This window comes from Siphateles boraxobius, unplaced genomic scaffold (genome assembly GCF_051911475.1).
Source record: "Siphateles boraxobius isolate OS27281-9 unplaced genomic scaffold, OSU_SipBor_1 22, whole genome shotgun sequence".
NCBI classification, from domain to species: domain Eukaryota; kingdom Metazoa; phylum Chordata; class Actinopteri; order Cypriniformes; family Leuciscidae; genus Siphateles; species Siphateles boraxobius.
Genome location: NW_027508833.1, coordinates 26089728 through 26233906, shown reverse-complemented (window position 1 = coordinate 26233906; position 144179 = coordinate 26089728). Strand labels below are relative to the sequence as shown.

At 41.4% G+C, this 144179-nt stretch overlaps 1 protein-coding gene across 1 annotated transcript; it reads left to right on the top strand.

Annotated features, from left to right (window-relative positions):
* Positions 1–48362: 48362 nt before the first annotated feature.
* On the top strand, positions 48363–126279 carry sorcs3b (sortilin related VPS10 domain containing receptor 3b). The gene is made up of 27 exons (XM_077239307.1): positions 48363–49088; positions 85563–85630; positions 89408–89507; positions 89610–89768; positions 89982–90055; positions 92403–92467; positions 101597–101715; positions 103906–103995; positions 104079–104258; positions 105022–105168; positions 106250–106352; positions 107666–107742; positions 107896–107987; positions 109867–109974; positions 110273–110390; positions 110837–110970; positions 112511–112624; positions 112890–113061; positions 114092–114278; positions 114546–114679; positions 116753–116876; positions 117064–117176; positions 117983–118114; positions 119279–119378; positions 121299–121404; positions 121625–121860; positions 125376–126279. The coding sequence occupies exons 1-27, from the start codon at positions 48492–48494 to the stop codon at positions 125435–125437; spliced, it is 3711 nt and encodes a 1236-aa protein (XP_077095422.1). The 5' UTR covers positions 48363–48491; the 3' UTR covers positions 125438–126279.
* The last annotated feature ends 17900 nt before the right edge of the window (positions 126280–144179 follow it).

The following is a 144179-nucleotide window of genomic DNA, read 5'->3' as shown; positions in this document are numbered from 1 at the left end:
TGGACCTTAAGCACACACATGGACACACACACCTTGAAACCTCACTCAACCCGACGGAGAGTTTTAAGCTCACAGCTCTGAGACTGGACACACGCCAAGCTCATTACAAACAGAGCCCCCTCCACCAGCTCCCCCTCCACCAGCTCCCATCTCTCTCCCTCTCTTGTCTCTCTCTATCTGCTTTTAACAGGTTACACCCCCTCTCTGCAGGAGGAACCTTTGGCCTCCACCACGATGAGTTCTGTAATGGATAAAGCTGGGTTTACACACACACATACATCTTGGTTCCAATGAAACCAAGAGGAATCATGGTTCTATAATACTGCTGGATGTACCCATGTCCCTGAAGCCCTGATGGACGTATAGAGTGTAAGCACAGAGACATAGATAGATAGATAGATAGATAGATAGATAGATAGATAGATAGATAGATAGATAGATAGATAGATAGATAGATAGATAGATAGATTCGGAAAACAGTAGGTAGAATGCATCATAAACTACACAGTGAGCAGAACACTGATATTCCTCTCTGAACAGCTTAAATGTTATAAATTGCAGGCTAGTTGAACTCATAATAAACTGTATGCCTTGTGTTTCTGCAGTTCTGACGGCTGTTAATGACATAATGTTAGCAAATTAAAGTGAAGGATTTTTTCTTCTGTGTATACTCTCAAAGAGTGATAATCTCCATCCCCTGCTGTCTTTTCCACACAAACTTATGTGTACACACACTTAGTGTTGCTTGTTCATGATGTGCTGTGAGAGTGCACCATTTCATCTGCTTTCTCTTTTGACATCCATTTAAACATCACTTGCCAAACGGAAAACACACAGACACAAAAATATAAACACTCACAAAAAAAGCATTTTTTTATTCATAGCACCATCTCAGACAACACAGCAGAACAACAGTGTATTGTATCCGAGTCCACAAGAAGCCTCCTGGATTAGAAGCAATATTTGAAGAACAAAACGCTATGTCTCTCTGTCCATTAAAGGCAGCATAAAGAGGAGAGGAGGAAGCCAGAGAGAGGAGGTTAGAGAATAACTCTGTTTCAAATATACAAACCAACAGCCCAACTACAATATTGTTTTTAAACAGTTCAATAAACAGGAAGTTAATACCAAGTCACTTTACACTACCGTTCAAAAGTTAGTGGTTGGTAAGGTTTTATACGTTTTTTTTTAAAGAAGTCTCTTATGCTGACCAAGGCTGCATTTATTTGACCAAGAAAATACAGTTAAACAGTAATACTGTGAAAAAACGATTGTAATTTAATATAACTGTATACATTTTTATATTTTTGTAAAATGTAAATTATCCCTCTGATGTCAAAGCAAAATTTTTTCAGCATTACTCCAGTCTTCAGTGTCACATGATCAATCAGAAATCAGTCTAATATGCTGATTTGATGCTCACGAAACATTTCTTATTATTATCAAAGTTAAAAAAAGATGTGCTCCTTAATATTTTTGTGGAAACTAAGCCCGTCTAGATTGGCCCAATTTCAGAGTCAGTCAGAATAAAATCAAATGTAACAATTTATTATGTCAGGTAAATGTATCGAGACAATTTCATAATCAGTTCAAAGATAATAAATACAAAATATCAGATGCTCTGGAATAGAGTGAGATGATGCGAACCTGACATTATAAAATACATGATGCGGAGTGCCTGCATACACTCTGCATCATGGGCTAATTTGTTTCTGTTTTTCAGGAGGAGCCAGGTGATTTGTCAGGGGTCCCGGAGGAGTACCATGATCTGCGAGCGGTCTTTAGTCGTTCCAAGGCCACTTCTCTCCCTCCCCATCGGCTGTATGACTGTGGCATCGACCTCCTTTCTGGCACTACTCCCATTCGCGGGAGACTCTATTCTCTCTCTGTCCCAGAACGCGAGGCTTTCGAGAAGTATCTGTCCGACTCGCTCAACGCAGGTACTATTGTTCCTTCCTCCTCCCCTGCCGGTGCGGGTTTTTCGTTAAGAAAAAAGATGGTTCATTATGTCCCTGCATAGATTATCAAGGTTTAAATGACATCACGGTCAAGAATCGGTATCCCTTGCCGCTCATGTCATCTGCCTTCGAGATCTTGCAGGGGGGCCAAGGTCTTTACTAAACTGGATCTTCGTAATGCGGCGCATCTGATTCGCATCAGGGAAGGGGACGAGTGGAATACGGCGTTTAACACCCCCTTAGGGCACTTTGAATACCGGGTTCTTCCTTTCGGTTTGGTCAACGCTCCTGCTGTGTTCCAGGCGTTGATTTATGACGTTCTCAGAGACATGTTAAACATTTTCGTTTTTGTCTATCTTGACGATATTTTGATTTTCTCTCCCTCTCTCCAAGTGCACACTAAACACGTTCGTCAGGTTCTCCAACGTCTGACGCATCTGAGGTGGGCGTGGGAGCTGTCCTCTCCCAACGCTCACACTCTGATGGGAAGATTCACCCCTGCACGTATTTCTCGCACCGTCTCTCACCCGCCGAACGAAATTATGATGTGGGCAATCGTGAATTATTGGCCATTCGTTTGGCTCTCGGTGAGTGGCGTCACTAGCTTGAGGGTACCGCTGTTCCATTCATTGTCTGGACAGAGCATAGAAATTTAGAGTACATTCGCTCTGCTAAGAGACTATGTGCTCGTCAGGCCCGTTGGGCACTTTTCTTTACGCGCTTTAATTTCTCTATCTCATACCATCCCGGCTCTAAGAACCTCAAGCCGGATGCTCTCTCATGACAGTTTTCTTCCCCCGAGGCTGTTCTAAGTAAGGAGGAGATCCTTCCTCAGGGCATGGTGGTGGGTGCAGCTGTCTGGGGAATAGATCGTTTGGTTAAGCACGCCCTTCCCCACGCCGTTACTCCTCCTATTTGTCCCAAGGGACTTTTAATCGTTCCGCCTTCTGCTCGTCTAGCTGTCCTACAGTGGGGGCACTCGTCCAAACTCTTCGCCCATCCCGGCGTCCAGGGCACCGTTGCCGCCGTTCGCCAAAGATTTTGGTGGCCCTCTTATGAGCGTGACGTTTGTCGTTTCATTGCCTCGTGTGCAGTCTGCGCTCAGACTAAGTCTCGTAATTCTCCTCCAGCCAGTCTGCTACGTCCTCTCCCGTTGCCCTTTCGCCCGTGGTCGCACATCGCTATGGATTTTATCACGGGTCTCCCTCCTTCTGAGGGGAACACCGTGATACTTACTGTTGTTGACCGTTTTTCTAAGACTGCTCGTTTCGTTCCGTTACCCAAACTCCCCTCTGCAAAGGAAACCGCCCAAATTGTCGTTGACAAGATTTTTAAGATCCATGGTCTCCCCACGGATGTGGTTTCCGATAGAGGTCCTCAATTTGCTTCCTTATTTTGGAAGGAGTTTTGTCATTTGATTGGTGCGTCGGCGAGTCTCTCCGAACGAGCTAACCAGACTATCGGTCGTATTCTCCGCAGCCTCACGTTGCGTAACCCTGCCTCCTGGTCTGAACAGCTTCCCTGGGCTGAGTACGCCTTTAATTCCGCACCGTCCTCCGCTACAGGGTTATCCCCGTTTCAGTGTTGTCTTGGTTACCAGCCCCCGCTATTCTCCTCACAAGACTCTGACTCTAAATTACCATCCATCCAAGCCTTTATTCAGCGTGCTAAACGCACTTGGAGAGGGGTTAGATCTGCTATTTGGAAGTCCCGTTCCCGTACCCGATGGTTTGCTAATAGGCGGCGAGTCAAGAGCCCTCGTTATTCTGTGGGACAGAGGGTTTGGCTGTCCTCTACTAATCTTCCTCTCCAATCCTCGTCGCGTAAGCTGGCACCAAGGTTTGTCGGTCCGTTCCGTGTCCTTGAAATTCTTAGTCCTGTCTCTGTCAAGCTTAAGTTATCCGCTAACCTTCGGCGCATTCACCCGGTCTTCCATGTGTCCTGTATAAAGCCCGTTATTCGCGCCGACCCCCGTCCAGTCACTTCGCCTATCCGAGTTGAGGGCGCCCCCGTCTATAGGGTTCGCAAGATTCTTGACGTCCGCCCTCGAGGTCGTGTCCATCAGTATCTGGTGGATTAGGAGGGTTACGGTCCTGAGGAGAGAACTTGGATTCCATCCCGGGACGTTTTGGACCGCTCGCTGATCGATGACTTCTACCGCTCTACCGCCAGTCTTCCTCCTCATCTTCGCCAGGGGGCGCTCCTTGAGGGGGGGGGGTGGGGGGGGGGGGGGGGTTACTGTCATGATCCTGGTATCCTTCTCCTTTACTCTATCTCCCTCTGCTGGTCATATTTGTTATTGCATCCTCGTAAACACAGTCATTCACACTCATTATCTCATTCATCTCCAGCCGTTTCTCATTATCCCATCTGTTCCTCCTCTTCTCCGCACCTGTTTCCCACTTTCTCTGATTCTACTCCCTTTTTCTAGGCTTTCCTTTTCCTTTGTTCTTTGTCAGATTATTGCCAAATGCTGTGTATCTACCTGCTCATTGATCCAGTGGTTTTGTACTCTGTCCTGTCCAGTCTTGTCTCGTCTCGTCTGCTGTCAGAATTATTCAGATGACACTGTGCTTCGCCTCTGCTTATCCAAAGCCTCGGTAAACGTGAGTGGTCTTCGGTTTGGCGTTCCCGCACTCTCTCTACGGACCCAGCCTGTCTCAAACATCTGGGATTCCTGTTTTGGCTGAAGCCAAGAATTTCTGTTTCATTAATTGAGAGACTTTTGTTACATTTACCAAAGACTGTCTTCTGTTCAAGTTTTGCCAAGCGGCCACCTGTGTTGTTTCTCCTGAACTGAGATTAAAGAATAACAGCTCACCTTTGCGTTTGGGTTCTCTGTTCACTCACCTGACATCAAGGACCAAATGACAGTTTCAGCGCAGCTTCAAAGGGCTTTAAACGATACCAGACGATGAATAAGGGTCTTATCTAGCGAAACGATCGGTCATTTCAAAAATAAATATAAAACTTTGAGTTTTATAAGCACAAATGCTCGCCTTGCTCTGTTCTGTGATGCACGTTCGTGATCCTGTTCGAACTCATTCATCAAAATGAACAAATCTTTTTTCGAGTCATCTCGTTCGTTAAATGAACGAAATGACTCTGAAAAAGACTCGTTAAAAATGAAAAATCTTTTTTCGAGTCCTTTTGTTCGTTGAATGAACGAAATGACTAGAAAAAAGATTTGTTCATTTGGATGAACGAGTTAGAACAGGAGAGTCACGAACGACGGTACGCGCTCGCGCTGTGCAAGAGAGGGGTGATCAGCGCGTACACGAGCGTGATTGACACTGCTAAGACATTCCTCCTGGCTCTGATTGGTTCATATTTCTGCAAATGGCAATAGGACCACAGTGAGGAGCCAGAGGAGCTTGATTTTTTCACAGATTAGTTGTCTCATATTCTACTGTCAGGACATAATGACAGTTTTAACAAATATTTGTTTACAAAAGTGACCTACTGGAGCTTTAAACCATATAGATATTTGGGTGAATTTTGGTGATCTCAGCATGAGAGAGAAAGGAGTGGGGGAAGAGGAAAGAGATGTATTCTGAGGTGAGACTTGCGTCTCAAATGGTGATGCTAACTTCACAAGAGAGAGTTCAAATGTTCATTTATTTTGTTTTCTCAGAGAGTTACCTTCTCTTCCAGTTCTTCCAGTTTTCCAGTCTTACAAAACGTCTCTGGTTACGTATGTAAACCTAGTTCCCTGAAGGGAACGAGACGCTGCGTGACAATGCTTTGGGAACGCCCCTGCCTGAGTGCGTCATGAAGCACGTATGAAATCAGTCCAATGGCGAGACGGAACGTCATAGGCGGGTGACGTCATCGACCAGGAAACTATATAAGCACCCCAAAACACAAGCGCGTCAGCTTCTGATAAAACTGAAGCAAGTGCTCACGGGCATGCCGGGAGTATGGCAAAGACACGCAGCGTCTCGTTCCCTTCAGGGAACTAGGGTTACATACGTAACCAGAGACGTTCCCTACCAGGGAACTCGAGCTGCGTGACAACGCTTTGGGAATGCTAATACAAACGCCGCCATACGAGCAAGTGTCCGTCGTGTGAAGTCAGAGCGCGCAATCGGACGAAAGCACCTGCACCCCTGGAGTGGAGCTGAAGTCAAGTTGATAAAACTTAACGAATGTATGCGGTGATGACCATCCTGCCGCATCGCAAACATCCTGAATAGATACTCCTGCCTTAGAGGCAGCCATACTCCTGGTTGAATGAGCCCGGACAGCCAAAGGAGAAGGCTGACCGGCGGACTCGTAGGCAAGTGAGATAGGCAAGTCCCTCCTGATCGGAATCTCCAGAGGAGAGCCATCGAGGAGAGATATTAGGTCCGCAAACCAAACTCGGGCCGGCCAGTACGGGGCTACCAACAGTAGACTGACCCCGTCCCGGCGAACCCTCTCCAGAACTCCTGGGAGCAGAGCAATTGAGGGAAATGCGTACAGGCGTGACCTCTGCCACTCCTGTACCATAAGGTCCAACCCCAGAGGGGCTGGAGGACTTAGGGAAAACCACAGTTGGCAGTATGATGTTTCCCTGGATGCAAATAGGTCTACCTCGGCACGACCGAAATGTTTCCATAGGAGCTCCACCACCTCGGGGTGGAGTCTCCATTCCCCGGGCCTCGGCCCCTGCCTCGACAGGATGTCTGCCCCCTGATTTAAACACCCCGGGATATAAATCGCCCTCAATGAAAGAAGCTTCCCCTGGGACCATTGAAGGATCTGGCAAGCCAGCTTGTATAACGGGCGTGAACGCAGCCCCCCCTGATGGTTTCTATAAGAGACCACCGATGTGTTGTCTGACCGGACAAGAACATGATGACCTCTCAGGTCTGGGAGGAAGTGTTTCAGAGCCTGAAACACCGCCAGCATTTCTAGACAATTTATATGCCATTGAAGATGATGGTCCTGCCACAGACCCTGAGCTGAGCGACCACTCATGATCGCTCCCCAGCCTGTGAGAGAGGCATCCGTTGTTAGTTTTGCACGACGACACGGAGCCCCCAACACAGGACCTAGGGACAGGAACTAAGATTTTTTTCACATAGCAGGGCACAGAGACACCGTTGCGTGACCTTGATCTTGCGGAGCGGGTTTCCCCTCGGGGAGAACCCCTTGGTCCTGAGCCACCAAACGGCATCCATACATTTCGTGAAAGTTCGGGGAGACAGTGCTAGGCTGAAAGGAAGAACCCGATATTGGTACGCTTCTCCCCCGAAAGCGAACCTCAGGAAATTCCTGTGTTGTGGAAGGATGGAAACGTGGAAGTATGCGTCCTTTAGATCTATCGTGACAAACCAGTCCTCGGACCTGATCTGGACCTGAATTGTTTGAGTGAATGATCTAATGACTGTTACTTGTTTTGTTCCTGAAATAATCAGTGAATGATTCATGACTCTCTCATTAAGGGAAGGATACTTGGGAAATACTTGGGAAATTATGAGTTACACATTACAATAAGGTTTCAGTTATTAACATGGACTAAGAATGAACAATACTTCTACAGCATTTATTAATCTTAGTTAATGTTAATTTCGACATTTACTAATACAGTATTAAAATCAAAAGATGAATTTGTTAACATTAGTTAATGGACTGTGAACAAACAATGAACGGTTGTATTTTTATTAAGTAATGTTAACAAAATGAATAAATACTGTAACAAATCTGTAGCTCATTGTCAATGTTAGTTAATACATTAGTAACCTGCAGAAAGAGTTACTGTACATCCCTCGTTGATAACGCACAGCTTCTGTCAAGTGGAGTTTTACCTACAGTGAAAAGTCCCAGTGCTGCAAATCAGCCAATCAAATTTGAGGACTGTTTTTCAATTATTTCTTTTAAAATCAGCATTTCTCTCATTCAAAATGAATGTATGTGTCTTTGACAGTGCGAGTCACTGTTAGTGTGAACGCCCTTTTCGAATTTGGCCAAATGTGGTATCTTCAGGAGAAGCATAATTAAATTGCCTTCCCTTTGGAAAAGTCTTCACGACGGGAACACACTTATGAAGTCAGAGGTAGCTCACTGCGTATTGATATATCTCTGTCAAAGAAAGACAGAGATATATCAATAAGAAATGATGGCGTTAAAGTCTTCAAACTTTTACGGCAGGGTGTCTGGATGAAACATGGCCTAAGTTTAAAAAAAGTCAAATGATTCAATTATAGAAAATGAAACAATTATACTGACAGTGTCCACACTTCTGAAAAGACTGGATCTGCATTTAAATGATGCACAAAAGCACCTGAGAGCCAGATGTTAACAATGACACAATTAACCAAATGAAATGCTATTTGGTGTGACTACACCAGTGCTATGTGTAAGCATAAACCCATTTCATATTCATGCTTTTTAGCTGCTGTCACCGGTTTTTGATATATGCTTTTGGTTCACTGCTCTCAGGGTGAGAATTCGCCATATAAATATATTTGTATATTGTTATTTTCCCCTTTCCAGAGATGAATGATGTGTGAGATGAATTCTAAGAATGAGGGGATGAAACGATTCAAGGATGAGAGAACAGAGTGATACAGTGAGAGTGAGAGGGGATGGAGAGGTGTGAGGAATTTCTGTGTCCCAGAAATCAGACTTCTTTGTGCTTATTTACAGACATCGTGATTAGAGTTATAATAGCAGAATCCTCAAATATCAAGGCTCAACTTGACAAGATTGAGTTGATATAGATGCAGAATTGATCAGCAAAACTCTTTTTGGGTTTCTTACATCAATAACACACGTACAAAGACCAATTGACACACAGGTACAAAGATTCACATTCGTAGGTAAACTATCAGGCTCCCAATTAAAGGTATGCTTTATTTAAAACATGTGTTTACGGGATGTGAGTTAATTGATTTTTGTTTTTAAATGCGTAGGAGATATTACAATTCACCATATGTAAGCCATCTTATCAGTCTCACCGCAGGTCAGCCCGAGGCGATCGGCTGCCTCTACTTTATGCTTCAGTCATATTGCAGATCCATCAGTATACAATCGTTGCAAAGCCAGCCGACCGGAGAAAGTCGAAATTCTTAGGATAAATTAAACCTGTGATCATGGAGTCCTAGAAAATCAAAGGCTCCGGTAATGCTGACCAAGGGTCTAATGCAAAAATGAGTCTCACATACACTTATAGATGTAAGTCAGATGAGGATTTAATTGGCTCAGTTGAATTAATTACATATTTGAGTGCTGCTGAAGAACATCAGTCAGAATTAGCCTCAGCGTGAGAGGTTTAAACACCCAGTGAGAACCTACCGAGCAACGCACGCGTGCGGACACGCGTTCGATGTGCATAAAGATAACAAGGGAAAAACAAATAAACATTAGCAGCCTTTATTGCCCTCAAACTCACCTGAACCAGACGATTATAGGGAGCTGGGAAATTGTAACACTGAGCTAAGGCAATTTGATAGAGTCATTATGGAGATAAAACTACGGGAGGATTTCAAACAACACCCAGGAGACGGAGCTTAATATTCAGTAGACATTTAGAAAAAAACTCCCCTTTGCATTCACAAACCCATTGCTAGTCTTCCACACTGGTCATTTTTCCGCTTGGTTTGGAGTTTGTTAATTAGGTGTAATCCTGGGGCAGGTTTACCTTAACGAGCTCCCACAAGAACTCTAAACGCGACCTTAACGAGAACCCTTGATTAAAGTTCCCTCATTAGCATATGAAGAGCCCTTCAAAGACACTATGAGCCTCCTTAAGCTACAAAATACCTCCAGCTTCAAGGAGCCGCAGCTTATTGAGTATCTCGTTGATCACATGAGTGTTTTACACGTCTACACACACACATTCAAAGAAAGAAAGAAAGATTTCATCAAAACAGGGTGTTACCAAATGACTCAAAGAGACATTACCCTATATTAATATCTAATATTTCATCCGTAACTTCATTTGTTAAATTATCATGAAATTAGTTAAGTAATCCTAATGACTGACGATAGTCTGCAGATGGGTGTGTAATGAGTGGGTAAGCTTCTCCATCCCCTCAGGCTCTGACAGATCAAGACTTTAATGTTTATATCAAAGAGAGTAGAACTGTGATTTACGCATAAACCCGTGGAATTCATTCTTGACGGCAATAGAAGAATCCTAAAATTACGGGGCTACACACATCTGTGTCTTGAAACTGGGTGGATAAGATTGAGTGATTTCTTTCTTTTTTTGGCCAGCCTGAAGGATAGGTCATAATAATATCATTCCCTCTAATTCACACTGCGAAAGATCAATGGAACCCCCTTGCTTTCATTTCTTTCTGGATCTTTCAGCGCAGACCTCAACTAAACGACAGACCTCAATTTGTTTTGTGCCGGTTTTGAACATGTGACATTTTCAGAAATGAAAGCTATGAGTGTTAGCTATAGTGAGCTAAAGGCCAGGCTTCTCGCTCATTAGATGGCGTTCACAGGAGAGATGTGCCATGGATGTATTAACGGCAGTGTTTCAGAAACCATTAACTATATCATTTTAAAGGGATGGTTTACCCCAAAATGTAAATTATGTCATTTTTTACTCATACTGCTCACTGTTTTAAATGTAATTACAATGAATGGAGACTAAAGCTTTCAAGCTTCGAAAAAGAATGCAAAAGCAAAAAAATGGTCCATGCATTTGAAGGGGTACGTCACCACTGGCAAAATAGGCTTTCAATAAAACTTGGCTGCCTAGTAGAAAAGTGAAAAAATTAAAAACAGTGCTACCTTTCTAGAGAGAAAACAAAGAAAAGTCTTCTCTTTTGCCAAATAAGCACTGGGCAAGCACTGGGCATGTTGCTGGCCAAGGCTGTTTCCACTAGTCTGCTATGGATACGCATTATGTTGACCACATTCATGATACTTTCATGTTCGTTTTTCATTTTGAAAGCTTTAGTCCATGCTCATTGTAATTGCATGGAAAAGAACACAGGAACCATCATCCAAATTTCCTCTTTCTGAAAGAAAAAAAGAAAGATTCGGAATGACAGTAAAATAATTACAGAATATCTATCTATTATTAATATTCAGCAAAACACTCTTAATATTTAGCAAAAGCACCACATTCTGAATAATCTAAGAAATCAAAGCTTTTTTTATATAAATATAATGTAACAGTTACTAGCACATTCTAAAAATCTTTGTTTCCGTGGAATATTTGTAAAATTGGCACCATAATGAGTCTGTTATTGATCCGACTAACAGACATCTCACACTCCTTGATCAGAGCGTCTCTCTCGCTACCCTCAGAGACATATAAAGAGATTCATTTTCACCAGCGTTTGATCTCCCAGATCCACTCACAGAATGAACGACAGGAGCCGACCAACACACTACCGCTCAGACGCACGCACGCACACACACTCATTTTCTGTCTCTCACAGGCGCACACAACCTCGCCATACTTTCATTCTCTCCTCCAGGGCTGTGAAGTTCCATCAGAGCTACTTCCTCTCTGATTTTATGTGTTTCCTGTTACATAGTGTCTGATTTTTCTCATGTCCAGCGGCACACCGCAGGTTGAAATTGTTGTCAAAAGTCGCACAAGAAAGAGAAGAGACAAGGAGAAGAAAGAACATCAAAGTCCGCTCTTTATTTTACTGCCTTTGGACTGGATTGGCAGTTTATCAGGTCTACAATGTATGTGTAGAATATGAGATATTATTTAAAGGTTTAAAAAATATTTTTAATAGTCATTGAAACTTGAGTGAGATGTCACACAGACAAAAGGGGACAGGAATGACAGAGACTGACTGAGAAAGAGCGGATACAAAATACACATCCACCTCACTGAATCTGAAAACATCTTTAAAGGTAATGCCCCCTTTTTTTTTTACTTAGACAGCATCCAGCATCCAGCATCCTGACTGAGCCTGGGTTCTCCCAAGGTTTTTTTCTCCATTCTGTCACCTGATGGAGTTTTGGTTCCTTGCCACTGTCGCCTTTTTCGCCTTTCTTCGCCATTGGCTTTTGGCCTGCTTAGTTGGGGACATTTAATTTTATATTTAACAATAATATTACAACAATATTTTCCTGTTATCTCTGTAAAGCTGCTTTGAAACAATCTGTATTGTAAAAAGCGCTATATGAATAAAGGTGACTTGCCTTGACTTGACAGGTGGAACCTCATAAAGGACTGATTTTGGAATGCTCTACGTAGGCAGGAACTCACATAAATAATCTCATTGGAAAAATGCACATGTAGTGACAATCACTACATGTGCATTTTTCCAATGAGATTATTTATGTGAGTAATATTATTATTTATGTGATAATATTATTATGTTGGTTTTTGCACGTTTCACGACAATTTTAAAGTGAGTGAAATGTCCAGTGAGTGTAGTTGAAAGCACATTTGCAAAAACAGATATGCATGAATCTGGTAACATTTTATTACGTTGGTTGTTGTGGCAGATCAAAAAATGAAATGTCCGGCGGGTGGCGCTAAAATGTTAATCACAAAAGTAAATAGGCCATTTTAGCCATTTAAACGTCCCGGGTTACGTATGTAACCCTAGTTCCCTGAAGGGACGGACGCTGCGTGAAATCGCAGTGGGAACGCCCCCAGCGTAACGCGTCTGAAGCATGAATGAAATCAGTCAATGGAGAGATGGAGCGTCACAGCAAGTGACGTCATTGACCAGGAAGCTATAAATATCCCCTGAATACACAAGTCGCCAGCTTCTAATGTTACTGAAGCAAGCGACCCAAGGGGATGCCGGGAGCATGTCAGGACACGCAGCGTCCGTCCCTTCGGGGAACTAGGGTTACATACGTAACCCGGGACGTTCCCCTTCAGGGACTACCGCTGCGTGAAATCGCAGTGGGAACGCAATGCCCACATCCCCATACGACCAAATCCCCGTCGTGTGTCATTAGGAGACAAAAACCGACGAGAGAACCTGAGCCCCGGGAGTGGAGCTAAGATCAAGGGAATAAAATCTAACGAAAGTGTGCGGTGAGGACCAGCCTGCCGCATCACAAATGTCCTGAAGAGAAGCTGAAAGAAGAACTGTAGAGGCAGCCATACTCCTGGTGGAATGAGCCCTTATAGCCAAAGGTGAAGGCTGATGGGCCGAACCGTAAGCAAGCGAGATGGCCTCGACCACCCACTTCTTCATCCTTTGCTTAGATGCAGGACACCCTTTCTTAGGTGACCCAAAACAGACAAACAGTTGCTCCAATCTCTTCCACAGGGCAGCTCTGTGGACATAAGCATCTAAAGCCCTAACGGGGCACAGCAAATTAAGTTTCTTCTGGTCTGATGTCAGAAAAGGTGTAGGACAGAAAGCCTGCAGAACTATAGGTCTAACAAAAGTAGTTGGCACCTTAGGAACATAACCTGGTCTCGGACAGAGAAAGGCCTTAACCATACCAGGAGCAAATTCCAGGCACGAGGGAGCCACCGAAAGTGCTTGAATATCTCCAATTCTTTTTAGAGATGAGATAGCAGGGGAAGGATAGTCTTTAGTGTAAGAAACTTTTCCAAAACTTCCTCGATGGGCTCGAAAGGAGCTAGGGAGAGACCTTCTAAGACGATGGCCAGATCCCAAGCTGGTACCCTCGTGCGAACTGCAGGCCTCAGCCTCAAGGCGCCACGAAGGAAGCGAGATATAAGTGGGTGTCTCCCGAGAGAACCTCCGCTCGAAGGGGCGTGGTAAGCAGCTAAGGCCGCCACGTACACCTTCAGTGTGGAGTGGGATAACCCTGTGGAGAGACGGTCCTGCAGGAAATCCAGCACTGTACCAACCGGGCAGTTAACTGTGTCCTGTTGGCGCTCTCCACACCAAGAGGTGAAAAGTTTTCACCTCGCGGCATATAACTTCCTCGTGGCGGGAGCTCTGGATTGGAGGATGGTCTTAACGACCTCAGTGAGAGACCAGAATCTATGAGCTGGGCCCCCTCAGAGGCCAAGCCCACCGCCTCCAAAGTTCTGGGCGGGGGTGAAGAATCGACCCACTTGCCTGAGAAAGTAGATCTCTCCTGATCGGTAACTCCAGGGGAGAGCCGTCGAGGAGAGACACTAGGTCCGCAAACCATACTCGGGCCGGCCAGAACGGGGCTATTAGCAGAAGACTGAGCCCGTCCCGGCAAACCCTCTCCAGAACTCCCGGTCCTCCCACAGACCCTGAGCTGGGCGACCACTCATGATCGCCCCCCACCCCGTGAGAGAGGCATCTGTCGTTAGCATAATGCGACGACAAGGAGCTCACAACACAGGTCCTTGGGACAGAAACCGAGGATCTTTCCACATAATCAGGGCGCGATGACACCATCGCGAACTAATGATCATGCGAAGCGGATTTCCCCTCGGGGAGAATCCCCTGGTTCTGAGCCACCACTGTAACGGTCTCATGTGCAGGAGGCCAAAAGGTATCACGTTGGACGCAGCTGCCATGAGACCTAACAGTCTCTGGAACTGTTTTACAGTGGATGAGTGGCCTAGCTTGACCTGATCTACTGCGGCGAGAATCGAAGCAACACGAGCAGGTGACAATCGTGCCTGCAGCGTCGTCGAATCCCATACTTCACCGAGAAAAGTGGTTCTCTGTAATGGAGAAAGAACACTCTTCTTGGCGTTGAGCCTCAACCCCAATCTCTTGATGTGAGCAAGAACAACATCTCGATGCCGAACCGCCTGCTGTTCCGATTGAGCTGGAATTAACCAATCGTCTATATAGTTCAGAATACGGATACCCTGCAGCCTGAGCGGAGCTATAGCTGCATCCATACACTTCGTGAACGTGCGGGGTGACAGTGCTAGGCCAAAAGGAAGAACCCGATATTGGTATGCTTCGCCCCTGAAAGCGAACTCAGGAACTTCCTGTGTTGAGGGAGGATAGACACATGGAAGTAAGCGTCCTTTAGATCTATTGTGACAAACCAGTCCTCGGATCTGATTTGTGACACGATCTGCTTGAGAGTGAGCATTTTGAATTTGAGCTTCCCAACAGTGCGATTTAAGAGGCGCAGATCTAGAATGGGACGCAGCCCTCCATCTTTTTTCGGAACGATGAAGTACCGGCTGTAATATCCTAACTCCCTGCTGGGTGGAGGAACCCGTTCTATAGCCTCTTTTTGCAGCAGAGTTTTTACCTCCTGTTCTAGTACCAGAGCCTGCTCGAGGCCCACCACAGTAGGCAGAACCCCTCTGAACCGAGGTGGACGCGTTCTGAACTGAATAGCGTACCCGCTCTTGATAATATTCAGGACCCACTGAGAAACATTGGGAAGCATTTCCCATTCCGCCAGGAACTCTACTAAGGGAACCAGCCTCTCGAGGCTGGCCTCTGGATGAACATCCCGAGTGACAGACACAGCGCCCTGTAACATACTGGCAGGAAACAGCTGGTCTGAGCACTCCACAACCCTCCTCAGAGGGGGCGAGCGTCCCTCGGGAAATCGCTTGCCGAGTCTCTCTACGCCCTGTATAGGCAGGGTTAGTAGAACAGACCCCTGAGGGCATCCAGAAAGACAGGGCACCGTGTTTTTGTGCGGTGAACTCAAGTCTTTCCCGATGGAGACCACCCTCAGAGTCCTGACGTTCAGCCCGTCAGGATTTTTTCGACGCGGCCTTCCTGGCGACAATGTCTGTGTGCCCCAGTGACACGCACTTTTAGAGGGATAAACTTATGAAAGGCAGCCGCCTGTTTTTTCTCTTCCTGGAACCTCTCTGTGACAGAGTGAAGAGCGTCACCGAAGAGGCCCGCAGGCGAAACAGGAGCATTTAAAAAGAGAGTCTTGTCTTTTTCTTTCATAGAGGTCTGACTCAACCATAAGTGCCTTTCTGTGGCCACCATGGCTGCCATAGACCGACCGATAGATTTTGCGGTCTCTCTGGTGGCATGAAGAGTGAGATCAGCGGTCAGATTTAGTACCAAAAATGTTACCATAAGCATTGGACTGATTTGTGTAAATTCTGCTTGAAACCGGTCTAACCCAGGTCTTTGAAACCTCAGCATGAAGATCTGGGAAGAACGGTAAGCACCGGCGAGATGGTTGAGGTGATGCAGACAGAAATCTATCATCTAGTTTGCTTTTATTTCTAGACTGCTGTCTATCAGCTGGCCACTCGATACTGAGCTTTTCAACAGCCCGAGATTACACATCCATCAAACCTTCTTCATTTGCAGTATAATGTGACAAACTAGTTTCTACTGATGCAAAGTTTTCGACATCCAGCTCCTCAGAACTGGATAATCTCAAATCAACATCATCACGTGCCTCCACCCGGGCAGAAGTAACCGCCGCAGCGCGTGCTTCCAGAGCTGGGTGAGAGGCACTGGATCCCGCCTGAGAAAGCTGAGATAGGGCGGGGCCCGTCTCAACGTCGCCGGTGAGATCCATCTCCTCGAAGAGCGATCGCCGCGAGCGCAGAGTTCTCAGAGGAAAGCGCTCGCAATGCTCACAATCGACTCCCTCAAGAGCCAACTGGGCATGCTGCTCTCCCAAACAAGCCACACATAGCTCGTGTGAATCCCCACCCGTGATGTACAGGGGGAAACACACTTCCTATACTGCTCGCTCATATTGATTTTTTAATATATATATATATATATATATATATATATATATTGATAAACTCCTGACAGAACAGACAAACACAATCAAAGATTTCAGATACACACACACAGAGCGCTGCTGAAGTTACAGAAGCTGGCGGCTTGTGTATTCAGGGGATATTTATAGCTTCCTGGTCAATGACGTCCACGCTCCATCTCTCTATTGACTGATTTCATTCATGCTTCAGACGCATTACGCTGGGGGCGTTCCCACTGCGATTTCAGGCAGCGGTAGTCCCTGAAGGGGAACTTGCTTTGTTTACAAATCATGCACTGCAGAAAAAGTCTTAACATCGTATTGTGCAATGGACCATTTGAATGTAATAATACTTTTTTTTTATTGCCAATACTGTTAATTTCAGCTTGAAAATGTAGGTAGAGGCAATTTTTTCCAGTGAGTCTATGCAACCAAAGCTACAGTACGCATGGAAGATTTGGCTTAATTTTTTTTATCCAATAGAGTTTTACATTATAATATTGCTAAGCTAACAATCTCTTTTCTGGAATTGGAACCCTGATAACCATAACATATTAAATATTGGGTAGAGAGGCTATTTATCCTCATGCCATTGACTGAGCCACTGTTGCTATGTTGGGCTGGTCTGGACATTATGAAAGCGAGTGTTAACACTTTTTAGGAAGTCAATACCGATGGCTAATTTATAGTTGACTATAGCTGCATACTTAAAGATGGGATTACACATCACCTTGCAGTCATCGGATCTTTAAATATTACACCACATCATCCAACTTGCATCTTTTTCTGAAACATTGACAATATTATTGGAACATAACAGGAATGTAGTGTCTTGGAAAAAAACACAGAAAGGTCTGCCAGCTATTAAAGGGAGTAAGAACGTTTTGGTAACGAATGTAACTCTTGTTACCTGAAGGAGGGAATGGAGACGTAGTCAACGTGTCGACTGACTGGGATCACTCTTGGGAAGCCTATCATCTTTGAGTACTGTTAAAACGAGCCAATCCGCATTGGCGTGCGAGATCTGCATCTCACACTCCGCCCTGCAGCGCGGGTATAAAAATGGAAGTGGATGTACGCACCAATTGTTTTTCACTGAGGAGCCGAGAGGAGCCCGGAGTCCAGCAACAGTGGCGACGAGGGTTACGTAAACGAGACGTTCTCTTTCAGTCGCTCACGTTAGACGTTGACTGATTGGGATCCCAATTAAAACGCCACTAGACACTACACTACACACGCCAAAAGCCTTCCGGTCCCCCCGCATTATTTGAGGCGGATATGGGACAGGGCTTAGGCCAGGGAAGTCACTGCTATTCCACAAGACCACTGGGAAAGCATTCTCTTTCGTTGGAAAGGAATACGCTGCGCAAGCCACATACTGCCTGGAGGGAGGTAACATGTGGATACACATATGGACTGGGCGGATACCAGGCAGTACAACATATAGAATGTCACTAGGGTGGCTCCAGCCTATAACAGGGGGGAGACTCAACCGGTCAGTGACCATCAGAGCGGGCTCTGCCAAGGGAAGACATGGGCTCACCGCAGGGAGCCGTACCGTGGAAGAATACATATATGGGATCCCCGTAGGGATCACAACATATGGACCCAGCCTCGCACAAGTCCCACCAGTGCATACGAGTGAAAGGCCTGGCTTAGGACGCTCCGCCATGTCCGTAGCCGAAGGGTATGGAGGAACTCGACAGGGTTTGGCTAAAGAGGAACTCTACTGGAGCAAGAATTGCGCACATATCCAGTCGATAGGAGGGGAATGGCGCAGCAAGCCGATACTTCGAACCGGGCTTACAGTGAAACTGGCTTCATGAGAAGGGAGCCCACGGGAAACAGCGGTTCGACACGTAGGCTATTTTTCTAGTGAACGTGAAAGGTGTCGCCCAGCCCGCAGCTCTAAAGCATCTGTCAGCGAGGCACTCTGTGTCAACACCTTGGCAGGAGCTATACTCTCTCTTTGGAGAAGCTCACTACCCAGGGGGGCACATGCACCTTGGGATAACACACCAAGATGATGGCAACCACTATGCAGTGGGCCAACCTCTGCTTGGAAACAGCCTTCCCTTTCTGCTGGTCTGCGTAACAGACAAGAGCTGGTCTGAGGTCCTGAGGCTTTGCATTCTAGGTTCCTACCTCTCCCTTGAAAAGGGGACAAGGTGGTGCATTTCAGAAATGTACATAGAAACAAACTAACTGCATTGTTCTATGTACATTTCTGAAATACACTTTCTGTAAAGCTGCTTTGAAACAATATGTATTGTGAAAAGCGCTATACAAATAAATTTGAATTGAATTGAATTGAATTCTGTCCAGTTATAACCGCAAGGAGTGGAAAGGGCAGAGAAAAGCCAGGACTGGGTCTGCCTCCTCCGGGGCACCGCCTGCAGGCTCACCACCTGGTCCCCTTTTCAAGGGAGAGGTAGGAACCTTGGGCACACATCCAGGTAGGGGTCTCAGGATATCATGAGAGTTAGCCGGCCCGAATTCCAGGCACGATTCATCAACCGAAAATGCGTGCAGGTCCCCTACCCTCTTGATAGAGGCCAAATAAGCAGGAGAACTGTTCTTTTAAAAACAGGGTTTTAACTCAGCTGCCTGTAGTGGCTCAAGGGGAGGTCTCTGCTTCCCCATGGATTTGTATCCACTGCATCATTATGTGCGACAATATAGAGGCAACAAACATTTTGAGGGTGGAGGGAGACAGCCCTACTCAACCCATCTTGCAGGAAAGAAAGCACAGAAGTGATTGAAGACCTTTGGGGTTTCCTCTCGGAGAGAGGACTCAACTCAACAAAAGGTTCCACTCCAGGGCCTAAGCATGCCTCGTTAGAGGGTGCTCACGCAGAAGTGATGGTGTCTATGACATGTTTGTGGGCTGGCAGCCTGTGGCTGGCTCCACGCTGAGGCCTGAGTGGAGGCTGCTGCAGCGGGGTGGAGGCAGCAGCGGCCACCGGGGCAGGATGTGCCGGATGGCCTCAGTCTGCTGCGCTTGGGCGGCAGAGAACTGTTGGGCGCAGTTCTTCACCGCATAGCTGAACAGCCCAACCTGGAAAACTGGGGAGTCCAGGAACCAAACCTTCTCCGCATCTGCCATTTTAACCAGGCTGAGCCAACGATGGCGCTCCTGGACCACTAAAGTGGACTTCGCCAGATCGATCGCACATGCCACAACGCTCCGGAGGGCGAGGTCGGTTGCAGTGCGGAGCTCACCTATGAGCGCATGGTCTGGGCTACCCTCGTGCATGTCCATGAGGGCCCTGGCCTGATATACCTGTAGCAACGCCATAGCATGCAAAGAGGAGGTGGCTTACCCACAGGCTTTGTAAGCTCTGCCCGTCAGAACGGATGAGAACTCACAGGCCTTAGGGGGGAGACGGGGATCCTCCGTCCAAAAGGCAGCAACCTCCGAACACAGGTGCACCTGTGTCGCGACAGACCGCTTCATTAGAGGGATAGCCTCGTAACCCACCACAACTCCTCCGTCAAGGATAATGAGGGGAGAGGAGCTACTCAGGCGTATGAGTGAGGGGCCCACAGGGATTGGTTACCGGGCGGGGAAGCCTCACTATGATCCTCTGATCACCATTCCCACACAGCGCCGTAGCGGGGCATGGTAATGGGGACTCCACCTTCACCGCGATAGTCATGTTCTCACAATGAGAACATGAAATGAAAGTTTTAGCTTAAGTTCTGCGAGGAAGACTTAATTACTATGTCACTTATTATCGCTGTATAAAAGGTTGGTACTTACACACGTTTGAGTTCGCAGATGCTGACGCGACAACTCATGCTCTCGCTCAGTCGCCAACCAACATGTTTCAGGACACGCATATTGTTTACGATTATCAAGCTACAACGATGAATATGTCCCACCGTCTCTACTGCTGCACGTCGAAGTTCCCGCATTCAGTGTCGCATCTCCCCATGTTCACAGCGGTATTCGGGGAGAGTTTGATCAACCATGGCTTCTCCATGGCTCCTTCTAGGCCCAAAACACCCAGGGTAACCCATCAGTTTCCATTTCCACGACATAAAAAGCCTCAACATCGTCAGCTTAGCCAAATAATCCGGCGGGAAGAGAGCTGCAAAATCATCCTCAACTTGTCCAGCAAAAAGAACCTTGCTGTCTGCACAGGTGCCATTTGTTCCAGCTTTCAGGTCGGGTTTTCAAGTTTGGTAGGCGCTTCCACCAGCCACTGTTAAAATGTCCCCTCTACCATGATTACACTTCATTCAGGTAAGTATTTAACTTGGCTACTCTGCTGCTGCCTACAACAGCGGCAGAGTTCAACTGGTAACCACGGTGACGTGACATATTCCTAATAACTGCTGATATACAGACTGCAACGCAACATACTGCAACTCTTTAAACAGCAGGGCCGGAAAGCTCACCTTAATGTTTATTACAAGTGTAAGCAAAGATTTGCGTTACTGATATTCCACAGTGCAGTGGTGATTTAATAATACCAGGGTCATCGATGCCACGCTCACATGGGGAGTTTGCAAAATACTAACAACTGCACAACTGAATAGGAATAAAATAAACTTAAAGGGATACTCCACCGGTTTTTCATATTAAACTATGTTATTCCCTGAATTAAGACGAGTTGATACATACCTCTCTCGTCTCGTGAAAAATCCTCATCCTCTCATTTCCGTCAATAGAACCAACGGGAGCGGGGGGAGAGGATTTTCCACGAGTGATGATATTACTGCGCCGAGTCGAAGTGCTCCCAAGCACTTGCTATGGTATTCCGCCATACAATATAGTTATCCATTCTACACGCTTAGAAAAGAACAACGTTTTATTTTGTGTCACCGTTCTTGGTCGAGTTACACTACTCTAGTAACTGTATTTAAATAGGGAAAACGTGGAGGTGTTTGGTCGCTTCTCTGCTTGGATCCTATTGAATGAACTGGGCTAAGCTAAGTGCTAACAAAGTTTCACCGCAAGACAGAGCGATTTAGTGCACGCACTGAGACGAGAGAGGTATGTATCAACTCGTTTTAGTTAAGGGAATAACATAGTTTAATATGAAAAACCGGTGGAGTATCCCTTTAAGAGTAACAAAATATTAAACTGGCTTTAAACGCATGCCATATTCACCGTTCGCGCTCCTCATAACGTCTGCTCTCACCACTGTTCGGTAATGTATTAAAATAATAATAAATTAAAAAAAATTCTGAAAAGAAAAGAAGCTGAGCTAAAAGAGAGCAAGTTTGTCATTGCCTTTTATGCATATGCTGTAGTAGATCTCTCTAAAATGGCAGTAAATTACATATTTACACAAGTGTTGTAATTTCACAATCAACTATATTTTACACCATATTTACTTAAAATTCATACTATTAAGGTCCTTTAAATACTTAAAAATTTTAGAAATGTGTGCAATTGCTGTAACACACAACCTTTCCAGGTGACTAGTTAATCCACTGATATGTGTGATATAAATATTTCATGTGATGGGTATTTCCACATTAAATGTACAGCGAAAGGCAGTCTAAGGATGTTCCGGTCAAAGGCCACATATACTTAAGCAAAAAAAAAAAAAATTTTGAATAATAACAAAATTGATAATAACAAACCAATCACTGGAACTAATTACAGTGAATAAGACTCGAGTGACATTGTTTTTACTCAACCGTATGGTTTAAATGTTCATGTATCTTTCTATTCAAGAGACTTGTTGTGGCCAGTGATCTGAGATCTCCCAGCCATGAATAAAACTATTTCTACAAAGAGCAACTTGGGAGCCATGTCAGGCATATGCTGCACATCTGAGAAATGGATTCTATGCTCAAGAGAACGGATCATCAAGTATCATTGAGGTATTGATAGTAGCTTCTTGACGGGACGCCGTCGCCTTACTTCAGGTAAGTATCGTATTAAGAAGTCAGTTTTAGTTGGTTATATTCGTATTAAGAATTTCCATGATATAAATAAAAAAAACTAAAAAAAAAACTCCAGCTAGATGAAGGGTTTATGTCTGATCTCAGATTTTGATATCTGGATCAGTAAAGGCTAGAGGAATTTCTCACTCAAGCTTAGTTTCATCTTCGCTTCACCAAAAATTTTTCCTATAGCCGACGCAGCGTCTTTTGGAGTTTGACGTGGTCGCTAAACATATGTTGCTTGTGCTAACGAAGCAAGCTTGATCTCAGGCAGATCTCAGATGATTATCCTATTCTGGAAAGGAAAAAAAAAAGGTTGCCGGTACTCTAGCATTGGCAGTTATGACATTTGAGTTTTCTACAGTGAAAAACAAAACTTGGAGATATCGTTGGTACAACAATAATGTATTGTCATTTTTTAACAACATAAATGTATTGAAACAAGTCGAGTGGGTGTGAAGGGGTACTCAGGGAACTAGGGTTACAGTCGTAACCTGAGATGTTTTTCCTTCATGGTGAGGACTTTTCAATTGGCTATTGCTTTTATACAAGGCTATGATATTTTCTATCCTCTGGGTTTTCAACCTTACAGACCTACTCAAGATCTCAGCCAACCCAAAGAACCCTCAATACAAAAACTAGATTTTCTCAGTAACTCGGTGGAATTTGTATTACTATCATTAAACAAACATTAATTAAAGTTACTGCTTAATACCAAAAATATCTCTTAAAAATATAGAAATTAAGTAGAAGTTAAAAATGTCTTTTAAAACTCTACATGATTTATATAACCTTCTGCATATGACCCTCAGAGTACTTTCAGGGCCTTGTTGGGACCGCTGGCTGGCACAGTCTCGGGTCGCTTTTCCACCGTCGGGCAGAACGGTTCTAAGAATGGTAAGAAACAGTTCCAGTTATATTTCCACTTGAGCGTAGTTCGGCATGATAACAAATTCTCACTCGGAATTCTCACTAAAAAGGTGCTGGATGAATGCATGACGTGACGTCGCCAATCAGAATTGGTCCCTTGTCTGTTGCATGGCTGCCAGTATCTCTGTAGCTGCCCAAGCGTACTATTTGAGCAAAGTAAATGCAAGTAAATAATAAAATTAAAAGAGATATGTGATCATCCTCCATAACAAAGTCACTATTTACATCTCATTACATCTGTAAACTCTTGAATTACCAAGGCAATGATTGACGCATTTGTATTACATTCCAACAACTCCACAGTGGTAAATCAAACCATCTGTACCGGGTGGGCCAGATCGGCATGGAATGGAACGGTTAAGCAATGAGAAAGTTTTGGCCCGATGGTGGAAAAGCGGCATTGGTGATTGGTCATAGGTTTTACTATTCTTGTATTCTACTATTCAAAATAATATAATAAACATAACAGGTCATAAACATAATAATTTATAAGTGCAATATCTGTTTTTTTTATCTGAAACAACTGGTCATGTATTACATTTATTTTCTACAATAACAATACCAAATTAAAAAGGTGGTTACACTTTATTTTAAGGTGTCTGTTTAGTTGGTACCCCTGGTAACTATGATAAAAACTGGCTGTAAAAAATAAATCTGCATCGTTTATCCTTTTGATCTTTCATTAAATTTTTTTTCCAAAAATCTAACCTTTCATTGAAGTAAAAGAATTGAAAGTGGGGGGGGGGGGGGGGGGGGATCACATTATGAAATAAATGTTTTTCTCCAAAACACGTAGGCCACAATTATTGGCACCCTTTTATTAAATACTTTTTGCAATCTCCTTTTGACAAGATAACAGCTCTGAGTTTTCTCCTATAATGTCTGATGAGTTTGGAGAACAACTGACAAGAGATCAGAGACCATTCCTTCATACAGAATCTCTCCAGATCCTGCAGATTCCCAGATCCATGTTGGTGCTTCTCTTCAATTCACTCAACTCATCAGGTTAGGGAACTGGGACGGTCATGGCAGAAGCTTCATTTTGTGCTCCGTAACAAATTTTTGTGTTGATTTTGATGTTTGTTTTGGATCGTTGTCCTGACGGAAGATCCAACCACGGCCCATTACAAGATTTCTAGGCGTCAGGATTTGATTTTTTGTCTGTTGATATTTTATAGAATCCACGATGCCATGTATCTGAACAAGAAGTCCAGGACCTCCAGTAAAAAAATATGCCAACAACATTAAATATCCAATGGTATATTAAATTGTACACATGGGCTACTTTTTATCCTTGTGTACACCAAATCCATCTAGCGTGTTTGCTGGCAAAAAGCTCTTTTTTTTGTTTCATCTGACCACAGAACCCTGTGCCGTTTGAAGTTCCAGTCATGTCTGACAGCTGAATATGCTAGAGTTTGTTTTTGGACGAGCAAGGAGGATTTTTCTTGAAACCCTCCCAAACAACATGTGGGGATGTAGGGGTTGTTTGATATTTTTTTATAGGCTTTCTGACCCTCAAGACTCAAATAATCTCTGCAATTCTCAATCTGTGATCCTTGAAGAGTCTTTGGCCACTTAAACTTTCCTCCTCACCGTGCATTAAGGCAATATAGACACACGTCCTCTTCCTGGCAGATTCGTTACATCTTTGGAACTTCTTAATTATTGCCCTGATGGTCAAAATGGGGATTTTCAATTCTTTAGCTATTTTCTTACAGCCACTTTCTATTTTGTGATGCTCAACAATCTTTTGATGCACATCAGAACTATATTCTTTGGTTTTACTGATTGTGATGGATGATTAAGGGAATTTGGCCTTTGTGTTTCCTCATATATAAACTCCTGTGAAACAAGAAGTCATAGCTAGACAATTTCATGTTCCTAGTCACCCTTGTGTGCTAAAAAAGGTAAACATTGATGGGAATATACTTCAGAGATATTTTACTCGTAAAAAATTCTAGGGGTACCAATAATGTGGCCAACGTGTTTTGGAGAAAAACATTTATTTCATAATGTGATTTCCCCCCCACTTTCAATTCTTTTACTTCAATGAAAGGTTAGATTTTTGGCAATTTTTTGAATGAAAGATCAAAAGGATAAACGTTGCAGATTTATTTTTAACAGCCTTTTTTCTATCATATTTACCAGGGGTACCATTAATTATGAGCACGACTGTAAGTAGTAATATTAATTAACTACATGTACTTACTAGAGGTAGGGTTTTGGATTAGGATTTGGTTTAGGGGGAAGAATGAAGCGATCAGTGAATCCAATTGCAAGCACATTTAGTAATAAAACAAACAAAAGAAACTCAGACCAGGAACACAGAAACAGCAACCATTACAACATTAACAACTCACCAAGACAGGGCTGAAACACCGGGCTTAAATTCAGGGGTAAACGAGCTAAACAAGATAACAAGCGGGCGTGGTTAATCAGAAACACCTGTGGATACTTATAAACTAGAACAACTACAAAGGACTACAAAACATGACACAGCACTGGAAATAACTAAAGTTCACACAAGACAAGGGAAACACAGGACAGACAGGAACAAGACATGAACCCACACCGTGACATAGCCCTCCCCCTATGGGCGGCTCCCGACGCCCGTTAAAAAAAATAAATAAAAAAATAAATTCAGGCGGGTGGTGAAGTGGAGGCGGTCTTGGGGGAGGGATGGAGGGCCAGGTCCGCGCAGGGAACAGGACCAGGGCCTTGCGGCCAGGGCGGTGACAGTCCATCGGGCGACCAGGGCGGAGACGACCCCTCGGGTGGCCAGGGCGGTGAAGACCCTTTGGGCGGCCAGGGCGGTCACTGGCTCGGGGACAGACAGCACACTCACTGGCTCAGGAACAGGAACAGTCTCTGAATAGACCATCTTGTCCATAGACAGTGGCTCGGAGGAAGTGATGTGAACAGTCTCTGAATAGGCCATCTTGTCCGTAGACACTGGCTCGGAGGAAGTGAAGTGAATTGTCTCTGGCTCGGCCATCTTGTCCGTAGACAATGGCTCGGAGGAAGTGACGTGAATGGTCTCTGGCTCGGCCATCTTGTCCGTAGACACTGGCTCGGAGGAAGTGACGTGAACAGTCTCTGACATGGCAGACGTGACGTGAACAGGCTCTGACTAGGCAGACGTGACGTGAACCGTCTCTGGATCAGCAGAAGTGACGTGAACAGTCTCTGACTGGGCAGAAGTGACGTGGACAGTCTCTGGATCGGCAGAAGTGACGAGGACAGTCTCTGGACCAGCGGGCTCTGGCGCAGGATCAACGGGCTCTGGGCTGGGCATGATCAGCAGGGAAGAGGGCTTTGTGCTGGGCAGGACCAGTGGTGACGGAAACTCTGGGCTGTACGGGACCAGCGGTGAAGGAAACTCTGGGCTGGACGGGACCAGCAGCGAAGGAAACTCTGGGCTGGACGGGACCAGCAGCGAAGGAAACTCTGGGCTTGACGGGACCAGCGGCGAAAAAAAACTCTGGGCTGGACGAGACCAGTGGCGAAGGAAACTCTGGGCTGGCCGGGACCAGCGGCGAAGGAAACTCTTGGCTGGGTTCACGGGCTGTCGCTGATGTGTGTGCTGCCCACACACACAAAACAGCCATGGATACCACAATGAGCGCTGTGTCTTCCAGAGCAGACTCAAGTGCGGCGTGTTCAGTCTCTGGCGGGCAGGTGATTGGCTCCGGTTCTGGCGAACAGGCGACGGGCTCAGGCTCTTGCTCGAAGACTGGCTCTGGCTCTTGCTCGAAGACTGGCTCTGGCTCTTGCTCGAAGACTGGCTCTGGCTCTTGCTCGAAGACTGGCTCTGGCTCTTGCTCGAAGACTGGCTCTGGCTCTTGCTGGACGTGGCTGACGTGAAGCTCTGGCTGGACGTGGCTGACGTGAAGCTCTGGCTGGACGTGGCTGACGTGAAGCTCTGGCTGGACGATCTCTGGCTGGACGGTCTCTTGCTTAGGAGCCACCGGACACGTCGTTGAGGGGGCCATTCTTCTCCTCCTCCTCTCCGTCTCCGGACCACCGGACTCGGGACCACCGGAACGGGGACCACCGGAACAGGGACCAGCGGTGAAGGCCTGGCGTGACACGGGATGAAGCAAAACACTCCAAACATCTGGAGAGCGCCTCTCTCCAGCCCAGACCGATGAGATCGGGGAGTTCCCTCGGGTTGACCTCCTTAGCCCCCAGCCGGTAACAGACTTTAATTGCCTCGTCATCCAGGGAGCAGGAGGCAGCAAGAGGAACAAACCCTCACCTATACTGGAACAGATCAAGGCTTTCCAGGGCCAAGGCCGCGATCTGTCCAGCGAACTCCCGGTCTAGCCTGTGTAGATCAGGCGAGATCCGTGCTGCTGGATTCATATTCGGTGAGTTGTTCTGTAACGATGCGGGAAGAAAGAAGCGAGCAGTGAATCCAATTGAAAACACATTTATTAATAAAACAAATAAAAGAAACTCAGACCAGGAACACAGAAACAGCAACCATTACATCATTAACAACTCACCAAGACAGGGCTGAAACACAGGGCTTAAATACAGGGGTAAACGAGCTAAACAAGATAACAAGAGGGCGTGGTTAATCAGAAATACCTGGGGATACTTATAAACTAGAAAAACTACAAAGGACTACAAAACATGACACAGCACAGGAAATAACTAAAGTTCACACAAGACAAGGGAAACACAGGACAGACAGGAACAAGACATGAACCCACACCGTGACAGTAACATATGTAACAAGGACACTGTAAAATAAAGTGTTACCAAAAGGTTTTTGTCTTCTAATTAAAATCTACGATTCATCAGTCAATCTTTAACTGCTTTAATACTGTGCATGTTGATATCAGCGTTGATATTGTTAACTAAAGCTAAAAGTAAAATTATTCAAATCGTTTTTGTTAATTGAAATAAAACTTAAATAAAAGGAGATATAAATATTACATAAAAATTTAAACTTAAAAAAATTTATGAAATTTAGTAATATTGCTTTGGCAAATAACTGAAATAAAATAAGTTTAATAAGTACTAAAATTACTAAAACTGAAATAAAAATTAATTAAAGCTAAATAATTATTCTTTTATTTAGCTAAAAAACTAACAAAAATTACAAAACACATAACACAATTACTAGAACAATTCAAAATCTTAATTAATACTTTACAAAAATAATACTTAGATAACACAACTTGATATTAAATTTTGAATTAAGACAAATCATGGCTTTTCTCATGCATGGATCTGTGGTAGTGTTTTAATGAACATACATTTGCTAAATGTCCTGACTCGTGTACAAAGTTCAGATAAGGCAAAAGTACTTTGAAAATCCCTTGAGAGTCCCAAGTGTGTGTGTGTGTGTGGCCGCATGTCAAGTCAGATGAGTGTCAGGCTGTACTTGAACATTTGGTCATTTAAATGAGGCTAATTATATATGATATAAGTGCAAGTGCATCTGTATAAGGACTATATGTTCTTTTATGTGTGTGCGTGTGTGTGAATGTGTGACTAGAAGTAATTATGTATGATGAGACTCATCAGCCACCTAAAAGAATCTACACATCAATAATTTCTCTATGTATCCAAAGACACAGTCATTCACGATCACATTCACACATATTCATTTACACTATACTATCTCTCTACAAAGTATAGAGTCTGTTATCTCAGGCATATTAAATCCTGACTCGCCAATAGCCTTGCAGAACATGGTACAGGGTCACAGTAAACGTTACAATAACTCATCTAAAAAAAATCCACAGAGAAATATTGTGAGATTTTAAATCAACAGATCTTGACCCACATATAATATAGCCAGTGCAAAATAAATTATCTCCCCCACAGTACACAGGAGACATTCTCGTATTCTATTGTTGTCATTCACAGGAGTGGGAGAAAGAGACATTAAGTCAGTGGATGAAAATGAAAGAGAATTATTTCTGCACAAGACATTCTCTCATATAGCTGTTGTAATATTTCAGACATCCTCGAGCAGCAACATGTCAATCCCCTTTACGCGGATTGAAAGGAAGACTGAAGGGGGAAAAACAGAGGGAGGTGGGTAGAGAGAGTGTAGTATAAGGTGTTTTGGGAATTTAGACGAGAGAACATAACAGCACTCTGCTCCATCTGTTATTCATGTTACTGTCTAATGTTGTCTGTCTACTGCTGCTATTACACATGCCCTGAACTAACGCTGCATCTTGTCAGCAGTCGCCTTATATAATGGCATACGTCCACAGCGGAGAAGTTAAGAAGAACTGGCTGGACGAAGAGACTGGGATGTGCCATCTGCAGGATGGCACTTTTTGTCGGATCTAGTCTGTATTACTTAAGATACTTACAAGAGTTTCAATATGGAGAGATTGATTACATTGGTCGGAAGAAGACAGAAATATGTAAAAATATGTAAAATAATCGCGGCTGCGATTACCAGTTTTCTCTAATTTAATGTCAAGGTAAAAAAGCACAGTGTTAAATAAAAAACTATGAAAATAAAAAAAACATCTTTTTTTTTTTACAATGTACTACTGTATGTTTATAACTGTGCAAGAAAGCAGAGTTTGTTGTGTTCAGAACGACTTGAAAATATGTTAGTGTGTGAACCTACAGTAAGTTATGTAATGTATGTTAATACAAAGTTGGCAAAGTGTATGATGCTTGGTATTTTAAAAGCGGTTCAGATTTTAAAAAGTTAAGTAGTGTATTCCGCCCTTTATCTTCTCGACTGAATTTAATAATTAAAATAAAATTTTATAATGTCATATTTTAGCTAAATCTGCTGAAATTTTACAATTTTAAAATAAAACTGTACAATGTCATATTTTAGCTAAATCTGCTGAAATTATTTTTATTCATTGTAATAACATATATATTTTTAATGTAACTGTCACAACCACCAGCTGGAGCGCCCATGAGTTCCACCAGAGGAAATTCCTTCCATCTGCTTTATCTCACCATGAACAACATTTCCCATAATCCATTGCCTAGACTAGTCATGCTCTAATTACTTTCACCTGTGTGTTATCTCATTTACACTTTCCTATTTAAGCCCTGTGTATTCACTCTTTCGTATGTCTCGTATGTTGTTACACTGCATTTCTGAGCGTTCTGATCCTGGTTTACCGTGTCTTGGTTTTTTGATTCTCTGCCCGTTTTCTGGATTACCCATTTTCCTGTGTTTTCTGCCCTGTTGCTCATTGTTTGCTCGTGTGTTTGAACTTTTGCCCAGTTAAAGATTACGATTATAGATTGTCCCAATAAAGCTGTATTTGGATCTTCAAACCAAGAAAAAAGAGTAAAGTTTAGATGACGTTCCCCAATCAAAATTTCCCCCCATAATACCTGACACCCAATAAGGAACACTATTTTTTAGACCCTTTCTCTGGCATAATGAGTAACATCACATGTTAATTTAAGCTAAATCAAAACCTTGTTACCCACTCATATGCTCTTTAATAGCATCTACTCATCAATAATTACTCCTAGGGGAACAAAAACACAAACATTCACTCAACCTTCATGCACAATGTAAGTGTAGTCTATTATCTCAGGTATATGAAATCCGACTGAGCAACAGCCCTGCAGAGCATGGCACGGAGTCACAGTAAACATTACAATAACAACATCAGCTCAAATAAAAACCCCACAGTGAAATATTAAGAGATTTTAAATCAACAGATCTTGACCCACATGTAATATGGTCTTTGCAAAATAAATGTTCTCCCCCAAAGCACACACATAAGATTCTCTCATCCTCACTTTTTTATCCTTCTCATATTCACATGAGTGAGAGAAAGAGACAAAGTTGAAAAGGAAAATGAAAGAGAATTATTTCTGCACAAGACAGTCTCTCATATAGCTGTTGTAAGACCTAAGACATCCTCAAGCAGATCTCAAATCTCCTCATACAGAAGCCCTGTTTCCCATTCTGGAGTATTTTTTGTATATAAATATATACTTCAGGTTTTAACTGTAAAACCGGCAAACTCTAAAATAAATAGAAAAATTAAACTGCTCATATAATATTGTGCCACCAGGGTGACAATCAACATTATCCGAAGGCAAAATACTTCTGTTCACTGACCATCTGTTGAACACAATTCGATTTCATTTTTTAAGAGTATTTGTGGAAATTAATTATAAAAGAATTCATGGACTTATTAGCTGTACAGTAAGCTACATGGAGCAGTCTGTACATTATCACAAGGTTTCTAATGGACCAGAGGATATTTCAGAATTAATTATTTGTTATGATTTGCACAGAATTTTGCTAGCTTTTAAGTTTGACAGCTCATCTGGCATCTCTTTTAGGCTAGAAATTTGGGAAAATCTAGCAATAAAGTAAATTCATAATGTGAGATACTGTATAGGTAAAAAATACAAGCACCATGGCTCTGAAATCTATTTCTCATTTTTGCATTTTCTCTATTAACCTTAGACAAACTAAAAAGTACAGTGTAAACTAATTAAGCTCTATTTAGCAAATTAGCTCAATAAGTTGTAATAATTAATTTTGAATATTTGGATCAGTTAATAGAATTAATTTTAAGTAGTAAAATTAATATAACAATCAATCAACCTGTTCGTCCCATGGGCGGGAAATATCTTTCCTACTGTACAGTAATACTAGAGCCTAGTCACAATCTAAATCATAAAATAAACTTTGTTTCAAGCAGAGAATCAGAATCAAATACGTATTGTGCACAAGTTTTATTAACTAAATCACAAACATAACTAATCTAAACACACATACATACATGCATAGGTAAAATGGTAAGTGACAGAATGAAACCGGAACCAGGAAATGAAAACATGGAAAAGATCCATTTAACTATGAAAAGAACCATCAGCTTATTATTTTTCAGAGCACCTTATTAAATGTATACTTGCATGGCCTTTGCAGTGAAAGCATTTCATGAAGTTTCTGAAGAAGGATTTTGATGGTCCCCTGAGCCTCAATCGATTTCTTCTGCATTTCTTCTGCTTTGAAAAAAAAGAGGTGATGAGCTTGCATGGTTTGTTTGACTCCGTTCTGGTTGGAAGTTCTCTCTCTCTTCATGAGTGCATGGCTGGCCACGCAGAGCAACCAGGAGAAGGGAGGAAGTCGGAAGAGTTGATGGTTGGAGTTGCGATTTACTTCTTCTGCATTGAATTAAGAAGTTGTGCCAAACTCCTGATGTTGTCCTTGATTCTGTTGTGGTTGAGAGAGTCCACTCTCTCCTGAATGAGCACATGGCTGGTTGTGAGTCAAGGCCCGCTGCCCTGGGGTCTGGGGCCTGGTGCGGCCCCGCAGGACAGCTATGCGAACGTACAAGAGAAGGCTAAGAGAGCGGAGGGATTGTGTGTAGAGGCCATTCAAAGCCTGAGAAAGGTCCCACCTTTCAGGGTTGGCTCAACCAATAAGAAAGGGGGAATTTCCAAGCGGAATTTATGACTCTATCTCAAGTGTGGGCCTTGCCATTTGTTTCCATTTATATTCAGATAGATATCACAAACACACACTGCATTCTATGAGAAGGTGATGTACACTAAAGTGTGAGTCATTAAATGAGAATTAGGGCGCTTTCACACTTGGTTCGATTGCCTGTTCTGAAACCCGAGTTCGATTGCTCCCCCCTCCTGCCACCGATGCACTGTGTTCACATTATATTGTTTGTATCCGAACCATGGTACGCTTGCGTCATCAAGCTGCAGCTGGTGAGTAATCGTGTTGCTTGGTAAACGGCGCCGCTATGAATGAAAAGGCGTCAAAATGGATAGAATTGCTCGCTTCACATTTGTTCTTCTTTTTTTAACCTTTGGTTTTGTTTTCAAAGAAAACATACAGAAACACACTTGCGTCTGTCAGCCGCAAAAGTACTAAAATCGTTCCAAAGTCAGCTGGCTGTCAGCCGAAGACAATTTTTGCAGAGGCAAGCATTAATCATCTCTCTAGTTGCAGTGCGTCAATCCCACTTTTCGTCAAGGTAATATACACACACACACACACGCACACACAAAAACACACACTGACGACTGTCCTGTCGACCACATACATTATACGTCATCAATAGCGGTTCACTTCCGCCGTTTAGTTCGATTGCGTTCATATCAGCAGCGAACCGCACTGGAGCGAACCCAGGTGCGCATCAAAAGTGCTAGTGTGAAAGCCCCCTTAATTAGATAGCAGACACGAAATGTGGGGTTACATTAACCAGCAGTTCTCTCACAAAATACATAGTATCACAGACATAATAGATGGTAAATGGACTGCATTTATATAGCGCTTTCACAGACCCAATGGCCACCAAAGCGCTTTACATATTGCCTCACATTCACCCATTCACACACTCATTCATACACCGACGGCGGTGTCAGCCATGCAAGGCGCCATCCAGCTCGTCGGGAGCAGCTGAGGTATCTTGCTCATGGACACCTCGACACTTGGTCAGGTGGAACCGGGGATCGAACCACCAACCTTTCGGTTTGTAGACAACCTACATGAACCACTGAACAACTGCCACCCAAATATTAGATACAAATAGTATCAAAAGACACAAGACAGTAAATCATTCACACAGTGCCAGGGGAAACCATTGGCAAGAACTCTCAGCTGTACTTAGCAATCATTGTTGATGATACTCACCTGTGTAGGGCCCTATTTAATTTTGCCTTTTGTCATTGTTTTTTGTTCAGTCTTGAGCCTACCTACCTGTGTATCCCGTGCGCCATTGTGCGCCATTGTGCGCGTTTTCCTTTTTGTGACCATTGGAAGCTTTGCTTCTAGTTTATTTGTTTGTACTTTGTTTTTGGATCATTCTAAAAGTAAAAGCTATTTGGAGTTTATGCTGCTTGTCTCCTTGAAATCTTTTATACTCCTCTTCACTTGGGTCTCAAAATTCTCAAAGTTAGCTCACTCAGGAAGAACACCAGCTCTGTGCCCAAGAGATCGGGGTTCTAATCCCGCTGAAGACAACATTTCAGGTCTTAGTCTATAGTCCCTGCTTCTGTATCATTACAATAGATCAGTTCGTCCATAAATTAATGCAGGAAAGTCTGTTTTAAGGGCTTTGGGTCTTTTCTATGCTTTTTCTATGACCACGTTTTTAACAGCAATAAAACCAACCTATCTGATCGTAGTCATGGTAACCAAGACCCTTCTTGTCTTTGTTGGGGGGATGGGACCATAGATCCCAGAGTGAGTTTTAAAGATTCATTGTTAAATATACCAAATAATTGTGTCTGATTTGTCTCAGTCGTTACATCTATGAGAAAGGTTTCTGTTTAGAGCGTGACAAAATAATCCAGTCTTCCGTGCAACTTGGAAGTCTTTGCTACATCTGCTCTAAAAGCATTTTTTCCCCCCCCATCTCAACCTCAAGTCTTAAAACTGGATTAAACCGATTTCAAGACTGGATTAAGCTGATTAAAGACTGATGCAACAGATGGGTCTGTCTTTTTAACACCCTGTTGTTTTAATAATCATTACATTTTTTTTTTATCAGCCTCTCAGGCCCTGTGAACTTAAAATGACTCTCTGCTATTCATTTCATGATATCTAGAGAGTGGAAAAGAGGGACTAAAAGACTGACATTTATGCTGTCCTATCTCTCTCTCCATGCACTGGTTTAAACTGATCTGGACTCTAGGGCCTGAATCCATCGATTTTTTTTATTTTTCTTCTTTTTATCAGCTCAGGTAGAAGGAGGACTTTTACCAGGACACATTACATGGCCGGCAGCTGTTCCAAAAGATCTTGTCCAGTGCTTTGCTTTGTGTCTTGTGCTAAAGTAACATTTTCACTAATGCTTTGTGATATAATATATTTGGGCAAATTTTTTAATGCTTTTGCATAGATTGATAAAAGATTAAATACAAAATCAGTCATCATTTACTCACCCTCATGTCATTCCGAACCAATATGTGTTTCTTCTGTGAAAAAATGAAAGTCAATCAGGTCCAATATTGTTTGGACCTCAAACAATCTTCAAAATATTTTGTGTTCTACAAAAGAAATTAATTCAGGTTTAGAACATATGGGTGTGTAAATAATGACAATTTAAATTTTTGGGTTAAATATCTCTTTAAAGTTTCATAATATTCCAAGAGTTTTACATATTTGCCCTTTTCAAACAGTGACTACCAGTGTTGGTCAATCGCGTCACTACAATTAGTTTAACTACATTTCTGAGTAGGGAGCTGTACTTTATTGATGAAGCAGTAGGGTACTGCTGACAAAGACTATATAACATTACATTTTCCCTTCAGCAATGAAGTTGCTTGTCTGCAGGGCAGGATTTATGTATAGGCATTCTAGGCATGTGCCTATATGCTTGCACATCCAGGGAGGCCCACTTACAATGAGGAGAAATACATTTTTTCATATAGCTGTTTCATAAAAGTTGTCTTTTTTTTATGACAACTTTATAAATTAATTGTCACGTTACAGTTACAAAAAGTGGAGAGGAGGACTCTGTTACACCCCGTCTAGGGGGAAAGGGGCAACATGAAAGAGTCAACGAAAAGCGAGGAATTGGAACAAAAGTTATTTATTTTCTTACTTTGGGACTTACGATTCAGGAGCTGACAAAGCCAAAACAACAACAAAAAAACAACCTTAAATTTAAACCTCTTTCCTAATCCTTAACCCAAAATAAAATAAAATAAAGATACAATCAATAAACCTATCTCCCTAACCAAAAACAGAGATTAAACAGTTACAATAAAGAAAATAATGGCGTCACGCTCCCAACTTTCCCAAAAATCAATCAGTATTCACAATGTATACAGCCAGGCAAAAGGGCAGTCCAAATCAGTGTCGGTAAACAGGCAATGGGTCAAATAAACCAATGAGGATATTCAGATACAAACAGCTTTCAAAACAAATAAACAAACTGTACTCACAGTCTCAATACTCGTAACACTCAAACACTCTTAACAGTCTCAAATCACAAACTCTCTCTTTCAAATCAAACAAACGGCTACTCAGTCTCAAAACTCTTAACACTCAAATCACAAACTCTCTCTCTGCTCAAACACAATATCTCCAGACTTCCTGTAAAGGAAGTGATGATGTCTCTTTTTAAAACAAGCTGCACCAATCAGGATCGAGCAGCAATCATCGTGCAGGAACCAATCAGATGGGCGTTCCAATCATCCGTCAGGAACCAATCGGACGTTCCTAAACAGACACACTGAGAGACTGACAAAGCAACAGAGATAACAAAATACAAATCATAGGGTCGTAACACCCCCACACATATGAGTAAACATGGTTACAAGTTTACAAATGACATCTGGACAAAGAGTCTGCAATTACATTTTCAACACCTTTCTTGTACTTAATGTGCAAATTAAAACTTTGACAAATAAGTGCCCAACGCATACGTCTCTGGTTTTTATTACACATACGCTGCAAAAAGACAATCGGATTATGATCTGTAAATACATCAACGGGTTGTGAACTGGAACCAACATAAACTTCAAAATGTTGAAGAGCTAACAAAAGAGCTAATGCTTCTTTTTCTCTGGTACTGTAATTGAGTTGATGGCGATTAAATTTCTTTGAATAGAAACATATCGGATGGTCAATTCTTTGGTCATCTTCCTGCAGTAAGACACTACCGGCACCCGTACCACTAGCATCTACTTCAAGTTTAAAAGGTCTAGAGAAGTCTGGGGCAGGCAAAACAGGAGCATTGCACAACAAATTTTTCAAAGACTCAAAGGCAAGTTCACACTCAGAATTCCAGTTAAAAGACACAGCTTTACGAAGGTTGTCTGTGAGAGGTTTGACAACGTCAGAAAAGTTTTTACAGAAATTTCTGTAGTAGCCAGCCATTCTAAGGAACCGTCTGAGGTCCCTTTTAGATTTGGGCACAGGAAACTCAACAATGGACTGAACTTTAGCTTCTAAAGGGCGGACGGAACCATGACCAACCTTTTTACCCAAGTATGTGACAGTGGCATGACAGAATTCACATTTTGCCAAATTAAGAGTAAGATTAGCAGCTTGCAACCTTAAGAACACTTCTTCTAGGGTTTGTAAATGACTACTCCATGTATCGAAGTAACACACTATATCATCGAGGTAAGCCTCACAATTGTTCACATTGGCTAGAACTTTATGCATTAAACGTTGGAAGGTAGCTGGAGCGTTTTTGAGGCCAAAAGCTAAAACGTTATATTGCAGAAAGGCATCTGGGGTGGCAAAGGCTGAGATCTTAGAAGCACGCTCGGTAAGCAGCACCTGCCAATACCCTTTAAGCAAGTCCAACTTAGTTACAAACTTAGCGCTTCCAATGCGATCAATACAATCCTCCATTCTGGGAAGAGGGTAAGAATCTGACTTTGTTAACTGATTAACTCCCCGGTAATCCGTACAAAAACGTGATGTCCCATCAGGTTTTGGAACTATTAAACAAGGAGAACACCATGGACTAGAGCTTGGCGCAGCCAGACTATTTTCAATGAGATACTGGTTTCTTGTTTCATTATCTCACGCTTTACAGGATTGACACGATAAGCGTTTTGCTTAACTGGACGATGATCACCAACATCAATGTCATGTTTCAACACATTAGTCACAGTAGGTACATCTGAGAAAAGTGTAGAGTATCTATTAATTAACTGTATCAGTTCACTTTGGGAAGATCTGGATAAATGTGAAAGTTTAGAACTGAGACTTACAAGAGTTTCCGAATTTTGCAAACGAGCACCAGAAAGGCAAGCACTTCCTAAGTGAAGATCATCAATAGAAGGAGAGTATTCAGAAGGAACCACATCCACAGAAGTTACAACAGCAGGAGTAGACACTGGAGAATCGGCAGAATCTTTAAAGTTAGATCGAGAAACATACAGTTTAAGCATGTTTATGTGGCATATGCGAGTCTTTCGCTTTCTTTCAGGAGTTCGTACTACGTAGTCAGTATTACTTAACTTTTCCTCAATCACATACTGCCCCGCAAACTTTGCTTGTAGAGCTGAGCCAGGCAAAGGCAGCAATACAAGAACTTGATCACCAACCTTGAATGAGCGTTGAACAGACTTTTTGTCATATCTGTTTTTCATACGAGACTGGGAGTTTGTTAGTGACGGTTGTGCTAATTGCCACACTGAATGTAAACGTTCACGAAATGAACTCACATGATCTAGCACATTCAAACAAGGAGTAACCGACTGACTTTCAGAGAGTAACTGTTCTTGTAACACCTTTAATGGACCTCGCAGACAATGTCCAAAAACTAACTCGGCTGGACTGAATCCAAGTGATTCTTGTACCGTATTGCGAACAGCAGACAACAGAAGAGGAACCTCCTCGTCCCACTCTTTCTTATGCTGGAGACAGTAAGTTCTAATCATGGTCTTAAGAGTCTGATGAAATCTTTCAAGCACACCTTGAGACTGAGGATGATAGGCACTAGATACGCAATGTTGAATGTTCAGCCCTTTCATTACCTTACGGAATACTCTAGACATGAAATTAGATCCTTGATCAGACTGAATAAACTTTGGTAGACCAAAGGTTGCACAGAATTTTACAATTGCTTTCACAATTGTAGGGGTCTTCAACGAACGTAGTGGAATTTCTTCTGGAAACCTAATAGCAGAGCACATCAAAGTTAATAAGTATGAGTGACCAGACTTAGTTCTTGGTAAAGGACCAACACAATCAATCACAAGCTTCTCGAATGGTTCATTCATCACTGGGATAGGCTTTAAGGGGGCTGGTGAAATAACCTGATTCGGTTTTCCAGCAACTTGACAATCATGGCAAGAACGACAATACTTGAACACAGTGGATTTCATACCGGGCCAGAAAAAATGTTTCAAGAGATAGCAGAGAATCGGAAGAGTGAGTACGCACAAACAGCTTTTTCTCAGATTTTTCCGCTGCAGCACAGGACAAGCAGCAATCAAATGACCCTTCTCTGTAAGACTTTGGAAGGACTACCTGAAAAACAGCACTCCAGTCATGCTTCAAGTTCTCAGGACTCCATTTACGCATGAGCACACAGTCATCTAAAAAATAAGCAACAGCGTGATCGGGTAGTTCGGACTTCAGTCACTGCAGAAATAAGTGAAGTCAAAGTATCATCAGCATTTTGTGCCTCTACTAACTGTTTTCTGTCAAAAGGAAAGTCAAGCCTAGGTTCAAAACTCAAATTCTCGGAACGAGCATCTACAGAATCCTCAACACCTGGAAAATCTAAACTCATGAACGAATTAGAGAGATCAATCTCGTTTTCAAACTTACGAGCTTGCACTCGAGTCACAACACAAGAATGGAATACACTAGGAAATTCCTGAGTCAACACATCATTTTATGATGCACAAGGTACATCAGTGACCTCGGGAAGACAAGAAACTTTACTTCCGGCTAAATCATTCCCCAGAATAAGAGAGATTCCTTTCAGAGGTAACTGAGTACGTACGGCCACTTTAACTAAACCAGTCACAATGTCAGAATGTAAATATACAGAATGCAAGGAACTCTGACTACACCAAGTTCAATTCCCTGAACTAAAACATCTGAATTACAGCTAGACTGTGAAGAAAACGGAAGCACATTTGCCAGAATAAATGACTGCGTGGCACCCGTATCTCGCAAGATACGTACTGGTTTGGGTTCGGAGTCCAACTCAGAAAACGACACTGTCCCTTCACATACAAAAGGTTCAAAGTGGGGATCAATAGATAGCAGAGAATCAGAAGAGTGAGTACGCACAAACGCTACGCTTTTTCTCAGATTTTTCCGCTGCAGCACAGGACAAGCAGCAATCAAATGACCCTTCTCATGGCAATAGAAACATTCCCGCAACATCATTGTAGAATCAGAAGTCTGATCTTTTTGAGCAACCACTGCATTTCTAGAACTGTGATGGCGATCTACAGTAGTGTGATGTGAAGATCGTGGGGGCGGAAAATAAACTTTGTGCGTGAGTACAAACTCATCAGCAAAGACAGCCGCCTCTGACAGTGACAAAAGTTGTAACTTTACAGGCAGTACACCATTTTTCAAAAAGTGTGGTTTTCTAACGTGCAAATTCAACAAATGTTTGACTGGGGGTTTTCACATGTTTTCTAAACTTCTGTCGATAAGCCTCCGGAACTAATTCATACGCTCTTAACACGGCCGATTTAACCGTGCCATAGTCTAAACTTTGCTCAAGCGTCAATGCGGAACATACTTCTTGCGCCTTACCAACAAGTTTGCATTGTAACAATAAAGGCCAGATATTTCTAGGCCACTTTAATGTGGCAGCGATGCGCTCAAAAACAGTGAAATAGGTGTCAACTTCACTCTCTCTAAATATAGGAACTAGTGAAATTTGCCTACTAACATCGAATTCATGACTTACCGGCGACGCATGCGACGCTGTAGGGAGAGGAGAGGAGCTGTCTGCTGGGCTTAGCACAGGGGTATTTCCCCGCAACCCAGAAGGTGGATGCCGGGCCTGCTCGAGTTTTAGCTCAAGCTCCAGCTCTTTCAACCGGATGTCTCGTTTTGTCTCAAGCTCAACAGCTCGGACATGTAACATCTGATTTTGGTATTGTTGTCGGCTTAATTCCACTTCCAGTTCTTTCAACCGGATCGCCAACAATTGATATTTCGGTGCAGGAGGACTACCGGGATCCATGCGAGCCCCATCATCAAATTTGAACTCCGCCTCGACAGTATCCAAATCCTCAGACAGTGCTGAAGATGCAACACCCGTAACATCACTTTCAACACCAGGCAAGATCTTTTGCTTTACAAGCTCCATATGCAGTACCTCCTTAATCTCTCTCTTAAGCGCATTTCTCGGTACAACTATATCAAAGAAATCAGCGATTAACAAAAAATCGTCTTTACGACATTTTTCAAATGTCTCCTCTGTAGGAGGGATCGTGAATTTATCGAGCTCAAATTTTGATGCCATGCCAATCTCTATATTTCCTCCCACACAAAAAGAAAAACCCTAGGCAAACACTAGCAAAACAATGAACAATGAATAATAGAACATATCTAGCCAAGGGACGAGCCCCCAATTTCATGTTACACCCCGTCTAGGGGGAAAGGGGCAACATGAAAGAGTCAAAGAAAAGCGAGGAATTGGAACAAAAGTTATTTATTTTCTTACTTTGGGACTTACGATTCAGGAGCTGACAAAGCCAAAACAACAAACAAAACAACCTTAAATTTAAACCTCTTTCCTAATACTTAACCCAAAAGAAAAGAAAATAAAGATACAATCAATAAACCTATCTCCCTAACCAAAAACAGAGATTAAACAGTTACAATAAAGAAAATAATGGCGTCAAGCTCCGAACTTTCCCAAAAATCAATCAGTATTTACAATATATATAGCCAGGCAAACAAACTGAAAAGGGCAGTCCAAATCAGTGTCGGTAAACAGGCAGTATACCTGCTAGGGGGACTGCGGAGGTCTCTCCGAGGTTCCCAGTACCACCATGGCCACCTGAAAAAACATCTCCACCATGGACGCCCGAAGGGTCCTCACCGCCATGGCCACCCGAAGGGTCCCACAGCTCCGCCCTGGACGCCCGAGGGTCCGACAGCTCCGCCCTGAACGGCCGAGGGTCCACGCCCACAGCCTGCTCCGCCCTGGCCACGCCCACAGCCTGCTCCGCAATGGCCATGTCCACAGCCTGTTCCACCCCGGTTCCCCGAGCTTCCAGCTCCGCCCTGGAGGTTTCCCGTCCCTGCACCACCATGCCCTCGTCAGCCTCAAGGGGGCCCACCCTCACACACCTTTGGATGTTATACGGCGCGAGGACGCGCCTTCAGGGAGGGGGAGGTTCTGTCACGTTTTCTATGTGTTTAGTTATGTTCTGTGATCTTGTTTCCCCCTGTCTTTGTGATTTTTGGTTTAGTCCTGTTAGTTTTTCCTGCTCCTCGTTTGTGTTCAGTTTCTTCACCTGTGTTCAGTTAATTATCCCATTAGTCCCAGTTCTTTTAAGCCCTGTGTTTTCCTTCAGTGTTTGTTGGTCGTCAATGTATGGTTGTTTACCCTGAAGTCCTGGAGTTTATTTTGTTCTTGTATGTTCCTGAAGTTAATTTTGTAAATAAATCAACTACTTTGAAGTTCCTGCATCCTCGTCTTCAGCTACCTTCGTCTTTTTTTTTCAAATTATTTTGTTTGTAATAAATATTACACCAAATTACAGAAATATATTTTTAATATTCCATATTAGTAAAAAAAAATGAAGCTACTTTTGCCATGTAGTGTAAAAGGTTACTTTCTCTAAACAATAGCTTCCAGCTTAGCTTAGTGAATTTTTCTGTAGTTTAGCTAAATTGAGTAGCTTTCCCAACATTGTTGAATAATATATAACCTGGGAGTACACTGCATCTTATAAACCCTTTTTTGTCCATTGTCATTATTTGAATGTATGGTTATGCAAATATACAGAGTTATGGTTCTTACAAATATTGTTTTGGTCTTTCAATAACAGAGAGGTAGACATCACTCTCTATTTCTCTCTCTCTTTTAATCCATTGCACATCTCATAGGCTCTTCTTTTGATTTATGTCTATTAAGGGACTCATATAGAAAACAACTTATTTATTGATTTGTTTTCCCAAAGAGCCAAAGTCAATCTGATAGTATTGATTCATGCTGTGCCTTGGAAAAACATTAGAAGGCACAAACTGATTCACTTTATTCTATGTATCTGAAGAATGGCATTCTTTTCTGCCCGCAAATGACACACTTATGAACCTCTGTCTGTCTGGAACAAGTGCATGCGGAAGACTAAAAGAGAGTGAATGAAACTAAGTGGGTCAGAGAGTTTGTTCATTAACAGATGGTGTTTGCTTTCCAGTGGCAATAAACAAATGCACTCAGCAGAGGCAAAAAGACCTGTGAATATTTGTGTGTGTGCATGTGTTTGTATTGGTAATATGCATGGATGCCCGAATATAAATGAATAGGCTGCTCTCTGATTAAGATTTTGTGTGGCGAAGCTGCAGCTGTAATTGCAGAGCAAAGAAAAGAATTGAGAGAGAAAGAGAGTAAACATTAAAACACAGAGAGAATGATTCCAAACCCCATTAAAGACAAACCACATTGTGTGTGTAGTGGTCTTCATTATTCATTAACAGTTAATTTGCCAGCGTAATTGTATCTGATGGTCTCAGACTGATTGCGTTTATTGCCCTCAAGATGTGTCAATGTTTTCATATTTAGTGAATTTAACATAAGATCTACTGTAAGAGGTACCGATGCAATGAGTTACTCTTATTCCTAATCACGTTGACTATAATTTTGGTACATAACAAAATATTTTTATTTATATTTTATTTATCATTTTACTAATTGCCATGACAATGGGTCAATACGTTTTGGTGCAATTAAAAGTAAGTGTAAATGGAGCATCTTTAGCTTTTCAAATGACCTGACCTCTATCAATTAGGGAAACATCAGAATGAAATGGATCAGATTGTCTTAGTAATTTGTTCATTTACACTTCAGATGGAACACTTGATTCTAAATCTGTTGAGCACTTGATGTATTTCCAGTGGTTTCAGAAGAGCAAAACTATATATAAAACCTTTAACCTCACCAATGATGGACTCTCATAGAACACTTCTCAATCATTTCTCTATGTGCAAGTCAAGCACTTTAAAGCACTTTAAAGGGTTTGTTCACCCAAAAATTTAAATTGTCCTAATATTTTCTAGCCATCCTAGGTTTATATGACTTTCTTCTTTCAGCCGAACACAAGTTATATTAAAAATGTCAGGACATTCCAAGCTTTTCCAAGCTCTTTCAAGGTTTATAGTAACTGAGATTTTGAAGCCCAAAAAGAGCATCTATCCATCATAAAAGTGCTCCACACGGCTCCAGGGGGTTAATAAAGGCCTTCTGAAGCAAAGCGATGCGTTTTTGTAAGAAAAATATCCATATTTATAACTTTAAACTAGAATCACTGGCTTCTGTACGCGAAAAAATGTCGGAGCCGACATACAGTATATGACGTATTGAAAAAACATCTCCATTCATTTGTATTATATGAAAAAGAATTGCATGAACCTGTGTCAAAACTCCTTTTGTGTACCACGGAAGAAAAAAGTCATACTGGAGTGACATGAGAGTGAGTAAATAATGACAGGTGGGTGAACTAACACTTTAAGCTTCAGACTTCTACTTGTGCCCTACCAAGAGAAAAAATGCTCTTAAGCTCAGTCTATAATGTTGCCTCTGACACGTTATTTTCCGTTCTGCAACCACAAAGGCTTTTGTTGATCAGGGTAGACCTTTTCTGACCTTGTTGGAGACTCTTGCCCATGTGTTTACCAACAAAATCCAGGCTCTGCATTTTAAAAATTCCTCACGTCAAGAGTTTGAGACTCTTTGAATTGTCTTTGAAATCCGGAGATTTGTTCTGACTGTTCTTACATTGTCTTTGTACAAACAATTAATCTAATATGGATGATTCAGTTTAAGGACAGTTAGGAATTTCATTGCTCTTCTCTCTGTTTCCTTTCCTTTCCTTTTCATTTTTTTATTATTATTAATATATCCAACCAGTGTGAGCTGCTTCATTATGTCAGTTTCTGTTCTCTCTCTCTTTATTGACTGTGCAACTGAGAAGCCTATCCACCAGGACCAATGAAAGTGTGCTTGTGTGAGTGCGTGTGTGTGTGCGTGTGTGTGTGTGTGTGTGTGTTCCGCTACACACAATGGCAACTGCAGTGATAAAAGCTCTGCAGCACTCTCTTTCACATGTCTGCATAAGTGTGTGTGTGTGTGTGTGTGTGTGTGTGTGTGTGTGTGTGTGTGTGTGTGTGTGTGTGTGTGTGTGTGTGTGTGTGTGTGTGTGTGTGTGTGTGTGTGTGTGTGTGTGTGTGTGTGTGTGTGTGTGTGTGTGCCTCTGTGCAGGAGGAGACCCATTTCAGTGTCTGTCAGATCTCATACGGAGTGTCAGAGCTAACAAGCTCCTGCATGGACTGAGAACACTGCAAATGGGACACTGCCTGGAGGTTGCTAGTCTTTGCATACACATGTGTTTGAATGTGCTTGAACATACGTCAGTCTGAAGAATGTGACATAAAGCGTCTCTATTTTGCAGCAGTATATTGTAAACTGTAGAGAATACTGTGTCTGTTTGTGTTTGAGTATGACAAAAGTGTGATATACTGAGGATGTGAGAGGACTAAGAGCTATGAGTCGCATATGATTTAAGGAAAAAAAAAGTAATACCATTGCTGTTGGCGAACGAGTGGAGTATTCAAGGCTGGAAATCCAGAATCATAGGGTAATCCTGACAGAGGCTGCCCTAAAGTAAAAATGTCACAGAGGAAGAGGTTATTGATTTATTTCCCTTGAAACTGTCAGAAAATCTGACAAAGCATTGACACAGCAATAAGTGATTAGTGAAATGCCAATTATCCAATACATGCAAAACATTCCCGTCAGTCACCTTCACATTGCGAATACACCGGGCATTCTGCCAGGAAAAAGCTCGCTTTTAAAACACAAACAAATGATTTATGAAGACAACAAGTGGAAGGAATCACATTAAAAATGGTGATGCTGCAATTATTCATGCAAAATGACACACACACAACTTTAGCACATTTAAAGTTCTGTTTTAGACAGATGATTGTCTGTGTTAAGAGGTACAAAGACCATATTGAAAACTGTGATGAAAACAATGATCATCGAATATGCCATTTCCCAAAAGTTACATAACTTTCAATATATAAAAAAAATCACTAATAAGTTATATAAAAAATCACTAAAATGTGCTAATAAGTTAAATCAGGTCGACTGAATAGGTAGGTAAGTTGATTAGTTAAGAACTGCAATACAGTTCAATAAATCTTTCTAGCTGTCAGAGTTCAGCTGAGAGGGCTGGAAAATAAAGTTATGTGGAGCTTACGTAAATCCTCTGGGTTTTCTGTGATGGACAGAGTAATTTCCAGACCGTCTTAATCATGGTAAAAAGAAAAAAGACCAGATATTTCTGACCTTCCTCATGTCAGGTGTACAAACATGTTTGTACAGTATATATATATATATATACTGCGTGCGTGCGTGCGTGTGTGTGTGTGAGTGTGTGTGTGTGTGTGTGTGTGTGTGTGTGTGTGTGTGTGTGTGTGTGTGTGTGTGTGTGTGTGTGTGTGTGTGTTTTATTGGAAGTGTTTTATTGTAATTGTGCATATTTTAACTCGACTGCATAAAGAGCTTTCCTTACCCCCTCCTGCTTCAAACACACACCACTTCCTTCCCAAAGGAGAGGAAAGACATATTTTGCCCTCTCTTTCTCTCCCCCTTAATGTCTGTTTCTCTCTCTAATCATGCTATTGACAGGTTTTAAATGAATCATGAATGCAAATTTTCTTCATGCTTTCTTTCCTTAAAAATAAAAATGCTCACTCTGATGTCATTCCAAACATACACAAGAGAAAAGTCCCAATAGGGCCCAATGTACTGTGTTACAGTAGATGGGAATTTTCCATATTGATTTTTGCAGGTATTTTACCCATATTTTGAATCATGCATTGCATTGTGTTTTAGGGTTAAAGTAATTGTCTGCAAATTTAACAGATTATGTCCTGGCAGAAAATGACCAGTACCTTTTCTGTTTTTTTTTTCTGGATTTTTTCTTTTTCTTATAGTGTATGAAAGCCACATATATCTCAATTCACACTTTACATTTATCTCTCTCTTATATCTGTGACTTTAATTTTTTATTTTAAACTTTATCACAATGTAACATGTTAATTTCTGAGGCAGAAACTGGCTTCTATACAAACCTGTGGTGTTATTTATTCAATGAAACACACATTCAATTATTTTTGAAGAATCTTTTCCATACAATGACCGTTTTTATAATGGCTACAAAACTTAAAAAAATCAACTACAAAAAAATCACATGACTTATACATTCTGATGTGACATATTCTAGATACTTATGTTGTCAATCAGATATGGTAAACATGAATTTGCGCACCAGTAAGCACTTTAAATAAACTTGAAATTGGGACACTGATTACTCAATTTCCTGCAACACAATATCACACAATAAAACATCACTGGTGTTTATGAACAATATTGCTGTGCCACACACAAGGAACGATATGGTATCATGTTTCATTTATCATGAATATACTTTATAACAAGTATTGTTCTACATTTCTGTATGAAGACTGAATAAAACTTGACAACATTTTAGCAAACATATTAAGCAAACTAAAGAATTATAGTAAAATGTTTATTTTTGGTGCATTGTGGACATTTTAAAATGTGAATGTTTACTGTGAGTTGTTTGAAACGCACCCCAAGACTTTTAAAACTGCCAGTAACCAAAATTTAAGCTGTTAAAAATTCTTTGCTCCACCGAAGCTCTGAAATCTCATTTGTATCCGTATTTAACATTTTTTACATTTAAATTCACCTTATTTTTGACATAATTGACGCCAAATACCATTGGTTGTGTGTTGAAAAAGTAACTCTTGAGTCTCCTTTGAATATTCAGAATAGTGAAATTAGATAACTGCAGTTGAAGGAAATAATCTTAATTTTTATCATATGGCCTCAAAAGTATAATATGGACAACTTTAATGGCATTTTCTGTTCATTTCTGGAGCTTGACAGATGTTGTTACAATAAAAACTGCCATTGCAAAAGAGGTGCATACAGATTCTTCACAAGATGTTTGCACAGAAGGACATGAGGGTGAGTAAATAATAACAAAACTTTCTTTAAGAACGAACAGCTTCACAGTAAATCAATTTTACTTCTACTTTAAAATGAAGACTTAGTGGTTTTCATTTAGCTGTCTCTGTATTCAGCAGACGAGGTTATCTGTTTTCCTGCTTACTACATATTAATATGAAAAGATGCCGTCTCGACTGCTCCAGATGTCTCTGCTCGCGGATACCCTCGGGGCCATCGCTATACCCCGCGCGCGCACCTGTCACACACTCTGCTCCCGAGCTCGGTCCAAGCCGGAGCGAGTGAGTGAGCGCGTGTCACTCAGCAGCTCCACCCCTCCGGTAACTACACCCAGCTCACATCCGACCGAACCCGCACATCAGATATATTCACCGTTATACAGGTATCCCCTCAACGTCACTACCGTGGCGAAAAGTTATTATAGGTGTTTTTGTTGGAATTTTGAGGGAACTTACGTGGACTTGGTTGGGTGTAAAGGGTGACAATGAGAGTGAGGATGACTAAGATGACGGAGTGTAGCTGCTGGACGTACTGGACGCTGTTTTTTCTCTGCGCTCTCGTGCAGCTCCCAGCGCGCGCAGATATCACTTGCACCTCGTGCTTCGCTCCAATACGCCGAAATGAGACACAAGTGCAGACAACGGCTTTTGTCAGCCGTGATTTTGGAAGTGTACCGGACGGCAGCACTGATAAAAACTGGAAGTGGGGAATTGATGGAGCTCAACTTTCCCCCGAAGCGCACATAAAGTCTCCTTCTGTGTCCTGGAGAGGGACACCGGAGAACTTGCACATATCCCAAGCGGAACGGACGAGCCAAGCTGAGGAAAAAGACGGAAAAGTTTATCCAACATGGTTTCCTGAGGAAATCAAAGTAAACAGGAGGGAAAAGGCAAAGCGTAGTCTGTTTCCGTCTGACAGCGCGGCCGGTTCTCGGTTCGAGTTCAGGCGTACCGGAGGTGTTGACGGTTCCGGGAAGAGTCCGAGGCAGAATGAACCACACCTGATTACGTCTACCTTTGCGTTGTCTGGAGATTCTGTTCATAACCAGGCCATGGTGCTGTGGTCCGGACACAACAGCAGCGTGAGTTTAAACTTTATCCATGCATCACATTTTAGAGAGCCATAATTATTATATAGTTGTGAAGTTTAAACTGAGCAGGTGGGTCATTTTATCTGTTGTTTTATTGTTATGGATTTCTTTGACATTCTGGACTGTAGTTCACGCACACGACTGGCGCGTGGCAGCTCCAAAACCGTGCACGCGTTACTGTTTCTTTCTACACCGCTCTTCTTTATTGCAAAAAACAAAAAACAAAAAAAAAAACACACAAACTCTCTTGTGTGTTTACGGACAGAGACTGCAATCAAGGCGTGTCATCCAAAGAGTCAGTGCAAATTCCCTGCACATGCATTTGACAGACCACGAATTAATCCATGAATGAAAACAATAAGTAAATATGTCTCCCCTTAGTATTAATTTCTTTAATGCATGTCTATTTTCCATAACTAAGTATATTGATTATTGGAAGCCACTGGTTCTCATTTAACACCCATCCATTCATGGTTCTATTATTTTGATGAATTAAAGTATGTGTGATCATAATAGTCTTATTTTGCTTGTCATTATGTTGTGATCATACTTTCTCTGAAACTATTTAAATGGCAGATTTGAAGTTTTGCTTGGAAAGATTGCATTGAAGATTTTTACTGCATGTTGTTACTGTGCCTTATGATTTCATGTGACAAACAATACAATAATTCTTGTTTTTAGTCTCCCATAACAGACATTTGCCCCAACACCCGATTATGTTTACTTATATGCTAACTTCCTTACTACACACTATGCAAAAAGAGTAGAATGCCAGAATGTGTAGAATTTATGAAACTGTAGGCAAGCGATACCCGGATGACCTACTGCATCTGCTTAGATACTGAAGTGTGCAGCTAGTGGACACTTTTCTGTCCCATAAGGCCGCAGGAGCTGAGAGAAGTAGAAATATTACAATAAATTGTCTCAGAATTGTGAGCCAAGTGCTGCATGAAAGAAAGTTGTTTCTTGTGGCTAAATTGTTAATATTAACACCTTGTTTTTTGCGGGTGTCGTTAGTAAATCATAGGTCAAAAGACATTGTCAACATGGTGGATGAAGAATAAAGATGCAGTTTTTTCGGACACAGCTTTAGTTTGATTTGCCATCATCCCCTTTGGTGTTTGTTGCCTTCTTCATTAGGGCATCTGTTCTGGGATGCAGATGTTTCAGATGAACCTGCCAGTAATGCAGTTTAAGTGAACACAGTGCACAGTTCAGAAGAATAAATTAATATTACTTTAATATGACTGTCAATTATTTGCCTGCAACACTTTACTTTATTAACAATCAATTTCTTTCATCAATAATCTATTTTCTACATCTGCCAGAGACATACATCTCTAGCACCCTGGGTCCTCTGCTTGTATTTCTCCATATGCTGCTGTGGTTTGAGTGACGTTTTTTTTTTTTGTAACCCGAACTCATTCCTTTTTCTTCACAATTTCTACGCCTCATCTGAAATATAAATGACTGACTCTGTCAGCATACTTTTAAGATTGGCAGGGTAATACCTGCAGAATTTATGTATGTGTGTGTGTGTGTGTGTGTGTTTAGGTGTGTGTGTGTGTGTGTTTGTGTGTGTGTGTTTTTCTGCAGTGCTGCTGATGCCATCGCTGTATCTTTTACCAAACCGCATGAGTGATGTCTTTGCGACGCCACAGATGCAAACTGAACGTCAGAGAAAAGATAGCATCCACACAAACTGTTTCTTCCTGTGTGTCTCTATCTCACCCTGACATACACACATTTATGCATTGCACATAGACATTTATTGTATTGATTTGGCACATTTGACACTGTTATACATAATGAACCACCAAATTGTTTAAAGGATAACGCACTCATCATACACATTCATGACGTTAAATGAAAAATGAGGCCCATATGGTAGTTTGAAAAGATCAGTTTAGGAAATGATGTTAGCACGAGAAGAGATGACACCGGTAGCCTCTCAGCGGCAAGCAACAAATGAAGCCCTCTGTCATGCCAGTTTTCATCAAATGTGAAACCTTTCCTTTTGCTTCCTGTAGACACTCTGTCTTATTACCACACAAGTGATAAAGCTAATGTCTGGCCTTTCACACCTCTGTTGGACCTCACTCAATCCCTGACACACACACACACACACACACACACACACACACACACACACACACACACACACACACACACACACACACACACACACACACACACACACACACACACACACACACACACACACACACAGTTCTATTTGCACACTAGGATGCAGTGGGCAATAATAAAAATGATACTTTTTACTGTTACAGCACAGCCTGCCTTAAATACCCTTGTTTGCTCCAGAAGGTGAGAGCAGATGGACAGATACCTGTAGAGTATGCAAATACCGGGATACAGCTAGACTCAAGGGTATCATAGAGAGCGTGTTGCAGGCGTGCACATTTGTGTGATGATGTCACAGAAGAATTAGAGACTAGGTGTGTTTCATTTGACAGTTGACTTCACAGGGTATTCTGCAATCTTAAAGGAATAGTTCACACAAAAATGAAAATTGTCAACATTTACTCACCCTCATGTCGTTCCAAACCCGTAAGACTTTGGTTAATCTTCAAAGGTCTCTGTCCCTCAATTAAAAGTCCAGGTAACGGAAACTTAAAAATATGATAAAAGCATCATGAAACAAATCCATATGAAGCGGTCTAAACCAAGCCTTGTAAAGAGATACGATCTCTTTATATGATGAACAGATTCTTCAATTTTAACATAACCAAATTACATTTCATTTCATATTAAACAATGCAACATACATTTATCACTTTCAACGCTTTCAGATATGAATTAAAAAGTAATATAGTTGTATTTATATAAATAAACATAGGTGTATGACGTGCGCATGTATATTAAATGTAAGTATGATAATTTCTATTGTATTTATTTACAGATATAAATTATGTTATCATAGCTCAAACTCCTATAATATGCAAAACTCAAATTTCATCTATATGTGATGATTTTGCAGGATGTACCAAATGAATGAATTTTGTGAAGTGAACTTCAACAGATATCTCCTACTTGGTGAGTAGGGCACAGAAAACACAGATTGGGGACCCTGCCATTCGCAGATACAGTCTGCATTTTATGATCGTACTCATTTGGCAACTTACTTGGCTCATGTATTACGCCTTTGCATGCAAGGATTTGCTTTATTTTGATGTTAGTGGCTTTAGCGACCAAATTGATCCACAGCGTTCAGCAGTTTTCCTGAAGAGAAGTGAGTGTGTGAGTGTGTCTGTGTGCAAGAGACTGTGTGTTCTGCTGAAAGCATACTCTCTTAGGCCTAATGTCACTGAAAGCTGAAAGCTTTCACTTTTGATTCACGGCAACTGAGAGGCTGTTTGGCCGCTTTCTCAATTGTAAAAACAATCAATGAAAATCCATAAAGATGATGGAAATGCAAGAGAATCATTTTGCTGCCCCTGCAACGCCTGCCCTTGGGTCCTGATCCATAGTTTGCCCTCTAAAGTCCACGTTGACATTTTCTCTGAGAGGAGCCCCCGCAGAGCAAGAAATCATTGTAAAGGTGGGGTTTGTGTATTTCGTTGTCTAGACAAAACGGATCTTATGCAAATGTGGCTAAGGAAGCACATCTCCAGGGGAAGTCTCTCCATGGGAGTTTGATTGCGATCAAGCAGTGATTTTAGCATTTCAAAAAAACTCTCCGGCTTGCTGTGAGAGAATCGCAGATTATGGCTGTACAATCATAGGTTGCACAGGATTTATTTTGTTTGCCGGTCTGTTGCGCTCGAGTTTTTCATTTTGATGCTCTGTTGATGCCCTACAGGAAGATGGCAGTCAACTATGTGCAAGTGTGGGCTTGTGCGTGCGTTCATGTGAAATTTTGTAAGGGCGTGTGCGCATGTGTTCATGTGAGTACACATGGCCTGCGGAGAGCATGAGGGATGTCCTTGAGTGTGTGTGTGTGTGTGAGTTTGTGTACTATCTATCTCAGGGCAGCAGAGTGGCTTTGCTTTAGCACACACTCTGACTCGGGGACACATCAAGCCTGGTTAGTTTTAAAGGACTTTTCGATATTAGGGCAGTTTGAGAGGAAGCCAATGTTTTAGTTTTGCGGCCAGTCACTGCTGGTACTTCAAAAAAGTTTATTCAAAAAAGTACTATTTTTTTTTCAATACTTTAAAAAAAATATGTAGAACTTTGGTGCACCAAGGCTGCATTTATTTGACCAAGAATACAGCAAAACGTCTCGGTTACGTATGTAACCCTAGTTCCCTGATAGGGACGAGACGCTGCGTCAAGCTGTGGGAACGCCTCGTGTGTGCGTCATGAAGCACGTATGGAATCAGTCCAATGGAGAGACAGAACGTCATAGGCGGGTGACGTCATCGACCAGGAAACTATAAAGCACCCCCAAAACACAAGCGCGACAGCTTCTGATAGGCCTGATGGAAGCGCTAACGGGCATGCTGGGAGTATGGCAGAACGACGCAGCGTCTCGTTCCCTATCAGGGAACTAGGGTTACATACGTAACCGAGACGTTCCCTTTCAAGGGAACTCGAGCTGCGTCAAGCTGTGGGAACGCCAATACCCACGTCGCCATAGGAGCAAATGACCGTCATGTGGGAACTAGCGCACAGAGGACGAGAGCACCTGCGCCCCAGGAGTGGAACTTAAGTCCAATTCATAGAACTTAACAAATGTATGCAGTGAGGACCACCCAGCCGCATCACAAACATCACTTAGCGATACTCCTGACAACAATGCCTTAGAAGCAGCCATACTCCTAGTAGAGTGGGTTCGTACAGCCAAAGGTGAAGGCTGACCAGCCGACTCATAAGCAAGTGAGATGGCCTCAACCACCCACTTGCTCATTCTCTGTTTAGACGCGGGACACCCTTTCCTGGGTGGCCCAAAGCACACAAATAACTGTTCTGATTTCCTCCACAGGGCAGCTCTGTGGACGTAAGCGTCTAACGCCCTAACCGGGCAGAGAAGGTTAAGTTTCTCCTGATCTGATGACACAAAAGGAGGAGGATAGAAAGCCTGCAGCACTGTAGGTCTAACAGCATTAGTAGGGACCTTAGGGACATAACCTGGTCTAGGGTATAGAAAAGCCTTAACCATACCAGGCGAAAACTCCAGGCACGAGGGTGCAACCGACAGAGCCTGCAAATCTCCGATTCTCTTAAGTGAGGAGATTGCAAGCAGAAAAAGAGTTTTATACGTGAGAAATTTCTCAGAAACTTCCTCAATAGGTTCAAAGGGGGCCAAAGGCCCTCTAGTACAATGGCCCTCTAGTACAATGGCCAAATCCCAAGTCGGCACCCTCATACGAACTGCAGGCCTAAGCCTCAAAGTGCCACGAAGGAAGCGAGTTATAAGTGGGTGTCTCCCAAGAGAAACTCCACTGAAAGGGACATGGTAAGCAGCTAGTGCCGCCACAAACACCTTTAGTGTGGAGGGGGATAACCCTGCAGAGAAACGATCCTGCAGAAACTCCAGCACTGCACTCACTGGGCCGTTAACTGGGTCCTGCCGGTGTTCTGCACACCAAGAAGTGAAAAGTTTCCACTTCAGGGCATATAACTTCCTCGTGGACGGAGCTCTGGAGTGAAGGATGGTCTCAACAACCTCAGTTGAGAGACCAGATTCTATGAGCTGGGCCCCCTCAGAGGCCAAGCCCACAGTTTCCACAACTCTGGGCGGGGGTGAAATATCGTACCGCCCTCCTGAGAGAGTAGATCCCTCCTGATCGGAATCTCCAAGGGAGAGCCGTCCAGAAGAGATATTAGGTCCGCGAACCATACTCGGGCCGGCCAGAACGGGGCTACTAGAAGTAGGCTGACCCCGTCCCGGCGAACCCTCTCCAGAACTCCTGGTAGCAGAGCAACCGGGGGAAAAGCATACAGACGTGACCTCGGCCACGGCTGTACCAGAGCGTCCAACCCCAGAGGGGCTGGCTGAATGATGGAGAACCACAGATGACAGTGCGTTGTCTCCTTGGAAGCGAATAGGTCCATCTCGGCGCAACCGAAACTCAACCAAAGGAGCTCCACCACCTCGGGGTGGAGCCTCCATTCCCCCGGCCTTGGCCCCTGCCTCGACAGGGAGACTGCTACCACATTCAAATAACCAGGAAGATACATAGCTCTCAGAGACCGTAACTTCCCCTGGGACCACAGGAGGATCTGACGGGCCAACTTGTAAAGTGGACGCGACCGCAGGCCCCCCTGATGATTTATATACGAGACCACCAACATGTTGTCTGACTGAACTAGCACATGATGACCTCTGAGGTCTGCTAGGAAGTGTTTCAAAGCTTGGAACACCGCCAACATCTCTAGACAATTTATATGCCATGATAGATGATGGTCCTGCCACAGACCTTGGGCTGGACGACCACTCATGACCGCCCCCCACCCTGTGAGGGAAGCATCCGTCGTTAGCGTTACGCGACGACAAAGAGCCCCCAACACAGGCCCTTTGGATAGGAACCAGGTTTCTTTCCACATGACCAGAGCACAAAGGCAGCGCCGCGTGACTTTGATCGTGCGGAGGGGATTTCCCCTCGGGGAGAATCCCTTGGTCCGGAGCCACCACCGCAGTGGTCTCATGTACAACAGGCCGCAAGGTATAACGTTGGACGCTGCTGCCATCAAACCCAACAGTCTCTGAAACTGTTTTACAGTAAGTAGCTGGCCTAGCTTTATTTGTTCACAGCTGAAAGAATCGAAGCGATGCGGGTCGGAGAAAGTCGCGCCCGCATCGAGACCGAATCCCAAACGACGCCCAGAAAAGTGGTCTTCTGAGAAGGAGATAATACACTTTTCTTTGCGTTCAGCCTCAACCCCAACTTTCTTATATGAGCGAGAACGACATCTGATGCTGAACCACCATCTGCTCTGTCTGAGCTAAAATCAACCAATCGTCGATGTAATTGAGGATACGAATGCCCTGAAACCTCAGGGGCACTAAAGCTGCATCCATGCATTTCGTGAAAGTGCGGGGAGATAAAGCTAGGCCAAATGGAAGAACCTTGTACTGGTACGCCTCGCCCCCGAAGGCGAACCTCAGGAACTTCCTGTGTTGTGGAAGGATGGAAATATGGAAGTACGCATCCTTCAGATCTATCGTGACAAACCAGTCCTCGGATCTGATTTGTGACACGATCTGCTTGATAGTGAGCATCTTGAATTTTAGCTTCCCTACCGAGCGATTCAACAGGCGCAGATCTAAAATTGGACGCAACCCCCCATCCTTCTTTGGAACGATTAAATATCGGCTGTAAAAACCTGACTCCAAACTGGGAGGAGGAACCCTTTCTATAGCCTCCTTTTAAAGGAGCGCTTTCACCTCTTGTTCCATTACCAGAGCCTGCTCGGGGCCCACCACTGTGGGCAGAACCCCTCTGAATTTTGGTGGACGACACCTGAATTGGATAGCATAACCCTTTTTTACTGTGTGCAGAACCCACTGAGATATTTTTGGAAGGCTTTTCCACTCTGCCAGAAATACTACTAAGGGTACCAGTCTCTTGAGACTGGCCTCTGGTGTAGCTTGAGCAGCAAACACAGCGCCCTGTAACGGCGCACCGGCAGGGAATGACTGGCTTAACTGCTCTGAGACCCTCCTCAGAGGGGGCGAGCGTCCCTCGGGAAAGCGCTCGCTGAGAGCGTCTGTGCCCCGGCATAAAGGCGGGGTTGGCAGAACGGGCCCCTGAGGGCACCTAAGAAGAGCGGGCACCGTGTAATGCGGTGAACACCTCTCTCCCACGGCAGGGACCACCCTCAGCATGATAACTGTCCTTAGATCAGTTTTGCCAGAAGACTTCGGCTGAGAGTGCCGCGTCTGGTCCCACTGTTTGGAAGGGGGAGCGCGAGACGCGACACTCTGCTTCTGTTGCACCCTATGTGAGGAGCTGACTGACGGCCTGGACTGCTCCCGCCCAGCAGTACCGGGGACATGAATTTTAAGAGGCATACATTTCTGAAACGCTGCCGACTGTTTCTTCTCTTCCTGAAATCTATCTATGACAGTATTGACAGAATCACCAAAAAGACCATGAGGAGAGAGCGGAGCGTCCAAAAGAAAAGCTTTGTCTTTTTCTTTCATGCCAGAGAGATTTAACCATAGATGTCTCTCAATATAACATATATATATATAGTTTTTTGAAATAGTGAAACTCCTGCTTAGTGACAGACAAAAACACTTGAGACAGATCCACATATAGCGCTTACTGAAGGCATAGAAGCTGTCGCGCTTGTGTTTTGGGGGTGCTTTATAGTTTCCTGGTCGATGACGTCACCCGCCTATGACGTTCCGTCTCTCCATTGGACTGATTCCATACATGCTTCATGACGCACACACGCAGAGGCGTTCCCACAGCTTGACGCAGCTCGAGTTCCCTTGAAAGGGAACAATATTATAAAATATTGAATATATATATATATATAATATATTGTTAAAACTTTATATCATTTTAAAATATAATATATTCTGACCGAATACTTTATTTCTGACATTATGGCTACGTTCACACTGCAGGCTGAAACGACCCAATTCCGATTTTTTTGCCCCTATGCGACCTGTATCTGATCTTTTCATGACAGTCTGAACGACACAGATCCGATCTTTTCAAATGCGACCCAGGCTACTTGGGTATGTGGTCCAAATCCAATATGTATCCGATCTTTTGAAATGCAACTTCAATCTGAACGGCCAGGTGACATGTATCCGACCCGCACATCATTGATATGCAACAAACGTCATAATTCTGCGTTGAAGTAGCAACGTTCTAGCAGTAGAATGAGAAGATAAACTATGACCGTTTAGTACTCTTCTGCGCATGCGGGTCACTTCTGGGTCATTTCACGTTCACACAGGAGATCACAAAAGGTCACATTTAATTGGAAATGTGAACGGCCTTGCAAAAAAAACGATTTTTTTCAAAAAATCGGAAATTGAGCATTAAGCCCCTGCAGTGGGAAAAGCCTATGTCACATGATCCTTCAGAAATCATTCTAATATGCGGATTTGATGCCCAAGAAACATTTATTATAATCAAGGTTGAAAACCATTGTGCTATTTTTCAGGATGGAATAGAACGTTCATAGGAATAGCATTTATATATAAAAAAAATATTTTGTAACATTATAAGAATCTTTGTCCATCTGTTTGCAGACAAGTCGTATCCATTTACCTGAATCATATGATCAAGTGAATCTGCACATTCTGTCTCCAATAATTTGTCACCTAATGTGCAGAGCTGGTTGCATAACCTCAGGATTTATTCTCTCAAACCCTGAAATCTCATAATCATGATTAGAATCTACCAGAGCAATACAAACATATTTTGTTAAACTCCATGTTTTACAGATTCATGTATTGTGTCAGTTACTAATCATTTTAAATCCTATGATTTATGAGACACAGCCATTCTAAAGTATACGAATATATCCATTACAAAATAAGTTTGAAGCTAAAATAATTTGTCATTTGCTCAGCACAGAGATTTATGGACAAATTCAAGGGAAAGTGAAACAAACAGCCTAACTCTTAACATTTCTGAAGCCAAGGATTATAAATATCTACAATAAAAAAGTATTTCTTTTGTCATTGTAAAAAATATTGTTGTAAAGCTTGGCAATCTTTTAATATTATGTTTCCTTAAAGTCATGATCTTTTTTCAGGTTATCCTGCTATATGCACAACTCCATCACTCAAATATTACAAATGTGGTGGTGATGGTAAGTTCAGTCTCAAGACTTTGGCACTTTGTGCCAATTCAGTCATTTAAATCTGAGTAGATTAGGTTTTTTATTTATCCGTAAATGTTGCTTCTTTAAATTCGAGGTTGACCAAAAATGGATTTTCAGATGTGGGAAGAACGTCCTGGTTGCGTATGCAACCCACCGTTCCCTGAAGGAGGGAACGGAGGACGTAGTCGACGCCGACTGAAATGGGATCTCGCTAGAGAGCCTGTCTTCTTCGAGTACTATTGAACGAGCCAATGTAATTGGCGTGCGTGATTCGCATCACACACTCCGCCCCGCGGCGCGGGTATAAATACGGAAGTGGATGCACGCACTAGTTGCTTTTCGCTGAGGAGCCGAGAGTAACCCGGGGTCAGCGGTGGTCCAGCGGTAGTGGCAAGGGGACTACGTCCTCCGTTCCCTCCTTCAGGGAACGGTGGGTTGCATACGCAACCAGGACGTTCCCTTTCAGTCGATAACGTCGGACGTAGTCGACGCCGACTGAAATGGGATCAACCATTGAACACGCCACTAACGCTGCCACCTTCCAGTGCCTAAACCAAAGCCTCCTGATGCCCCCGCAAACTTAAGGCGGGGAAGGACAGGGCTTAGGCCAGGGAAGTCACTGCTGTTCCTACAGGACCACTGGGAAAGCGTTCCCCGTACGTTGGAAGGAAGGGACGCTGCGGAAGCCACATCCAACCCAGAGGGAGGTAATGTGGAGAATACACATATGAACTGGGCGGAAACCGGGCAGTCTAACATATGGAATGTCACTGGGGTGGCTCCAGCCTAAGACGGGGGGAGACACACCGGACAGTGACGGCAGAGAGACTCTGCCGAGGGAAGACACGGGCTCACCGCAGGGAGCCGTATCGTGGAAGAATACCCATATGGGGTCACCGAAGGGACCGCAACATAAGGACCCAGCCTAACCCAGGTTCCACACTGCTTACGAGTGGTAGGCCTAACACCAGACGTTCCGCACGTCCGACGTCGGAGGGGTGTGGAGGAACTCAACAGGGTTCAATTTTAAGGGAACTCAACTGGAGTAGAAAGGCGCACGTATCCAGTCCATAGGAGGGGAATGGCGCAGCAAGCCGACACTTGAACCGGGCTCACGGTGAAACTGGCTTCATGAGAAGGGAGCCCACGTGAGGCAGCGGTTCAACTAGGTGTCGTCCAGCCCCCAACTCTAGAATCTGTTTTAGCAAAGCATATCGTCAACGCCCAGGCGGAGCACTTTACACTCATCATAGAGGAGCTCAACACCTAAGTGGACATGTTGCATCTCGGACCTTTGCCGAAATGAAGGCAAGCACTAAGTGCAACTTTGCATGGAAACAGCCTTCCCTCTCTGCTGAATTCCAACAGATATTTGAAGAGCTGGTCTGAGGTCTATGACTTGCATTCTGTACACGTCCAAGCGAACGGACAGAGAAGCCAGGGCTGGATCTGCCTCCTCCAGGGCAGCGCTTGCAGGCTCACCACCTGCTCCTATTACGGGAGAGGTAGGAACCTTGGGCACAATCCGAGCCGGGGTCTCAGCTTGTGAGAGTTAGCCGGCCCAGACTCCAGGCACAATACGTTGACCGAAAGCGAGCAAGTCCCTACCCTCTAGTAGAGACCACGCGAGCAGGAGAACTGATATAACAGAATTTTTAACTCACTGCCTGCAGTGGCTCAGGGGCGGTCTCCCAGGGACAAGGCCCAAGAGGATAAAGAGGGACACAAGGATTACAAGACCTTGCTCCTCAGGAACCTGACGATCAGAACGTGCTTCTGCATACTTCTGCAACACGATGAGCGTCGTTTAAACACCGAGGCAACATCATTTTGAGGGTGAAGGAAAACAGCCTACTGCAACCCATTTTGCAGGAAAGAGAGCACTGAAGTGATCGAAAGCTTTCAGGATCTCCTCTGGAGAGAAGACGCACTCAACGACTAGGTTCCACTTCTAAAGGCGTAAGCACGCTACCCAATTCTAGGGGGTGCTCGCAGAAGTGATGGTAACTATCACATGTTCTTGTGATAGCCACCTGAACCTCCGCGTTCAGATGTAAGACCGCCCGGAATCTCCGGGGGAAGAACGCGTGTGCCATCGTGCCCCGTCCCCGAAAGAGTTTTCAGGGGAAGTCAGGAAGGCTGTTGAAGGGAACCAGGTCTAGTTGGGCCAATAAGGGGCAACTATGAAGACCTGTTCCTCTCCTGACTTGGCACGTAGGTGCAAGCGACGGGCGCAAAAGACAGGAGCATTGCTCAACACAACATGTGAAGATCACTGGGCTTCAGGAGCATTTTCTGCTCAGCACTTGGGTGTGACAAGTTCACTGAGCTTCAGGAGCATTCCTGCTCAACACCTGAGTGTGATAAACTCACCGAGCTTCAGGAGCATTTCTGCTCAACACTGAGTGCGAAGAACTTCACTGAACGACAGGAGCATTTCTGCTCAGCACTTGAGTGTGACAAGTTCACTGAGCTTCAGGAGCATTACTGCTCAACACCTGAGTGTGATAAACTCACTGAGCTGCAGGAGCATTTCTGCTCAACCCTTGAGTGCGAAGAACTTCACTGAGCACCAGGAGCATTTCTGCTCAGCACTGCGTGTGACGAATTCACTGAGCTACCTGTGATGAACTCACAGAGCTACAGGAGCATTGCTGCTCAACACCTGAGTGCGATGAACTTCACTGAGTTTCAGGAGCAATTCTGCTCAACATGAAGAGTGATGATTTCACTGACTTGCAGGCGCAAGGCGACCATGAGTCGCAGTCACTTTTAGAAGGCTCACTGGGGTTAAACGCATTTCTGCGGGCCCCTGGGGCAGCTGAGACCCAGTGTTTGTCCAAGGGTAGTCCGCTCGGTTTACCCAAACACTGGCGGAAAAATAAAACCGGGGGGGCAACTGAGCGGCCCCGGAATGGTCATGACCCAGCCGGACCCAGGGGATGGAGTCTCCACTTGCCCTGGCTATAACTGTCGTGAGGCTCGATGGCGGCACGATTGAGTAAGCGGGAGGAGTGGAACAAGGCGCCCTCAGAAGCGTCTGACTCCAAGGAGGAGGTGACGGGTGAGTTTGTGACATGCAGGGGAAGCTTGCGCAACGGTCGCAATGTCTAACAACTCGAGGCACGAATGCCCGTGTAGTCGGGGGTCGCCCAGGCCCCCGTTAAAACACGCCCTTTGTACATGGCCCCTCTGTTGAAGAGGGTTTGGCAGCAGACCGGGATGAACTATAGTCACACGGGGTGAGCTGCTCTGCCACGGTCACCTCGGGACTCGATCGTGAAGCTAGCGCTGAAGCGGTCACATATGGAGGAAGCCAAAGGCTGCGACTACCATATACCCCAGGAGCCTCTGAAAGTTCTTTCAGTGGGACCCTTTCTCACTTCAACACCAGCTGAACACATTCTCATTGGAGAGACATGTTGGACCGAGTACCTCTCCAAAACTAAGAAAGAGATACTCAGCCCGTGGGCGAGACTACTCTCTTCCAGTTGACCTGACGACCCAACGGGCTCTGGAGCACTCGAGGGGAAGGACACTGTACTGATACTCCACCCTTAGACGCAAATCACAGGATGGCCTGCGGTGCGGGAGGTAGAGATCTGAAGCACATGTCTTTCAGGTCAAAGCTGCAGACCAATCTTGGGCCAAGATGGTCACGACCCACCCCCTAGTAGCACGAAGAACGAGTTTACAACTGGCCTTCGTACCGGCTGGAGGAGCGGCTATATCAAATCCTTCGCCAGCAGGATAAGATAAGCACGCACAAGTCAGGAGCACTGCTCAACACTCGGTGTGATGAATATCACTGAATTTTCAGGAGCACGTCTGCTCAACACCTAATGTGATGACTATCACTCACTTGAGCGGGGTAGCCGAGCCTGAGGTGGGGCAGCAAAGTAGAGAGAGTGGTGTTAGTGTGCTGTGCAACACTTACCTGTCTCCACAAGCGGCAGGGGGCGCGTGAGAAGGCGGATGACCGGGTCCTCGAACGCACCAAGCTGCCTGCTGGCGACCAAGGGGGAGCTGAGGGGTGTAAGGCTATACAGGGTCACACCCGCCAGACTGGCCCTCTTGGGACCCAGGAACAGATGAAATTGCTCTCTCTTTGAAGTGTGGGTACCGCTTTCTCCGTTTTTTTTTTTTTTTTTTTTAGGGAGCCAGCGGCGGAACAGACACACACACAAACAAAGGCTCCACCCGGCCCTCACCCGGGGGGAGGGAGTGATCGTGCCACTCCAAGAGCATCTCATCCATTCCTGGGCGGCCCGCTCCGGAATGCTTTCGCTGTCGCTTGCCACCTGGCTTGGCAGCGCCTGGAGCGGGCTGGGCGTCTCTACTGCGGCCGGCTCCATGCTGAGGCCTGGGTGGAGGCTGCTGCGGAGGGCCAGCAGGAGCGGCGGGCGGAGAACGCCCACGGCGACGAGCAGGCGGAGGAGCTGCCACCGGCGGCGGGTGGAGGCAGCAGCTGGCCACCGGGGCAGGATGTGCCGGATGACGTCCGTCTGCGCTTGAGCGGCAGAGAACTGTTTGATGCAGTTCTCCACCGCGTCGCCGACCAGCCCAACCTGGGAAATTGGGGAGACCAGGAACCGAACCTTGTCCGCATCCGCCATACCAACCAGGCTGAGCCAACGAAGGCGCTACTGGACCACCAAGGTGGACATCGCCAGACCGATCACGCACGCTACGACACCCGTACCCCGGAGGGTGAGGTCGGATGCAGTGCGGTGCTCACCTATGAGCGCACGGTCTGGATTACCCTCGTGCATGCCATGGGTGCCCTAGCCTGCAGCAACGCCATGGCACGCAAGAGGAAGGGGCTTGCCCACAGGCTTTGTAAGCTCTGCCCGTCGGAACAGACGAAACTCACAGGCCCTAGGGGGGAGACGAGGATCCCCCCAAAAGGCAGCGGCCGCCGGACAAAGGTGCACCTGTGTCGACAGACCGCTCCAATGGAGGGACACCTCGCAACCCTTCACCGTTCCTCCATCAAGGGTAATGAGGGGGAAAAGCTATTCAGGCAGTTTCTGGCAGAGAAAGATGCTGTTCACCACCTGATAAGCTCTCCATGCATTTCGGGAAAGAAAGGCACTGGGGCGGCGAGCTGAGAACCAGGGCGGCCCGCCCCAAGATACCAAACTCCAGATTCCAACCGAGACTGAACGGGACACGGTGGAGGTTCCACTCGAGCCCGGCAGCCTCGGCGGCCCGTTTCAGCATAGCTGATAATTCTGGATCCGGCTCGGGCAACATTGAACTCCCGGAGGGAGACAATGCAGCCGAGTCATCATCTCTAGAAGTCAGCTCACCCTCCGATCCTGCAATCGGCGTCCTGTCCTCCAGGGGAGCCCCGAGTGAAACCGCTGGCCCACCCATTACAGATGGACCAGCAGACAACACAGGAGGCCCCAGTGGTTGCAGTGGAAGGGAGGAGTGAGGAGCCCACAGGGAATGGTTACCGGGCGGGACATCCAACACTATCCTCCGGTCACCCATCCCACACAGCACCCGAGGGTGGGGCATGGTAATGGGGACTCGCTCTCCGCGAACGAAGGCGAGTCTCGCCCTCAACACTGCGACAGTCATGTTCCCACAGAGAAAACATGAGCTGTCCACAAAAGCTGTCTCAGCGTGCTGTAAGCCAAACACGTGACACAACAGTTGTGACCATCAGAGAGAGACAGGGAACGACCGCACCCAGAAACGCACGGGCGGAATGACATCTTGAAAAAGACGCAAACGCACCCGTGTTGCTCTTTCAGAAAATAGGACCGTCACCAGTGCCGGAGCACACAGGGGAATGACCGCGGCAACACTGAACAGAGAACTGAAACAGTGAAGCACTCACTTTTCCGCCCTCTAACCAGCCATCAACACACACAAACATTTAGAAATTTGTTGCTGTTAAAACAGCAGTTGAGAGCTCAAAGCTCGCGATCACCGCTGCACTCGCGCTGTAGAACACCAGCACTGGGAGAGTCTTCCTGAAGAACACCGACACACTCGCTCGTTGTAGACAACAGCACTCTCAGAGACATCAAACGATCGGCTCCGAAGCGAAAGGCAACTAGTGCGTGCATCCACTTCCGTATTTATACCCGCGCCGCGGGGGCGGAGTGTGTGATGCGAATCACGCACGCCAATTACATTGGCTCGTTCAATAGTACTCGAAGAAGACAGGCTCTCTAGCGAGATCCCATTTCAGTCGGCGTCGACTACGTCCGACGTTATCGACTGAAAGGGAACATCATTTTTCTGATTTATACGATAGGCCTACCGTTTTTAAAATCTGTATATTGAATGTGCTAAATATGTCCTTGGTCTTTCTATAGCCCTTTACACCTGTGACAGGCCATGACATGCAGAGCCTACAGAAGTGCAAAATGTATAAAAACTCAGGTGCAGTTACAACCAAAAATCACAATAAACCAAAATCCCTAAAGAATCCAGAAAAAACTGTATAACTAGAAAAATGTACATTATATATGGATAAGAAAATGAAGCACAAGCTTGAATGACTTCAAATAACCTTCTTTCTCTTTGTTTTTATTTGTCAAAATGAACATGGGTTAATCAATGGTAAATCATGCTTGTGTGGTGTTTTTTATAACATTCTATCTAAATTAATAATTATGCAATACTAATAATATTAGACTATATAGAGCGATGGAGATTTATGAACTACATGTAAGATTTATGATTTCTTTTTCCCAGATGAAGTTGTATGTGCTGACAGGGCACATTTACATATACTCACATTTTCTTGGCATGCGTTGACTTTAATTTAGTGCGCTGGATGATTATCTAATCAAAATCACTAAATATGCATTAAAGTAACAGTAAAAATAATAATATTTAGCCAATGAAAATAGTTAGTTAACAAAAAAAGAATTTAATATATTGTGTAAACTATATTTTATTTTGCCCCTGACTTTGTATTTGGGTCAATTTTAGTCAGTTTGGTCTTCTTTCTGAATTATATCTTTATTGATTTAAAATTGAATAAGCTTATTTTTGTGAAATGTTTTGCTCAAAATTTTTGAAACTATATTTCTTTAGAATAAACGCCATTATATAGAGACGTTTTTGACACATGACATAGAGTTACCAATTTACCAATTAAGTGTCCAAATACATTTTGGGGGCCACTGTATATCTCAATAATAAAATGTGCTCAATAATAAGATATGTGAAAGCGCCCATGTACCCTTCACACCCTTCAAATGCATGCAGACCAGTGACCTGTTTTTCCTTCCAATGGGATTCGCAGTGACGGATTTATTCATTATGAGGTATCCAGGCTTTGTCTCAGTACTGAATATTAATGAGCATGCAGATTAATTGTGGTCATTGTACACTTTCCAGGGATGTAGCGAGCAAGTGTCAGAAGTGACCTGGAGATGAGAGATGAGAGCATTTGTCATTGGTCTTTAGAGAGAATGTGCGTGCAAGAGTGCTTGGGTATATGTGTTTGGCACTGATGTGTGCGTGTGTATGCCTGTGAATGTCTTTGAGACCTGTGTGTGTCCATGTGTGTGTCTAATTATTGGTCTGTAGAGAGTCAGCTTGTCTCTCTGTCTTTTTAATTAAAGGCAGAGGCAGCGGAGGTCGAGTGGGTATCCAGACTCTAGAGAACGGCTGTGAAAGACATCGAGAGGAGCAAAGGAAGCCAAAGAAACAAAGGAAGTCAGATCAAAAAAAAAAAAAAAAAGCATAATATAGAGGTCACAGAAAATTTAGAGAGCAGGCTATTATAACCCAATTCTGCAACAGAAAGGAAGTGACATCACAGAAACGGTGTTCAGAGGGAGCAGAGATACGTTCAAGTCAAAGTAAAAACACTTCGGTGTCTTTAATGCTAATGATGCAACCTTTTTTTTGTCTCATTCTCTTTGTTCTGACTTTGTTCTGATGACAGCTCAGTTCAAACTATTTTTACCTCAGTGGGAAAACTTTCAGTCATATTTCTAGCCCTTTAACCCCAGTGACAGCTTGTGCTAATGCTCTGTGTCAGGTCTGAAAAATAAATCTCCTCTAAAAGGCTGCATCCTTTTAAAAATGACTAACACCTCTGTTTAACATTTTGTAGAGAGGGACCATTAATATTTACCACTTTCTATGAGCGAATAATCTCACAGTATTTCAGGGAGCTAAACAGCTCATTGTTTATCTAATACTTTTAACATATGACTTTTTAGAAGGCAAAAAAAATAAATAATGCTTTTCTCCCTTTTTGTCTTCACATTTGTTTTTGCTCACTGTTCATATGATGTGCTGTAAGCAGTCATTATAGAGGAAATTGTCAGTCTTGCTCTGTAATTGTTGTTGTTTAAACAAACTAAAAAGCTCTATAAACATTACATTTAGGCTCTATTATATATGTAACTCTACTACACTCGTACAACACCATTAGGGGGTGCGGTTTACATTGATTTTCCTTAAAGTAAATAATTTCACTTGATTAAATTAGGAGCATTACTATATCAGTCTATAGTTCCCTTTCAAGGGAACTTCGAGCTGCGTCAAACGCTGCGGGAACGCCCCTGCGTTGTGCGTCATGAAGCACGTATGGAATCAGCCCAATGGAGAGATGAAACGTCATAGGCGGGTGACGTCATCGACCAGGAAACTATAAAGCACCCCAAAACACAAGCGCATTAGCTTCTGTGCTTTCAGTCGCGCTACATGTGAATCTGTCCCTGTGTGATATTGTCTGTCTTACATACCCTGCACCACACAAACAATTTATCCCTATATATATATATATTGAGAGATTATGGCGGACGAACAACAGTTTAGAAAGTGTGTTCCTCCCTGCTCGCGTTATTTAACGAGCGGGGATACACATGATCTTTGTGTTGTTTGTTTGGGAGTTCAGCATGCCCAGTTTGCTCTCGAGGGAGCAGACTGCGAGCATTGCGAGCGTTTGCCGTTAAGGACGCTCCGCTCCCGCCGATCGCTCTTTGAGGAGAGCGGTTCGGTGCGCGCTCCCCGCGGTTCGGGTCCCGCTTCTGCCGAGGCAGAGCGGCGGCGCTTATCGTGGGGATCGCAGATGGATCTCACAGCGGGGTTTGAGACGGGCTCTGCCTTATCTCTCCCTTCACCTGTGAGATCCAGTGCCTCAGTCCCGGGTTCGGAAGCACGCGCTGCGGTTTCTTCCGCTCGGGCTGAGGCACCAATGCTGCAGCTATCCAGTTCTGAGGAACTTGATGTTGTTAGTGTTGAGGGAGATGTGGAGGATTCGCCACCCCACACTCCTGAGAGTGATGAGCTTATGGAGGTGTTAACAAGAGCTGTTGAAAAACTTAATATTGAATGGCCAGTGACTAGACAGGAGTCTGTTTCTAAATCAAAGTTGGATGAGAGATTTTTGCCGTCACGTGTGCAGCCTCCACGCCGGTGCCTGCCGTTTTTCCATGATCTCCACACCGAGGTGTCGAAATCATGGAGAAAACCGGTGTCATATAGAGTGTTTAGTCCCCAGACTTCAACATACGCTAATATTATGGGAGCCAAGGCTCATGGTTATGGTGCTTTGCCTCGTGTGGAAGAGACGCTTGCGAGCCATCTCTCCCCCGAAGCAGCATCATCTTTTAAGGCACCGGCATTACCCACCAAGCCTTTAAGAAACACTTCGGCTTTGGTGGGTAAAGCATATTCGGCAGCAGGTCAGGCTGCGTCATGTCTGCATACTATGTCAATCTTGCAGGCATACCAGGCTGATCTGCTAAGGGACATGAGTGAGAGTGAGGAGGTCAGTACTGACGTAGTTCGCGAACTGCGTCAGGCTGCTGATTTATCCCTGCGTGCCACCAGAGAATCGGCCAAATTAATGGGTCGTTCTATGGCAGCTCTGGTGGCCGCAGAAAGACATTTGTGGTTAAATCAGACTAATATTAAAGAGAGAGAAAAAGCTTTTCTTTTAGATGCTCCTCTTTCTCCCATGGGGTTGTTTGGTGATGCTGTGAATTCAGTTATCGATAAATTCCAAGAAGAAAAGAAACAAACTGCAGCTTTTAAAAAGTTTCTTCCCCTTAAAGTTCATGTCCCTGGGGCTGCTGGGCGGGAGCAGCCCCGGCCGTCTTCGAGCTCATCACATAGAGCGCAGCAGAGGCAGAGTGTCGCGTCTCGTGCTCCCCCTGCTGGACAGTGGGCTCAGCCGCGACACTCTCAGCCGAAGCCTTCTCCCAGTAGAACTGATCTGAGGACAGTTATATTGGCTAAGAAGGCTTCGGCTAAGAAGAAGTCCTGACGCCAAGCCGTTCAGGATGCTGAGGGTGGTCCCCACCGAGGCGGAAAGGTGTTCACCTCTTTTTACGGTGCCCATTCCTCCTCGGTGCCCTCAGGGGCTCGTTCTGCCAACCCCGCCTTTATGCCGGGGCACAGACGATCCCAGCGAGCGCTTTCCCGAGGGACGCTCGCTCCCTCTGAGGAGGGTCTCAGAGCGGTCAGACCAGTTGTTCCCTGCCGGTGCGCCGTTACAGGGCGCTGCGTCTGCTGCTCAAGTTACACCAGAGGCCAGTCTCGAGAGGCTGGTACCCTTAGTAGAATTTCTGGCAGAGTGGAAAAGCCTTCCAAAAATATCTCATTGGGTCCTGCAGACAGTAGAAAAGGGTTATGCTATCCAGTTCAGGTGTCGTCCACCAAAATTCAGAGGGGTTCTGCACACAGTGGTGGGCCCCGAGCAGGCTCTGGTATTGGAACAAGAGGTGAAAACGCTCCTTCAAAAAGAGGCTATAGAACGGGTTCCTCCTCCCAGTTTGGAGTCAGGTTATTACAGCCGATATTTCATCGTTCCAAAGAAGGATGGGGGGTTGCGTCCAATTTTAGACCTGCGCATATTGAATCGCTCGGTAGGGAAGCTAAAATTCAAGATGCTCACTATCAAGCAGATCGTGTCTCAAATCAGGTCCGAGGACTGGTTTGTCACGATAGATCTGAAGGACGCATACTTCCATGTGTCCATCCTTCCACAACACAGGAAGTTCCTGAGGTTCGCCTTCGGGGGCGAGGCGTACCAGTACAGGGTTCTTCCGTTTGGCCTAGCTTTATCTCCCCGCACTTTCACGAAATGCATGGATGCAGCACTAGTGCCTCTGAGGCTTCAGGGCATTCGTATTCTCAATTACATCGACGATTGGTTGATTTTAGCTCAGACCGAGCAGATGGCGGTTCGGCATCGAGATGTCGTCCTCGCTCATATCAGAAAGTTGGGGTTGAGGCTGAACGCAAAGAAAAGTGTATTATCTCCTTCCCAGAAGACCACTTTTCTGGGTGTCGTTTGGGATTCGGTATCGATGCGGGCGCGACTCTCTCCGACCCGCATCGCTTCGATTCTCTCAGCTGTGAAACAAGTGAAGCTAGGCCAGCTACTCACTGTCAAGCAGTTTCAGAGACTGTTGGGTCTGATGGCAGCAGCGTCCAACGTTATACCTTGCGGCCTGTTGTACATGAGACCGCTACAGTGGTGGCTCAGGACCAAGGGATTCTCCCCGAGGGGAAATCCGCTCCGCACGTTCAAAGTCACGCGGCGCTGCCTTCGTGCTCTGGTCATGTGGAGAGAAACTTGGTTCCTATCCAAAGGTCCTGTGCTGGGGGCTCTTTGTCGTCGCATAACGCTAACGACGGATGCTCCCCTCACAGGGTGGGGGGCGGTCATGAGTGGTCGCCCAGCCCAAGGTCTGTGGCAGGATCATCATCTTTCGTGGCACATAAATTGTCTAGAGATGTTGGCTGTGTTTCAGGCTCTGAAACACTTCCTAACAGACCTGAGAGGCCATCATGTGTTAGTTCAATCAGACAACACGTCGGTGGTCTCTTATATAAATCATCAGGGGGGCCTGCGGTCTCGCCGGCTTTACAAGTTGGCCCGTCAGATCCTCCTGTGGTCCCAAGGGAAGCTACTATCTCTGAGAGCAATGTATCTCCCTGGGTATTTGAATGTGGTAGCAGACTCCCTGTCGAGGCAGGGGCCGAGGCCAGGGGAATGGAGACTCCACCCCGAGGTGGTGGAGCTCCTTTGGTTGAGTTTCGGTCGCGCCGAGGTGGACCTATTCGCTTCCAAGGAGACCACTCATTGTCATCGGTGGTTCTCCATCACTCTTCCAGCCCCCCGGGGGTTGGATGCTATGGTGCAGCCGTGGCCGAGGTCACGTCTGTACGCCTTTCCCCCGATTGCTCTGTTACCAGGAGTTCTGGAGAGGGTCCGCCGGGACGGGGTCAGTCTACTACTAGTAGCCCCGTTCTGGCCGGCCCGAGTATGGTTTGCGGACCTGATTTCTCTCCTGGACGGTTCTCCTTTGGAGCTCCCGGTCAGGAGGGATCTACTCTCCCAGGCGGGGGGCACGATACTTCACCCCCGCCCAGAATTGTGGAAACTGTGGGCTTGGCCTCTGAGGGGGCCCAGCTCATAGACTCCGGTCTCTCAACCGAGGTTGTTGAGACCATTCTTAACTCCAGAGCTCCATCCACGAGGAAGCTTTATGCCTTGAAGTGGAAACTTTTCACTTCTTGGTGTGGAGAACACCTGCAGGACCCAGTTAACTGCCCAGTGGGTGCAGTGCTGGAATTCCTGCAGGAGCGCTTCTCCACAGGGTTATCCCCCTCCACACTAAAGGTGTATGTGGCGGCACTAGCTGCTTACCACGTCCCTTTCAGTGGAGTTTCTCTTGGGAGACACCCGCTTATAACTCGTTTCCTCCGTGGCACTTTGAGGCTGAGGCCAGCAGTTCGTACGAGGGTGCCGACTTGGGATCTGGCCATTGTATTAGAAGGTCTTTCCCTAGCTCCTTTTGAACCTATCGAAGAAGTTCCCGAGAAGTTTCTCACTTTTAAGACTATCTTTTTGCTTGCTATCTCTTCACTAAAAAGAATCGGAGATTTGCAGGCTCTGTCGGTTTCACCCTCGTGCCTGGAATTTGCACCTGGCATGGTTAAAGCTTTTCTGCATCCTAGACCAGGTTACGTTCCTAAGGTTCCTACTAATATTGTTAGACCTACGGTTCTGCAGGCTTTCTGTCCTCCTCCATTTATGTCATCGGACCAGGAGAAACTTAATTCACTCTGCCCTGTTAGGGCATTAGACGCTTATGTCCACAGAGCTGCCCTGTGGAGGAAATCAGAACAACTTTTTGTATGTTTCGGGCCACCCAGGAAAGGGTGTCCGGCGTCTAAACAGAGAATGAGCAAGTGGGTGGTTGAGGCTATCTCACTTGCTTATGAGTCGGCTGGCCAGCCTTCACCTTTGGTTGTCCGAGCTCACTCTACCAGGAGTATGGCTGCTTCTAAAGCTCTTTTGTCGGGGGTTTCCCTGAGTGATGTTTGTGATGCGGCTGGATGGTCTTCACCGCATACTTTTATTAAGTTCTATGACCTAGACTTAAGCTCTACCCCTGGGGCACAGGGGCTCTCGTCCTCTGTGCGCTAGTCTCACATGACGGTCATTTGGTCCTATGGCGACGTGGGTATTCGCGTTCCCGCAGCGTTTGACGCAGCTCGAAGTTCCCTTGAAAGGGAACGTCTCGGTTACGTATGTAACCCTAGTTCCCTGATAGGGAACGAGACGCTGCGTCGCTCCGCCATACTCCCGGCACTCCCGTTAGCGCTTCCTTCAAGCCTATCAGAAGCTAATGCGCTTGTGTTTTGGGGTGCTTTATAGTTTCCTGGTCGATGACGTCACCCGCCTATGACGTTTCATCTCTCCATTGGGCTGATTCCATACGTGCTTCATGACGCACAACGCAGGGGCGTTCCCGCAGCGTTTGACGCAGCGTCTCGTTCCCTATCAGGGAACTAGGGTTACATACGTAACCGAGACGTTAAGCTATTTTACGCTTAAAATATGAAAAGCATTGTTTAAATATTAAGTAGCCAGTTAAAGTGGTTTCCTTTGTTACCCTGTATTCAAAAGTAATTTCAAATGAAATTTAGGCTAAATCTATTAGTTTTGTATTTTTAGAATTACATTTTTAATTTATTATAGAAGAACTGGTAACACTCTACAATAATGTCCCATTAGTAAACATTTTTTAAATGCATTAAATAACAATGTGCAATTTATTTGTTACAGCATTTATTATCCCTTGTTAAAGTTAATAAGAATACAGCTGTTCATTTATAGTTCATGTCAGCTCAGGTCCATTAATTAATGGTAACAGATACAACTTTTAATTTTAGTAATATGTATTAACATTAACTAAGATTAATGAATGCTTTAGAATAGTTTTTCATTGTTAATTCAATTTAATTAATGTAGTTAACTAATGTTAACAAATGGAACCTTATCGTAAGTGTTACTGAACAACTACAACACCATAGTGTAATATCAATATAATTTGATTATCTTGGCTCATGCATCAGTTTGACTCTTCAGAGTTTTTATTTTCTTCTTTTTTTTAGTCACTAGAAAGATTTACAGTTTTTTTAGAGACATTAAAGACAGCACCACTTACTTGTGTGTAGGATTAGCATTGGCCTTCTCTGCATGGGTGAATAGTTGAGATCTGTATCTCATAGGGTTCTTCAGTGGTTTTATTATCTTTTAGGCGACATGGTCTCACAGGACAGACAGTCCTATTCTTATGGACAAAGAAACACTCAAAAGCACATTGATTTTGTGAAGGAGAAAAGGCTTACTTCTTTAAATGCAGATTCTATTTACAGATTCTTTTTTTCTTTTACATGCAGATACACCCCCTATACATTAAATTATCACTGAAGGCATTAGTCTGAAGACTAAAGGACAAAAATTGGATTGTTTTAAGAAAATACTTTTGACTTGTCTCTCTGTTAAACTAAGTAGTGCATTTATTTACGCATTATAATGCTCTTACAATGAAAGTCTAATGAGGTCATTCTACTAAAGTGTAAAACCTGAATTCTTGTTTAAGCACTTATTCATGTAAGTGTTTTAACAATACATTGTTTTAAAAAACAGCATGATGAATTGAATTTTTTTTGTATATTGTTCCAAATTAAATTCCAATGCTGTATGATTGACTTTTTAAACTAAGGATAACAAGTCTACATTAATCTCTGTTGTAATCAGCAGCATGTCACAGTTGTTGTCAAAAGAAATATTCCTTTTGGCAGAAAAGGAGTGACCACCTATAATCTTTACATGAGGTGAGATGAAGTCTTCAGGTATGCACTGTATGTTAAGATAAATTGTACAAATGTGAAAACCTCACTCTGTTGTTGTAGAAATTAGGCTAATCAGTGCCAGTCCACCGTATACAAAAACTACGCAAGGTGCTTAGCCTCCCCCACCCCACCCCCCATCTCTCAAATATTATTTAAGTAGCATATCACTATATAATGTAAACTTATTTGTTATAACACGCAAATATAAATGCGGATTCAACTTTAAAAATGTCAAATTTCTTTTTTCTAATACATGATGATTTATATTTATTTAATAACTGTTTTGGACATCATACACATTGCGGCAGGTAATGACATGCGTCTCGACATATGGCCATATGGCTTCCAAACAAAGCTATCTGTCCGTAGCAGTACAAAGTAAATGCACCAAGAACAAAGTAGGCACGTAGTTTTGAAATATTTTAATTCTTATTTAGTCTTGACAAACCAATAAATTCATTAAAAAAAAAAAAAAAACCTCCAGGTCAGATCTCTGGGTTCAATATTAGTCCACTGTGTTTCGTTAGAAATGCCTCACGATGAAATGTAATTTTAAGTCTGTGTCAGTATATACATCAATAATCAAAATGCTCTTGTGGGTGGTAAAATTTATAAGAAATAAACACATTCCTGTTCAGTCATGCAAGCTGTCTGGTGAGTCCTGTCACGTGCTTTAGTTTAGAAACAATGCACATTAGTCTAAAGTTAGTACATTTAGAGAATTATTGATGTATTTTGTGTATGTTTACTTAAGCTTTCTTGAGTAAACTATATTTATCTCGCTTTAGCTTCGTTAGTAAATCACAAATTTGGAAAATCCTTTCAGCTGTGTGTTTGTTATAGTTTTTTTGACAGCTAGATGTTAGAGTGATATTTTCATAAAGCATTTATTTAGCTGTCAACGTAATTTTGGATTTTATTTTACTTGTTCTTACTGGCAGTTTAATGTGTTTTTAAAGGGTTTCCCTTGACATTTATGTACTTTTTTTCATAAAGTACCATTTATTGTTCCTTGCATATGGAATACCATTGTCATTAACGTTTATTCAAAATTAAACTCAGTGTATGTTGTTTGTTGACAGTGAAACGGCTCTGAATTTAATTAAGATATGGATGTTTATTTCACGTGAGACCTTTCTCAATGAGTTTTAAGAGGACATTTGTGAAGACATTTATCAGAAGTCTGGCCCTCACAAGTATAGCAAAAACCAGTACCCCTAGTACTAGCTCGATGATTTGTTTGTGTACGTATGTTGGCAGAAGCTCATGCGCCAGTAATTCGCCTGAAATATGGAGCATGGAACATGTCTAAAGATTGAAGGAGTTTTGCAACCAGAACACTTGCCTAGTTCTCTAAGCTGTAGAAAATCTAGAGAAACACTCAAAATAAACAAAACAAAAAGTACAAGCACACAAATACAATATAAAGCTGTATAACTGAACATATGCACAAAATGTCTAAGTTTGGTGACACATAAAGATGTATATGTGTGTGTGTTTATGTGTATGCTTACATGAAGGTTTCTTTTTATATCATGCAGTAAAATAAACCTCCCAGCTGTTGGCAGCGTTATGAAGGCTGCTGCCCTCAGCAGAAACTTTGTGCACAGCGTGTGTATGTGTGTTGTGTATGAATGTGTGCGGATATGTGCACCTGCTTGCGCTCTAAGTGAGGATCATCTCTGAGGGATGTCTATGAAGGTCATTTATATTCATACATGTATATTCATGTGCAGATGTGTACTTGAGGATTATGTTTAAGGAGTGGGATAATGTACAGAGTTTTATTATGGTCCTGTGTGGCCCCAGGCCTTCTGTTGAATAAACACAAAAAAAGATCCAGAAGTGTGTGAAAATGATTGAAATTTCCAGCGAGGCAGAATCGAGCAATGCAATGATTTGTGGTTTTTCCAAAGGCAAAGAAGTGAGCATTAATAAAACATAAATATGAAAAGTATTCTCCTTTTCTAGGTGTGTGTATGTATGTGTGTGAGAGCACTTATCTTTCGTTTATTTGACTGATGAGAAAATGCCTCTCGCCCCAAAGCGCAAACTCATTTTTGAAATTCATCTATTGTGTATATTATCCCCATAAACTCTATTTCATTCTATGAGTGTCTGCAGTTATAATGATGCTGTGAGAACTCTGACATAGTCTCAAGCACAAAACACAAAGAGTCTTTGATTTACCTTGATGGTTTATCATTAAAGTATGAGACCCTACAGCCCCAAATAAACCACTGGACACAAACATAAATATGCACTAAGATTTGATTACTCTTGCTGAATTTATGATACTTCCATTCAACATCCCCACCTTTTTTATACTACTTTGTTATACTATATTCAGATATATGAAGCATACAATAATACAGCTGTCTTTTATTAAAATAAACCATTTAAAAAATCAATTCTACTTTTTCATTCCATCCCTTCCCTCCATTTTGCAACATATTTTAATGCCTTGAGGTTTATTGATTCATATGGCAGCTTCTAAACATGATACTCAGAGAGCAATAGAAAACAGATTGAGGAGGAAACAGTATGAAAGGGAATGAAAAGAGAGGGTAAAATGAAAAAGTAAGGAATGTTGGATTGATATTCAGTACACTCCAAGAACACATTGAAACTGATTGTTTCAATTCCACTAGAGCTAAACTGATATATTATACCCAGTCTGTTCATGATCACTGGATTTATGAGAAAATAAAGATTCCTCCGTCCTTTGTATTTTATTTAAATTGTGAGCATAAATTTCAGTTTGCCACTAACTCCGCGGGTGTATTACAGTACACAGAAACAAATTAGTGCCAAAAATACTGAGATATGAGCTGTGAAGTCCACCAGAGAGAAACAAAAGTCACAATGTGCTGCATGACTCCTTTGAGAGCAGAATCGCAATGAAAGTGCCTCTTTGCTCTGTCGAGAAAAAGTATTGCAATGGAGAATTCAGTGTTCTATGGGTTCTGTAGAATGTTCAGTGCTTTGCACGGAGAGCATTGAGCTGTAGGAATGCCACTGGAACAATGAGCAGGTAGTTCCATTTCATTTCACCATTTTAATTGAATTCATCTGATTGTTTGAAAACAAAGTCTCTGACCGAAAACTGACTCAGAACATATAGACTTTTTAATCACCTACCCGTGTTAATGTGATTTTGTTGTTTAGGGTTTCGGAAACGGTTTTAATTATGGGCTTCATCAAAATTACCACTTAAAATGGGTCTTCATGTTTACTTGATTTGTTGTGTGTGCAATCCAGGAATCCAGAATCTCAGGTGTGCAGGTGGTATCGCTATTTTTTTTTTTTTGTGCCTCAAACAACCTGCTGGTGAATAATGAACCTCTATAGTCTTTTTTACTCTCCAATAGGGTTGATTGTTATACTGACACTAAAAAAGTAATTTAGCAAATTTCATTACCTTGCTCAGTCAACAATGGTCTGCTCTTTAGCATAGTTTGGCATTTCAGGCATTGTTACTTGATTCATTCAATGTGTTCTTTTTTTAACGCATTTGTGTTTCATATCTGACATTATAGCTGTTTCATTTTGTAGTTTAGAATTAGAAAAATGACGGCAAGTAGATTATGACTCTGTTTACAAAAGACAAGGATCGCGTTATTGAAGATGATCAGACAACAGCAGCATATTTTTTATGTAATTGTATGTAAAGTTATTATATTATTAACTTATTGCAACTTTGCATTGGTTCAGAATGTGCATTTCCAGTTGCAGAAATACCTGTCACCCTCCGGTCGTTCCAAGGATATATAAAGTAATCGTGTCTCTTCAAAAAATGTGGACTAAACCGCTCGATTCTTATGGATTAGTTTTGGAAGCGACAAAGTGGTAGTTGTGTGGACTGTCAATGGAGGGACAGAAATCTCTCAGATTTCATTAAAATGTCTTAATTTGTGTTTCGAGATGAATGAAAGTCATAAGATGTTGATTTTGCTGAGGTGCCAGAGGCTGGTATTGTACTGAAGCCCAAATTGTGGTATTTTGGTGCAGCCATACCCCTAGTTAAACCAAGAGTGTTGTCATAGTCTGGAGTTTTTATGTTCTGTGGCTACATGGAACTAGAAAACCACATAGGCCTTATTCTAAGCAAGAATACCACATTCTATAATGGCTACAAAAGAAAGATGGAGAAAGTAAGACTTTCAGTCAACAAATTGATTTAAAATGTCAACCTGTCCCACTCGATGTATTGTTTAATTTTTAAAAAGTTACAGCTTAAAAGCTGAAGTTTACAAGTGTATCATGATTTCCCACAAGTGGATTTTAAAAGGCCTATGGTCCTCTTTGAGAATAGCCTTGAGTCTTCTTCAAAATGTCATGGTCCACAACAACATAAATAAAACAGAATAATGTTAGTGTGCTCACTTGGAAAACTGTAATCAATGGGGGAAAAAATATATAATCAGACACTTTTACTGCTAGTTGTGCAGTTGTTTTTGCCGTAAATAATAAGAAGAGAGAAATAATAAGAATATGGTGAATGGGTCAAATATGTAGGAATTAGCATTTTTCTGTACTTATTTGCGTGGAAATATGGCAAAATATGTTCAATTGAGCATAAAGTACTGCACTTTTACTGGTTTCTGAAAGAATCATCAAATTAGCCAAGGTCTTTAATGAATGAGCATGCAATGTGTGTATGTTTTAATTCTTCAAAAAATCTGCAAATGTTTCGGTGGAATTCTGCAGGCGCAGATTCTGTACCGATTTACTTGTGATTAAAAAGACTATTAAGACCAATTAAGAATCATTGTTATTCAGTCCACTGCCTACATGTTATTTTGGCTAAATGAAAATTACATAAACATAAGCATAAGCATTTCAGATCTTAATGAAAACTACTGATACACAAACATTAGCGTTTGACTGTTCTGAATTATTGTATTATAATTAAATATATAATCACACATGTAATTTCACTTTTCAACATTTTAAAATACTGGGCCCCAGATGAAAGGTTTATTAGTGTTTAATGTAAAACATGGTTAATATTCAATTCAAAACAATAAACTAGATCATGTTTTTCATGTTTCGTCTTTTTTACTATGCACATCTAATGTCTTTTGTGCAATATGAATATATACATACATACAGTACACTTTTAGATATTCATACTAGAGGTGTAATGATACCCTCATGTCACGATTCGATACATTTCACGAGTTTACATGTTAATGAAATCTGATGTAATATTAAAATGCGTATTTGGCTTGCTGTCCGGGGGGAGGGCTCCGAGCTCAGAATTCGGCCCGACCCCAGAGTACTCCCCCCATGACCTTAGAGATCATAGGTATCTATGAGCGGACCCAGCCGAATGTGGGGTGAAGGGGTGGTGGTGGGATGCTGAGAAATTAGTCATGAGACAGGAGGTAAGGGAAGGATTTATTAATACTGGCTTCTTCTTGTGCTGATTGGATGATTACCTGTACATGCTCCTCCTGAACTTTGTTACATAAAACTTCATATCACGATATGGTATTATTGCGATACTCCAAGACATATGGTAAAAGGTTAACAAAAAATGTATGTGGTGAGAATTGATTCATTATTCAAAATAAATATATTATGATCCACAAATAAATGTAAAGAGATTCACAAAAAGATATCAAATTCACAAATAAATAGATTAAGATCCACAAATAAATGTAAAGAGATTCACAAAAATATATCAAATTCACAAATAAATAGATTAAGATCCACAAATAAATGTAAAGAGATTGACAAAAATATATCAAATTCACAAATAAATAGATTAAGATCCACAAATAAATTTAAAGAGTTTCACAAAAAATTATAAAACACAAATAATTAAAATGAGATTTGTAAATAAAAAAAATTATTTACAAATGTGTTTTATGCCACAAACACTACTCTGCCTGGCATTTATTTGTGAACCACTTTCTGTGCATTTGTAAATCCCCTCACGCATTTGTGAATCGGTTCCTCCTGTGCATTTGTAAATTCCCTCACGCATTTGTGAATCGGTTCCTCCTGTGCATTTGTAAATTCCCTCACGCATTTGTGAATCGGTTCCTCCTGTGCATTTGTAAATTCCCTCACGCATTTGTGAATCGGTTCCTGTGCATTTGTAAATCCCCTCACGTATTTGTGGATTCTGAAACACTTCTAGCGTCGACGTGTAGATAAATCCACAAATAAGTGGACTCCGCCCACGTTTACTCAAGCCAATCAGATAACGGCCACATTGAGCTGACCAATCGTTGCACGTTCTCGCTATAACCAGTCACATTAGGCTTTACACTCAGAGTGGTCTTGCCTTGATATTACTTTGCTCATTCATCTGCATTGGCTCAAATAGGAAGTGTAAGGCTAAGGCCCATAATATTGCTTCAGTAAAATATGTGTAAAATTTGGATGTCGTTAGAGTTAGACCATTAGACTGTGTATCAAGCCAAGACACATTTTTATGAGCCTTTGAAAATGCCAGAGAAACAGCGCTTACGTTATGGGAACAACGCGTTATGGAAGTTATGTTACGTTATTCATGATAAAACAGAAAAGCATCAATACGTTGCTGACTAATGAATAACTGGATTCAACCTCGTGATAAATACGCGAGTTTGTGTGTAGGGGAAATTAATGTCACAACAGCTTTTCCCACTTCTTCAGTCAAGTTTTAAATAGCAGGTCCATGGATCTAATGATTAAATATGTATCATGCATTTAAAAGTGAAATGCCCAGCAGACAAGCGATTTGAATTTATCCGTTAAAACACTTGATCACACAAATAATATTTCATATGAATCAGACTTAATAATATTGTATTGTAAAAGTTACTTATAGTATCCAAAATAAATGCAAAGATGTATTTTTTTTTCAGCATTGCATTATCCACTCAAAACCCCAGTAGCCTACACGCTGTTACATCTTCAGTGATGGTCATTTGGGCTGATATGTTGTCTTCTACATAATATTTATGTCCTATAGCTAGCTATTTGTCACAACAATTGTACTTTAAAAGACAAAATCATCCGTTTTGTAATTTATTACATCGTGTCTACCCCGTGCGAGGCTGTCTACATTGGACAAAGCAAATGTGCAAATGATGTGTCCTCCGTAGTTGCGTGTAGTAGCCGCTACAGAAGATGAACGGACCCCGGTTTACTATCAATGAATCATCTCATCGCCCTGCGCCGCATCCAGTAGACACTATCACGAATTATGAATTTTCATGTAGCCAGCATAGTCAATAAAGAAGATTATAGACGCGTCATATATCTTCAGGTAAGAAAACAGACGTCATGGGCAAAATGTGTTAACATTGCAAACATGTTAGTTTTACATTATTTGAAACTGCTACGGCAGCAGGGAAGAATGGGCTATTTGCTTTTGACGCGCCGCTTGAGTCCGGTGTAGAGAGGGTGTTAGCTATATGATGCTCGGGATCTGTGATGATCTTAATTTGCGTGTAATCCTAAGTTAATAAACAATAATAAATATAAAGGAGCCTTAAACTCCAAAAATCTTTTGGAAACAGGGTGTTTTAACCACACAAACAGCTAATTTGAATGAAGCGCCCATTACAGCTCATTTCAGGGTCGCAAATATCTGCAAAATTAATCAGATCCAGTTCTCGCCCTGAGTGTAAAGCCTAACGTGATTGATTGTAGCGAGCACGTGCTACGATTGGTCAGCTCAATGTGGCCATTATCTGATTGGCTTAGGTAAACGGTGGGTGGGGTCCAAGTATTTGTGGATTCGTCTACACGTCGACGCTAAAAGTGTTTCAAAATCCACAGATATGTGAGGGGATTTACAAATGCACAGGAACCGATTCACAAATGCGTGAGGGGATATACAAATGCACAGAAATTCACAAATAAATGCCAGGCAGAGTTGTGTTTGTGGCATAAAGTACATTTGTAATTATTTTTTTTTATTTGTGAGTTTTATAATTTTTTGTGAAACCTTTTACATTTATTTGTGGATCTCAATCTATTTATTTGGAATAATGCAACAATTCTCACCTCATAAAAATGTACTGTTGATCAAAATGCTAAATTTGGTATTACATTGGGGGGTGGGGAAATAGGGGTGTGCGATATCACGATTTTTGATCGTAGATGATTAAAATGTCTCCACGATCTGCTTTTGAAGAAATATCGTAGTATCGTAGTATCGTGCTACAGTGCATTCTATCAGTTTCAGTTCTGGCGCCTCCGTCCCAACATACTGTACAATGCAATGTACATTCACATCACATGTTAACGTAGAGGTCGAGTTACACTCATGGGATACTGCAATTCACAAATGTTCATTATTTGTATGTGCTTTTAAAGCCTTGCCGGTTAACAATTTCATTTGATGCGCTGTTCGAACATGCGCTTTTCTGAGCGCATACACCCGAAGCGCACATGCACTTAAAAGAACTGTCAAACAGCGCCTGATTACTGAAGTTATTTTTCGAGTCTTATTGGGTTAATACTGTCAAATACACACAAGGTTTACATAAACATAGTTGGTTATTTCTAAAGTCAAAGCAAACATTTGAGAACACAAAAGAAGATATTTTGAAAAATGTGGCAAACCAAACATTTGTAGCCCCATTGACTCCCAGTAGGAAAATATATACTATGGATGTCACTGGGGACCACCAACTGTTTGTTTATCCACATTCTATAAAATAACTGAACAGAAGAACTCAACAGAAGAAAGAAACTTATTTGGGTTTAAAACAACTTGAGAGAGTAAATTATGAGAATTTTCATTTTTGGGGGAACTATCCCTTTAATGTTAATAAAACAACAAAAAACAATGAGAAAACCACTCACTGCTTTGAAAACTTTAATAGTAGCTTTAATAAGTATCAATGTATAATTTATACAGGGAAGTCTATGTAGCGTTTCATTTTTTATATTTGTTCATTTAAATTCTTTCTTGAATGCTTCTGTTAAATTTACCCACTATAGCTGAAAAAATAAAGCACTGTTTATTTCATTTGTATATTATATGTTGTGTACAGTATATGTAATGTGTATCTTTGTTCTTATCTTTTAATAACAAAGAAAATAATGACAAAGATTTTTATCTTCGCCACTTTGGCCTAAATGTCTGCCATTCTTTTTTATTTTATACTTTGTTACCTTGTAAGGCTTTGTTTTTAAAATAGGGACATTAGTTTGGATGTAATGCTCAGTCACTTGCAAAATAGTAATACCAACATGAAAAAGAATCATGATAATATCGTGAATCATGATTTTCCCAAAAAGAATCGTGATTTGATTTTTTTGCAATATCGCCCACCCCAAGATGGAAATGAATAGGCTTGGACTTAGTGTTGGTAACCCAAAGCAGAGGACAATATTGAAACCAGAATAAAAATGTTCATGATTCTGAAGCTGAAAATACAGAATTATTTTAGACGAATATGCTTGCACTCTGTCACTGACTAGATACAGTATATTTAAAATAATTTTGGCCACTTTTTACTGGTAACATAATACATTTGGCATTATGAGAACCCACAAATATTCACCCATTGCATTATTATAAATTATATTCAACATTGTATATAGTAGTTTAATGTACTGACACTAAAATTGTTATTTGACTTAAATTGTTTTCTCACACAGTCATTTTTTATTTTGGGTGAACTATACACAATGCAGATTGTCCCTATCCACGATACATACTGTTGCACTTTAGTATTGCAATATATTGTGAGATGATATATTGTTACACCCCTTATTCATACTGTTTTCATAATGTTCATAGGCAACAGAGTAAACATCCAGTTTGGGGAAATAAAAGAGTTCCAAAAGTGATATGTCTTGCCATTTCAGTCACAAAAGCTGTAAAAAGTATTGTCAGCTTCCTCTGGAAGATTCATCAGCTATGTTAGTAGCACAATACCATATGTTCTTACTCCGGCTATTGTTTTTGATTTCACTGCTACTTGTTGTCACTGTCAAGTGAGCAGCCTTCAGTGGATGCTGATTGGTCTTTGCAGGAGTTGTTTCCATGGTATCATGCCGAGCACAACAAAATGGCCATACACAGCACTATAAGCTGCAATTTAGATAATCATATTTCATGGTAAAATGCAATAAAGTAAATGAAATAGATATGGGAATTATGGAAATGGAAATGTTCAGTTGTAAGATTCAGCATGTAATACGGATTTTATGACATGCCAGCTCTAGCTGAAAAAAGACAGGAATGTTGAGTCTTCAACAATGTTGATATGTTTCGCATGTAATGAAACATTTATTTCAGAGAGAACAAAAGGTATGGGAACAAAAGATGAATGTAATGGTGAAGCTTTTTCATGTATTTGAGGTTAGAAGAATAAAGCGTCTGAACAGACCTCAGCGCATTGACTGTAATATGACAGTAAGTCATTCATGTTTAAACTGAATCTGATCTTAGCTTGAACATGAACTGATCAAACCCTCCATTCATATGCAAATGTAATTAAATCTGCATAACATCCCTGCACATATTATTGACCTCATAGAAACGAACAATAGAAACCTCGACTTTGAAATTAATATTCATTTTCAGCCCCATGGACACTGGTCTCTTTCTCTCGCTCTTTCAAGAAAGAGATGTAATTAGTCCCAGTATCACAGTGGTTTTGCTGGTTCAGGAAGCTGAGTGAGTTTGACTGGGGTCCTGCTCTTTCAGATATGCTGTATTTGGATATGCTAATAGTTTGTCCTCTTCTTATTGGTTAATTAACCTGAGATGAATCCGTCCCGTCACAGGTGGGGCCGTGAAAAGTGAAGGTTGCTCACACACGCATACACAAACATAGGACTCGGTATAGCGGTGTTAGTAAAGTCAGAGACTACCGGTAGGCTGTAATAGGTTTTTCTATAACAGTCGTCTTTGCGTCCGCATCCGTTTCATGAATTATTACTCGATTTTCTTTTAGGTTAATGACAATACTCCTGTTGACCGAACTCTCATTAGGGAACAATCATGGAGTGTGAAATGAAATATTGGACCTTTTAGTCTAATATTCATTAGTGTGTGGAGTGGACGCGATACTGAAGACTGTGTTCTCACACAGACACGGACGCAAAGGGACCACTTACTGTCTTCTTTTGATTCAAAGTCTCTCTCTATCCCTTTCTTTTTATGGTAAAAACTCACAGTGGAAAGACAGATGCTTGTTTGTTCACTGTTGTTTATAAGTGTGTGCTCAGAATGTTTTGTCAGTTGGGAAGAGCAAAGCGTTTTACCTGCCACGTTTCAGCGTGACATTTGACAGCTTGAGCGTGTTTTTGTTTTTAGCGTATGTGTACAGAGTCATGGTTTTTTTCTCTCTCTCTTCTCTTCCCCTGATCATCATTACCTCCATCAGGCTGTCCTGGCTCTGAGTGCATTGCCTCTTATTCTGCTGTCATCTCAAGATAATAAAATTCACACCTGATATTTACTCTCATCCATCACTGCGAGGCTGCCTGACAGACATTTTATCATTTAAGTAGCACATTAAGAGTGCTGTAGCTGGGGAAATGTGTAAATGGAGATTGCTTGGTGATTTGTTACATGTCTGCGTGTTTTTCTTTCAGGTGATCCTGATTTTGACAAAACTGTTCGACTTTAACCTGGGAACCGTGACGGAGAGTTCGCTCTGGAGGTAAACCCTTTTCTGTGAAGGGAAATACTGAGTTTATTCAGTCCTCTGAGTACTTTGGCCATCAGTGCTCTGGTACTCCTTATAAAAAAGGAAGTACACTTTAGCATACTATTAATAAGAATACATAATAAGTAAATATAATAATATACTTTAAAAGAGTATACGTGAGTACAAAGTGAATGTTTTAGACACTTATTTGCATGTTAATTGCAATTAAATGAAGTATACTTTAATGCCATTTCTACTGAAACGTGTGTCATGAATTAACATATATTTTTAATTGTACATTTGAAATAGCTGTTCAGTACATATAATATATATATATATTCAGTTGAAATGTAATATCAAATGTCCACTACTTTTCAATATATTATAATATATTCTTTTTAAGTGTACTTAAGTGTGTTAAGAACCAGTCATGAAATGGTACTCAAGTACACTTGAGTGGACTTTTATTTAGTTAAGATTATATTATCTGAAAGTACAGTTTAAAAAAAAATACACTAAAGATTTGAAGTAAACTACAAATGCGCATTAAATAGAATCAAGCACACTTCTTTACACAAGGAACAGCTCATCATAAATGCATGGAAATACAGAATCCTGTGTGGTACACCTACTGTATGTAAAGTTTGCCATTCCTCATGGGTATGTGGCAAGTTTTAACTTTTTTTTTTTTTTTTTTGCATTTTTTACTTAGGAGTTTATAATGAGAGCACAGGGGAAATTTTATATCAGTGCTAGGAAAAGGGCAGGAACACAAAGCTTGCATTCTTTAAATAGGGGTGAACCTTCTAACTGCTGCAGTACTGCTGACCCAGCCTGAATTAAATGATCTGATAACACTGTGGAATTAGTATTACGCTTCCAGCTCTTTACAAATCAACAAATATTCTTGCATTAACCACAAGTGTGTTAGTGGCAAGTATACCGGACTATATGAATGGCAAAGATCTGTGATGAAATACTGCTCAGAAGCACTTTCACTGACCATTGCTGATATGCCCCTGGGCAAAGTACTTAATCCTTGTCTTCTCCTGGGACGCTCTGTACCATGACCCGGCTCTCTCTCTTTGTCATAGTGTGTAGACAATGGAAAGAAAAGAATTGCAAGGTAACTGTGTAAGGCAGGCTTATAAATAGAGAAAGAAAGCATTGACTGTACATTCTGGCACCTCACGTTTTGATTTTTTCTCCCCATTAATTTCGACTTCACTTCACAGAGAACAATCGCTTACTCATTTATAAATCTTCACTATTCATAAGACGTTTTTTTTCTAGCCTTTTACAAGTTGTGAGAAGCTCTTCATACTTTGGTATGCTTCTTTAAGTTTCAGATTAGACAGCAGCAGTGCATTTCTGTCTGGCTGTCTGAAAGGGTCTGTTTAAAAATTCCCTACTCAACTGGGGCGTTTCTCACATCCAAACTATTTTATCCATTAAAATGGCCCCAAGTGAAATCTACAGTTCACTGCGATTTAAAGTACCTTTAATTAAATTTAAAAACCCTAGACCATCAATTTTTTTATGGCTAACTGGTTCTTACTGGAATAATATACTCCCTTTACTTGTATGCTTCAACACTGTATGGTTCAGTCTCATTGGAACTTCCAACTGGGGTTTCAATTTCAAAGATTTTGAACTGATCATTTTTTTATTTGAGTAATTTATTTAATTATTTTGGGTAAAATGATTGGGTTTTTCATTTAAAGTCTGAATTATAACACGTTATTATCAGTATTACTGTAATATAACCACCTCTCTGCATCTTAAATGTAATTGTTTTAATTTACTCTGTATTTATTATAGTTATGTGTTTGATCATTATCCACTTTTTGAAGCTGTGATTTACACAAAACTCTATAAATAGCAACTGAAGGTAAATGGAATTTAACGAAAGAGTAATTGTAGCCACAAGCGCAAAGTGATCCTCATCAGTACAGCTGATATTTGGTTGCACTTTTGTCATTTTTAATTAAAAGAATAATGAAAATAATATTGCAGTAATTAAAAGGAATGCTTGATATGTTTCAGGAGATATGTAGTATGACATTATCCTTTATCAACATACCATCACTGCAAACCCGCACATACACACAAAGCTCACACATACACACACTGCAATCACCTTGAAGGAAGGCTTTGTTTAATTTCTTTTTGGCTGCAAGCCCTGATGAGATTTCCTCTCCTGGTGAGTGTCACTCAGAGAGAGAGAGAGAGAGAGAGAGAGAGAGAGGGGGGGGGGGGGGGTTTACAGAGAGAAAAACAGAAAGCCATTACCCAACTTCCACAAACAGAAATGGCATAAACAGGAAATGAGGAAGAGGAAAGTAAAGGAATGGGAAAGCCGATGAGCGAGAGATGAGGAACAAAGAAAGAGAGAGAGAGAGAGAGAGAGAGAGATAGACGGGAGTTGGGGGGGGGGGATAATGTTATTAAAAGAGGTGAATGTTAAAGCTCAGCTTGCAGGCTGTAGTAAATGATGTCAGTAATAACAGAATGAATGATTAATGAATGTTGCTGTAGGCGGCATAAAAGGGTAGAAAAAATATGAAGACAAATCACGGCTCATTCAGAGGAGCTAGTTAATCACACTCTTGTGTGTTTTAAAATAAAGATACATGCTCTAAAAAGTATCCAGCCTTCCCATGCAATTGCTGAATTACACACACGTACCCAGGCGTATTTGTCCTGAGAGGGGGAGTAATGTCCTCTTGAGTACAGGGTAGATCTGTCAGAGGAGAGAGAGGGAGTCTGACCGGACCAGAAACGTCAGAGGAGCGTTTTAGGGCAGGCACTCAGCATCGTTTGAGGGTGCTCAGAGAACCATCTTCCTCTTCACCTGTGCTGCTACAGCTTACACTACCCAAATAACCCGAACAGCTCAGAACGGCTGTGTAATTGTATCCAATGGTAAAAGTGTCAGAGTATGAGCACTCTCAGCACATTCAGAGATGAGCACTCGAGGAGATAATGCTTCAGACGACACGTACACGTGTGCTTCTCGAGCACCGCATCGCGCAACTGTCTGGCTTAAAACCATTAACGTTATTATACTTGTAAGAGTTCGGCAGACTCTCCTGTCTGCTGTCGTACCTGCCGGAGAAGAGACGTGTTAATGAGTTCCGATGGAACATAGACACTTGCATACACAACAGCTTCAGTTAATTAGGCCAATGACTTTTGAAAATCTCAGCTTCACTGCAGCTGTGGTGCGCCGTGCTCCTGACACGTTGAGTTATAGCGCTCATGTGGGTGATTCAGGTTCTAACATTACATCGCCCATGATGTTTCCTGTCACCCTTTATTGTATCCGTCTAATAGAAAAAGCCTTAAGCCTGTGTCCACATTATTTCGAGTTTTTGTCCTAACCAGCTGTGATGGCAACAAGGGATGTGCAGCAAGACATTTTGGACGTTTGGTCTCTATTTCTGTTCTGCTGGGAAGCAGGGTCTTTGTGGAATCTCATTGGTCCAAAATCCTGCTTCACATGTATATTGAATATAACATATAATGACTCGCTTTGCACTGAATTTTTACATTTAGTGAGTGCAGAAAAATGACATGACACAGGAAACAGAGGAAAAAATTCTCTGCTCTTCCTTTTGTGTTTTCACTTTGGCTTGTGCTTTGTGTGAAATCAAATGTCTGTGTGGTTCAATGACACATTAACTAACATTATCTAATGAGAGCTTATTGTAAAGTGTTACCATATTTTTAAATTAATTAATAAGTAAAAACTATCACATTATTGACCTTTTGTATATGTATTTGTAGGTCAGTAGATTTTGGGACAACATACGAGAAACTGATGGATAAAGTGATGATAAGAACCATGCTGAGCTATCTGTACGTCTGTCCCACCAATAAGAGGAAGGTAAGTGTGTTCGCATGCATCAGAGATATGGATGTATAAAATTGTCAGATAGAAAATATCCAGCTAATTTAATTCTTGTTCCCACTCCCCTCTCTTCCTCAGATCCTGATTTTATCTGATCCGGAGGTGGAGAGTAGTTTACTTATCAGTTCTGATGAAGGAGCCACTTTTCAAAAGTTCAATATTAACTTCTATATCATGAGTCTTCTGTTTCACCCTACGCAGGAGAATTGGATACTGGCCTATAGCCATGATCAGAGGGTACACACACACACACACACACACACACACACACACACACACACACACACACACACACACACACACACACACACACAGCCTCTAGAGGGTCTAGTTCTACTGAACAATTAAAAGCAGATAATGTGGATAATTAAGTGTGAGCGAGATAATTACCTTTGTTGGCTGTAGTTAGGGATCTTACAGTGAATGTGTCTATTTCTCTTTTGGCTCTAGCTGTATAGCTCAGTGGACTTCGGTAAAAAGTGGATTCTTGTTCATGAGAGAGTAACGCCGGGGCGATTCTACTGGTAAGACTGACTCTCTCTCTCTCTCTCTCTCTCTCTCTCTCTCTCTCTCTCTCTCTCTCTCTCTCTCTCTCTCTCTCTCTCTCTCTCTCTCTCTCTCTCTCTCTCTCTCTCTATCTCTCTATCTCTTACACATACACACACAGACAGCAATTTTTTACTCTTTTTAAAAAATTTTTTTTTACTGATCATCAATCTCATATAACACGCCTACGGTACAATTCCACCCTGAAAATTAATCTGACTGCAAGAATATACCTACACACACACACACACACACACACACACACACACACACACACACACACACACACACACACACGCACACACACAATATCACATACTGAAAATTAATCCAATATTAAACCCACTCTCTACATCCAATACACTGACACTGATAAACTTATACACACACTTTCTATGCCTCTCCCCCCCCCCCCCCCCCCCTCTCTCTCTCTCTCTCTCTCTCTATCTATCTCCATTTATCTCACTGTCATGTCACTTCCCTCTCCCCTGTGCTTCATGTTATCGTATGTGTGGAATTTTGATCAGGTTTTATATTTTAATCCCATCAGTGTGAGCTTGCGTGTGTATATGTGTGTTTGTGTGGGTTGTAGTCAGAGTACTGGTTGCCTGTCACATGCTCGATGAGCTGTGGAGATGGGCAACAACATGTCTTCACCCCTGGGTTTAACATCCCTCTGCACACACACACATTCCTCTATTCCTCCCACACATTACCCCCTTCAAATATATATAAAATGCATCTTTTTTGTTGCTGGTTTTTGCAACACACAAACAGACATACACTATTCTGCTTATGTTTGTGTCACCGAAGTCCTGCTGTATCAGATTTGGTGACTGCAGAAGGGGAAAATGGAAAAGTTTAGCATTGGACTATAATGGGTCTCAGCATCAGACTGTGTTTGAGATGAATGTTTAACACCCTGTAATTATCCAAGTCTGAGTTACAGTAAATTGTTCATTGTTACTTCTAATGTTAATGTAAAATGAATTTAACTTTTCTTTATTAATCGCAGCTTGTTTTTTGTTTATTGTTAAATGTTTTTACAAAATAAAATTTACTTTTCTATTTTAATATATTTTTAACTCTATATTACTCCATGCAGTTTTCAGTATCATGATCCTTCAGTTAATTTTAATATGATGATTTTCTCAAGAAACATTTATTATTATTATCAATGTTGAAAACAGTTGAGTTGCTTATCGTATTAGTGTAAACCGTGATGCATACATTATTTGATGAAAGAGCAGCATTTATTTTAAATATAAATATTTTCATTCTAATTGTCTTCACTGTCACTTTTGATCAATTTAATGCATTCTTGCTGAATTAAAATATGATTTTCTTTTAAAAAAACTGATCCCAATCTTTTGAACAGTAGTGTTCATATAATTCTGTGAATTGGTCTTACTTGGTCCAAGAACTCATTCCAGCTGATTTAGCTCAATGTCTGTCAGTGATGGACCACTTCCAAATCACTGTCTGACACTTGAGATTGAGGCTACAATTTTACCTTTAATTTCATTGTCTGCCAATTCGACAGAGACTTCTACAGATTGCAGCTGAACATAGAAGTCATTCAAGTCAATATCACAAAATATAGTTTATGTTAAATGTAAAAATACATTGTGATCTCAAGAAAACAACCTTTTTGGAAACTGATGGAGAAGTTTAGAAGAAGGGGTTTAATTTGAGACATTCAAAGAGAGACATGTTCAACTTCAGACTGAGATTAATATTAATCTGAGATTGAGAATGTAAATGGGGCTTAATATCAAACGAGGGCTATGTAAATGTGGAATATCAGATTTTTACTGAAAGGTTTAATTTTGGATTGTAAGATTGATTTAATATCAGATTGTGACCGTGTTCAAGCTGACTTGGAAGAAAATATGGATAACAAAAGACAAGACGTTAAGATGATTAAAAACCTCAGCAAGAGGATATGATAGTGAATGTGTGTGTGCGTTACAGGTGAAAATAGGTAAGAAATGAAAGTGTGTATGCGATGGAGAATGGTTTGTGGGAGTGAGGTCTGTGTGTGATTAATTGCTATCTGAGCAACAATAAGGATTCACTGGAGACAGACTGTCTCCTACTGGAGCAGTGGAATTATGCTGTCCATCACTACTCCTCCATCCTTCCCCTCTCCTCTTCCATCACTCCATCACTCTCATGCTATTACCGTACTCATTCGTCCGTCCCCTGCTGGCACCTCCTTCTCCTTCTTTCCTTCTTCATCTCCTCTCCACTGGAGCCCTTCCTGATTGTTTTCCTCTCCTCTGTTCTTTTTTGTTTTCTGTCTTTTTCTTGTTTCATTTTCAGGGCTCTGAGTGGTCTGGATAAAGAGGCAGACCTGGTGCACATCGAGGCTCGAACTGACAGTGGACGTTAGTCTCTTTCTTTTCCTTCTTTTCCCTCTTTTGCCCCTCAGAATATTTTCTCCCTTTTTCAGTTTCTCTCTTCCTCCCTTCCTTGCTCTCTCTCCCTGTCTTTCTTACTTTCTCCCCAGCCTCCTATGCTTTTTTTGCTGTGTCACAGTGAAAAATGAACAGATGAATTGTGGACAACAGTAAATTCAATAGTAAATGGTTCTGGCAGACTCTTGTGCTTATGTTTTATCATTGTGGGACAGTGTTGTGCATTAAGCTCTATTGATATGAGCCTTACACAACACAACAGGCCCTAATCTACGGACAGTTTAACAACAACAATACATTTGAATGTGTTTTGAGTGATGCCATGGTTATACCAAACTAAATTTGAAGCACAGGCAAATGGCCAAAAACTTCGTTAGTTTTCAGACAGGGTCATTCCGTGTCAAATCAGCAAATTTTTGGAAACTTTTCCTGCAATTAATCATTTTCAATAATTGAAAACCAAATATGGTTAATTTTTCAAAACTTTTCTTAAGAACGTCCTGGTTGCGTATGCAACCCACTGTTCCCTGAAGGAGGGAACGGAGGACGTAGTCGACGTCGACTGAAATGGGATCTCGCTAGAGAGCCTGTCTTCTTCGAGTACTATTGAACGAGCCAATGTAATTGGCGTGCGTGATTCGCATCACACACACCGCCCCCGCGGCGCGGGTATAAATACAGAAGTGGATGCACCCACTAGTTGCTTTTTCGCTGAGGAGCCGAGAGTAACCCGGGGTCAGCGGTGGTCCAGCGGTAGTGGCAAGGGGACTACGTCCTCCGTTCCCTCCTTCAGGGATCGTGGGTTGCATACGCAACCAGGACGTTCCCTTTCAGTCGATAACGTCAGACGTAGTCGACGTCGACTGAAATGGGATCACCCTTTGAACACGCCACTAACGCTGCCACCTTCCAGTGCCTAAACAAAAGCCTCCTGATGCCCCCGCAAATTTAAGGCGGGGAAGGACAGGGCTTAGGCCAGGGAAGTCACTGCTGTTCCTACAGGACCACTGGGAAGCGTTCCCCGTACATTGGAAGGAAGGGACGCTGCGGAAGCCACATCCAACCCAGAGGGAGGTAACGTGGAGAATACACATATGAACTGGGCAGAAACCGGGCAGTCTAACATATGGAATGTCACTGGGGTGGCTCCAGCCTAAGACGGGGGAGACACACCGTACAGTGACGGCAGAGAGACTCTGCCGAGGGAAGACACGGGCTCGCCGCAGGGAGCCGTATCGTGGAAGAATACACATATGGGGTCGCCGTAGGGACCTCAACATATGGACCCAGCCTAACACAGGTTCCACACTGCTTACGAGTGGTAGGCCTAACACCAGACGTTCCGCACGTCCGACGTCGGAGGGGTGTGGAGGAACTCAACAGGGTTCAATTTTAAGGGAACTCAACTGGAGTAGAAAGGCGCACGTATCCAGTCCATAGGAGGGGAATGGCGCAGCAAGCCGACACTTGAACCGGGCTCACGGTGAAACTGGCTTCATGAGAAGGGAGCCCACTGGAAGCAGCGGTTAAACTAGGTGTCGTCCAGCCCCCAACTCTAGAATCTGTTTAGCAAAGCATATCGTCAACGCCCAGGCGGAGCACTTTACACTCATCATAGAGGAGCTCAACACCTAAGTGGACATGTTGCATCTCGGATTTTTACCGAAATGAAGGCAAGCAATAAGTGCAAATTTGCACGGAAACAGCCTTCCCTCTCTGCTGAGTTCCAACAGATATTTGTAGAGCTGGTCTGAGGTCTATGGCTTGCATTCTGTACACGTCCAAGCGAACGGACAGAGAAGCCAGGGCTGGATCTGCCTCCTCCAGGGCAGCGCTTGCAGGCTCACCACCTGCTTCTATTACGGGAGAGGTAGGAACCTTGGGCACAATCCGAGCCGGGGTCTCAGCTTGTGAGAGATAGCCGGCCCAGACTCCAGGCACAATACGTTGACCGAAAGCGAGCAAGTCCCTACCCTCTAGTAGAGACCACGCGAGCAGGAGAACTGATATAACAGCATTTTTAACTCACTGCCTGCAGTGGCTCAGGGGCGGTCTCTGCAGTGCAGCCGCACCAGGGACAAGGCCCAAGAGGATAAAGAGGGACGCAAGGATTTACAAGACCTTGCTCCTCAGGAACCTGACGATCAGAACGTGCTTCTGCACACTTCTGCAACACGATGAGCGTTGTTTAAACACCGAGGCAACATCATTTTGAGGGTGAAGGAAAGCAGCCTACTCCAACCCATTTTGCAGGAAAGAGAGCACTGAAGTGATCAAAAGCTTTCAGGATCTCCTCTGGAGAGAAGACGCACTCAATGACTAGGTTCCACTTCTAAAGGCGTAAGCACGCTACCCATTTCTAGGGGGTGCTCGCAGAAGTGATGGTAACTATCCCATGGCCCTGTGATAGCCACCTGAACCTTCGCGTTCAGATGTAAGACCGCCCGGAATCTCCGGGGGAAGAACGCGGGTGCCATCGTGCCCCGTCCCTGAAAGAGTTTTCAGGGGAAGTCAGGAAGGCTGTCGATGGGAACCAGGTCTAGTTGGGCCAATAAGGGGCAACTATAGGGTGACCAGACGTCCCGTTTTTCCCGGGACAGCCCCGTATTTCCACTCTAATTTTAGTGTCCCGACTTATTCTGAAAAAATCATGTTTTGTCCCTTATTTCATCGTTAATATATATATATTTTTTTATATATAATAGGTTTCGTTTCCGAAAGGCTAAGTGAATATATATGTTACGTTCAAACCGTGTAGCGCGCGCATGACAGAGAGGGAGAGACCTTGTGTGTGTGTGCTAGTGTGCCTAATGAAGCGCATGTCAGACGCATTAATAGAGGGAATGCATTAACGTCACTTTCCCGCCGGAACACGCCCCCTCAGCCGGACTGAGTGGCAGAAGAGCAGCTGCGTGACTGGATTTAATAGGGGAAACTGCGAAAACGCATGTAAAACAAACGATTATCAGTTTAAACTAAAGATTGGACTCAATATAGTGTTCCTTACAACTTACTAAAGATCCAGTGATCCATGGATATTAACATGCAGCCAGGAATCGTGTTTCCTGACATTTGTATGTGCCTGATTTCGACACCAGGGAAATACATACAGCAAATTTGCCTGTGAATGCTTTATATAAATACAAAATAGTTAGGTCTAAATCCAGGTGATCACTTATCAATGTTATATATATATCATCATATCGTCTAGAGACTTAAAACTTGTATAGTTTTTTTGTCAGTGTTTATTTAAAAATGTCAAATTATACAGAATATACAGTGGTAAATATTTGATTGATGAGTTGTCACTGCAATATATAACAATACAATATATAGAGAATGATTTTACCACTAAATTCAGCATATTGACACAAAAAGGATAACTGCAAATCCACCTTTCGCTGCCTGGAGTCCAGTTGTTTCTATGAATTGTAGCGATCTATTTGCTTCTCTGTTTTGTAGCTTAAGGTAGTCTGTAAAAATATTCCTCATATTTCTTGTCAAATCTAGTTGTACAGTGAGTCTCAAAGCTCTTTCCCGTTTTAGACGCGTTTTGTGTGTTTTTCCGCAGCATTCACACTGAAAACCAATGCTGACGCTCAGTCTTTTTGCCACTTGTGGGCGTAACTGCAGTCACTCCGGCCAACGGTGACGTCACGTGCATTCCCTCTATACGCATGCGTTCTGTATCTGTCCCGTATTCCACTCCGAGAAATCTGGTCACCCTAGGCAACTATGAAGACCTGTTCCTCTCCTGACTTAGCACGTAGGTGCAAGCGACGGGCGCAAAAAGACAGGAGCGTTGCTCAACACAACATGTGAAGATCACTGGGCTTCAGGAGCATTTTCTGCTCAGCACTTGAGTGTGACAAGTTCACTGAGCTTCAGGAGCATTCCTGCTCAACACTTGAGTGTGATAAACTCACTGAGCTTCAGGAGCATTTCTGCTCAACACTTGAGTGCGAAGAACTTCACTGAGCACTTCTGCTCAGCACTGCGTGTGACGAATTCACTGAGCTACAGGAGCATTTCTGCTCAACACCTGAGTGTGATGAACTCACTGAGGTACAGGAGCATTGCTGCTCAACACCTGAGTGCGATGAACTTCACTGAGTTTCAGGAGCAATTCTGCTCAACATGAAGTGTGATGATTTCACTGACTTGAGTAGGTGCAAGGCGACCATGATTCGCAGTCACTTTTAGAAGGCTCACTGGGGTTAAACGCATTTCTGCGGGCCCCTGGGGCAGCTGAGACCCAGTGTTTGTCCAAGGGTAGTCCGCTCGGTTTACACAAACACTGGCAGAAAGATGAAACCGGGGGGGCAACTGAGCGGCCCCGGAATGGTCATGACCCAGCTGGACCCAGGGGATGGAGTCTCCCCTTGCCCTGGCTATAACTGTCGTGAGGCTCGATGGCGGCACGATTGAGTAAAGCGGGAAGAGTGGAACAAAGCGTCCTCAGAAGCTTCTGACTCCAAGGAGGAGGTGACGGGTGAGTTGTGACATGCAAGGGAAGCTTGCGCAACGGTCGCAATGTCTAACAACTCGAGGCACGAATGCCCGTGTAGTCGGGGGTCGCCCAGGCCCCCGTTAAAACACGCCCTTTGTACATGGCCCCTCTGTTGAAGAGGGTTTGGCAGCAGACCGGGATGAACTATAGTCACACAGGGTGAGCTGCTCTGCCACGGTCACCTCGGGACTCGATCGTGAAGCTAGCGCTGAAGCGGTCACATATGGAGGGAGCCAATGGCTGCAACTACCATATACCCCAGGAGCTTCTGAAAGTTCTTTCAGTGGGACCCTTTCTCACTTCAAACACCAGCTGAACACATTCTCATTGGAGAGACGTGTTAGACCGAGTCCATCTCCAAAACTGAAAAAGAGATACTCAGCCCGTGGGCGAGATTACTCTCTTCCAGTTGACCTGAGGACCCAACGGGCTCTGAAGCACTCGAAGGGAAGGACACTGTACTGATACTCCACCCTTACACGCAACACACAGGATGGCCTGCGGTGCGGAAGGTAGAGATCTGAAGCACATGTCTTTCAGGTCGGAGCTGCAGACCAATCTTGGGCCAAGATGGTCACGACCCACTACCTAATAGCACGAAGAACGAGTTTATACAAGGTCACACCCGCCAGACTGGCCCTCTTGGGACCCAGTAACAGATGAAATTGCTCTCTCTTTGAAGTGTGGGTACCGCTTGCTCCGCTTTTCTTTTTTTTTTTTTTTAGGGAGCCAGCGGCGGAACAGACACACACACAAACAAAGGCTCCACCCGGCCGTCACCCGGGGGGAGGGAGTGATCGTACCACTCCAAGAGCATCTCATCCATTCCTGGGCGGCCCGCTCCGGAATGCTTTCGCTGTCGCTTGCCACCTGGCTTGGCAGCGCCTGGAGTGGGCTGGGCGTCTCTACTGCGGCCGGCTCCATGCTGAGGCCTGGGTGGAGGCTGCTGCGGAGGGCCAGCAGGAGCGGCGGCCGGGGAACGCCCATGGCGACGAGCAGGCGGAGGAGCTGCCACCGGCAGCGGGTGGAGGCAGCAGCTGGCCACCGGGGGCAGGATGTGCCGGATGACCTCCGTCTGCGCTTGAGCAGCAGAGAACTGTTGGATGCAGTTCTCCACCGCGTCGCCGACCAGCCCAACCTGGGAAATTGGGGAGACCAGGAACCGAACCTTGTCCGCATCCGCCATACCAACCAGGCTGAGCCAACAAAGGCGCTACTGGACCAGCAAGGTGGACATCGCCAGACCGATCACGCACGCTACGACACCCGTACCCCGTGCGACCTATGAGCGCATGAACAGGTCGTTCGGGAAAGAAAGGCACTGGGGCAGCGAGCTGAGAACCAGTGCGGCCCGCCCCAAGATACCAAACTCCAGATTCCAACCGAGACTGAATGGGACACGGTGGAGGTTCCACTCGAGCCCGGCAGCCTCGGCGGCCCGTTTCAGCATAGCTGATAATTCTGGATCCGGCTCAGGCAACATTGAACTCCCGGAGGGAGACAATGCAGCCGAGTCATCATCTCTAGAAGTCAGCTCACCCTCCGATGCTGCAATCGGCGTCCTGTCCTCCAGGGGAGCCCCGAGTGAAACCGCTGGCCCACCCATTACAGATGGACCAGCAGACAACACAGGAGGCTCCAGTGGTTGCAGTGGAAGGGAGGAGTGAGGAGCCCACAGGGAATGGTTACCGGGCGGGACATCCAACACTATCCTCCGGTCACCCATCCCACACAGCACCCGAGGGTGGGGCATGGTAATGGGGACTCGCTCTCCGCGAACGAAGGCGAGTCTCGCCCTCAACACTGCGACAGTCATGTTCCCACAGTGAAAACATGAGCTGTCCACAAAAGCTGTCTCAGCGTGCTGTAAGCCCAAACACGTGACACAACAGTTGTGACCATCAGAGAGAGACAGGGAACGACCGCACCCAGAAACGCACGGGCGGAATGACATCTTGAAAAAGACGCAAACGCACCCGTGTTGCTCTTTCAGAAAATAGGACCGTCACCAGTGCCGGAGCACAGAGGGGAATGACCGCGGCAACACTGAACAGAGAACTGAAACAGTGAAGCACTCACTTTTCCGCCCTCTAACCAGCCATCAACAAAAACAAACATTTAAAAATTTGTTGCTGTTAGAACAGCAGTTGAGAGCTCAAAGCTCGCGATCACCGCTGCACTCGCGCTGTAGAACACCAGCACTGGGAGAGTCTTCCTGAAGAACACCGACACACTCGCTCGTTGTAGACAACAGCACTCTCAGAGACATCAAACGATCGGCTCCGAAGCGAAAGGCAACTAGTGCGTGCATCCACTTCCGTATTTATACCCCCGCCGCGGGGGCGGAGTGTGTGATGCGAATCACGCACGCCAATTACATTGGCTCGTTCAATAGTATTGAAGAAGACAGGCTCTCTAGCGAGATCCCATTTCAGTCGACGTCGACTACGTCTGACGTTATCGACTGAAAGGGAACAAATAATGTTTACCAAGAAATGTATATTTTTTCCTTCTATCAAAGAACATGACAATTTTATATATTTCAGAGCCAAAAATTCACTGAAATGGTCAAGATGAGGCACATTAATTTTCTCTTAATAGTTTATTCAGCTTAAGGGAATTTTGGAAGAAGGTTTTTTGTTTATTTGACCTGATTCTGGAGCTACCAAGAGCTAATAGACCTGGGGAAAGCAACCACACTGCCATAAAAGACATGAAACTTAGGTCTATTACCTCTTGGTACCTCCAGAGAAGTTGACCAGAATTTAAAATTATATTGAGATATCTTTAGTTCTTCTTCAGTTACAGACACATACATTTTTGAACTGTGTCCATTGGCATATAATGCAACGAAGATTGTTAAAGACAACAGAATTTACCAATTGACCTACCAATCTAATATCACTGCTATCTTTCTAAAGTCATTTACTCGCCTCTGTAAATTGGCTTTAAATTTGAGGTCAAAAATTCCATCACTATTTATGCTAGTCCTTCAAAAGATTTTTTTTTTTTTTTACACAAATAAAAAATTTGAGCCCGGGACCTCTGGCTGAGTTGACACGAGATAACCCAGCAGTAATCAAGCCAGTTCTTTCAGTCTGTTCTGCAGAAATATTTAATGGGCCATCTTATCTGTTCATGCCTTCGCAATAGGCTGGCATGTGGAATTATTGGCTTTTCAATTCATAAGTTGCAAATTTAATTCATTTGGCCACACCACACCCCACACGAAGCTGAATTGGAATGACAGGAAAAGGAATTTAGTGAATTGCAATTGTAATGCATTTTAGGACCTAAAGTCCTCTTCTATTGAACTTTATTGACATCTGATGATATAGTGAAATCTGTTTGCCTATACACTTTTAAACTTCAAGGCTTTAAAACTTTCAAATGGCTTCCTTGCATTTAAATTGGAATTGGAATTCTGCATCCTATTTTCTACTTAAATACAAATTCAAGTGTCTGAACACTGTCTGAAATACTGGTTGCATTTTTTGCCAAGAAGTTGAACATTCCTCATGTGAAACATGGAATCTTTAGTAGCTCACATAGTTTATAGTTGTGTAACTTCAATCTTTATTACAAACCAAGGAGTTTTCTAATTTATTGAACTAGAAAAGGTCCAATGCATTGATGAGAAATACAGCACAACTAACAGGGACTACAAAACTCAATTCCTGGAGGACCACAGTCCCACAGAGTTTAGTTCCAGCCCTGCTCAAGCACAAATACCTGTATTTTTCAAATAAGCCTGAAGGACCTGAAGGACTTCTCCTTAAGGGCTGTGAGTTTTGCACCCCTGGTTTAAATTAAACTTTACACATTTGAGATGTTGTCATTGTTACGTCATTCACATGCTACTGACAGTTAAATTAATGATTCAACAACAATTCAAGTTTTTCAAATTATTTACTTTCGTTCTTCCATGAAACATGAAATAAGAAATGTTCCAGAATATGCTCACAAATTCTTGTCTAACCAGTGAAAGCAGATGGTAAACAGGCACTATCAAGCCTCCAAAAGCACCTTTAAAGTTGTCCAAATAATTTGTGCAAAGCTTTGTGTGAGCTTTACTTAAGAAACAAACCAAAACTAATATACAACATTAACACTAAGTACACTGTACTTATTTTTTGATGTAAGTACATAGAAGTTAAAGAGACCTAATATAAAGTGTGACCTATAAGTGATGAACTCGCAATGTAGAGGGTTTTTGTTCAGTGATACCTAAATCAGAAAAATAGGTAATAATCCTAATCTGTTGTTTCTGTATGGGCCTTTTTTTCCTTCTCTCTTTGCTCTCTCCTTTGTTTCTCTGTAGTTTTACTCCCACCCCCTCTTTCTCTCCCTTCTGAGTGAGGATGGATCACTAGTAGAGAGACTGATAATGGAGAGCGCTGATTAATTTGGCTAGACATAGAGACGTGTGGGAAGTTTGTGTGTAGGTTCTAGATTGTGTTTGTTGTGTGGGTGTGTGTGTGCCAGCGAGAGTGAGCGATATTGATCATCTGTTTTTTGTTTGGTGTAGATCAAGGCGTTCTTGTGCACAAGCGTATCCTGTGTTGATAAATTCTGTGTGTGTCTCACAGAAATGCAGTATATTACCTGCCGAGCACAAAAGTGTTCAGAGGAGAGTAGGCAGTATCCATTCAGTGGCCGAATTGATACCAACTCCCTCGTAGTGCAGGACCAATACATCTTCTTACAGGTACAGAAGTGTGTGTGTTTCATAGTGTTTCAAGTGCGTTAGTGTATATGATTTAGACTGGTGTGGGAGATACCAAAAGTGTGTGTGTGTGTGTCTGTGTGTGTGTCATCTCTGTCTGACTCTTTATAGCCCTCCTTTTATCTCTCTCAGTAATGTGTAAGTGAGTGATAAACACTAAATCCAGCCTCTCCATCTTTAACATCGGTCCGGGGGAGGACAGGACAGGTTTTTGAGTGAGAATTCCAAACCTGGACTCTCCTCTGTCAATACAAGTGACTTTCTTTTGACTTTTGTTGCTTGAAGCTGTTGGAATTGAGTTGACAGAGAATAATGAGGATATTGATTTGAAAAGCACAGGAACAAGAGACTGGCTGACACCCCACACCTCTCGCAGGAAAAACACAGTGTAGCACCATCCTCACCCTGTAAAAGTGGACACACACGCACACACACTGCCTCATTCTTTGAACATCTAAGCTCTATTGACACTGGATCAATCGAAGCATTAGACCCTAATGCACTATGTTTACAACCTAATAGAACAATCTATTTGATAAGAGTGTATAAAACATGTGCGTCTGTGTGAGTCCACCAACATTCAGTAAATGCACTTTAAAAGTTTGGCCAAAACAATAGTTCAATCAGGACCACTTGTCCTGAAAATACACAAGACAAAATTTTTGTCAATTTTTATTGGACGTTTATCTAATTTTTTACATTTGTACTCTGTTCTAAATTCCCTGTCCTTTTCATGAGCTCCATGAAAGCTAAGACGGGGAACAGATATTTTATTTTTATAACATATTTGTATCTTAAATTTTATAAGAAATAACAAATTTTAATTTGGGAGAGCAGCAAAAATCCCCATTGAGAACAGAGCATGCAATGGCAACAGAATGACATTTATTAAGTTAAACACAAGGAGGAGTGTGGGTTGCAAGTAGCATGCAGTGAAAGCAGCCAAGCAAGCACACTGAGCTTCATTTAAGTAAGGCGCCTTGTTTGAGCGTTGCCAATAGAGTGCCTAGAATTTGAATCAGCTGATATGGGCGGTTTGGTATTTTTTCCCAGTCGGCTAATGACAGCTGATTGCCGAGCTTGACTACATAGCCTGCTTGAACTAACGCAATGCTGGATTTTGTTACCAAATTGCTTCTTTAAAATGTTGTGAAGTCTAAAAGACCTAGATAATGCGATTGTCTCAACTTGGTCCAACAATTTGACTACAATTGACGTTGTACGTTTGCCTATGTATTTAATCCTTCAAATATACAATTATGCATTCTCAAAAAAACAACAAAGCTGTAGCTTTATTATAAGTGTGCTTGTAAAAGAAACCCACAAGGATACGCAGGAAAAAAGTACGATTTACAATTTTCACTCCGAAATTGCTAGTATATTTCTCAAATAATTACACAGAAATGGCAAGTAACACATTGAATTATATGTGACATTTTGAAGATAAAAGATGTACTCCGATAATCTTTGTTTTGAAACCTGAAATAACCTCTGACAAAGAAATGCTTAAAAACATAATAAAATTTAAAAATTTCAAAAAATGAAAAGGATTGCTTGAGATAGTGTTGTCACAATACCGGTATTTCTAACTTTGATACAATAGCTTGAATAATATCAATGTTACATTTTCGATACTACAGGAAAACATTGCTACAAAATTAAGAGGAATTTAAGGGCATAATAATAAAAATAAAAAATAAAAAAATATATTACTACTGTAATTTTGTAAACTGCACTGTAAAATAAAATATATATCATTATATATATATTAATTATTTTACTTATACTTTACAATAATTTTGTCGTCATTTTTTCAATTGCACGAGTTTAACCCTCTAGCATTTATGTTAGCAGAAAAACGCTGTTTCTGTGAAAACATGTTTGCAAATGTGTCATTAAAAATCTAGTGAAATGCTGTAATCATTTGTACACAAAAACGTTATGCTGTGAATGCTGCACATTGCGTTCGCAAGTGATCACAGCAAATGCAGAGATAGTTTTCTGCATTTACCGTGAACCTAGCCACTCTGAGATGCTAAAAACATCTGATCATGAGCAATGGAAAGTCACTTCTATGATAGACAAGCAAGCATGAGTTCTGACTGGTGTAAAATGCTGATCTCTGTTCTAAGTCCTTGTAAATGTTGTCTGTGACTTGTGTGTGTGTATCAGCTAACCACAGCAGGAAGAACTACATACTTTGTGTCCTATCAGCGAGGGCCCTTTAGGACCATACAGCTCCCTAAATACTGTCTACCCAAAGTAAGACATATGACACAGCACTTGCTGTCACACAAAGTTGTCAGATTAAATGTATGTGGCTCTAAAAGCTGTTCTCCGTGCAGGACATGCATATTGTCAGTACAGATGAGGGGCAAGTGTTGGCAGCAGTTCAGGAATGGAACGAAAATGACACCTACAGTCTGTACATCTCTGACACACCTGGAGTCTACTTCACCCGCTCACTCCCAAACCTCCGTACCTCCCGCGGTCTCGCAGGAAACCTCATTGTGGATGTCTACAAGGTCTGTGAATATGTAGTATTACCTGATGGTTCTTGCCAATTAAGTTTAGGTTTACCATCTCGAATGTTCACAAATAGATATTCACCCAGTTTCACAGACAAGGCTTAAATCTAGTCCCAGATTACAATGCATCTTTGAGGTGTTTTAACTGTAAGCAACTTGCACTGACATATTACATGTCATATTACATATGACATCAAAATATGTCAGTGCCATTGTTTTGTCTCTAGATGCACACCAGTAATGTTTTTTTTCTATGGCATGTTTATAAAAGCTACTTAAATGTCCTAATTGAACTAAGGCATAATCCTGGCTTAATCTAAGCCCTGTCTATGAAACCAGGCCATTGTATGCAATTAGAAAAAAACTTTTGTGATTAGTATGGCTTTCTCCAGGAATTTTTCTAAAGTAGAACAGGGAACTATGTAATGCAGCACAAAACAACAATGTTTGAAGTAACGTCATTAAACACTATAAATACAAAGAAAGAAGAAAATCTGATAATGAGAGCAACAAAAAACATCCAGAAACTGTAGTGTAAGCAAAAATGCAAAGAGAAAGGAGGGTTATCTGTAATAATGTAGAACCTGATATCCTTTCGCTCTCCTCTTTTGGCTTCTAGCCAAAGAACACCAATTAATATCTGTAATTGTAAATAATAATAATGATAATAATAATTATTATTATTTTATTCATATTATATTGAACACGGAAAATGGAAAGGGAAATCTAAGTAATTCTGATTATTTTTCCTGTCCTATAGGTGGCAGGTGTTAGTGGGCTGATCATAGCCAATAAAAAAGAAGACATGCAGATGAGAACATATATTACCTACAGCAAAGGCCAGACATGGAGATTACTACAGCCTCCGGCAAAAGACACTACAGGACATGACATCAACTGCAACCTGGTGAGAACTGCTGGACTAAATTTATGCTGGTATACATTTCCATGAAGACGTTGCCAAAAAAAAGGCATAAATCACCAAAATAAAAGTAGGTGAAATACTATTTAACATAAAACAGCCAAAACAGTGTCACGGCCACTGCAACCACAGCCACTCCCACTTTTATTAAAAGAAGATACTCCCACTATATACATTACATTACATTGAGATACACCTACTTGACTGTGGTCAGATGAAAACAAGACATTGCAGTGTTGATGCACGTTTCATGTTTGATGCATTTTTACAGTGGAGCCTTGTAAAGAGGAACTCCTTTAGTCTCAAAGTGAGATGAGGGTGATCGCCAGCTACCAAACAATAGCTCTGAATTCAGTGCTTTCTGATGGTTTGATCAAGACACACTACCTTCTCTGTATCTTTGTAATGACTTTCACTGATTTTTTACACTGTTCTGGAAGATTGGTGATTTCAATTAAGACATACATTGAAAAACTGGAGTTAATTTATCAGCAGATCTCAGAAAATCTTAATTACTTTTTTTTCCGCTGTACCACAAAACAGTGGGTTCTGTGTTTGCACATGTGTTGTCATTCTTTAGAAACACAAGATGAAACAATTTTTTCCCCAGTCCTTGTGCTTTGGGTATTTTGGGACCTATTACCAACTTTAAATAAACAAGAAGAATTCAGAACCAGAATACAGAAGTACACACAGTCAACTTGTGAGATCAATAGTTACTGCTTACTTGCCTATGCAAATAGTTTTTAATCACTAGGTGGTTGATTGCATTTGTTTAACTGCATTTTTGACACTGTATTGATGCTGAATTCCAATTGGCGTAATTACATTATGATTTTTTTGAAGCTCCCATATCAAATATTTGATTTTGTTAGTTTCCGCTAGAACTGGGTCACACTAATTGTAAGGGATAATAAAAATACAGAAGCCGTGGAGATCCGAAACGGATTAGTTTGCACGCCTTTTGAAAGCTGATGTTACAGTCGGTTAATAGAGGGGGGATTATGTAGATAAATGTAAATGTATTGAAATATAATTTAAAACTGTGTAATGTTCTAATTTTCAGCCGTCGTGCTCACTGCACCTTCACCTGCAGATGTCTGAAAACCCCTACACACCTGACACTATCTCCACCAAACACTCCGCTCCAGGGATTATAGTGGCCACAGGTGTGTGTGTGTAACTGTGCCACTTCTTTTATTGTTTTTTATGCTTGTGGCATGGCATCTTGGGTATGGTCCCCCAAGTGTTTCTGATAAATTGGAGTGAAGAAGGCATATAAATGTACGTGCTTTTAAATGCAGATGTAGTTTAAGTGGCCACTTCATAGCTTTCAAGTTGTTACATCTTTCTGTTTTGCAGCTGCAGAGTTTGGCATGATTGGAACAAAAACTCATTTCACGCTGTTCTTTTGCTTGTCAGATTCATTATAAAGTTATCTTCAAAACTCAGGCCCAAATAGCTTCCTGCATGAGTATAGATAGATGCACGCTCAAAAAGTTAGCCATGCAGAGCACGCAGAAAATATGACCGGTGTCTTCCACATTCATAATTGCCTGTCATGTCTGACAGCTGTTCCGAAATCACTTTTCCATGCTCAGAGTGTATAAATATGGGATTTTGAATTATTATTTTTTTTTTTTTTCAATTCCAGCAGCTTTACCAAATGTTTTTCATCAGGCGTCATAATGATTGTGGTCTTTCAGGGCACGCATTAACCCCACCAGACAATGTGCATGGGGAATTCTTCAGGACATCATAGATTATTGATTTAATATTATACCACTGTGCTGTGTAAAATGTAACTACACTATTGAGTTAACCTAAATGACTTAAATCAGGTCTCGTTGGTCTGCGGTTTTCAAGCTGGTGTCCAAGGACCCCCATGGGGACGGCAAAGGGGGCGCAAAATATTTGGAGAAAAAGAGATTTAAAAATGTGTTAAGTAAGAAGCTAATGGATTATAGAATGTTTCACAAAAATTGTGTTCATCTAAGAAATGCTGTAAACAAAAATACATAAATTTGCTTTAGCACAATGACAATATAGAAGCAAATTATTTAATTTTGAAAACACTTGATTTTTTGTCTTTACAGTGTCACACAATATAATGCGGGCAACTTCATATGGGGGAGTATTTGACGTCAAGGAATTAAAAAACCTGTCTTAGTCTATGAACGGTCTTGTTTCTGACAGATTTGGATCAGCTATGCTCAGTTTCTGATCAAATGTGAGAAAATGTATGAATTAAAAGTAAACAGTTTTGCAGTAGTGCAGTATAGAGCTTTGTTTATGTTCTTGCTTGTGTTTGCATAATTATCCAAATACGCTGAATATCACAGACCTCTTTTTCAGTTTTTTTTTACCTGTTGGAATTCTAATATATTGTATTATGTGAAATAGAATCAAATCTCTTCCTCCAGCATATGTATGGTTATAAATAATGCATCTGTCAGAGTTACAGCAGTATTTTTCCTCTCAGGTAACATTGGGCCCGAGCTTTCCTTCTCTAATACAGGAATGTTCATCTCCTCTGATGCCGGCAACACATGGAGACAGGTAAACCTCTCACCTGCTCCGAGATGTTGACTGTGTTGTAGTCTTAAGATAAAAGCATCTGTTCTCTGATCAACACTCAAATGAACTGAAACACAAAGAGACAGGATGCTGAATTACCTTGCAGGGTTTTGACTCTGTAAACACTGTCTTTAGATCTTTGAAGAGGAGCACAGTGTCTGGTTTTTGGACCATGGAGGGGCTTTATTAGCTGTTACACAATCTGCTGTACCTACACGCCATTTATGGTAAGATAAAATGCATACAAAAACACAGATTAATAAATGCACTGTCTTCACAAATTATATTTATGTTATACAGAACACTAGAGAGATTATTCATTTTTGAGTTCATTGCAGTTCATCTCTAACTTTTTGGATACTTTTTATTCAGACTAAGTTTTTGAAGTTCCCCTATGCTTAAACGTCAGCTTTTATACGGGGACTGGCAGATATAAACAGCAGGCAATAGGTCTTATCATATCAAACATTTGGAATCCTTTCAGCGGAAAGTGCCTGTCATGGCTTTGTAGTGCAGGTGGTTGTGTTTGCCAAGGCTTTTATGCTCATGTTGGGGAGGGTTAAGGTTTGAAGTCGAGGTGGGATTCGGTGGGCCCATGTTGTTCCTGCCACGTCACACACACGCGGCTTTGATGTACTAAGCTCTGAAACGTTGTCAGGATCAATTAGGCTGCGGAAGATAATTTGTATCCTCCTGTGGGATGCTGATGTTAGAACAGTAGTCTGATGTGTGTGCGGGTGTTCAGCCATCAACTTGGGTGACTTTGACCCATATCTACAGCAACAGAAACACCACACCAGAAAATCTTTCCTTTCTACATGACAAGATGCCATATGAAGAGACTGTTACTTCTGTTGAACAATAAAATACAGAGAACAGTTAGTTTTTAAAAGCATTAAGTGAAGATATGCACATCGTTCAACAGTTCTGAAAGAAGTCTCTTATGCTTTTTTCCTTTTAAAATAAATAACGTTTCAATATTTTATATTATATCATTTATTCACTTGATGGCAAAGCTGTCCTAATCCTTAAATCATTCTAAAATGCTTATTTGGTGCTCAAGAAACATTTCTTATTATTATGTTGAAAATATTTGTGTAGCTTAATATTTTTGTGGAAACTGTGATACAAATTTCCAGAATTCTTTGATGAAAATAAAATAAAAAAGAACGGAATTTATTTGAAATGGAAATCTTCACATATAAATGTCTTTACTGTCACTTTTGATCAATTTGATGTGTCCTTGCCGAATAAAAGAATTATTTTAATTAAAATAAATCTGACTCCAAACTTTTGAATGATGGAGTGTATAACAATACATCTTGTTCACTATTAAAAGCATGAATGCAAAAATGTATTATTTCTTTAAAAGCATGAATGCAGAAATGGACTTTCTGCAGACTCGGCAATGCCAGGTAGTTGCAGTTTGCTATTGAAGGTATATAACCAAATTACTCCTAAATGAACTTGATCTAAATAAAGATCCCCAAGAACACAACAAGCGCATAACTAATGTTTAATGTTTAAACATTCAACGCTCAGATAATAGGACAAACAGGAGCGCTCTAAATACACAAGAATATATGTCATTGGCACAATCAGGGACTTTAAAGTACAATATATTCATAGAAAGAACAAGATCTGAAAACAAAACACACTGAAGAGGCACTTACACAGAGCAAAATAATAAATGTAATGCAAAGGACAGAAGGGAAGCAGAATAAGGAGATACAACCGAACAATGAAATGCAAAATGGACTGAATGTGTAATGAGACATAATATACATTATACATGACTAATAATGATAAGAGGGTAATGTAAACACAAGTGGGGTATGGTGAATAATTTTGTCTTGATATTTTTCAATGAGCATATATTAGATTTGATTTTAATGTAATTATGCAGATGCAGCCTACATTAAATGTTAATGCAGCGACTCTGCAATGACTTGTTTGTGTCGATCTGCTAAATATTCTCAGATGGCTGAACAAATGCATCTTCTATTTTTGTCGTTGTCAAATGTGCACTGTACAGTATATTAATCAGAATATGAACCTAATGTGATTTGTCAGTGAAATGAAAAAGATTTGTGTATGTGTGTCTAGGATTAGTTTGGATGAAGGCCGGCAGTGGGACAAACTCAGCTTTTCATCTACACCCCTATTTGTTGATGGGGTTTTGATGACTCCAGAGACTGAGAATCACATCATTACGTAAGAATCATTTTACCCCATCTTCTTAGACAAACTTATCTAAATAGTCCAGGAAGTGTCAGTAATGAAACCTCACTTGATTGGGATCATTATTATCAGATTAAATCTTTTCCTTTGCAGGTCTGGACTAGGATCCTGCGCACTTACTTGTACTGACAGCAATGTAGTTTTACTGACACTTCCTATTAGTCCTTTACAGATTTGCAATAGCAAAATGTGTCCTTTTGGTCCCTTAGCAACTGTAAAGAATGTAAAAGTAAACAGATCCTGTTGTACTTAAGCACCTCTGTCCTCGTAGATTCTTCGGGCACTTTAGTTACCACTCCGACTGGCAGCTGATAAAGATTGACTACAGCTCCCTGTTTGGGAGGAAATGCACGGAAGGAGACTTTCAGACATGGCACCTCCATAACAAGGTTGTCACCTCACATTTATCAGCAAGCCTTGCTGTTCGGTCTCAACAGCAAAACACTAATTCACTCACGCAACATTCAACATTAGTTTGTTTTGGCACTGAATTTGCTAGTAATTAGGGTGGCATGTGAGATTATTTTCAAATCTGGGGTAACATGCCCAAGCAGAATGAAAATTAATGGTCGTAATGGATTTTTGCAACAGATCTAGCCACCACCATAATGTTGGTGACATGTTGTCCATCAGCTTTGACTCTCACTTGTGTTTTTACAGCGTCAGCCTAAATTGCATGTCAGAGAAAGCACAATACACTTTTCAAAATTCATACAAACTATTGTAGCCATCCTTAGCTAAGCAGAAGGAGTGTAACATCTAATGTAACTGGAAAACTGCGAGCCTATTTTGGAGGAAATCATGTGAATAAGTGACATATTTATGTGCATTTAAGGGCGAGGTGTGTGTGATGGGAGAGAGACAGGTGTATATGAAGAGGAAGCCTGGCACACGCTGCACTCTGGGTCAGGAGTATTCTCGAGTCGTTTCAGCTGAGCCCTGCATCTGCACCCTCTATGACTTTGAGTGGTGAGTCACAGGCATGCATACGTGCACACACGCGGAAATGCAGAGCAGCTGCTTTTCCAATGGAGGAAATGTGTGACAGTAAATCTTACGGATCAAAAGACTCAGTGTTGCATGCAGAGAACAAAAGCTGCAGGGATCCAACCAATTATACAGATTAATTAAGTGGTATTTGAATGTAAAAAAACATTCATTTTTCTCTTCATCTGTCCTTCGTCAAACGTCTGCTTGGTGCAGCTTATGATAATGTTGCAATCGCTACATTAAATTAGTTTGCTCTTGAGGCGGCAAGGTAAAAGCCTGGTTGTACATCGGTCTTTCGTAATCTTAACGCTATACTGATGGAGATGTCTTTACAAGCCCACCACGATGCACATGGAGACACACTCCTGCGCTGATCATAACGACGACATAAATCTCTCTTGTACCACACACAGGCTCCATTAGAGTCGTCTGCTCTTAGGCAAATTACACATACGAATGAGAGGCACGCAAAATTACCATAATGTCAAATGATTAATTATCTCCAAATGAATAAGTAATGAATATTTAAATGGATGATAAATGTGGCAGTGATCTGATTAGCCTGAAGTGGCTGGTGTTACTGAGTTTAGACCTGATCCGCTACAGCAGTTTAAATGTTGTAAACCCGCAACTCAAGTCTAAGACTTTTGTTAATGTTCGAAACACAAACTTTTTTGATGAAATCTGAGCGATTCCTGTCCCTCCATTGACAGCTAAGCAACTACAAATTTGATGCTTCAAAAAGTTAATAAAGAGATTGTAAAACTAATCCATATTAATTAAGCGGTTTAGTCTAAATTTTCTGAAGTGACACAATCACTTTATATGATCAAACGATTTAATTTAGACTTTCTATTCCCATATTTTCTACTACATTAACTATAATAGCTTCCTTTAAATACCAAAATAGGTTTGACAGTCTGATTCCAAGTCAGTGTTGTTATTGAAAATTGTTGTTATTGTGTTGTTATTGTTGTTATTGAACTTTTGAAAATAGTTTTCAAATTGAAATATATCTGAAATAAAATATAACTATTAGATGAAAAACTTAAAGAAAAAGTTGAAGTTTGTGTTGAATTACAAAAAATACTAAACTTAAAAATGAAGCCAAAATAGAAATATTAAATAATGAATACAAATGACAAAAAAAAAAAAAAAATAAATAAAAGCTAATTCAAAAAATTAATAAATACTACAATAGTATATAATTCATACTAAAATTACACTGTTCCGAGTCCAATTTATTGATTTTAACTGCTGAGGTATAAACAGATAAATCAGCTGATGTGTGGCAATTTTTTTTTTACCTTTCAAATAGACAACACGACTAATTTAAATTTAAATTTAAAAATAGGTTTTTAGTTATTCCTATGATGCATGAGAGAGACCTTGAAAAATCTTTATTTTGCAGTGCATGCAAAGTACATTCAAGCCACTTCTCTCTATAGACTGATGTGGGCTTATAGAGTGGAGCTTAACCAAACTGAATAATTTATGTGTTTTTATGATTTCCTTGCAGTGATTATGGGTTTGAGAGACAGGCCAGTGGAAAATGTGCACCTGCATTCTGGTATGATGTCAATTTACCAGCACACACCTGCAGCCATGGACAGCGTTTCCGCAACAGCACTGGGTAACACACACGCACAGATCCACAGAGATACACATGCACACACACACTCATTGCAGTATGATTCATAGATGCAATATGAATTTCTTTGTGACATCTTCTGTTTAGCTTATAAAGTAATAGCAGTCCTGCCCTAGATTACCATATATAGCCTGCATAAGATTGTTTGAGTACAACTTTTTTTGTTTGTGTATCAACTACATGTCCCTTTTTGTGTTTCTGCTGGTAACAGAGATGTTTTCTAAAGTATTTGTGCATGGCGGTGCAGGTACAGGAGAGTGCTGTTGAATAACTGTAGAGAAGGTCTGAAGGATACACTGAGTCCCAGAATGCAACAGTGTAAACCCATAGCACCAAATGGCCTACAACTGAGCACCATCAACTCTCAGCTCACTGCTGTACTGGGAACAAACATAACCTTCAGAGTAGCCTTGCAAAATGTGAGTTAGCAGCTGCACACAAACACACAAAGTAATTCATTTAGTAAGGTGTTGTGCTTTACATTAATGGTTCTCAAACATTTTTAGGTGAGAGACCACTTTAAGAGTAAAACCAAAACCCTAAATCTCATAAAGCTCCCAATCCACAATTTGCTAGAGTGCTTGTTTTTATTTTTTCAAATAAATTAACTAGACTGCTACTAATGAACCTTAACTAGCCAACTCACTAGCTAAGAAGACCACTTACATACACTACCGCTTAAAAGTTTGGGGTCATTAAGATTTTGTTTTTAAAGAAACTAATACTTTTAATTAGCAAGGATTAATTAAATGTATCGAAAGTGATTGTAAAGACATTTATAATGTTACAAAAGATTTCTACTTGACTTAAATGCTGAACTTTGTGCTCATCAAAGAATCCTGAAATAATGCATTATGGTTTCCACAAAAATATTGAGCAGCACAACATTGATGATAATAATAAGAAATGTTCTTGAGCAGCAAATTAGCATATTGTAATGATTTCTGAAGAATCATGTGACATTGAAATCTAGAGTTATGATGCTGAAAATTCATACTGTATTTTGGATCAAATAAATTCAGCCTTAGTGAGCATAAGAGACTTCTTTCAAAAACATTACAAAATCTTACCGACCCTAAACGTGAATGGTAGTGTAAAACTTTATTTATGATAAAGCTCTAATGCATTATAGACATAAAATAAACATAACTGCTTTGAAACAATGTGTATTGTGATATCATTTTTTTACTTGGCTTCTGTAACTGTGACTTAAATTATTAATTTACTATAAAATAAATGTTAACAGTGAACCTGGTTTATTTCATTGTTATGAGCTGGTTAATTCAGTGTTAGTGTCAGTTATTATTATTATTATTATTTAATTCAGATAAAAAAAAATGTATTTGGCAATCAACTCACGGACCACGGTTTGTGAACCACTAAATCAGCTTCAGTGTCTCTCGAAAACATAGAATATAGCTGCTTTTTTCTTGTTTTTGTTTTTTGTAGGGTGACTCGTTGTCTACAAGTCTCCATGTGGATTTTGGAGATGGCATCTCAGTGTCATACTCCAATATAAGTCGCCTTGGTGACAGCATCACACACACGTACAGGGTCGCTGGGATTTTCAGGGTCACCGCACGTGCTCAGAACAGTCAGGGGTCTGACAGCAGCTCGGTCTATCTGCACATCACTAGTATGTACATGACCACAGTCATATATTTCTAAGAATTAGAATTTTCTTTAATAAGCCACTGCCATCACTGTAAAAAAAAAAAATCTTTCCTGTCGCACTAAATTACCTCTATGCCACTCACTGCACATCTAGGCAATCTATTTCTGAACCAGCTCTCAATAAAGGATGTGTCGAAGCAGAAATTGCTGTTGTGTACAGTGCTAAATGTGATCGTTATTGACTTCATATTGTGTCTGATGAGATATCACGTCCGATGTGTCGTGTTAGGTCCCGTGGAGCGTATCTTTCTTTCGACACCAGTGGTCGTCATCAGAGGAAGAGAGGCCAACCTGACAGCAGTGCTGTGGCCCAGTCAGCCCAAGACCACTACCTTCTACTGGTGGTTCAATAACAGCACAGAGGTTCAAACGCTGAGTATTTGTATACATGTGGCCCAGAGGCACAGATCAGTTAGGCAGCTATTCCAGTATTACTTTTGACCTCTAACAAAGCAAGGGCTTGCAAAATATATTGTGCTTGCCAGGGTCAGAGAGGTAAACCTGTTTTAGGATGGATTCGGATTGAGGTCAAATAAGTAAAAAAGAAAAGCCACGTTTAAGTGGGGGAGGTACTGTGACACTGTTTTTCCCCTTTGCAGTATGAACACCTGCCACCAAAAGAAAAAGAATAACTAAATTCTAACTCTATCAAAATATTTTTTATTGAATGATTTTTGAATGAGTTTTGAATGAGTTTTTGTTGTTGTTGAAAAACACAAGGGGAAAATGCTCCCAGTTAAAAACCCCAGATAGAATTTTAAGATCTCTTGTCATAAGGCAACATTTTATTGGGCATTTCATCTTTTTTTAAAGGAATTGATACTTTCAGTCAGCAAGGACAAATTAAATTGATTACAAATCAATTAATTAAATTGGGGGGGGGGGGGGGGGGGGACTATTGTGGTTTCCACTCTGAATCAAGCTTCACAAACATTTTCAACTGATAATAATAATAATAAGAAGAAGAAATGTTTTTGAGCACATAATCAGCGTATACTAGAATGATTTCTTTAGGGATCGTGTGACACTGAAGACTGGAGCAATGTCTGCTGAAAATTCAGCTTTGTGATCACAGAAATAAATTACAATTGAAAATATATTGAAAAAGAAATCAGTTATTTTAAATGTAATGATATTTCACAATATTACTGTTTTACTGTATTGATCAAATAAATGCAGCTGTGGTGAGCATAAGAGACTTCTTACAAAAACATGAAAAAATCTTACAGACTCCAAACTTTTGTACAGTAGACTGTATTGTCAGTATTGCTGGCATTTAGTTTTTGCATCTGTTTTAATTATTACTTATGTTCTCAAAATTATCACAGACTTTATTCTGTTTTTTTGTCTCATGCAGAATTAGGATAGATTTATTATTGGCATATGAATCACTATTTAATTATGCTTTCAAATATCACTGAATTAAGTTTCTAATCACACTATGAGATCATTCAGTTCAGGTCTACTTAACATTTCTGATGTGAAACACATAAAAAGTGGCAGTGCAGCTTTTAATGTGTATGCATCGTTTTCCTGCTGGAACCCTGCCACAGAGCTGAGCAGTTTGAAAGCATTTAAAATCTCACTTACACAGAAGCTTTGTATTATAATTGAATGTCCTGTTTATATTCTCTTCATAAAATATCTAATTGTAATAGTATTATAGTTAATTTCACCCTGTGTACCTTCCTCCTATATATAATACCGGCTTTCAGGATTATTTTAGAGTGATGCAAACAGAACACAGTCCCATTGAAAAGCATCAAAAATGTTGCCCAGTTTTGCTGTCCAGATTTGTTTTATAAGCCAGTTGTTTTTGTTTGTGGTTGCATTTAATGTTTAATAAAGTAATAATATACACCAAAGAGTGCAGCCAGGCAAAAAGCAGAGCCTCCAGTGTGTTAGAGATATTAAAAAAAAGAATATACTTGTAAATAATTTAAGTGAAGTAAATGTATTAACCCATTATAGACTAAAAGTAGTGTTTTTGTATCCACTACTTTCATTACCATGGAAATCTAGGCAGCATTAAAGTGTTATCGCGTTGTTCTGAATGAATGTGAATGTTAAAATGCTATTTCATTCTATTTTAGTGCTGCTGCCCAACATCATGTTCCAGAACAAGACAAAAGGACCGCAAAATTAGATCAGCAAAGCCCTCCATATTATTACAATACATTTCACAAACGGAGTGGCATGTTAAGAAATACTAGGAAAAAGCTTGAAGATTTCCAAGACCAATATATATACGGAAAGCCCCGAGATCAAAAGCATGATTACTGAACCATGAAACACAGCGGGAGTTGGTTAGGGCTGTAACTGGTTTCTGCTATAAATGATTCTGCCACTCACAAATCAGTCAGAGTTGTGATTTACTGTCCTGTTTCTCTGCCTAGCTAAATCTGAACCGAACATCTCACATGTGTGTGTTTTTAGCCGCTGATCACACTGGAAGGAAGTGTTTCACACACATTCACACGAGAGGGACCTAACTCTGTCACCGTACAGGTGTCGGCAGGAGGCACAGTCCTACAGGATGTGAAAATCATCACTGTCAAAGGTGAAGACCTCCTGTAGTCATGAACACTGCAGTGCTCTTTAAGATACAGAATGTGATATTTTTAGCGTCACTGTAAATTGAAAACACTCAGAATTAAGAGGAATTTTAGGCAGAGCTTAGAAAAAGAATTCTTAGCAAAAGAATAAACCGTGTTCCTATCCCTCCATGTTGTTTCTCTCATTTCTAGACTTCTTCCGTTCTTTACTGCTGTCGTTCTCTCCTAACCTGGAAGAGCACAACCCGTCGGTTGCCGAGTGGAGGCAGGACGTGGGGCGGGTTGTCAGGGCAACGCTCTCTCAGGTATACTGAGCTTAAAGTCCATCATCAGTTCCTGTTGGAGTGCTCTGTTCATGTCAGTGAACTACTGAAAAGAACTCATGAAATTTCTTGAAAGGCTGCTGATAGCTCACCACGCTTCCTCTCTCTTCAGCTATTCTCTTTCCTTTCTCTCAAACGCTGCTGGTTTTAAGCCTGATGGCTCTTTCTGGGCTCTCTGGCGAGGTTTGTGTTTGGCTGAGAGGCTTTACGTGCTCTCACGCATCCATCTGATTTCCCCTCAGTGTGAGAGTGAGAAATAGGGTAATGTAGTGCTACTGGCAAGAGTGAATCATAGGAGTTCAGAGTGAATATTGATGCGGCAACAGAGAGACTCTAAAGCCAGTCAGCCAATTAAAGAACAGAGCCAAAGAACTGCTCCGTAGAACTCCATTACAATGAGTCGCTCAAGCACAAATATAATGGTCTCCCAATACCTCTGGATTTTCAACTTGAACAGTGCTTTAAGTATGGTTACACAACATTGTATCATAAATATTACAACCATCTCAAGATTCACTGGAATAGACTTATTATGATTTGCAAACATTAACTGAGATATTATTAATGTGCAAACGGGCATGAAATGATTGACTAGCTATTATGCATGAATTGAATCCCGTCATGAATGTTGCATGCTGATAAATTTAATGTTTATTAGTGGATGAAATGTGTGTGTGTGTGTGTGTGTGTGTGTGTGTGTGTGTGTGTGTGTGTGTGTGTGTGTGTGTGTGTGTGTGTGTGTGTGTGTGTGTGTGTGTGTGTGTGTGTGTGTGTGTGTGTGTCTGTAGGTTTGTGGCTTCCCTAAGGACCAGTTGTTGGTCTCTGTGTTTCCTGGATCTCCAACTGCCGCTGAGCTCTTCATCCTACCTGAGACGAACCAGTCGGCATTCATATCACACACAGAGGAGCAGCTTGATAAGGTAAGAACCACACACACACACACACACACACACATATATTGAAATAAAATGCTTTGCTATGATCTCCCCAAATGACAAGGTCTGATGATTGATACAATCTGTTAAAATAACCTATTATGATTCTCTGATGGCTAAATAAATTATAGTGGCAATAAAAACAGGCTTTATTACTAGCGAATAAACCTGCTGAAAAATACATGCACTTACTTGTCATGGGCTGAATTTGTAATGCCTAGAAACCATAAAGGGTAATAAAAACTCCAGTCAAATTAATACTTGACAATAATTCAAATTGATGCTAAAAACAGCACTATTTTTTTACCCAGCTAATTTAGGGTGATGACCTCGGGCTTTCCGAATAAAAAATTTAGTATGATCCTTTAAAGACATTTTAAATGGCTTACGAATGATTAATATTCACAAATAAAGCCTTTTTGTAGCCTTTACAAATATTGTTTGATAAACTAAACAAAAATAGACTGCCCTTCAAAAGTTTGGGATCAGAAAAAAAAATCTGACAGATATTAATACATTTATTCATTAAGATTAATGACTGTAAAGACATTTATAATGTTATACAAAAGATTTCTATTTCAAATAAATGTCGTTCATTTAACGTTCAATTTATCAAAGAATCCTGAATTTTTTTGCAGTTTTCTCAAAATTATTAACTTAACTGTTTTTAACATTGATAATGATAAGATGTCAGCATATTAGAATGATTTCTGAAGGATTATGTGACACTGAAGACTGCAGTAATGATAATTAAAAGCTGAAACTTTGCCATCACAGGAATAAATTACATTTTTGAAATATATTAAAATAGAAAAGTTATTTCAATAATATTTGTAGTAATATTCCATAATATTGCTGCCTTGGTAAGTATAAGAGACTTTCAACAACATAAAAAAAACGTGTCAACCTCAGAATTGTGAACGGCAGTGTATTTTCAATTAATGACAATTATTTTATTAATCAATTTAGTAATAATTTCTGCTTTAATGTTGTAACATTGCGTATTAAATATTTCATATAATGATCTGATCGATTAATACAAGGCTTTTCATTTCATATCTTTTAGAAAAATATCAGGTTTCAATTAGCTCTTCACTATTTTAGCCCTCCTATTCATCATCACTCACCATCATCTTCCTCTTGTTTCAGATGTTGGAAGTCTTCATGAATGCTTTAAATCAGAACCTGATCCAGTTTGATCTGAAGCCTGACACACAGGTCACTGTGTCTGTGTCTCAGCTCACACTGGGTAAGACCTGAACACAAGTTTCTGTTCCTAAGGATTTAATAGGACAACCCATGTTCTCAGATGACCCTTCCAGAGGAACATAATATGCATAGCACTGGTTCTGTCTGTGGTTATAGAGCTTGTTGTCAGGATTCAGATAGGGGAGACCCAGACGCAGAATGAGCAGGGGAGTGATATTTATTAACATAAGACAGTACAAGATGGGGTGAGGCAGGAACAGTCCAGACAGAAGGGTCAACAGGAAACAAGGACAGGACAGCTGTGGGTGACTGCTGGAACCAACTCCAGAGGACAACAGGTCGAAGAACTGAAGAGGACGTGACCAGGCCAGGCAGATGGTTGTGGTGAAGACAGGACAAGGAACCATGAAGCAGAGATATGATACTTGCTGCACACAGACCCTGAACCAGTCTAACTGCCAGGCAGAAGGAACCAGCAGGCAGGGCATCTCGGGGAGCAGACATGAACCAACACAAACACAACAGACAAAACTAGAACACCAGAAAACAATAAGAAACTAAATATAACTGGAGCAATACCAAAGGAAAAATAAAATAAATTATATAAATGAATAACTGGAACTAGTAAACAAAGAAATAAAACAAGACTGCAACCTTGAAGACAAGGTAAAGAGATAATAAATAAAATACCAAAAATAAAGCTTAGAAGAACTAGAGCAAAATAAAGACTCTAGGATTTGACTAGATGAAAAATCAGGAACAAAGAAAAGACTAACCTCAAAAGAAAGTAAATAAAGCTAGAACTGACAGAAACACTGACTGACAAGATGAGCAATAACACACACACACACACAAAGATTGCACATAACGAACCAGCAAAGACATGAGGGAAAGAGGCACAATATAAAGAGAACAGCACATGAGGATCAGGTGAAAACCATCAAGCAAGAGATAGACTAAACAAGGACTAAACAAGGGGGCGTGGTAACGGGAAACAAGGAGGCGGAACAAGAGCAGGACATGGCAAACACAAGCAAAGACAAAACCATGTGCTGACACACAAAACAAACATAGACACATAAAACAAAGACAACACAGACAAGGCTGTCAGGGCAAAACCCTGACACTTGTTGACTTTTGTTATGAATTACATTAAACTGTGTTCTGCATTTAATTGCAGCCTCATTGTGGTAAATTACAGCGCTGCCTGTGGTTATGTGAGGTGACTTTACGCTTCTGTGATTATATAAGGTACGCTAAATGATTACTTTGCTGACGTTCCATTGTGTCAAAAATCCTTCAAACTTCACTTGGAGCAAGAAATCCTAGAGAACAGATACTCTACCCTGGACTTTAGATTAATATTGATAATGCGGAGCCTGTCTGAGCATGACCAATATAGTGAGTTGGAAATGACATTACAGGATCATAAAGAGTGTCTCTCTGCCACATATAATTCTACCCTTTTCAGACACGGCCATTTGTCTTCATTGCTCCGAACGGGAAAAGGTTCAGATTGCCTCCTGCATTCTGCCGAAAGGTCACAATCATCATGCGTCAACCCTCAAAGGGCTGAAGGATGGACTGCAGTGCGCATGTGTGCGTGTGTGCGTGTGTGTGTGTGTGTGTGTGTGTGTGTGTGTGTGTGCGCGCGCGTGTGTGTGTGTGTGTGTGTGTGTGGTGAACAAGTGAGACAGTTTTTAGAATTACTGAAATGGACACAACTTTACTTTTTGCAAGAACATACAATTAAATATGAAGTACATAAAATGCACTTTTCATACATTATATATACACACACATATATATACACACACATATATATATATATATATATATATATATATATATATATATATATATATATATATATTTATATATACATGTGCATTATATACAGGCTTCAAGTACACTGTGAGATGAGACATTGAGACTAACTAGTTATGCTATCTGCCTGCAGCACCTCTGGTGGACTCCAGTGTTCTCCCCAGTGGCTCTGCCATGCTGTTACTGGTTTCTCTGGGCCTGGTGGGATTGGCCATTCTCTTCATTTACAAATTCAAACGGTAAGCCTCACCTCTCCCAAATCCTCCAATTCTGCTCAACAAATCTAGGCTAATTATGGCGGACTGTTATTTTCAAATGCCATGGAAAAACCTGCCAATGCTGACAAATGATCATCACTTACTTTATTGGCATCAATAACCATGTCCTCTGCTTGGACTAGCAACAAAAAAGTGCATCCAGTTTTGTTCCACAACACTACTTTTGGTTCTGTCTGCTCAGTAAAATCCCATGGATCCATGTGGAGACAGAGGATACCCATGAGAAGGAGCCTGAGATGATCAGTGCTGTCAAACAGGAGAAGAACGGCACACGTACAACAGCCACTTCGTTCACGTCATGTACCCCACCCACCACACACACACTGTTTCCCACGAACACTGGAACACACAACAGCTTCAGCCATCTGCCACCTCCGAGAGAACTGATGGAGAAAGAGCTGGAGGCTCAGAACCCAGGTGAGAGAAGTGATCAAAACATACGTATGTTTTAGGTCATGTCTTATATTGCTCCTGAAGGGCCACTGTCCTGCAGAGTTCAGCTCCAACCCCAATTAAACACTCCTGAACCAGCCAATAAAGATCTTACTAGGCATACTAAAAAATTTGAGGCTGGTGTGTTGAGGCAAACTCTGGTCCTCCAGGACCTCTTTCTAGGTTTTGTTGTGTTGTTGTTGAATTAATCTACTTTGTGGAATCTATCAGTGGAAAAACGTACACTTTAGCATACTTCTAAAAAGAGTATTTTATTTGTGTGAACTGAACGTAACATTTTCAGGCACTTAATTGCATTTTATTTACAATTAAATTAAAATGTATTATTGTTAAATATATTAAATGCTAAAGAGTGCTTTTTGACCCACCAAAGTAGTACATCTTTACAAGTAATTTCATAATTATTTTAAAAATACGGATAAAGTGTACTGCCGAATGTACTGACAAGCATTCATGGTAAACTAAAATTTACTTTGATGTAATTGCTATTGAAACTTTAATGTCATATATTTAAACATATCTGTAATTACATATTTGTAATGATGAATTTGCAATGTAGTACATTTAAAACATATTGGGCCCTATTTTAACGATCTGAACCGCAAGTGTCAAAGCGCAAAGCGCAAGTAACTTTGTTGGCGGATCCCGGCGCTGTTGCTATTTTCCTGGCGGGATAAACGCCTCTTGCGCCTGGCGCAAATCTAAAAGGGGTTGGTCTGAAGTAGCTTCATTATTCATAGGTGTGGTTTGGGCGTAACGGGAAACAAACCAATAAGAGCTTTATATCACATTCCCTTTAAGAGCATGATGAACGAGGTGCGCTTGTTCCATGGCGCAATACTATTATAACGGCGCATTTACCAGGCGCGCTTCAGAATCGGTTTTCAGCCGAGGAGATCGATATTCTCGCCAGGGCCGGAAAAGAAAGAGAAGTGACATTGGGGTTGGGAAAAACCCACCCAAATTAGCTTCGGTTAAACATGCATATAATAATTTGGGTAAATGTGTAAGCATGGACACAACAATGATTTCCCTCGTGTTTTAATATTTTTCCTTATAATAATGTATAATTTGCAAAAAATTAAATGCATCTGTGTAGATGAGAGAATCATCTACAGTGTATGCGCGTTGTTCACACTCTGTATTATGGCCAAGCATGCGCGCTTAAAATAGCATCTGAATGTACGCGCAACGCACCATTGACTTTAGACTAGTTTTTTTCTGGTCAGTGGCGCAATTGTTTTATAGAACAGCAAAATAGCATGAGGGAAAGTTTGCGCCGGAACACGCCTCCTCTTTGCGCTGAACCGCCCTGGGGAGCGCAAGTGTATTTCTTAGTTACCCGACGTGTGTCTGTGGAGGGAGAAGTCTGCTTTGCGCAGGTGCAAAATAGGAATGATACATGCGTCAGTGTACAAAGTCATTTGCGCCGGGTGCAAGATAGGGCCCATTAACTTTAAACGTAATATCAAATAACAAACTACAGATAAAATTATAATCAAGTACTTTACATGTGCTTTAGCATGTTAGTCAACAAATCAAAAATAAGTGTTCTTTAAAGCATGATAAATGTTTAAAACAATGTACTTGACATTATTAGAAAGAGCACTTTTTTAAAGTTTACTTAAGTGTGTTCAGAAACAGTCAAGAAAGTGTGCTCTCTTTAAGTGGCCTTTTATTTCATTTATAATACACTCACCTAAAGGATTATTAGGAACACCATACTAATACTGTGTTTGACCCCCTTTCACCTTCAGAACTGCCTTAATTCTATATGTGGCATTGATTTAACAAGGTGCTGAAAGCATTCTTTAGAAATGTTGGCCCATATTGATAGGATAGCATCTTGCAGTTGATGGAGATTTGTGGGATGCACATCCAGGGCAAGAAGCTCCCGTTCCACCACATCCCAAAGATGCTCTATTGGGTTGAGATCCGGTGACTGTGGGGGCCATTTTAGTACAGTGAACTCATTGTCATGTTCAAGAAACCAATTTGAAATGATTCAAGCTTTGTGACATGGTGCATTATCCTGCTGGAAGTAGCCATCAGAGGATGGGTACATGGTGGCCATAAAGGGATGGACATGGTTAGAAACAATGCTCAGGTAGGCCATGGCATTTAATGATGCCCAATTGGCACTAAGGGGCCTAAAGTGTGCCAAGAAAACATCCCCTACAACATTACACCACCACCACCAGCCTGCACAGTGGTAACAAGGCATGATGGATCCATGTTCTCATTCTGTTTACGCCAAATTCTGACTCTACCATCAGAATGTCTCAACAGAAATCGAGACTCATCAGACCAGGCAACATTTTTCGAGTCTTCAACAGTCCAATTTTGGTGAGCTCTTGCAAATTGTAGCATCTTTTTCCTATTTGTAGTGGAGATGAGTGGTACCCGGTGGGGTCTTCTGGTGTTGTAGCCCAAGCCGCAAGGTTGTGCATGTTGTGGCTTCACAAATGCTTTGCTGCATGGTTGTAACGAGTGGTTATTTCAGTCAAAGTTGCTCTTCTATCAGCTTGAATCAGTCGGCCCATTCTCCTCTGACCTCTAGCATCAACAAGGCATTTTCGCCCACAGGACTGCCGCATACTGGATGTTTTTCCCTTTTCACACCATTCTTTGTAAACCCTAGAAATGGTTGTGCGTGAAAATCCCAGTAACTGAGCAGATTGTGAAATACTCAGACCGGCCCGTCTGGCACAGACGGTTGTTGAACCATGCCACGCTCAAAATTGCTTAAATCACCTTTCTTTCCCATTCTGACATTCAGTTTGGAGTTCAGGAGATTGTCTTGACCAGGACCACACCCCTAAATGCATTGAAGCAACTGCAATGTGATTGGTTGATTAGATAATTGCATTAATGAGAAATTGAACAGGTGTTCCTAATAATCCTTTAGGTGAGTGTATATCATCTGAAAATACAGTTTTTAAAAATATATACTTTTAAGATTTAAAGTACACTACAAGTGCACATTCATACTGTGTCAATTATGTGCACTTTTTCACAAGGGAAGTCCTTTTCTGTCGTTTTAATGTTTATAAAGATGCGATTTGGTGCTCAAGGAGCATGGAGCATGTCTTTGCTTGTTCTGTGGCTATCTGTTTTTTAGTAAGCGTGAGGTCAGTGGATGGACCCCAATTCATTCATTCTCCTTTTATTACTCTGCTGTCAGGGAAGGTGATTGTCTTATGAGTGTTTTTGATTCACAGTAATCAAGGACTCATCCCATGACACTGAGGTGGAAAGCATTGATCACAGAGTTGCCCTTGCCTGTTGGTTGCAATTACTGTGAATTTCTGCTTTGTGTGTGTGTGTGTGTGTGTGTGTGTGTGTGTGTGTGTGTGTGTGTGTGTGTGTGTGTGTGTGTGTGTGTGTGTGTGTGTGTGTGTGTGTGTGTGTGTGTGTGTGTGTGTGTGTGTGTGTGTGTGTGTGTGTGTGTGTGTGTGTGTGTGTATGCGTGTGTTTAGGAGGCCTTGGGGTTGGAGAGCGGCTAAGGACCAGACAGATTCCAAACTGCACCAATGTCTGAAATGAAGGAAGGTTTAATGATGAAATATTAATTGTATAAGATGTATAATTATACCATTTTCTCCCTTAACTTTTCCTGTTATTGTGGTGCTTATCCCTTTTTTATTAGTGTGGTGTTTTACATTTGAGCTCTATAAATAAACAATTCCTTAAGTGTTAATCAATGTATTATTAATTATAGGTGTAAATTAAATCAAAATCTCTACTGAAAACATTAGAATTAAATTTGATCAGCTCTTAAGTAGTAATTTCTTTCACCTCAATACTATTCTGTCTTAAAGCGATCAGCAAAACTGATCTATTCTTCCTAAGCAGGGGCATCAAATTCCTTTTGTAAAAGAGATCATCCTCTGCATGCTAACTTGTAGATATATTAAGATTATCACATTTGTAAACAAACAGCTCACTTTTAGAAAATCAAAAAGACATATATGCTACACTTTCATACAGGAAAATCAATATTTAATCATTTGAAATATGCTTATAGCTTTATGTATGTTTATATTGATGCTTACCTCATCTGAATTGATAGTGACTCTGAGATGTTAAGAGGTCATAAGGAGCATGGTTTTAGGATCAAATAGATGTATATGGCACAAATAGAGGTTGGTACCTTCATCTGTGTAGAAGCCTCATCTGCTGAACGTGTCCATTTGTGCCTTGGCAATGTGTATTACTATTGTAACATGGCAACATTAATTTGGTTCATATTCACTATAATATATTCCTAGAAGTATACTCATTTGGGCGCATGTTTCATTGCTGCTAATAGCTGACAGCCAGTTTTATATTTGACTGTGAACTGAAAGTCACTTTAATCTGAATAAATGTATTTTTACATTAGTGACTGCCCACTGATTCTTTACAATGGATTTTTATTACATTTCTATATAAGTGGATGGCCTGTGTGTCCAATTTCTCTTGGCAATTTCCAAACACCCATCACTGTTTCATTTCTCCAGTAAATAGTCTAGCAGATGACCTGTGACACTGACGAATCTTTCGTAGGGTCACGCTAAGCGAAAGGAAACAAAAGAGTGTTTCTGCTGAAATGAAAGTAAACACTATTATTCCGCATAATCTCCATTGTGCACCATTCCAGGTATATTTTCTGTTTATTGTCAGTTTCTCTCCTGTATTGAAATTTTTCCTGTTAAAACAGGAAGTTTGAGTAGGACAAATTGAACAGCTCAGCCTTGAAACATGGCAGTGTGAAACAGCTCTAGTGCAGGATCACTCATCTGTATTTTATTATTTTCCTAGATAAGAAAGACTACACATTTTAAATGAATATATTAGTGAAAAGTTAATTTTGTCAATTTTTAGTAGTATACTGACAGAAATTAATACTTTTATCCTGCAAGGATGCATTCAATTTTTGACAAATGACAATAAAGTTTTTTTTTTAAATAAATGCTGTTCTTTTGAACTTTATGGTCAAAGGAAGCACAAAGTTGAGCTCCAAATCAACACGTCACAGGTCAGCTGTAGCGATGATTCCAACAAAGATGCGTGATGCAGAATCAAATAACATTGGTCATACTTTAGATTAGGGTCCAATTCTCACTGTTAACTATTAACTATGACTTTTGCCTCAATAAATCCCTAATTACTGCTTATTAATAGTAAGATAGTTGTTAGGTATTGGGTATAGGATTAAGGGATCTAGAATATGGTCATGTAGAATAAGGCATTAATATGTGCTTTATAACTAATAAACAGCCATTATCCAAGTAATATGCATACTAATAAGCAAATAGTTAATAGTGATAATTAGATCCTAACTAAAGTGTTACCATAAAATTTAATAAACATCAGGAACAACAAAGCAGTACACACTTGATGTAATTTCAAAACAGGACCAGGAAAAGAGGAGAACTCAGGGCTTAAATGCAGAGGATAGGTAATCAAAATAACAGGGAACAGGTGTAAGAATAAATAAAAACTATAACAATTGATGGGTGACTAGAATCAAGACAAACAGTTGACCTTATTCAGAGTAGTGCCATGACAGGTATGAAAGCCAGGCTGTGACAAATAGACTTACAATCTTCTCAATGGCATCTGCTGTAAAAAGCAGTATTAAGCTCAGATCACTTATAATTGTCCATGAGTTCATGTTGTCTAGAGTTTTTTGTTGACTGAAATGTCTTGGAAAGATATTTTTTAATGTTTTGTAAGTAGAACAATCCAAAAACCCATTAAAACGGTACAACCCTCTGAAGAGATGTATGTCTATCCCTCACAGCCTTGTTCGCTTTCAAAGATGGCGCTGGTGTGAATAAGGTCTATGAGAATGGAAACTAAGACTAAACTGAACAAAACAATGTGACCGCATATTAAAATGATTTCTGACAGATCATGTGACACTGAAGACTGGAGTAATTGTGCTGAGAATTCTGATTTGCATCACAGGAATAAATTACATTTTAAATTAATATTCAAATAAAAAACGTATTTTAAATTCTAATAATATTTCACAATAATATTTATAGTAGTGTCATTACTGTATTTTTTATTATAAATATATAAAAAATGATTACCAGTATATTGGTCAGTTTATGAGACTACTTTCAAAAACATTTAAAAAATCTTACTGACCCAAACTTTGGAACAGTAGTGCAGCCAGGGTCAAACTAATAAGAGAAAGATTTAATTGAGCAAGTTCATTAATCCATTAATCACCAATTTTATCAGGAAACTTTCAATTGAAATGTTTCAGCATGCTTTGAGATGGACACAGAGAGTGAAATAAAACAGGAAATAGACAAAAGTCTTCAGTATGTTAGGATTTTGACTCCAGGATCTGCTGAAGCGGAACACAAAGGAAATGCAAACAGGCCTGTATTCAATATCCACCCATAAATGTGCAGGCTGCTGGTCTGGACAAAGGCTGTCTAAATATCCTGCACCACAGTAGCCTTTAGAATGTCATATTTTTCATCATTTTAGCTCTCTCTCTCTCTCTTGCACATACACACACACACACACACACACAGGTACGACCTCAGACGACTCACATATCCAGCGGTTTCTATAGCTCTAAGCATTTTTGCTTAGAGTTTGTGCAGTTGCATTTGAAGATTAAAGTTCAGTAACCTGGACAATAGAGCACTCTGCATGAAACAAAGTTAGCTTGATCTATTCTTGGGGTAGTGGTCATGCTTATGTGATAAGGGAGAGAAGGGTAGGATGAGAGTTTGAGTGCTTTTTATGGTAAAGCGCACAGAGCTTTGCCTCCAAGGACTGTAGGCCTACCGCTTCCCTTAGAATCTCATTTAGCATTATGATTAAATGTACAGAAAAGAAAATAGATGGATTATCTCGCCGCACACTCGACGCTAAGTGTTTTGTATTTTGTTGTGATGGGTCTACTTTAAATTCAGCCAATATTCACATGTGACCGGTTTAATTACAAGTTAATGAGACCGTACGTAAATTTTAAAACTGCGCGTCCCACGACGCAGTAGGCCTACTTCACATTATTGTGCAAACTTGTTTTGCAATGTTTGATTAAAAATTCCCCACTCTGCTCAACTAAAATAATGTATTTTGCCAATTTGATTGTCTCTATTTATGAATTTATGGATCTGTGTGTAGATAAATAGCTAAAAAATTATATTAGACTAGCCATACTGTCAGCCAGAAAACGTCTAAACTTCAGGTTTCAGACTTTCTGCAGTTAGTGCATTTCAACTTCCATGTAACTTTAAGTTTTGGAAAAAGACAGACAGCTGTCACGTTATAAAGTCTGGAAAATGAATCTATGTCGGAGTGATTGAGCTTCGGCTGTCAGCACATGAGAATGTGTGTGCGTGAATATTTCTTGTGTGTACTTCCTGTAGCTGACGGACTGTTTAGGTTTCAACCTTTCCTGCCAGACTCATCACTGCCGCGTATAAAAAAGATTTAACATTTTCCAAAGGTCATCCTGAGCTTTCAGAGATGGAGAAACATTGATAAAGTCAGAGGGATTATTTAATGTCTGATGAATTATTAAAAAGGCCTGTTTTGGTTTGAGTACTTCCATCTCCTCCGTCTGTCATTACTTACGGAGTTCACCTCACACATGAGACATTCATCAGGCCCGTTTCACTTCAGTGCCATTCTGACTGGCGCAATTGTTAGAAAAACAATCGTGTTCATTTTTTTTATGCACAATCATTATTCATGACCTTTATAAAAAAAATACAATGAAATGAGATGTTGTCACTGAGTTGTCAAAACATATCATTAGAGCAGCAGGAGACTTTGCATTTCCTGGAATGTGGACTTTTTTATTTATTTTTATAAATATCTAACATACTATGCATTAATACAGTATATAATATATTTACTTGTGCCAAAAATAACTGCCAGGCTTAAAATTTGGATGCCTGCTCGCCTCCCAACTGGATAAAATCCAAGCGAGAGACTGATAAAGGAAATATCCTTTTCCATGGTGACCTTCCAATAGACCAACTTTATGAAATGCCATTCTGTTTTATGTGCTTCATTAAAGGATATTAAACGAGTTGGTTGTCCTTAGTAATATCAAAATAATGATTATGCTTTTATTTGCAGGAACCTCCTCTCCCCTCAGACTTTACAGAATGAAATTTTATTTGTTCGTTGCGAATGTGACCATGTTTCACGTTTATTGCATGTTAATCTGTGTATCTGAGCTGCTTTGTGATTCCATTCCATTCCATTAAAATCCTAATTTTTACTACTGGGCAATATAGGGGGAGCATTAAGATTACAACTAATGTCCATTTTAAATGGTAAAGTGCAATTTTACATTTTGGCATAATATGCGGTTGAATCCTTAAGAGATTGATTTGGATAAATTTATTGCTTGCTATGTTTTACTTCCAAACTAAAATATATATTTACAGATCATTTTCATGAGAAAATGTCTAACTATGTAATTATCTGGAATAATTAAATTTAAAGACAAATGTAAATTAAATTTTGTGAATAAAATCTGATGGTTCTTGCATGTGACAGTACCCATGATGACACCCAGGATGACTTGGGTGGTTGCTAGATGGTTGCTAGGTTGTTGCTATGCAGTTACTACTGTGTTTTGATGGTTGCTAAGGTTAGGGTTATTTCCCTTGTTTAAAACATTTTAATGAGAACAAAATTATCTAAAGTGAAAATGTGTGTAAAACAGTTTAACTCAGAAATCTACATCTGAGATCATTTCATCTGCATCATCTTCCTTTTAATTTACACTTGCATGTAATCCCTGTGAGTTTAGAGATTTGCTTGATTCTCATCTGGAATTGATAATGGAGAGATTATAATATTGACTTCCGATTCTAAGAGATGCCATAATGTGTGCAAACAGCCTGATATTCAGCTTCAGTTCCCTGTGTGCAGTTTGTATTTTATATTCATGCTGTGCAGGTTGGATTTTGCAGTCACTGTGTATCAGTGTTGTTAATAGTAAAATATATATTGCGATTGTATTTGCCATCAATGTAAATTATGCATTGAATTATGCATCGTGTTTGAACATGATAAAGCAGGACCGGCTGAGATAGAGCCAGCTGCTTCAAAGTAAAAATTCACTGTGCATAGCAAGTTTTCAAATACACTCAAACACACACTCATACACACGCACAGTCCAATCAGTAAAAAGGCGAATGTGATTTTGTAACTACTTAGATTTGTCATATATATATATATATATATATATATATATATATATATCTTTATACACACATATATCAACTACCCACTCTGTCATTTTTTTATTGCAAAATTTCACAATATTCGTGTTTTATTTATTTTTTTGGTGAAATAAATGCAGCCTTGATGAGCATAAGAGACTTTCAAAAACATTTTAAAAAACCCAAACTTTTAAATGGTATTGTATTTTCAGATGAAATTGCGCATTGTATTACCTTAGTATCACCCAGTGTTGGGCAAAGTTACTTTTAAAAAGTAATGCATTACAAAAGTGTGTTACTCCCTAAAAAGTAACTAATTGTGTTACTTAGTTACTGAAAGTAAGGTGTTACGTTACTTTTTCTCACCTGGGATTGGCTTGCTTGTTTGTTTTTTAATAACAAAAAAACACTCTTGAGTAATTAAAAAAAAGCGCCTCTGCACTTATTCCCGTTTCTCTCAACAGGCGCACAGGAGAGCTGTCAGTCAATACATTGCAAAACAAAGTAACTTGCGGTACTTATTTGAAAAAGTAATATTTTGTTGCAAATTTAAAAGAAATGCGTTTCTTTACGAGTTACTTGAATAAGTAATCTGATTACATAACTCGCGTTACTTGTAATGCGTTACCCCCAACACATGATGTTTTATTAACAAAGTTCGGGAGGAGCACGTTCAGATAATTAAACGCATGTGGAGCACATTCAGATAATCAAACCTAATTAGACACGAGTAGAGCACACTCTGTTAATCAACCCAATCAACGAGTTAAGCGGTGTATATATATACAGCAAACTTACCTCCGTTCGTTGACAGTTTGACAGCATCCCTCCACCACCCCATCTTCTCATTTCTTGTCCTAAATACTCTTACAACAACGAGGGGAGCACTCTGGGTTCGGGCAAAAATTCCGAGCTGGGAGCCCTCCCCCCGGACAGCACGCCAAATACGCATAATCTTTACTCTGTTTAATTGATGTAAGTGTGAACTTGTGAATCTTAGTAACACAATTCTCCTCAGCAAGCCACATTTGATGATTTGAGCTATCTTGCACGTCCATAGCACAAAGGTAGAGGGCTAAAGATTGGTAGAGCAGTACTAATGATATCAAGTGTCTCAGGCTGTGTTTACTGACCCTAAAACAGCTTAAAGACTTAAATCAGGACTTCTGAGTCCAGGTGCTTCAGAACGATCAGGGACAACCAGGAACCCTGGGAAATAAACAGCCGCCCTTCATGCTCTTTTATCATCATTTCCATTACATCAAGAAGCTCGTTACTGCCAGTGTTTTTATTAAGCCTGCGGTTAATGTTGAGTGTCCGCTAAGTGAAAAGACGTGATTAATGCAGTGAAGCACTGTTCTCAGATCTGTGAACTAAACCAAGCTCATAGACACACTAACAAAAGTGCAGTACAGAGGGGTGAATCCATCCTCGCTAGTGCAGAATTTCTCTACCGATTCCCAAGTGTGTCACTGCTGGAGAAGAGTCCAGTCTGACTAATGACTGTCCAACGTCCTATACTGGAACCCGTTACACACACACACACACTCGAAGCGTCACTGCGGACACATATCGTCACGCACGCGTGTTAACTCCCACTCTGTGACTAATGATGGTGCCTTATGGCCCATACAAGGGTCAGTAAATCAATTACACATTCTAATAAAGAAGCAGACACATCTCTCTCAGCCTGTCACCACTGATATATTACACATACTATGAGCAAGATTGTGTGCGCGTGTATATGTGTGTGTTAACGCTCCACTGAGGCCTTTCAGACTCCCACACCACAGTACGGACTGTGATGGAATTATACTGAATAATAATGACAATAACTTCCAACCTAAATCACTTCAATGCCATCAAACTGTGATCTAACATCTGCTCATTGTTTATTCTACCGTTAAAAATCATCTTTAATTAGTGCTGAGAAATTATGTACATTTCATGTGTTCATTTAGACAAATTTCATCTACACAAGCGTGAAAACCAACTGCTTCTCATTTTTTCACCACATAATTATTTGTAATTGCACCACGATAGTTTCAATAGTAGGCCGATAACAAGACTGAGTTACTAACAGGCAGCTCATGATCCATCCATCCAGGACTGCACAAATGATGATACATAGGCCTTCTTAGAAAAGAAAAAATGCTGTGTATTCACACTAATGTATTGTTTGGTTAGATTAAATCGAACTCAAGTTCGTTTCCCCCTTTGGTGCGAATCTTTTGGGGGGGGGGGGGGGGTTGAATACAGCAAACGCACTCGGGTGTGGACCAAACAACTGTACTGAGAACCAGCTGAAGAGGTGGTCTCGGTCCGGTTCCAAACGAACTCTGGTACAGCGCACATAAGAGCCTGCTCTCTCTGCCGGAACCGTCTTGCAGCACTTCTTTGTCTTCGCAAAATCACGGAGGAGCGGAAGCATAAAAAAAGAGAGCGACGACAGTGAAGGACGAGAGAGGACCAGGCCTTGACTTTTATGTTATGTTTGTGCGTGTGCGGCAGTCATCCGTGAGGAGCTGCAGTTTTTACTTTCATTTTGTGCTTGTTTTATTATTAAATTATTATGTTCGCCGGTTCCCACCTCCTTCTTCCCTTAACAACATACTTTGTTACAATGACATTGTATCATATGATGCTCATAAGTTTCTCTATATTGCGTTAGTAGCTGATAACACCAAATCAGTAAAAGAATAAAAACTGTACTTTGAAAGATCTCCATGATTAGTCTGTTTTTGCCATTCCTGCTTTTCCCTGATTGAGAATTTCTGTCCAATGAATGGATGACCTTAGCACACCTGTGGTTTTGTTTAAAAATTTTGGTTCACTTGCAAAAAAAGGCAGTGGGAAAGCAAAACACACCGAACACAAAAAATCAACATTGTATTTGGCCTGGACTAAAGCAAGTGAACTAGCGGACTTTCCTTAGAAAAACGTATAGTTTGCTTTACGGACAGATCCAATGCACTGACCCACTGAAAAAATCATTAACTGGAAAATATCAATGGATCTATGAAGAAGGGGGACAGTTTACAGGTACTTTTACAATGGAGGCTGTAGATGATATTTCAAGGTTTCTTTTTCTACAAAAGAATTTCTTGAATTTGACATTTATATTAATTTATTATTTTATTTTATTTAAAATAAGTTGTACCTATTGTTGTAACTTATTGTTTTTCTTGGCATACACTGCCATTTAAATGTTTGAGGTCCGTAAAGTTATATTATTTTGAAAGAAGTTCCTTAAGGCTGCATACTTGCAGTAAAACATGAAATATTATTACAATTACTGTGATGTCAAAGCTGGATTTTCAGCATCATTATTCCAATTCAGTGTCACATGAATCCTTCAGAAATCATTCTAATATGCTGATTTGGTGCTCAAGAAAAAATTTGTTCCTTCTATAGATTAGGGTCTAATTCTCACTATTAACTACAACTTTTGTCTAAATAAACTCCTAATTACTGCGTATTAATAGTTAGTAAGGGACCCGGCAGTTGTTAAGTTTAGGTATTGGGTAGGATTAAGTGATGTAGAATATGGAGAGGCAGAATAATGCAATAATATGTGCTTTATAAGTACTAATAAACAGCAAATATTCTAGTAATATGTATGCTATAGCAACTAGTTAATGGTGAGAGTTGAACCCTAAAAGTTGTTACCAAAAACAGTTGTGCTGCTTAATATTTTTGTGGACCCTTATCAGGATTCTTTGATGAGTTTTCTTTTCTAGCATTATATATGTCTTTACTGTCCCTTTTGATCAATGTAATGCATAATAAAACTATATTACTGAGCCCAAACGTTTGAAAGGCACTACACCATTTCCTGAATATTTACTTTCTTTGCTTTTGTACACCTCAAATTAAAAATATTTGTGTGTTTTTTAATTAAAAAAAAATCTGTTGTATTGTTAGTCTGACACCCTTAGAATAGCTCAGCTTTTTTATTTTTTAGGGAAAGTAGCGATTCTTTTTAGGAAAAGTAGCGATTCACTTAAAGAAAAGTATTGATTCACTTTAGGAAAAGTAGCGATTCACTTTAGGAAAGTATCGATTAATTTTAAGGAAAATAGACATTCTTTTTAGGAAAAGTATTGATTCTTTTTAGGATTCTTTTTGATTCTTTCCCTTAAAAAATAATTGATTCACTTTAGGAAATGTATTGATTCACCTTTAAAAATGTATCAATTCACTTTAGGAAAAGTAGCAATTCATTTTGGAAAAGTAGCGATTCTATTTATGAAAAGTGGCGATTCCTTTTAGAATAGTATTGATTCACTTTATGGAAAGTAGCGATTCTTTTTAGGAAAAGTAGGGATTCTTTTTTTAGGAAAGTAGCAATTCTTTTTAGAAAAGTATTGATTCACTTTATGGAAAAGTATTGATTCTTTTTAGGAAAAGTATTGATTCTTGTTAGGAAAAGTATTGATTGTTATTAGGAAAAGTATCGATTCACTTTAAGAGAGGTATCGATTCACTTTAAGAAAAGTAGCGATTCATTTTAGGAAAAGGAGCAATTCCCTTTAATAGAAGTATCGATTCACTTTAGGAAGAGTATCGATTCACTTTAGGAAAAGTAGCGATTCTGTTTAGGAATTGTATTAATTCATTTTACAAAAAGTATCGATTCACTTTAAGAAAAGTAGCGATTCACTTTAGGAAAATTATCAATTCTTTTTAGGAATTGTATCGATTCACTTTAAGAGAAGTATCGATTCACTTTATGAAAAGTAGCGATTCTTTTTGGGAAAAGTAGTGATTCTTTTTAGAAAAAGAGTGATTCACTTTAAGAGAAGTATCGATTCACTTTAAGAAAAGTAGAGATTCTTTTAAGGAAAAGAAGTGATTCACTTTAAGAAAAGTAGCGATTCACTTTTGGAAAAGTATTGATTCTTTTTAGGAAAATTGACAATTCATTTTAGGAAAAGTATTGATACACTTTAGGAAAAGTAGCGATTCTTAATAGGAAAAGTAGCGATTCACTTTAGGAGAGGTATCTATTCGCTTTAAGAAAAGTAGCAATTCTTTTTAGGAAAAGTATTAATTCTTTTAAGGCAAAGTATCGATTCTTTTAAGGAAAAGAATCGATTCACTTCAAGAGAAGTAGCGATTGTTTTTAGAGTGTCTGAATCGATCAAGATATCATCAATGTTGTAGGGTATGGACCAATCAGACACATACTATTTATTCATTATATACAAAGGTTTATGAAACTCCTCACACAGCCCAAATGAACAAACAGAAGTGAAAGAAACAGTGTCATGTTACAGGGCATGATAAGGAGATTTTACGACCTCCGAGGAATGTGGCCACATACTCAAGAGAGAGACTATGAAACAGAAACCCTCTTTAAAACAGACTTTGCTGCGTTAATCATAGACTAACTGATCTATAAATGAACATGCATAAAACTGTGAAAGAAACAGTGTAAATGGTTTACTGTCTCGTGTACTATTAGGTATATATTATGGTATGTATCCTGGTATACAACCAACTAACGATCAATGTAACCTCACCTGTATAATGCCTCCTACCTAAATAATCCTCATTTAATGACTCACACTTTGATGTACATCACCTTCTTCTAGAATGCAGTGTGGATGTGTTATAGCTATTTTAGCATTAATGAAGGTATAATCATATTATGGGACAAAGATCCGTAAATCAACTAAGAGCCACTTTCCCTCTCAGACATGTCCCCTTTCTGATTGGTCGAGTTCAACCCTTAGGGGAGGATCTTCTCCAGGCCTTATTAGAGACAGTCCACATGTGACCTCCCTCTTTTAGTTTTTTCATCCAGCCGCAACACTGTTCTGGTGAGACTGGGGAGCCCCCTCCCCCTCCACGGGGGCCCCAGGGCCCAGCAGGCCTCGATTCCAACCAGATCCGGCCTCATGGAAAAGAGAGAAGACTCTCTCACAAAGAACCAAGGACAATCTCAGGAGTTTTGGAACAAAGACTCCAACCAACAAAGACTCCAACCAACAACGACTCCAATCACCCATCCTTCTGACTTCCTCACTTCTCCTGGGTTCTCGGCGTGGCCTCAACAGAGTCCCAGGCCTTCACCAAACCAGTCATGCGTTCCTGGAGAAAGAGAACGCTCAACCAACTTCCACTTGACACTGCCGGAACCATCAACGACTCCAATTTTCAACAACTTCAAGAATTGTTCCCATTACAAATGCAAGTATTCAATTCAATGAAATGTGAAAATGAAATTCTGATGGTTCTTCTCATAGACCCTCTTCCGGTTTCCAATTTCATCCTATCACTAACCTATTTATGTATTCATGTGTGTGTGTTGTTTAGTTTATTTATATTCATATAAATAGCTATATTTAGTTAATAAAACTTGTACATAATATGTATTTGGTTCTGTTTTGTTTGCAATACAAGTCACTTTACGATCACGTTTTTTGCTACTGGCTCAAAGTACTGTACAGGCGAAGAAATAATTATTCTTCGGTGGCCATGGAAGATACCCTTTATTAGAATAAATTAATAATCAAAATAGTTCGTTGGAAGAACTGATTAATTGATTATAATATTAATTCAGCCACATCAAGTTAATCCAATTAACTGACCCAAATATTTATAATTAATAATAACAAGATATTATTGATTATTAATATTTCCAAAAAGCTGAGTTCCTTATATAATGGTGGAGAATTTTAAGGCATCGTATTAAACATTGTATGCAAGCAGACAGTAATCAATCATATGTTGTCCCATAAGTTTTATTAACATCTCATACATGCACGTACAAGTTTCTGAGTAAATCAGCAAAACTATAGCTTGAATATGCCTTCCTACGAATGGCAGAAAGTTCACAAATGCTATAATGCATATTTAAATCGTACGATAAGAAACTCCTGATATTAGCGAAGAAAGCCTAATTTCAGATATAAATCGAGCATAAGCCTTCTCTGACGAAGAAATCTCAGATTAGCCGCGCCCATAAATGGTACCAGAACTAATTAACCTGATATGGACGAAGAAATCTCCATTTTCAGCATTTTTGAATGTGATCTGAGCGATGTTCCTCAATCACCGATTAAGGCCTTATGATGCGTTACGTCATTGTATTCATATTAAACCGCTGAAGCGCTCATATGAAACAATCGCGTCGAATTAGTGGTATAAATTCTAGCTTAGCTAACTAGTAATTTGCCATTGTCTGTGAAAGAACGGTGCTGTTTTGATTTGTTAAAAAGAGTCACACACGCAACGTCGTGTCTAAGCGAGAGACTCAGTGCAAACTGTCAGCACAGCTCGATCGTTGCTCCGAACGATCTGTGTTGTTGGTTGGCATTGCGTCCGGAACGTGAGCAGGCGTTCCTATCTAGTTTTTCTGACAACAGCACCAATCTCACAGACCCTCGTGTAAACAAGCGATGGTTGTAGCCAATAGCTCCCTCAATCCTAACTTACACGCATGACTTACAAGTAAAACCCTCTACCTCGAGTGATAGTTTTAGCACCGCCTAAAAACTTAGACACGTTAGAGCGTAAAGTGTAACCTTAAACCAAAGACTATAGATTTTGCGTGATTTGAACTGAGTGATTTGAACACGAGTAATGAGAGTCAAAGCTCTTCGAGGCTTTGAATCAAAGGAGTCAACTGAGTCACAAATGACTCTTTGTTTGAAGCGCCCTCGCTGGCGACCCCTGCTGGTCAAAACAGTGGAAGTGTAGCGGAAACTCAAATCAACGGAACACCTTTTACAAACCAATCGCAAAGGTTTTATCAAAAGGTGTAATCAGGTAATGGCAATCCGCGAGCTACCTAATATCGTTTAATATGATGTGTCTTTCAAGGCATAATATCTTAGTAAACCGTAGGGCTCGTTTTATGAAAGCTTGACTTGAAAGTCAATCAGACCCTTTATCAAATGCGTCATTAAATGTGTACGAATCTATAAAGTGATACGAGATCACATAGAGACCAGATACACAATGGTTCACGAACCGTTGAAATTTAAAACGATTTCGAAACAGCTATGACGCGTAACGAAGCCCAGTTTAATAAAATCACGTGACCTTAGCAGTGATACACTCAGAATGATTTGAGACGAATGATTCACCCTGGTGTCAGAGCTTCACGAAGCACGTCTCATAAGAGGGTTAAACCACCCTCTTCTCTCTCTCTTTCTCTCTCTCGACCCCTTCCTCTTGGTTTCACTTTCAGATTGAAACCCAGATACTTTGGGTTTTTATTTGTGTTTCTTTTATTTTTACTTAAATCTACCCCTATTTTATTTTGTGTATTTACACCTGTTGAGCCTGAATAGTCCTATTCAGTTAAATTGAATTTAATTAAATTGGGAATTTAATTAAATCAATTTGCTTAGTCAAGTTCCCCTCTAGTTACCAGAGCTATGAGAACACACAATGTTTACATACATTTTTTTATTTTTTTTTATTTTATTTCAATTTAGTTATTTACGTTTGTTTCAGCCTGAATTCTTATATTCAGCTAAAGAAAAAAAGAAGGGCTTAACTAAATTTGAAATTTAATTAAATTACTTGATACGCTTCCCTTTCCTTTTAGTTTTCTTAGAGCTATAAGGACGTTCTAACTTTACCTTATTTTAGATCACTAGTCACTATCCTCATCTTCTCTCTCTCTATAGGATTACAATATCTAGCGACTGTTGTTTCCATAGCGAGTTACACAGGTCATTAATATCCTACTTCCTGTCTGTGTTTTACCCATCCTCACTCCTTAGCACCAAGCTAAGTACATGAAGTACGGCTAAACACAAACGCACAGTAGGCCCCAGACAGAACTGGAAACACTTCCCATTGTTTCTTCTTCTTCTTTTGGACCTTGAGATGTCTGATGTGTCCCTGGTAGCTTAGTCTAACAGCAGCATAACCCATAAGTGACTCCTGTTTACCTATGTCTCCTAGCTAAACCTAAATAGGTAAAACACTCCTTTCTTCCTCTTCTTTTCTGGTTTCATTCCATTGTTTTATTTTGGTTTTGCTCTATCTGTTACTCTCGTAGCACAACATGTGAGAAGAACCATCAGCATTTTTGAGTAATAGGTTATGACATGTAAGAGCCCAGTCATCAGTCGATGCTTCTTAAAGCACGTCAACTAAGATACTCAAAACTTTTTTTTTGTTGTTGTGTGTGCTCACCAACACTAAATTTTAGCTGCTCCACATAGCCATTCTCCAACACAGATAGCTCACCACCTCTGTAGAAACTTGCATTTGCCTGTGCCATTTCTCTCTCGTGTTCCCACAAGTGTGCCAGTAGGCTTCAGACACCCGGCCCTGCCACCAGGACCACCTGAAGACCCGGCAGAGCAGTGTCATGGACATCCTTCAGCCTGAAGCAGGCAACGACCTGCCACGGCAGAGGAAGGAACAGTTAGGCAACAATGAAAGCAGACGTCTGACACCCAGCCTGAGCCACCAAGAGCTGACCAGCATTATCTTCTCCTTGGCCATGCTCCCGCAGGCCTCAAACAGGAGGTAAATGAACTAACGCTGCCAGCCACAGGACTCCACAGAGAACGAACCCTGCTCAACGGGAGAAGGCACAGGACAGATGCAAGGACCCTGACAGAGCAGAGCAACTGAAAGAGATCATCAGTTTTCAGGCGGACGACAGCTCTGAGCACCTGCAAACCGACGGGTAAAGAACGGTTTCACTCAAAGAACTTAAAGAAATGGTTGAACTCAAAGAGAGCTAAAGCCATCAATGTGCAGCGGAAGTCCGAACACTGACTTAGCAATGCTGTAACATTATTGACGCACTCCATGTGGTCCAAAGAGAGCTGCAACAGTCCAACCCACTGCAAATGGACCACACAAGAAAGATGGACCCTGCTGACCTTCACATTAGCAGCGTAAGCTTCCCCAGCCCTGCACAAAAGGGGGGAGGAGCCAAAGCCCTCGGCTTAACACTTCACCAGACAGTGTCCTGAGAGCCCCTGCAGCTGCAGGAGGAAAAGGTAACTCAGACAATCCCTGAAATGGCACATGAAGTGACACTCAACAATCTCAAGTGAAAGGTCAGAGACATCCCTGCCAATCCACGAGACATTGATTTTCACCTGCAGTCTGCACCTGCAGCCGGTGTGGCACACCGAGACAGACTCCATCTGATCTAGACACATCCAGCCCAGCTGGGCCCTGCCCAAACACCAAGCAGGACAGACCTAGAAGGGCCTGTGCTACCACCACCGACTCCGAACGAGTTTTCTGTGGAACTTACAACGAACCTGTGACGGAGGAGGACACCAGCTTCAAGAAATTTTTCCTCCAAAACCAGTTAGTCACCATATTTTCACCTGCCCCCACGCAATGCCCACTCAACGATGCGTGACCTGATGCAGAAGGCCTCTAACACAGAAGGCCTCCCCAGAAAGGGTTCCTAAGACCCCATTGATTCTGAACTGCAAAGCCAGAAGGCACACAGCATGAAAACAATGCAAGACTCTGCTAAAAAGTCCCTGGTCAACATAGGACATAAAACTTTTAAAGTAGATGAAAATGTGTGCTCAAAGAGCAGCAAGACTCTGCATTAGTAAAAGTAGAATTTTACTGATATAAAGAAAATCTTGAATGGACGTGTAAGCCTCACCTGCCAACAGACTATGCACGACTCTTTTGAAACAAACATTTGCTACATGCTGGTTGAATTGGCACTGCTACACATTAGTTTCCATGACAATGAAGGGTTACAGGAAACACTAGCTCCAAATAGGGCATACCTTGACGCCATAGTGTAGGAAAACCACCTGAGTTTTAAACTACTGTTAACCTACAGGCGTGCATTTGACCATTGCGGTCCAACTGGAACACAACATGCGATACGCATTTTGATCACTGGTTGCTGGCTTGTCTAAATGCAGATAAAACGATAGCGGGAATTGACATCTCTACTGTAAGTGAAAGAGTCTTAGATTTCCAACTGGTATCAGTAAGTTCAGCATTAAAGCGTAAGTCTGTTTGACAAAGGAATCTCATCTCAGCAGCTTGTAAACTGTACCGATATCTATCCTGCTTTGGTTAAAGAAATCCAAATTGCAGTATTGCTAAACCTGTTTCTGACAAAGAAAGCTCAGGACAGTGTTATATATATACGTAGACCTGGTTGATGCTCCCCTTTCTACAATGTAAAGGCCTTACAAATTATTGTTAGATTGATGTTATTCACCTAAATTTTTAGAATTCACATCCACAAGCAGAGAGCTACCTAGTGATCAAAACTGTTCACTCGCTGAAAAGTCAGCATTTATGCATGAGAGGGACGTAACTATATAGGCTTAGACAAGCTTTGACTTACAGCAAATCTATTTCCTTACTCTGTAAACAAATAGAATAAGTTGTATAAAGTAAAGAGAAGAGTTCCATGAGTAAAATTAGCAAATGCCAAAACACATTAGCATTTTACTGAATGTAACATCAAGTTCTTGAAAGACTTAAAGTATAGGCGCCCCCTTTTAAACCGTTTAAACATTCATAACTCAGTAAAATGTGTAGACATTCTTCAGGTACTGTTGAATTGTTCTGACATGCACTGGTTCCCATGACAACGGCTTGTCACAGGAAGTGCTAACTCGTGACGTCATTTTGTAAACAAACCAGCCTAGGTGGCTAAGCTAACTTAACCTAGCGTCCATCCAGCTTAGGCTAAGCTAAGCTAACCTAGCATCAATCCAGCTTAGGCTAAGTTACATAATAACTTCTACAGTTAGCGGTTAGCATCATTTACTTGAAGCCTTAATTACAGCTTTTATGTATACAGCGCAAAGTATTCTAAAATACTTTCTTTAACCCCATTTAGGGTTTCTAATTTTTCTCTTTCCTTACTTTCAATTCTTCTCAGCTGAATTTCACCTTCACTAGTTTAGGCATAGTCCTTGCTGAGCGCTGTAGGCTAAATTTGCAGATGCCCTGTCAATTAAACCCAAGTTTAATTACATGTAAGCTGTGTAGCTAGAGAAGAATTCTTATAGTTATGAGAATTTTCATCAGCATGTTGACTAAACCTTTGGAGGGACACACACGGTGTGGTCTTAAACACGCAACAGCTGTGACCCACTATGGAGTGTTGGTCCAGGCAAATCTAAAGGTTAGTCACTAGTGCTATTGATTACTCTCAATTTCAGATCATTCCGGCTGTTTTGATCACTTACTTAAGTCCTTTTTATTTTTATTTTACTTCGATAATAATAGCAGTCAGCTATTCACTTGTCTATACTGTCATGTATATGATTTATTTCCATTTCTTCTCTTGTTCAAATGTGGTTCCATTTCCCATAGGGCCCAGAAAGGAACCAGAGACACCTTTATTTGTGATTTTGTTTATTTTCAACAAGTGCACTAATTTTTATGACCCTGCAACACAAGTAACTTCAACGATTACTAGGGCATAACTATAGTCCTGAGGATTGATAATAAGCATAATTTGAATAGGAAAGCTGTCCTTTTTCCTCCTATTCTTCACTTCGTCAAGCCGTAGTGAACCACCAGTTAAGTCCAGAGAAATATTTTAGTCATAAGAACCATCTTAAGTCATTTATTTCATCTCGGCTATGCCCTTTCCAGGAAATACTCTCGGAACCACACAAGTCTTAGCCTCCTAACATTCACAGCTAAGATGATAAGGATACAATACACACTTCACTAGCTAGCTACACATGAAATACCTAGCTTTATGCTACATATCTAGCGAACCCATTAAACCGTGGCTCTGAACTTTCTAGGGTCATGCATTAGTCTCTCACCACAGGTGTGCCAAAATGTTGCAGATCCTCTGCTTAACCTGACCTTAACCGGTTAGGAGAACGAAAAGACTGACAAGCCATCGCGAGGAACACTGTTCCACCCATGGCTGCTGACATCCGACCCATGACCCAAGCCAGAGTTACAGCCACACCGGGGTGATCAAGATTCTCATCTCCTTACCCCACCTTATGGGTATAAAACAGAAGGTAAACAACCTCACATAATAGATCACAGCGTCCCACAAGGAGCGGACCTGTGCCCAAAGCCTTACAGACCAGCTAGACACTGAGGTACGAACCAGATTCAATGCAGCTGGACTGA

What these genes read in the sequence shown, in the direction of transcription:
- sorcs3b (XM_077239307.1), top strand. Translation starts at nt 48,492, where the DNA reads ATGAGAGTGAGGATGACTAAGATGACGGAGTGTAGCTGCTGGACGTAC. An exon ending in ACGGAGAGTTCGCTCTGGAG is followed by an intron (nt 85,631 to 89,407) that starts GTAAACCCTTTT and finishes ATGTATTTGTAG; the next exon opens with GTCAGTAGATTTTGGGACAA. An exon ending in TTCATTTACAAATTCAAACG is followed by an intron (nt 121,405 to 121,624) that starts GTAAGCCTCACC and finishes CTGTCTGCTCAG; the next exon opens with TAAAATCCCATGGATCCATG.